At 37.0% G+C, this 144,179-nt stretch overlaps 4 protein-coding genes and 1 long non-coding RNA gene across 5 annotated transcripts; 1 reads left to right on the top strand and 4 right to left on the bottom strand.

Moving 5' to 3' along the window:
- Positions 1-1,350: 1,350 nt before the first annotated feature.
- On the bottom strand, positions 1,351-44,224 carry LOC129280895 (collagen alpha-1(XXII) chain-like). Its single transcript, XM_064112093.1, has 33 exons — positions 44,160-44,224; positions 43,577-43,636; positions 38,809-38,938; positions 37,558-37,770; positions 36,922-37,108; positions 35,709-35,780; positions 34,301-34,324; positions 33,328-33,384; positions 31,393-31,491; positions 30,922-30,966; positions 29,730-29,792; positions 28,372-28,416; positions 26,044-26,109; positions 25,509-25,592; positions 24,616-24,669; positions 24,052-24,123; positions 23,180-23,230; positions 20,307-20,360; positions 19,492-19,545; positions 18,541-18,594; positions 17,980-18,033; positions 16,723-16,830; positions 15,101-15,154; positions 13,790-13,897; positions 11,982-12,080; positions 10,220-10,327; positions 9,550-9,621; positions 7,674-7,787; positions 6,501-6,647; positions 5,630-5,684; positions 4,850-5,041; positions 3,990-4,067; positions 1,351-3,438 (listed from the first exon to the last, which is right to left on the bottom strand). The coding sequence occupies exons 2-33, from the start codon at positions 43,629-43,631 to the stop codon at positions 3,242-3,244; spliced, it is 2,865 nt and encodes a 954-aa protein (XP_063968163.1). The 5' UTR covers positions 43,632-43,636; positions 44,160-44,224; the 3' UTR covers positions 1,351-3,241.
- Positions 44,225-73,783: 29,559 nt separating this feature from the next.
- Positions 73,784-78,170, bottom strand: LOC129280541 (uncharacterized). Its single transcript, XR_010296337.1, has 5 exons — positions 78,082-78,170; positions 76,714-76,810; positions 75,802-75,961; positions 74,441-74,724; positions 73,784-74,054 (listed from the first exon to the last, which is right to left on the bottom strand). It is a non-coding gene; the product is annotated as an uncharacterized LOC129280541 (long non-coding RNA).
- Positions 78,171-84,625: 6,455 nt separating this feature from the next.
- Positions 84,626-96,595, top strand: LOC129280907 (alpha-1,3-mannosyl-glycoprotein 4-beta-N-acetylglucosaminyltransferase C-like). Its single transcript, XM_064112620.1, has 3 exons — positions 84,626-85,042; positions 93,920-94,010; positions 95,488-96,595. The coding sequence occupies exons 1-3, from the start codon at positions 84,626-84,628 to the stop codon at positions 96,201-96,203; spliced, it is 1,224 nt and encodes a 407-aa protein (XP_063968690.1). The 3' UTR covers positions 96,204-96,595.
- A 4,730-nt stretch (positions 96,596-101,325) lies between these two features.
- On the bottom strand, positions 101,326-123,037 carry LOC129280897 (putative defense protein 3). The gene is made up of 4 exons (XM_064112619.1): positions 122,863-123,037; positions 110,885-111,140; positions 107,547-107,614; positions 101,326-102,255 (listed from the first exon to the last, which is right to left on the bottom strand). The coding sequence occupies exons 1-4, from the start codon at positions 123,035-123,037 to the stop codon at positions 102,179-102,181; spliced, it is 576 nt and encodes a 191-aa protein (XP_063968689.1). The 3' UTR covers positions 101,326-102,178.
- A 2,941-nt stretch (positions 123,038-125,978) lies between these two features.
- LOC129279947 (serine racemase-like) lies at positions 125,979-143,800 on the bottom strand. Its single transcript, XM_064111888.1, has 7 exons — positions 143,674-143,800; positions 140,830-141,010; positions 138,880-139,113; positions 137,118-137,237; positions 134,325-134,399; positions 131,698-131,910; positions 125,979-128,170 (listed from the first exon to the last, which is right to left on the bottom strand). The coding sequence occupies exons 2-7, from the start codon at positions 140,989-140,991 to the stop codon at positions 127,994-127,996; spliced, it is 981 nt and encodes a 326-aa protein (XP_063967958.1). The 5' UTR covers positions 140,992-141,010; positions 143,674-143,800; the 3' UTR covers positions 125,979-127,993.
- Positions 143,801-144,179: the final 379 nt, after the last annotated feature.

Genomic DNA, 144,179 nt, shown 5'->3' with positions numbered 1-144,179 from the left:
AATAATTGTGATGATGAAGATGATGTGGAATGATGATGACAGATGACGATTAAGATGGCGATAAAGGTGATGATGACATTTAACCCTACCTCGGCCGGGTATTTTGGGAGATCATAGGGCCGGGGGGGGGGGGGTGGCTCGCAGACCCCCCCCCCCCTTGAGATCTCGGCCGTCGATCGATTATTGGCACGCTAGTTGTGTAGGATATATTCTACAAAACTGTATATTGATTTATTTCATGCACATTGCTATTAATTGATTGTGCTAATTTATGCGTAATTAGTATGTAAAATCATACTTTTTCCTCTAACTCCGCAAATAAAGCTCCAAAAGTTCTAATTTTTGGTTTAGTATCTCTTTAAAGTGTTCATAGCAAATACCGTTTTTTTGCAATTTCCTTAGTGTTTCTTTGTTTTTTACCCCTTTTCTATCATTGTCTTTTCGATGAACTTTGTCGGAGACTCTTTTTATGATCATAAACAGAATAAAGTCAATCCATTTAGACCAGCAAGACTACAAAAATAATCATACATTTATGACTTTTGGTTGAAAACGCAATTTGCATTGAATTTGTAGTTTGTACACGAAATCACGTTTTTTAACAGTAATTGGTCTGACATGCTCTTACAAAATGTTGCGTCATTTCGGAACAGCATACCAGGGCATCACAAATATCGTTTCAAAAGATTGCAGGAGGCTTAAAAGTAAAGTCACCGAACGGCGCGGTCAAAAAATTTCGCGTGGCGAAATGTTGTGCGAATCGTTGACGGGGGGGGGGGGGGGGCTCCGAGACCCCCCCCCCCGGCCTAGATATGGTTAAAATAACTATGTTAATTATAATGATGACAGATAGTGATAATGATGACAATACAGCCATTGATTATGATTATTATTATTATGTTTAATGATGATGATGATAACTATTAAGAGATCTACCGGCGACGGCTTCTGTTGCTGCTGCTGATGAACACGATAGGGGTTTTCAGTCGCAGATCCAGAAATGTCCTTTTTAGGGGGTGCATTTTGTCCAAAATATTTTGACAGGCAAAAAAAACATCACTCACAAATTAAGGTCATTCCGTCTCCAAGAAGAAATGACAAGCCCCCCCCCCCAAAAAAAAAAAAAAAAAAAAAAAAAAAAAGGTCATCATTCCCAAATGAATGTATATAAATATTTAGTTTTTTATAGTTCTTTTTCTTTAGGGAATTCAAATTTTATGGGTTACCCCGAGCCCCGGATCCGCGCCCGGCATAAAAACGGTCACTTCTACTAGCTTAAATAATATTATAAGTTCCTAATTCATAAACAGCTTAATATTCTGACCAAAAAAGAACACAATGACTTGTAGTGTGAATTATATTTCCAAAGTTTTATTGAAAAAAAGGCGTAAGATCATGAATACCTGATTACATTTCAAATACTAAAGTCCACACATGCTTTATAGGTGTACAGAAGTACAGGTTATAGAAGCAATCGTTTAAACTTATGTGAAAGAGGTACACCCCCCAAAAAAATAATAATGATGATAATAAAGAGAGAGAGAGAAATATTGTGTTGTTCAAAGTGATGTAGTTAAAAAAAAACACATTCAGATTGAAATTTTCATAACTTTTCAGCTTTTTGCTAATTATTGACATGGTATATAGAAAAGCCAAAATCCTGAAAATAGCACCAATCGTGAATAAGGCACAAAATACACAACAAACATTTTCATTTGCCAAGGTCATAAGTACATTTCTAGCCATATAACTGGAAACAAAAAAATTGCTATAGATTTTATAAACAAGGGTAACTTCTACGAAATGAATATTTATAAATGCAGCACGACATGTAATACAAATTTAGGCATGTTAGCCAGTACATGTATTTCTCTAACTCTAAAATAATGCTAGCAAGTCTAAATGATATAAAGCTATCTACAGATGAATTAATGAAGATTCATTATTACGTTTAAATGTTGAAATAAAAATTCATAATCAATTGAACATATATGTAACGTTCTGTTTTCGATATTATTATCTAAATTGAAGTAGGAAGACTGTAATGAAAAGAGTAACTATATAGGGCTTACTTGTCAAGAAACGACATACTAAATTCATGATAAATAAATGGAAATTCAGCTGGACCATAAAAGTAAATATTTGTCTAAAGAAAACCTAGAATATGCACAGTCTAAAAATATATACATTTTCTATCATTTCAAGTATTTCGTTTATCATTGCAATGACGTCATCTTACTATTTGATAATAGTAGATGTCAATAGAAACAGCTGTAGGGACCCAACAGTTGCTTACATTGTTTGTTGTCTTGTTAGCATTTAGATCACACATTTTAGCAAGCTAAGAGCAAGTGGCTTAAAGTACGTTTACTTTGCACAAATTTGTATAAAATGAAAAGAAAAAAATTAAAAATGATATTTTTTGTTCAAACCTACGAATCAAATACAAAGTGTTATATTGGTTGGATTAACACTTCTTATAATGCCTACACACACAATATTCAGAAATAATATTTACACAAAACTTTTTGTTCAGCAAGCAACGTAGAAACGCCAATCACCAAAAAGAAAAATAATTAAAAAAAACTTTACCAAGGGGTATGTATGCCTATAACAATACATGAAATAGGGTATTGGTCCCGTTGTCGACTTTTATCATTTTTAAACAATTAAAAAAAAAACATCCGAGGGCAGAAAGGTACTCCAGATTCAAAATCAACGCGTTTCTATAGCTTAGGGGTATGCTTGTATTCCATATTACACAGTTTATACCTTGCATCTGCTAAATTAACGTACAAAAGCGTACAGATTAATACTTAACAAAATGAAATAATACACTGGAAAATATTGGTGTTGAAATGATACCGGTAGATGTTCTGAGAAGACAAAACCAAACATACACCAGACATGCCGGTGTTAGATTCATGGCGTTATTTCAACACATTGGTTTAAAACTGTTTTAGCACAGTCTATTTGTCATTTTAACACTATTTTGTGCTGTGTTGTGTTCAAACTCAGTGGTGTATTTTAACACTGTCCTGATGGTGTGGTCGTCTCAGAACAACGAATGGTGTTGTTTCCAATACCATATTTTCTACAGTATCGGCATCGGGATTTTAAGTCTACATACTCATGTTTAACACGTTTAAAAGTATTTTGTCCTTTTCAATTCTTATCACTGACGATAATTATTTTCTTAAGTAAAAATGATGTTTTTGCAGCCACCCCAATGCACCCTAAGCTAACCCTTGTTATTTAGATCCACCGCTGGGGGTATCTGAAACGGGTAAGTTCCCGGGGCGTAGTTGCAGTACTCGCAGTATCCGGGAGGACCGATTTTACCGGTCTCACCCCTCTCTCCGGGTACCCCGGCCTGACCGGGAAAGCCGGACTGACCGTCTTTGCCTGGACGCCCGACACCTGGTTTACCAGGTAGACCTGTTAGAAAGAGAAAGGGTGAGAATAATATTAGAGGGGATTGAGGGAGAGATACAAAAAAGAAAGTAGTAATAATAATGACATTCAGTTCTCTACAACGCATATCACAAACTGTCATTCAACGTCTCTTGGCGACCCCAAAGGACTTGGATATTATTACCCTGGCTCAAAGCGTGGTAGGCTTATTACAGCACACAAACATTACAAGAAATTAGTATCTGTCAGGTACCCATTTACTTCACCTGGGTTGAGTAGGGCATATTGTGGTTCAATTTCTTGCTGAAGGAAATAACGTCACGGCTGGGATTCGAACCCACGACACTCTGTTTTCATACATTAGCCACAACGCTCCTCAAAAATATTTGATACAGAAATTGCCATGTAAAAGTGTCGTGGCTCGGTGGATCAGTAAAAATATATCCGTAAAACGTTTAGAGACGTCACTTTGATGTAGTAAGCGCCATAAAAAAAAAGAACATTATCATTACTAGATTAGTTTTTTTTTTTTTTTTTTTTTTTTTTTTTTTTGGGGGGGGGGGGGATATCCTTACCTCTTTCTCCCGGTGCCCCTGCAGGACCGGTGTATCCTTGTCCTCTGTCTCCTTTCTCTCCTCTTGGACCACGCGGACCTGGAAATAAGTTGCAAGATGAATTTTCAAGTTTAAGTTCAAGTTAAATTCATTAAGAAAAACACAGACATCTGAGAACAAAATTAATGACGATCAATGATCAGTTTATACAAAAAGTGCATATGTCTGAAAGGGTTTGACGAAACCTAAGAAGCAAAGCTTTTTCTAATGGGATTAGCCGCCCGTTTTCTTTTAGGTGTAGGTCCATCGAAGTTTGGACAAGAAGGTTCCACTTAAGTTGTTTAATAACACCCCCCCGGCCCCCCCCCGGCCCCCCCCCGGCCCCCCCCCCAAAAAAAAAAGAGACCTTTCTCAAATTTCCTGAGTTACTGATAGGCGAGCCACGGCCTATAGATGTAGATACCTTCCCCTGCATCCCATACATCACCTATCTTTATAAAAAAAGAAATCACCTACTGTCTACAGAAAAATAGACGTACAACACTACAGGTGGGTGTTTCATAAAGCTGTTCGTAAGCTTAGAACGACTGGTAACCCTTTCTTACGCGCTAAATAATCACCATGAACATTTAATGATGAATAACATTTACCACAAAAAAGGATCACCGGTCGTCTTAAAGTCGCTCTTAACTTTTGAACTTACGAACAGCTTAATGAAACGGCCCCTGCAGAACTTATTGCCTCACTCACACCAACGAACCCAACTCCGAACCGATCAATGTCATGCCTTTGGAAATAACGTAATAGCTCTGATCGGTCCGGAGTCGGTATGGTCAATGTGACTGAGGCATGGAAAAGGGGATGAATGTTTGATTGCGTACCCCTTTCTCCCGGTGTTCCGACGCCGCCGATGTTCCCTGGTCTTCCCATAGATCCTGGGTTACCTCGAAGTCCCATCGGTCCAGACGGTCCCATCACACCCAGGATACCGGCCGGACCCGGCTCGCCTTGGATGCTCTCACCCGGTGGGCCAGGCGGACCACGGAACCGCTGCTCAAAGCTTTCGATATTGTCTGAAAAGTGAGAAAGAAATCAGGTATATTACGCAGCTAATGTACTTTTCTACCAGGCATGGGTCCGGGGGGGGGGGGGGAAGGGGCACTGTTGAAACTGATACAACTGAGATGCCTAAATTACACGAGAGTGGCATAGTGTGGATTAACGCCTTGCCAAAGGACGCCAGACCGCGGTGGGATTCGAACACACGACCCTCTGTTTACGAGGCGAGAGTCAGAACCACTACACCACGCCCCCCCCCCTCCTCCAATCATGATAAAATCAGGACAGTTGGGCGGTCTGTGATGACAAGCTACATGAAATTATTTGCAAATAAGTAAAATAAAGCAAATAATCAAGTTTTGGTTAAGCAAATTTCCGGCAACTGGATCTATTTTTTTTTCTCTTAACTTACAATGACGTCTGGGGAGTGTTTCACGAAATAAAATAATAGTCAGTGTGGTGATCTCCTCTGACAACTGTTCCACGTGTTCTAAGCTACTGAAATCCTTGCATCTGATTGGCTCATAAAAAATTAGTCGGTGAAAATCACCGATTATTTGCTTCATGAAAATTGGTCGCCTGTATTAAATAGGAAAACTTACTTTGAAAGTATCTCTCAATGAGTCGCAATATTTCGTCTTGGGTTGGAGTCAAACCCTGAAATTGAAGTCATAAAAACGGTGATATTGATAATTTGAATAAAATGGACAACTTTAGAATTTAATTGCACGATCAATGTTCTTCGACACATAGCGACATTCTTACATTACCCACTTTTTCAGCGATGCATATCATGATACTCATCACAATATCAATGTAAATTGTAATGCCGAATAATGATGACGACGATGATGATGGTAATGAAAATAATAATGATAATAACAACAACAACAATAGTAATAACAATAATGGAAATCATACTACTAATGATACTACTTTTACTACTACTACTACTACTACTACTACTACTACTACTACTACTACTACTACTACTACTACTATTACTACTACTACTACTACTACTACTACTACTACTACTACTACTACTACTACTACTATTATTATTATTATTACTTCTACTACTACCACCACTTCATTACTACTATTACTACTACTACTACTACTACTACTACTACTACTACTACTACTACTACTACTACTACTACTACTACTACTACTACTACTACTTCTTCTCCTACTACTACTACTACTACTACTACTACTACTACTACTACTACTACTACCACTACCACTACTACTACTACTTCTACTACAACTTCAATTTACTTAATTGTTTATTCATTTACTGGACAGGTGTTGCACTCTGCCCTATAACACGGTCATCTTTATCTCTATTACTCTGCACACTTATAAATTACTTTAATTCTTTAATTTGTTCTTCGTCACATCACTTTATTTGACAATTTAGTAGTCTAGAATTTACTTTTACTTAATTTATACTTATTTACTTACAGGTATTCCATTCTGCCCGTTTGTTCCTGTTAGACCGCGGTCACCTTTACCGCCCTTCTCTCCTCTGCCACCGACATACCCCTGTACGCCCCGGGGACCCTGGGGGCCGGTACTACCCGGATCACCGTTGTCACCTCGCTCACCTTTCTACAATCATAAAAAAAACATTAATAAACATGATGATAATTATATATTCATATTGTGATTAATGCTTTATTTTTCAGACGACGCTAAGTGCTTTACAATAATGCAGCGAATTACACTGTCTTTGCAGAGAAGCAGTTACACGCTTCTGCGTTTCAACATGTTTAATGTACTCATTCCTGCCAGGACCCCGTTGCATAAAAGTTACTATTATGGTAACTTCGCCATCCAATGGTAACTACCATGGTAACGTTGATCAACAGCCAACCAAAATTAAGGTTTCCATGGAAGTTACCACTTGATGGCAAAGTTACCTATGCAATGGGGCCCATGTTCCCATTTACCTCATCTTTGCTGAGAGCAGTATGGGTATGTGCGGTCCCTAAGCACCCCCCTTTCATGCCTTGTCATTAGTTCCCAAAGGATAGGCCGATGCATTTTCACAATTTTTACCACCCCGTTCTCCCCCGTTCCTAAGCCCCTCATTCAGGCGTAAGTTCTGAAAGACCGTCATTTATGGGCGTCACTTTAAGGGTGTGGTTTCAGATTTTTGGGCAGCACACCCATACCCTTCCTTATCTCAAGTTCATTTTATTCAACTTAACAATGAATTGAATTCATGTTCTCTCGCTCTCAAATGTGGCGATGCTCAGTACGCAAAATTAAAATTTGAAGTTCATATTCTGAAGTTCATATTTTTTTTCAGATGCCAAAATATTTTATTGATATAAAAAGAAAGAATTATTGATAATTTCTTTCCCATATCTATTCCGTGTTCTGTAGATCGGTCGAAGGTGGGACAAGCAATACACCCACCATTCAAGACAACACAACAAAACCAAACATTTTTATTTCTAGACTTTACAATAAAGCGGGGGGTTACGGAAATATAGGCTACTACATGGAGAATACATTTAGTATTTGGCGTAATCAAACTGAGAAAGTTTTTTTTAGCTATTTTAGCTATTTTTCTGACATTATTAGTTAACAATTGATTGATCAAAGAATCATTTTTAGGAGAAAACTTACCGGTCCGCGTGGGCCCATAGGACCAGCCTGTCCATCTTTGCCGTTCCGACCGGCTGGACCGGTGTTCCCGGTCACTCCGACCTCTCCTTTAGGCCCTCTTCTTCCAGGTAAGCCCTGTATCACAAAAACAGGAAAAGAAATTATTTCGATAGTGGTTATTATAGAAATTCATATAAAGAATCACTTACTTGTCAGTTACCACCCTGCTGTGTGCCCTAATGCTCCCCATCACATGCATACACACACACACACACACACACCTACCCATACACACACTCACTCTCACTCCCTCCCTACCTGTCGCCCCCTCTCCCTCCTCCCCTCCCTCTCTCCCTCTCTAATCATGTCATCTGGATTGTATCTGGAAGCAAATCACGACTCTGAATTGGGAGTCAGAAAGATAATAGGCCTACTCTCATCCCATCACCAATTTATCCTCCTTATTTAAAAGACATTTAATACAAGACAGAGTTCCTTATCACTGGCATGGTTTATTTCCAATTCGTCCAATTCCTAACTCATCTTCTATCATTTGGTCCACCATCAGTTCGTCCCCTATCCACATGGTCTATTTGCCAATTCGTCCATTCACCATTTCGTCTATAATAACCAGTTGGTCCAATAGCCATTTAGTTTTTAGTTCATATACCATTTGGTCTAATTGGACTTGGTGTTAGTTGTGCAAAATGAATGAAAATGAAATGGATATTAGACCAACTGGTTATGAGACGAAATGGTCATAGACGACATGGTGATTAGATGAAGTGATGATTGGACCAAATGGTTATTGGACCAAATGGTTGTTATACGAAATATTGATGGACGCAATGATATTATACTAAATTAAGGTAGACCACGTGGTTAGTAGACGAGTTGGCGGTAGACGAATGGGCAAATTTACCCACTGGCATCATCGGTGACGGAGGAATCAACATTACCTCTCTCAGGGCGATATACACCCCGATAATCAGGAGGATTCCTAACATCTTAACAAGAACAACAATAGTCTACGGGACCGATGGGAGAAAAAGGGAGACAAAGGCTTGACTGGTCTGCGTGGGATAACGGGATTGGAACTAATGTAAGTTCATATCTTCATAAGATAGCAGTGTATCTTATTGAGATTAAAATGGAGGAATCTGAGGTTCAAATTTTCTTGAGATAGCAATATATTTTATTGAGATTAAGAAGAATGAATTAGCAAGAGAAACAATGAATGAAAGGAAATCCACTTTGTTTTTCTGTTACTGCACCTCTTGGAGATAGGGGCTGGGACGGCGCAGGCGAATTTGTGCAAAGAGGTGTGGGAGATTAAATGTGTTGTCTTTTCTTCCAAATTGAGTATTACAGGGTTTAGATTACCAGAGAGACACTCTTAATTCTCCTTAGCCATTTTATTAGCGTCCAAGATAAGATGTCAAACGTTCTATCTTCCGAATTTCTAAGTCCTTGGGGTTGGTTTTACAAAGACCTGTTTGACTCAAAAAGTCGTGCGTAAGTGTAAAGGCGCATGTGATATGTTAAGCACAATGTTATTGATTTGACCAATGCGATGATGTCTTTTATACAACACGCTACTGGGAATTTAAGTGCGACTCTAATGGGGGTGTTGCAAGAAACTTGCGATCAATTGCAAGTCAATTTTTAGTCCCTAAATCAATCAGTTGTCTTGTAGTTAATTGCAAATTAGTGATTGATTGCTAATCTTATCCTTGAAACAAGAATAATCTGATTTGCTATAACTAACGTTGATCTATCAGTTGTAAATTTGCAACATAATATTTGCAATTGATCGCAAATATTTTCTTGCAACACCCCCTTAGTCATACTGAAATCTATGTGAAACACTCCCCCAGGTGACAAGATTAATACTTACAATCAATCCAGTTGGACCTCGATCTCCGACCTCTCCATTACTTCCCTTGACTCCTTGGCGGCCTTGAGGACCCTATGGTGATAGTAAGATATATTTAAGAATATATATATATATAAATACGAATAGACAAATCCAACGCGTGTCGATAAACAACTTGAATTTCTTTCATTTTCTTTCGTATAATGACTCACTTTCACTTCATAATTGGATTTTTTGTACATACAGTATAGCACGCTCATGCAGTGTATTGTTATTATTTATACATACCTGTTTGAATTAAAACAATTAAAACAATCTGAGGAAAAGAAGTAAGAAAGAAATGTATAATTTGCCTGTTGCTTTGGAAATGTATCTATGAGTTTTGTTTAAAAACGATGTGTATATGAAATGATTTTTTGTTGAAAATAAATGCCCCTGTTATGGGTGAAAGAGAAAAAAAAAACAATTGTAAATCTATCTATTGTAGAAATGTCAAAGATCACTTCGTCTCTTTAAGTAAATTAATTACTTTATTCTTTGGCCAGAAAAAAAAGTCAAATGAGCGATGAAAAAAAGAAGATAAATTTTATTTAAATATTAATGATCTTCTTATTTTCCAAGAAGATATGTCGCCTCTGCACTATCAATTTTGTTAAAACATCCTTTGCACGATTCGGGAGAATGAACTTACCCTTGGACCGGAATCGCCGTCTTTTCCCGGGAGTCCCGAATAACCAGTATTCCCGACGTCTCCCTTGGACCCTCTCAATCCGGTCAAACCTCTTGCACCCGGAATACCCTGCGATTCAAAAAATAAAGTCATTCAATGAATTCAAAATAATTTTTAGATTCTTATTGCCACAGTCACAAATAACAGAGAAACAATATGGCGTTAACCGATATATGTAGGACCTGGGCAGTCAATTTACACCTGTGTTCATATTATCATTTCAACACTCCTGAAGTTATTACAACATCTTTGGGTGCTACTTTAACACTTTATTACATCTTTTAGTGATACTTAAACAATGTGCTGCACTCAATCCAGGTGAGGTAAATGGGTACCGGTAGGAAGTAATTCATTAAAAAGCTGTGTGCGCTATGAACGCCTAGCTTAGCCGGGTAATATAGGAGCGCCTTGAGCACCTAACAAGGTGGATATGTGCGCAATATAAATACCCTATATTATCATTATTATTATTAAACACTTTTTTTGTTATATATAGGGTATAGGGTGTGGTCCTCTTGGGGTATCAACTGCACTGTAAAAACTGTGGTGTTAAAACTAACACCAGTTGGTGTCTATTAGAGGACCACACCCTGAGGTGTTAAAATTACACCCTAGAGATTGAACATGACACCAAGGAGTGTAAATGTAACAACCAAAGTTGTTGTAATAACACCTATAGGTGTTAAACTAACACTGTAAATTCAACACCAGAGTAAAATAACTTGTGTGGTCATCTATGTACACCGGTTAACACCAAAGTTTTTGCTGTGTATTAACAAATTTGCAAAACAGTTTTAAGCTCTTGAAATCATTCAATGCAACTGGCTGGTAGTGAACTGAAATGGTGCATTTGTTTTTCTAATAAGACTTTATTAAGCCGGACCCTGATTTTACATTTAATAATCATTAATGATAATTATCATAATCTTCATTATCACCGATACAAAGCAATCATTTCGGTGGTATGCGGGTCAGAAACTCCTATAAAAATGGGTACTAATGCCTCTGCCATAGCCATATATCAGGTATATGTTACATACTTAACTTTTACAATTTTCGAATAATGACCTCTGCGATCTTTAACCTTTGAACCAATGACTCCTAAATCTAACGAAATCACCATGATCATAATTATGCAGAGAACCAAGGTACAAGCAGTAACCTAAACCACAGGTCCATACATAAAACGACCTTTAGTTATCCCATAGACCAACAAAAATGGTTGTCGCCAGAATGGGATTCTCTGACCTCTAAGAACTTTTGACCTCATGATCCAAAAATCTACACAACAAAGGGGCGCAAATCATCAAGGATGTAAGTTATTTTCCTTTGAAGGAGCAATTCTGAATAAATATGAGATATTTCTATTGTTTTCATTACGAGAGTGGTATTAATAGCTCTTTGCACTCTGAATTAATTTTGAGGGGATAGTAATGACATTTGTTTCCATGTTATTTTCTTTAATTCAAGATTTCCCTACTACACCATTGTTACTTATGATTATTATATAGATGTTATCCAAGAACTATTACCTTTTATTAGCTTCTCTAATTTTAAGGAGGGGAGAAAACTAATTATAAGAATCGTTGAATTTAATTGTACAAATGTGCAAGATTGCAACATCAGCGCGCAAAGGGTTAGTATAATAGCTCGTGATCTCCAATCTAAGATCGATGGACGCAAATCTGTATCTATAAGGCCAAGATAAAACATATATACATACCTCGTCTCCTTTCTCTCCCCTAGCTCCCCGTGCACCAGGTTGACCTTTGTTACCCTGTATGCCCTGTTCACCTTGATCTCCAACCCGTCCAGGGTTACCCTAAAACAGGATAAAAGAACAGAAGAGATTACTATAAGAGGCTGTTCTCACTACGTTCCTAAAACTAGTTTACTGGAAACTAGTTTAGTGGAAACTAGTTTAACGCGTAGTGAGAACGGTCAAAGCGGTCTTGGAAGCGATCTTCCAAACCAGTTTGGAAAACCACCTCGCGATGTAGTTTTCAAGATCGCTTTGCCTCGTTAAACTGGTTTTAGCGTAAGTGAGGACACAACCGTTCTTCGGGAAGCGATCTTCGCACATTTTGAGCGCGCTGCTCCACACTACAGGTGTAGAATGCCAATGCTGCAGTTTCGAATTTCCCGCGAAACGTGTCACCACACTGAGAGCGTTTCCATAGCAACAAGAGCGCTTTACGTGAAGTGATTTTGAAAACCACTTTCGTGTGATCAAGTGGGAACGCTAGCAAAGCGATCTTCCAAAGTGGTTTCCTGAATCGGTTTCCAGTAAACTAGTTTTAGAAAGCGTAATGAGAACGGCCTCTGCAATAAATACTTGTGTATATTTTGAGACGGGGGGGGGGGGGGGCTGTCCCAATGTTAAACGACCAAGGAATGGGGGGGGGGGTGGGGTGGGAGAAAGGAAGTGAAAAAGATTGGAATATGACACTGTTCTATAATTAATCAAAATCTATCACAGAATTAGATTCGTATTAAAACTGTCAAATTTTGAGTTCTCTCGCTTCGTTTGCACGCAACTTTTTTCAAACAAAAATTTAGCCCCATAAACCACATAAGCACTTCAATTTTTTTTTAGCTTTTAATTGTTTTTAGCTTATAATTGTTAGCTTTTAATTTTTTTAAAGCTTACTGGTAATACAGTACCCCGGGGCGGCGCTCGGATATCTTGCTAAGGGGGGGGGGGGGGGGGGGTCTAAAAGGGACGTCATATTTTTCATGTTCAATGACAGTGGTATTGTAAGGGTACATATGCCAGACCTCTGTTTTCATTATCCCCCACCCCCTTATGTTTTTTCTGCTCTTTTATCCCCTTTATGCACATCTTTAAAAATCATAGCGGGTGGCAGCCCCTGCATCCCTGTTCTGCTTCCCCTGAGTATCCCCATCGTCCAATTCGTTCAAATATTTTAGACGAGAATGAGGAAACAAGAGTTGGTGAATGGATTTGCAGGATTGATTGCCCCGTCTAATAATTTCCCAATTACAAGTGGGCAGGAGAGGGATAATAAAGGAGAGAAATAATAAGAATCAGGAGTTTTAAGAACTTAAACCGTTTGCCATGTTTGTGATCGTTCAACACTACTATACGTTAATACTCGAGTTAGACGAAAGAAATCACATTTAGGCCGTCTCGCTCGCGCCCTCGCCCTCCCTTGGTTTCTAGGCACAAACCTTCTGCTTTACGGAATATAAAGCAGAGTCTAAAGTACAGTAGTTACACTATATTCACTATGTACTGTGGCTGCGTCAGTAAGATATATTTTAATCTTGTCTTTACTCTAGGCATGGTACAATTTGTGAAAGTGTCAAATTTGAGTTTGTTCTCGTAGACTACCCCCCCCCCCCCTCTCCTTATACAAATTCCCGGGCACAATCCATGCCTTTCATAACAACTTGTAGCAGTAAAAAAAATGATGCGCTTTCATTCAGTGTTTGTTTCTTCTTATTCGAATTCCTCCTTTTTAAATATAAAATAAAACAAGTTGCTATCTCATGAAGATATGAGCTTACATTAAGTCCTGCTAGTCCAGCTATCCCACGAAGACCAGTCGCACCCTTGCCACCCTTTTCTCCCTTGGGTCCTGCTATTCCCGGTAGACCAAGATCACCTGTACTTCCCTGTGAGTATAAACAAAAAGTTGATGGTTAAAGATAAATTAAATTAATTGCAGTAAACGCTGATTCCATAAGACGTCTGTAAAACCAAGATTTATTGCAATTAACTGAATCATCATCATGGATGCAGATCTAGGCCCCGTCTTACAAAGAGCTGCGATTGATCCGATCAACCACAACTATGGAAAGCCAGCAACGTCAACATCTAAAATGCATGCTTATTCGAAATATTTTATAGATATGATGCATATTCATACATTCATTGTTGTCTTGACAATCAAGTGTACATATCTTTGTTCACAAAGTACATTGTGCACATTTCCTGTGTAGAAAATAATGACATTGATGGATGTCCATCATTATATTTGAGCTTGATCGGATCAAACGAAACTCTTTGAAAGACGGTGGTCCGGTATAGCCATACACTGAACTTTGTGGAATCTTGAAATCTGAGCTGAAAAATGATCATATATACTGTAGATCACCGACACAGATAAGCATATACGGGACAGTGTATTATTACTTGGAAAAATACCCGACATTTGAATCGAATCCCATAATAATAATAATAATAATAATATAGGTATATTTACCCATGGTAGCCACTTCAGTTCCGAAAACTGTTCTCCCAGCGGGCCCTGCTATTATTACCCGGCTAAGCTAGGCTACCTTTTCGGTGCACACAGCTTTTTGAGGAATTATTTCCTGCCGGTACCCATTACCTCACCTGGGTCGAGTGCAGCACACTGAATTCCTTGCTGAAGGAAATTACGCCATGTTTATATTGCTAGTTTTTCAGCAATTACGCATAGACACTTGGGTAGTCATTTTGATGGGTTATGTACGAACCCAGGACAGTCTCACTGCTGTTTTGATTTACCGATTTTTTTTTTACATAGTCTTCTTTATCATGAAGGGCATTTGACAATATATTCTCTACGTTACATAAAGCGTCTGCGTACACTGTAAAAGGGAAGTGCTCATTTAGCACTTACAGTGCTTGTATAGTGACTGCACTACGAGTGCTGATTTTTTAGTTTAAATTTGAACTAGAAAATTAACACTCGTAGTGCAGTCACTATACAAGCACTGTACGTGCTAAATTAGCACTTCATTTTTTTACAGTGTAGTAGTTGCGACAAATTCCTAATACCAAGGTAGTATATATACTGATATATATACTTATATATGAGAATTAAGACTCACCTTATCTCCTTTGAATCCTGGGAATCCGACACTTCCTGTAGTTCCTTTGAAGCCCTGTCAATTTTACACAAAAAAGAGAAGAGAGAAACCTTTCAGCTCGCTACCGAAACAAACATTTTTTTTCGGGGAAAGTGAATCAGTGGGTTAGGTGAATCACTGGGGGTAAGTGAATCAGCGGAGGGCGTGTGTGTGTTGGTTATGTGTGAATAGGGTTTGCCCCTGGTTTGCCAAATCAATAAAAATCGTCCAGGACGTGGACTAGTCGCTAGCCGCCTAGCATGGCTTGCACGCACCGTTTGGTGTTTGCTTCTACTCAGCTACTTCTGCACACAGCGCTGCACTTTGTTGATACGGGGATTTATTGATACCGCGCATGCGCCATGACGTATTTCATCAATATGCATGAGGTCGTAATGAATATGCATTATTCGAACAGTGTTCTAATATCAATTTATTTTTTAACCCGAGAGGATGTCAACAAGAAAGTCCCAGGTTAAGTAGGTTAACCGACACGCGTTATAATTATGTTTCACCCCTCAATATCATGAAAATAGAAAAGTTATGCAAGTTTCTTTTCCGTGATAAAATCTCATTAATGTAATAATTTTGAAATTGATTCATTGCCCTTTTCTGAGAACAACCAATCATACACTATACCTTTAATATAACCAAAGATTTATAGCCTTGAAAAGGGAAACATTGATCGAACATCATAGCATGTATATCGCGCAATTTTACCTTGTTGATTATTTACTGAAAGGCAATTCTTTCAGATACGTACGTCCGCCCCTCCCGATATGTGAGAACTTCCTGACTTAATTCGTCTCCATAAAAATAATACCTTGATCCCACTGTCGGGTCATCGTTTAAGGTGTTTGCGATTATTTTAGTCACGTTTCACCAAGGGCGGAAATCTCTCCCCAAAGGTAGGGGGGAGGGGACCAGGGGCTGGAAAATTTTGGCAAGCAAAAGAAAAAAAATGAAAAAAGGTTATCATCCCAAAAAGTAAGGTCGTCTCGTCCAAAATACATTTTTTATTTCTATTTTGAATGATGTATTTCTTTCAATCATAAAAGACCAAAAAGAGTAGGGGGGGGCATTTGATACTATTTTTGGTAGGGGGACGCGTCCCCCCGGTATTTACGCCCAAGCGTTTCACACAATCGCAACGGTTGTAAAGCATTCGCACCACCAATTGTAACAAGGGCTTGACGAATGCCATGATTTTCTACGATCAATACGATTGCCACGACAGATGTGATATGATCTGATACGATTAAGACCATTGTTTCAATCATTTTTTTTTCATTGTGTGCACAATACACGATCTGATCAAAGTTCTGAACAGTGGGATGGATATCAAAATCGATATTCCAGTCTATTTCGAGCCTCCCTGTCGGAATATTAGAAAATTAAATTCCAATTCATCGCCAACAAAAAAATATATCACATTGTAAACGGGCCATAGACCTATAGTCAGTAGAGTTGCACCTGGCTTCATTTTGACTAAATGTGGGGGTCTGGATTTTTAGAAAGCAGCCCTTGCCTACAACCCCCTTTACAAATTACTTTTAGAAAATGACAGACTGGCTTTATGAGGGGACATATTATTGTTAACTCACCCTTGGTCCTGGTTCTCCTTGAGGTCCAGGAACGCCCCTTGCTCCGACCAATCCAGCTGGTCCTCGTTCACCCTCTGGTCCAAACAATCCCTGTGGGCCTTGGGGTCCCTGTGGAATATAATATCAAAAGGTATTGTGATAATCACTGGATTACAGATGGGGGCCATGCTCCCCCTAAAAAAAAACCCAAATAAATAAAAATAAATAAATAAATAAATAAATAAATAAATAAATAAATAAATAAATAAATAAATAAATAAATAAATAAATAAATAAATAAATAAATAAATAAATAAATAAATAAATAAATAAATAAATAAATAAATAAATAAATGAATGAATGAATGAATGAATGAATAAATGAATGAATGAATACATAAATGAATGAATGAATAAATGAATTAATAAATAAATAAATGAATAAATAAATGAATAAATAGAAAATAAATAAATAAATACAAAAAAAAAAATTAAATAAACAAGTTTCAAGACCAGAAAAAAAAAGAAACTAAGAAAATAAATGGAAAAACGGATATCATTTTGTGAAAATTAATTCGAAATATTTCTCTTTTTTCAATTTAAACAGGTCAAAATGTTAAACACTATATATATAGGAAATATAGATTGAAATTTGCACCATAAATGACCTACTGGCAGAACAATGTGGGGCGTATTAATCTCGGATCCTAAGTGAAAAGGTGCACTAATACTTGGTGGGTTTTTGTTGTTGTTGTTGTTGTGTATCCACAAAGTCTTGTTTGCACTCTGTCCATACTGTTTAAGTTAAAGGGTTCGTATTTGCTCTTTAATTAAGTGTTTCATTCATCCCTGCACCTGTTAGAGTGCGTAATTGCAATAACTATCTTGAAGAGGGGGAGATGTCTACTATTGTACCGATCCCTGTGGCTCATTTTATTTTGTAGTTCGAAGGGCTTACATCTAAGGTGGGACTTTATTAATCAGTTTAGAAAAATTTTTTAGGGAATGCGAGTTATTAAATGAAGACTGAAAATGCACATCTCGTCCCATGAAAAACCTTTAGCAGTTATGCACCTTGCGTCAATTTACAGACTTCGGGGGGGGGGGGGGGGAGCGTGCATAGGAAATAAACCGACGATGGCGCTATACAATTTGACGAAATAGGGTTGTGTCTGCAGAAACTCTAGAGATCACTAATTGCAATGTAACTTTTATTGATCTAGATGTAGGAGTAGGACCAAACCATTATTAGAATACATCTCTTGGGATCATACTTACACTACTTCCTTTATCCCCACGAGGTCCAGGCGGTCCTCCCGGTCCAGGCTCGCCCTGGTGACGAAAAAAAAGAAAGATTTTACAGGAAAAGAAATAACAGAATTCTATAATTACAAGAAGATTTGTATTAAGTGTATGGAACCAATTTCCTGTAATGAAGCCTTCTTTCCTTTTCTTTTTTAAAACAGACATGTTCTGCAAAATTGCAGAGAATATCCTGTTATAATAATTTACAGAATTTACTGTTTTTCTGTAAATTATTATAACAGGATTGTAACAGGAAAGAAGGTTTCATTACAGGAAATTTGTTCCATACACTTAATACAAATCTTTTTGTAATTATACGCAATGCACATAGATTACACCTAGCAGTAAGATTAAAAGTGTTATTGAGACTCTGCTACAGAAATTCGTCATTGTTATATCCAATTATTTATCAAAGATTGACAATTATCACTTGTAATTGGCAACATTCGTGTAATTGATTGTTTCATTCCATAAAGGAAATGATCAATTACACGAATTGTTTTACATCGCTGCAATGACTGGCAACATACTTACCGTTAGTCCCGCGTCTCCTCTTGGCCCTCGGGAACCTGTCGATCCCTTTTCTCCCTACGAAAAAAAACCATGAAATTATTTCTTCTTTTACACATGGGAATTATGTATGAAATATTTTTAAATGAAGTCGGTATGATTTTTTTCCTCTTCAGTCGATAACGTTGTATGATTGTGAATTTGCATTTGCAAAGTCAAAAATATTTACCGTGTTCTTCAAGAATTGGGAAAAAATGCATTCCCATCACATTTTGAAAGTATCGAGTAGGCTAACTACCCAGCATGAGATTAATTCCAACATCGAATAAAGCTTGGTTATTTATTTGCCAAGGCCTCGCAATATATTTCCCATCTATTGTGATACAGAGTAACAGGCCTTATACAGAACTATTCAAATAACCATGCGGTTTGATACGTTTGAGCAGTTAAGTTTACTTGCCACTTGAGATCTTGGCAGGTAATTTTTGTTCATTCGTAAGTTTTTATTATACAAAAACAAATTTATTACAATTTTTTTAGATAATATTAACAGTGACTTAGTTCAAAGATTTAAAAAAAACATGGATGATTTCGAAATCGGTTCACAAAGCTAAACATAAGACACAAATTATAAGAATTTTATACAGAAGGCTCGAGTCATGAAAAATATATCTGCATTCTGCTTATACTAGTAGCGGATCCATGCGACCCCCCCCCCCCGAAGAGCTTCCGGTCCACCGCCCCCCCCCCCCCGACTCCACGAGCATGTTTTGTTGTCTTCACTCGTCGGTGAAAGCGTATTAAAAAGTAAATTATTGTAATGTTTGTATAGCGCCTTTATTGCGTGCTTGTTATTTTTACTGCGACAATTGTGTCATATTATTCCATTGACAACCTTTAAAATAATATTGTACAAAGAAACAGTTTTTGGCCCACCCCATGCCCCTCCTTATGAAATTGGCATTAATTTCTTACCTTTATTCCCGCGAGCCCTTTCGGTCCCCTTTCACCTGGTGACCCGCCGAATCCCTGTAGTTTAAAAAATGATAATAATCATGAAATTAATCATGATAATAATGGTATTTATTGATATAATCATCGTTGCAGCTAACTAGCTCCATCAGAAATGATATTACGTCCAATATATAAAAAAGAGTGCATGTACTTTGGAGAATAGGCCCTAATTACGAACGTAATTATAAATCACGATAGCTGATAAAGAATGAATCGGGAAGCGAAGAGGGGAAGAATAATCAGTTGGAAAATGAAAAAAAAAGTCAGAAAGAGAAATACCTTTATAAGGGATATCGAATAGATTTAGTTCAAACAACAACAAAAAAGTTATCTGGGACATGACGTTCAGGGGGGGGGGGGGCAAGTTTAATATAATGGTTACTGTATGTGAGATAAGGGGTTACAGGGGAAAGGGATGGAGGGAGGGAACGGATGATATCAAAAATCAAAGAGTGAGTGAAAGAGAGAGAGAGAGTGAGAGGAGGGGGAGGAGGGAGGAGGGGAGGAGAAGGGGTGGTTAGGTGCACTGTAAAAACTGTGGTGTTAAAACTGACACCAGTTGGTGTTAATAGAGGACCACACCATGAGGTGTTAAAATTGTACCTTAGAGATTGACCATAACACCAAATAGTTTAAGTGTTAAACTAACACTGTCAATTTAACACCGGTGAAAAATAACTGGTGTGGTCCTCTATGTACACCGGTTAACCCCACAGTTTTTGCTGTGTGAGGAGAATAGCGGGAAAAATGATAATAGAAGGGTTCCACAGTCTCACCTGTGTTCCTGGATCTCCCGGTATACCTGGAACTCCAGGGGGTCCTGGTGGTCCCTAAAATGAGAATTGGAATAACAACAAAAAGAGAAAATAATGAATGGAAAGTCATACGCCTAATCGTCTCCAGGGATCAGTTCCACCCCCACATGAGCCCATTCTGTCTCCTGTTTCCCCTCTATTAAACTCTTGAATTAATAACCGCTGAACCAACATATTACAGAATATTGTAGAAAAAGGTAAAGCGATTTATCGTCATCAGACGTTATAATTGCAAAGAAAACATTGCTCCATCCTTATGTAGAAACACCATAATCAATTGGGCATACCGTTCTTCATAATACAATTTAATGATTATTTAACGACTATGCACTTAATTCGACAAAAAGAATACTTTTTAAACTGAACCAACGAAACAAAAACATAATTGACATATTCAACTGTGTTTGGGTACTAGACTTCTACGTTGGTAGTTTTTACTCTCTTTTGTTATAAAGAAGAAAAAAAAACCACATTACCCCCTTGAAATCGATTGTGATTGTAGCTGTCAATTTCTTTAGTATACTTTTGTGGGTCTACATCATGCGAATATACGAACATTTCGAAAAAAAGGTGATTACTTTCACAAAATTCTTTGTTAATATATCATAAACTTTTCTATTTGTTAGATAAGAACAATATCCAGGGGATAGTTTGAATGAGTTTTTTGTGTGTTTTAGGATGACCTACATTATAATGCACGAAAGTGATGCAACATCATTGAATTAACCAAATTCTATTTCTGTTCTATTCTAAAGTACGGAGCCTTTAAATTGCCATCGACTTGACGACTTTGCGAGATACTTTATCTTGCCATGTCGACATAATGATCTTATTATGTCGACATGGCGAGATACGTCATCTCGCCAAGTCGACTTATAAAAAGTTATATGTCAACATGGCGAGATACGGTATCTTGCCAAGTTGACTTATAAAACGTTATATGTCAACATAGCGAGATATGTTATCGTTCCAAGTCGACTTATAAAACATTATATGTCGACATGGCAAGATATGAAGTGTCCAAGGCCCGGCGAGAGTCCAAATATCTCGCCAAGTTGACATATAACCTTTTATAAGTCGACTTGGCGAGATAACGTATCTCGCCATGTCGACATGGCAAGATAAAGTATCTCGCCAAGTCGTCAAGTCGATGGCACTTTAAAGGCTCCGTACTAAAGGGAGAATATCAAGGGCTTTGGAGTTTGACGGGATGTAAAAAAAAAGTGAATGAAATATATGTCTAGCATTTATCTAAATAATATCAATAATTACGTTAGACAATATGCGAAGCCGTAAATACTAAATGTATATATTTAATGAAATTGATGGGTGTGGGAACGGCATGTTTTAAAATGTATCTACTCAAAAGCTTTACTAAAAAAGGGGCTCTACCTAAACATTTTTTGGGGTTGGGGTGGGTCAAAAGGTGGAATAAAAACTACAAATATGAACACATGAGAGAAAGGGTGTGGCAAGCTTTATAAAATTGTGACCACAAGCAGGATGTAAATCTGTTTGGAAAGAGAATATTGGGGAAGTGGATTTAAAGAAAGATATTGGAAACTCATAACAGCATCAAATTAATAAGAAAACCGGGGTGCTACTTCTAGATAATTATAAAAAAGGTGGATTGGGAAAAAAATGAATGAATGGAAGTAATGAATTTAGGTTGGGCATGAACATATCCCATGGTTAGGATGATAGGTGTTTGGCTTTTACTAGTGTATACCTACGATCTTTTAGGGTGTCAACACTTTGCAGAGCAACACTGTAAGGTGTTGACGCCCTCTACGTTCGTTGGTCTATATGGGGAGGGTGCACTCCAGGGGTGTTCTAAGCATACCAAGAGAGAGAGAGAGAGGGGGGGGGGGGGGAGTTGGGTTAGACCCAAGATGTTTCAGCTACATCGGTCATTTTGAGTATCTCTTTTCGTAGCACAATAATTGAAATTCAAGTTTATTAAGTTTTCGATATTGCATTCAAAATTCTTTAACACTTTTTTTTAGTAATCCGGATTTCAAATGCAAAGTTTTCAAGAGCTTTGTAATCCTTTTAGTTTGGGGTAGTTTTAACCAATATCCCTATTTCGATAACTGGTTAAGACATTCCCAAAACACCACTTATTAGACCTCATTCGTATTTAGTTATTATAATCAAAGATAATCGTAATTGTTCAACGCCCATTTTCAGTGATCCATATCTTAAATGTCAAATTCACAAGAGCTTGATTATGAGTCCGAGCGACGAGTTTCGAGATGTTTCTGACAACCTAGAACATCTCTAAAAGCCATCTCTGGTTCCCATTTGACGAACAATATTTGTTGGTGTGGACGATGATCCCCAAAACAGTTGTGGCTGTAACACTAGTCAGAATAGCGCAAGAGAACAACGTTATTCTATTTCCGTATTTTTTGAAAAGAAAATCGATTCCGATAATGTAAATAATGCAAGCATTCCGATTTGGTTGAAATTGTGTGATTTATATGAATCGTTTTATTCCAGGCATTATTGTTGTTGTTTTCAAAGGTCTTAAATTATCGTGAGAAAACTAATAATTTGAACTGACCAAGGCTCGGGTATGAGCAGTATTGATCTAAGACTCTCTCTCTCGATTCGTTAGGATGAATTTGTTTAATTTATACAACAAAGATATTCTAAGACACTTCAAAACTCTTGGACATTACCTGCGCGACCTGGGTATTATTTGAAGTAGAAATCTGAACAAAGAGGTCGAAGAAATATAAAAATGGATAAATGAAAAATATATTTATACAGAATAAAGATAATTATGCCGGTTCTTATCAAATAAGAAACGTGATATAAAAACCGCGTACTGGAACTAACTGACTCTCCGTTCCCGTGATCTCCAGTATGTTGATATCACCCTAAAGAAAGAAGAAATGAATTTTAAATATGAAAAATATTAAATGTATCGATTCGAATATAAACAGAAATGAATTCAAATATCCAGAATAATTAAATACATCGATTTGAGCTTAAATATCCGATATGTAAGGTGTGTAATGAGTTGTTTAAAAAAATGAAGCCCGGATAACAAAAAAAAAATACTCAGTGGTTCAAATAGTGAAATAAATTGACAGGAAATATCATCCAAATCTTATTCCATATAGTACATGTTTTGCGATTAGAGTCACTAGCACAGAACATACATAATAAATTTTCAGTCTTTTAATAATCCTATTTAGATAACTGTTACTTTTTTAGAGTTACACTCGAATAATTCGATTGACTGATATAAAATTTGCCCAAGAAAGTTTGCCCTAGAAATTTGCCATTTTCAAGTTTGATGAAACAAAGGTGTCTTGAGTATATGGGAGAGAAATTTGATACAAATTACTCTAAATAAATGTGTAAAAATCTTATAAAAATTACATACAATTTATTTTGCGAGAAAACTGACTCACCTGTCCCGATCTTATTCCACACTTTAACATTGACAACTGTCACTTCATGATAACAACTGCCATCATTAATTGCATATGACGCCAAAGGAAAATCATTTTGAAATAATCTGTTATTCAGATAAATCTTTATCCCCGCAGAATTCTGCGTACAAGTTCTCCTTTACGGATGAAGGCCTTTCATGACCTTCTTTCTTCGCTTTACATACTTGTGTATGTATCCCCATAACATGACAGATCATCATTCCATAAGGACATAAATCCATTTTTAATGAAATACATACCAAAGTACCAGGTGGGCCGGGCGGTCCCGGTTCACCAAAGACTCCCTTTTGGCCTTTCTCTCCGTGGATACCCTGAAAAAAAGCAAACAAAAGATTTCACACTGAGTAAAATGATGCTGATGGTGGTAATAATTATGGTTACAACAACAGTAATAATAATGATATTGATGATGATTAATAATAATAATAATAATAATAATGGTGATAATAATAATAATAATAATAATAATAATGATAATAATAATGATAATAAAAATAATAATTATGATGATAAGGCAAAAATGTCCAGAATGCGGAAAAGAAACATTTCGTATATTTAATAGTATTTTCAGTTGCCAAATTTCATAGTACTTTCCGATGGTTTTTAAAACATATATTTGCATTGCATAAAATATTTTCATTCAAATTTGTCCAAAAAAAAGAAGGGGGTGTGCATCAAAATATTTTCATTCAGGGGGAGGGAGGGGGGCGATCGTCGCCTCCCTGCTTGTCAGTATGACTAATAATAATTGTTTTCTTTAACAATCTGCACTTTTTTTTATAAAAAAAATGTTTGAATCATACCTTTGGTCCCTCAACACCTCTGTAGCCATACTCCCCACGAGTTCCTTTCTCCCCCTAAGGAAAACGAAACAGATATGAAAGGTTCACTGTAAGATAACTGTTTTTTTTTAATCACCATTGAAATATTATGATGAATATACATGATGTCACAATCACAAATTATCAACACAAAAATACCTATTTGTGATATTCACATACATACATATTATAAAAAAAAAAAGCAAAAGGAGAATAACACAAGAACAAGGATGGAGATGAGAAATGCTGCTAAAAAACAATTTTTTGTCGAGGCAGTGATCCTATGACTAAAGATTAAAAGAATCATAAGCAATGATATTTTCAATTAGATTGTTTTATTATTTTTCATATGTTCATGTGCTTTATTATTTCCAATGCTGTCGGATTCGCAAATTCACAATTAATTTGAAACAATTATCAAAATAAGCAAAGAAAAACAAATCTTTTCATTTAATGTAAGATCAACATTGATAAAATGAAATGACAAAAGAAAAACTGCAAGAATGCGCTTTCGGATTGAAATCATGAATGGATGGAATATCGGTATACAAACCCTGCTGAAAAGAATACATCGTTACACAGTGTTATCATATTGTGTTCACATAGTGGTCTATGACAAAAATATTATTCTCACTGTTTAAATGGTCATATCCAACAGTGTGAAGATATTTTCACACTGTGGACACCTCAACAGCGTGACTGTTCACAGCGTTCACATGGTTGACTATGTGAATATGTGATTCACACTGTTAAAATGCTCAGATTTAACAGTGTGAAGGTGATTTCACACTGTGTTCCACACTGTGAACACACTGGGGCACACACTGTGGGGGCACTATGTTCTTTCCATTAGGAAATGACGGATGAATACATACCTTGACACCGTCAATTCCTGGTAATCCCCGCGGACCAGGATCGCCCTGTAGACCAGGTATACTAACGACAATATCGATCAATTGCTGTTGGGGAAATAGAGAAAAGCAGAGAGTTAAAATTCAATTTCAATTTCGATTTAAATTTGAATTTAGATTTGAATTTGAATATGAAAATGAATATGAATTGCGATATGAATTTGAATATGAATTTTGATTTGAATTTGAAAATGAATTTGGATTTGAATATGAATTTGGATTTGATTGAATTACATTTGAATTTGAAAATGAATTTGAATTCGGGTTTGAATTTGAATTATTATTTGTATTTGAAGTCGGAATTCATTTTGATTTTAACTTCAATTTTAATTTAGATTTCAATTTTAAGTACATGTTTTCTCAAAGTATGAAAATAACCGAAATTAATAATGTAATGATTCCATAAAGTGATGTAGCAAACCGTTGAAAATCACCTAATCCACGTGACCAATGTTTCCAATAGCCACACCCACTTTGTCCCATCACGTGACGATCTTACCTCTCTTGTAGGCGTATCTCCAGGTCGTCCTTGATCTCCCTGTGGGCCGGGATAACCACGTGGTCCCTACGGAGAGATATGATTGGATAAAAACATTGTCAGTTCAATTAAAGATAAGTGAAAGAGATCATACTAATAGGCGTGAGTAATTCTCTTTTTTAGACACTTTCAGTGGCGTAACAGGCGGGGGGGGGGGCAGGGGGGGCAAGTTGCCCCCCCCTGGCGGATTTAACCGGGAAAATTAAAAAAAAACGGGAAAAAGAAAAAAAGGAGGGAGAAAGAAAGGGAAAGGGAGAGGAAAGGGGAAAAGGAAAGGAGGAAAAGGAAAGGGAAAAGTGAAAAGAAAACGATTTTTCTTTTACTGGAAAAGGAAAAAGCGGGAAAAGGAACGAAAGAAGAACATTTGAGAAAGAAGAATCATTCCAAAATAGGCCTATGTAATGCAATAGCATGATGGAAAATAAATAAAAAGGTGACAAAGTGGCAAACAATAGCGGGAAAGAAAGGTAAAATGGAATAAGTCAAAAGCTGAATTAGAAAACAAAGAAAAGGGACAAGAAAAAAAAATAATAACACGACCGGATTGCCGAGGATTGACAATTAAGAGCGGGAAGAAAGATGGACTGCATACAACATTGTGCAAACAATTAACAAATTGTTTTTTCTTTAATTTATTGTTCAACATTTGTTACGAAATTCCATTGATTTGTCTGTATTATCGATCATATTGAATATGTATTGTTATTTTGATTATATTTTGAAAACATTTTTAACGGAAATAAATAAATCTAAATCTAATTTTGCTATAAGCTTGCTTAATTTTATGCAAATAAGCTACCGGGGCTTTGCCCCGGACCCCACGCAGTAGGGGCTCTTCATCTATAACCATCAAATTGCTCTACAACGTCCCCGTTTAATCACGTTCAATCACTAGCGTACAGGCGCGGGGGGGGGGGGGGTCTTGGTTCCACACCCAAGAGGAAATAAAAGAAATTATAGGAGACAACGTATAATGAAATGAATGGAAACAATGAAATGTGTTATTTGCTGAATATAATGGGAAAATCTATCACATAATAAGAATTTAATTTCAATAGGCAATATTTTTCCAGCTCGCTTTGCACGCTCGCGACTTTTAACATATTCAACAAACAAATCAATATAATGACAAATAGAAAGAATAGAACCAACATGCAGTGGATGTAGGATGTAAATTTTCCCACATTGCTGTTATGCATGTTATGCCCCCTCAAATATATTTGGTTCATTACGTATTTGGGTTGAATAAATGTGTTTTGTAAAAGCTATATTGTGTATATACCCGCGATTTGATTGAAATTGAGGTTTAAATGGCTTTGATATCAAGATCTTCCGGGGGCTCCGCCCCGGACCCCATCCGCACAGCACTGCCGTATATGAGAATGGAAGGGTTGGGCCATTGGCCCAAAAAAGTTATACAAACAAGAACTAAAAAAAAAAGAGGAAAGAAAAGCAAAGGGAAAGTGTAGGATATCATTTTATTTACTGAATATAATTTCAAAAATATCTCAAAGTTAGATTCTCATGAAATGGTGATTTTTTTTCGCTCGCTTCGCTCGCTCGGGACTTATATTAAGCAGCTTTTTAGCACATGTGTCATACTGCGCCCCTCGTTTTTGTTTTACTCTTCACGCTACTGCCACAAAGAATCCTGTTCACAATGGCGTACAGACCACAAAGAAGGGAATGGAAAGAGAAAAGAGTGAAATATATTATTTTCGGGATATCATGTCAAAATCTATCACAACACTAGATTTTTGTATAAAAAAGGTCAAAAGTTTTGCTCGCTCGCTTCGCTCGCTCGCAACTTTTATTTTTTCAAGATAAATTATGCCCGATACGCAATATCTGGCCCCCTCAAAATAGTCGCCTCATTACACCATTACGCCAGTTCATACCATGATCTGACCGGGAAATTTTTGGCTCTTGCCCCCCCCCCCCCTGGCCACCGACCCCTGTTACGCCGCTGGACACTTTGGCCTGTATTCTGAACTTAATTGGGTTAAATTTATATCTGGTGTAAAGTTGAGGTTTAACTATGGGGAGCCAAATGTTACATAATTTATATCCTCATCTGTCACTCAAATCATTCATAACTGTATATATGAAAAATGACTTAATTAGTTTTCTTCCTCATTATAGCATGAAGAAAGAGCACACTGAACCAGACAATGTTGACACAATTTTGACATTTTCGGCTTCCCTTAATTTTACCCGGACACCAGAATAGGGACCTTTTTTACTTTGGACTATTTTGGAGGGGCTTGGGAGCATATCCTTCACACTCACCTGTTCGCCTGGAACACCCGGCAAACCTGGTAGTCCATTGGGTCCCTGGCAGAGGAAAACAAATTTAGACCATACGTCACAAACAATTCATAATTTATCATAAAACTTAGACCACGTGACAAATAATGCATCAGTTATCATAATAATTCGACCACGTGACAAGAAATGCATAATTTATTCTAATAATTAGACCACGTGACAAACATTCATCAGTTACTCTAATTATTTAACAACGTAACAAACATTAATTAATTATTCTAATAATTGGACCATGTGACAAACAATGCATCAGTTATCCTAATAATTACACCACGTGACAAACAATTCATCAATAATCCTAAATAACTAGACCACGTGATAAACAATCCATCAGTAATCCTAATAATTAAGACCACGTGACAAGTGTTAGTGTAATCAGTTATCCTAAAATTATACCACATGGCAAACAATTCATCAGTTATCCTAATAAATAGACAACGTGACAATTCATCAGTTATCCTAATAATCAAATCCCTTGACAAATAATGCATCAGTTTTCCTAATAATTAGCCCACGTGACAAACAATACATCAGTTATCCTTATATTTAGACCACGTGACAAACAATTCATCAGTAAAAATACTTATACCACGTGACAAATAATTCATCGGTTATCCTAAATCTTAGGACGCGTGATGTGGCATTAAAAACGCGAGACATCATGCATTACTCTAATTGGCCAAAACTTTACTATATCATTACTTGGTTAAGTTTAGATCCCAGTATGTTTATGATTTCAACTCACAAGTATTTAATGTAAGTAATATTTCTCAACGATTTCGATTTTATCGACAATTTTATTTGTATTTGAATGTGAACCCATTGTTGACACTGTTAGATATATATTTTTGTTAATAAATTACAAGATCAGATGAAAATCTTTTGGGAAGAGCACCGGGCAGCTCTTACTGGGAAAGTGCGAATGCTGTGGATTTGCACAAAAATGTGTGTTTAATCAATAATGACTTTCGTGGCACAGAGAAAACAAAGGAACAACAATGCCCACTATAACAGGTTATACCTAAATATATACAAGTAAATTCATAAAAAACCCGAATGATACTGGCGTTCAAACAAAACATAGCCCCCCCCCCCTACAAAAAAAATGATAAATTTTAAATGTGCATTTAATCCATAATGGCTTTCGTGATACAGTGAAAAAATAGAAAAACAATGCCCACTTCAAACAGATAAAATGCATTTATAATCAATTAGGCCTGCTTAAAAAAAATCATAATAACACTTGGGTCCACACACCAAACCAATTTTTTTTTAAATCGTGACGCAAAATACACTTTGGCCAGGATTTTTTGTTTTACCATTTCTCCTTTTGGTCCAGCCCTTCCTGGGTCACCGTTGAGTCCGCCAGGTCCCGGAGATCCCTGATAAAAGAAAAAAAAAGTGAGAGTATTTACACTGGAGTTCGGTGCTGGTGACAAGGTGTTGATGTTATTGTTAAGTGTTAGTGTTGGCAGCGTCGGTATTATACACCAGAATGATTACAACAATTCCAACACCATCATGACCATACACATTAGTCCGTAAGTCTTATACGATCGAATACATTTTATATGTCATTATAATGCTTAAAGGTATTGTTTAACTTTGTGAGCAGCCGATTCAAAAAATTCTCAAACCAAGATGAAACATGTGTACAAGTGCATGTATTAGAACTAATAAACCCTGAAAACAACCATTAATGAGAATAAAAAGCTAAAACTACAAGGCAAACCCCGATTTTGTAAATAGGCGTCTTATAGACGCCTAAATAGTACACATAAGTGTATGGGATGAAATTAAGTTGGTGTTTTCGGTCACTTTATATTTCAATTTTTGAAGCACTAAATAATTATTTTCGAACGCAATATTTTCTGGGCTTCATTTTTGTAACATATCACAGACACAGGTGACAAATGTGACCTTCTAGCTCGGATTTTTTTAAAGCAAACCAATGTTAACCAATCACTTTAAAGGGCCCCGGAACTGTTTCGAAACTGTGTGTGTAGGGTGTGTGGGTGACTGTTTTGGGGATGACCATGCCCCCCAAAAACACGCTGATGGTAGTTTTTACATTCTTGTACACATTTACTAAAAGAATATGAGGAAGAGGCTGAAGTCCATAATGCCCCCCCCCCCTCTGCTTAAGCTGGCCCTGTATTATTGACATGTTATCGTCCCTTTGTAGCTCCTTACCAGACGGTTTCTACGACGCAGAGAATCTATTGTCAAAAGCCCTTCAATAACAAAGCAGCCTTTGTCGAAAATCGGTGAATCAAAACAGCAGGGTCGTCCTGGACTCCGGACAAACAACATATTTGTGATTTCGACAATGACCACTAATTTGTCCATTCTGATTTGACGGGCATTTTCAATAGATTCTGAACGTTTCAGAAAGCGTCTGCGATGCGGATGCTGAAATAGGCTAATGGTAGACGCCCGTCTTCATGGTCATACCTAAGCATACCCATCAAGCGGAATAACATATTCTTTTAAATTCTGATGACAACTTACCCTCGGACCTTGGATGCCTACTGGACCAATAGGACCTGGTTGTCCCTGGCAACAAAGAACACAAAATAATAATAAAAGTAATAAGTGCAATTGGGATGGCGGTTTTCAATATATTTTACGTTTAAATAATTAATAATTAAAGTGATTATGATATTAATTTCGATAAAATAATATCTTTTTATTGTTTATCATTCATCCAAGTATCCCTGTCCCTCCCCCGCCCTTGTCCCACCCTCATCCGCTTTACACCTCCCCTTCTCTTTGTCGGTCTGTCTCTCTTCCCATCGTCTCTCTTCATTATATAAACTTCACGTCATAGATTTGTTTTCTTATCAAATTGGCAACAAATACCCTTTCAATTTATTTGTATACTCTACATATACACAGCTTCCCCAATGAATCACGGCTTACCATTACTAAAAAAATATATATAGCATGAATATGAACTTGACGACATCATGCTTTACTTACCCGATATCCTTCACTCCCCTTCTCTCCCTTCGAGCCGGTTGACCCGATTCGACCTGGGATACCGGGACGTCCCAACTGACCCGCTGGTCCAGGCAAACCCTAAATAAAAACCAAAAATGATTTAAAAAAAATTAAATAGTAGGTATGATTAAGAAACAGGAATATCGTGGATACCCTACCATTGGACAAAGTGAATCCTTTTATCAAACCTTCCATGAAAAGAAAGGAAAAATAAGCTCATATTTCCACAGAATGTTTCAAAGTGCTATCTACTTGTGACGAGATGACGAGATACTTGTGGCCAGCCATCCCAAACCCAAGAACTGAACACTAAGACGCCCAATATATAAATTGTCAAAGTTGATTAACAATAGCCCTCAGAAGTACTTGTTTGAATGCAGTGGAAATTCAGCGAGAGCTTCAAAGACAGAAAACATGTTTTGAAGTTCAGGGTTCACCTTAAACTCGGTGACAATTTTTGATTTGATTTGAATTTATTTTTCTTCTACATAACAATATAATATAACATAAATGTAACAAACATACATTGACAATAAATCAGGTATAAATCATTTAGCATAAAATGTATAGCAGAAGATGGATTGCCATAGTAAGCAAAAAAATGCTTGAAAGTTATGACAAACCGAAACATATTTTAACCATATAATCATATTATGAGCAGAATGGACAATAACAAATTATTAAAGTATCAATTAAGTATAATATAAAAAGAGAAGAACAAAATCTAACAAGCCAAAACTTGCTATAATATATATAATCAAGTAAAAAAAAAAAATAATAATAATGATAATGACAAATGAAGATGATGAAGATGATGATGATGATGATGATGATGATAGTGGTGACGGTGGTGGTGGTGGTGGAATTCAAAGCCCTCAGAAAATTATGCCAAACAGCCCATTATATATTTTCTTTTATCTAACTAACTTGACAACATCATTTTTTTACAGTATGAAAAAGAAGAGTTACTCTTTAACAGAAGCTAGTTTTTTATTTTTTCTTCTTTTGCGGACCAAATTATTATTTTGCCTATTTTAACACATAACTTTCCCTGGCTACTTTTTGCTAGTTTATGGATGGATAGTCACATTTTATTTTGCCATGTCAACTTAATAGCTTTATTATTTCAACATGGTGATATACGTTATCTTTCCCAGTCTACTTATTAAGCGATGTCGTCATGGCGAGTTACTATATCATTATCTACTACGAATCTCGCAATTACGACACATTGTTTTTATAAGTCGACTTATACAAAATCCCTTATCTCGCCATGTCGACGTACATCAATCTTGTTAAAAGTCGATTCGCCATAGATAGCGTATGTCACCATGTAACTAAGACTAGTACTTTGAATTCACAAGATATCGTACCGCGCCATGTCGACAAAATAACGCTACTGTTTCGACCCAAGGCAATATGAAATATCTCGCCATGTAGATATCACTTAATTTTGTTTTTCATATAAACTAAAATTATTTGTAGTGTCGAAGTATTCACGGCCTTGGACAAATTTCATCCCATGAAAATGGGATGGTATTGGGAATCGTATTTTGTTTATTTCTTCTTCAAACACCGGAAATAAATTCAGCTTGGAAGCCGGCTTGTAGGAATTCTAGAAAATCAGAAAAAACTACCGAAGACGTAATAACAATAAAAATACACTCTAGAATAGCAACTACTGTTATAGAAAATGTTATTCATTTTACTTACCCTTTATTTTTTTCATTTATTCATTCATTTATTAATTTATTAATTTATTTATTTATTCATTTATTTATTTATTTATTCATTTATTTATTTATATATTTATATATTTATTTATTTATTTATTTATTTATTCATTCATTTGTTATGTATTCATTCATTTATTTATTTAGTGTAATATAGTGCAAGAAAATGTGAAACATTTACCGGATCACCCTGTCGTCCTGGTGGTCCTTCTGGGCAGGTCACAGAGCAAGTTTTGGGCTAGGTTATTGAAAGCAAAATAATTCAAAGTGAGAAGATCGGAACAGTTAAACAGGAATATGTAAAAATGATTGATTGATCGATCGACCGATCGATTGATTGATTTCTTTAACATTAACATGTATTTCATTTTAAATTGCCAATAACAAATTGAGTATATGAATATAAAAAAGGCCCTATTCTATAGGAGGAAATTTCAATAATTTTTTTTTTTTTTAATTTAATTACATTTTTTTTAAATTGGACAATTAAAGTAAATTTGGCCAAAAGACATCAGAGAACATCATAAAACAATTTTAAATTTACATTTTTCATGAATATGAATATTGATGTTACTTGTGGGCGGGGCCTTTTTTCTGGTGGACTTGGGTCGTTATTAGAATCATACGGACTTGGGTCATTTTTACATTCATATACATGGTAGATCTCTGTAGTAAGTAGTAGAAGATATATTTAAAAAAATAAGGCATTTCCGAGATGATTTCAGATTTATCATTTATACACAAGATGAGTCATTTTATAAGGAACAATATCCCATATTTAACTCAATTTCGCCAAATAATGGATTTGGGCGGTTTTTATATTCAGATACTCAATCAAACACCAGAGTAAGGCAGGACCTACGACCTATCCCTGCTGGAAAGAAGTGTCGCACAGTGTGAAAATTACATTCTGAGTACAAAATATAGAATTGTGCGACGTAATGATTGAATAGCATAAAAACATGGAAATCATCTTGTTCCTTGTGAAGATGTGAGTCACACTGATACAATGCTTAAATTTGACAATGTTGAATAATTCCACACTGTGGACAAAACTCCAGTGTAAATCGTAAGATTAAGGATTTGCACGTTGCAAGACAAAACGTAAAACAAAGTGGCCATAACTTATTTAACAGAATATAGCCTAAACATACCTCTTCTGTCGCCTGAGGTCCTTGCTGTTGAGTAAAATAAAATATCAAAATGATAGCTTTGATGATTATTGCTTTGGCAAAGAAAAAATGAACAGGGGGCCGTTTCATAAAGCTGTTCGTAAGTTAAGAGCGACCTTAAGAACGACTGGTATCCTTTCTTACGAACTTAGCCATCGTCAATTCAATATACCGCTTACCGCAAGAATGGATCACCAGTCGTTCTTAAAGTCGCTCTTAACTTACGAACAGCTTTATGAAACATCCACCTGGTCTGACATTACAGGCATAGTACAGTCTCACATTCAAACCGATTCCAAACAGACCGGATAGTATGCCATCCGAATTAATGTAATATATTTGATCGGTCAGGAGTCGGTTTCGTTTGTGTGACTGTGGCACACACATTGGAAAGTGGGCTTGATTTAATATATTTTAGTTTGCAATACACAATAAACTGTTTTATTTTTACATTTAAAAATATTAGATTCGATTTGATTTGATCTTTTTTTCTTCTGCATAACAATATCATATGGTAATAAGAATATAACAAAGACATTATGACAATAAATCAGAAATATATATGATTGAACGTAAAATCACTTGCGGAAGACGAATTATAAATGTACGCAAAAATGCTTGAAACATGTTTTAAACATGAAATCATATTGAATGAGTATAATGACGGCTACGAAGGATTAAATTATCAACTTAGAAAAAAAATATATTAATACAACACTTTTTGCACTTTATCATGAAAGATTATGCAAAAACAAAATAAATTGATTTCATCTATTGATCCCCGTTTCACAGCTGTATACGATATGATAAACATAACATAACTAAGTTGAATTTATTCCGAGATATAATAAATGAATAACACAAAAATAAATTTTCGGAACGAATTTCAATAATCGAAATGCATCACTTGATTCTTTTAATTAAAAGTAAAACGGAATGGGTTTCCAAAAAAAACAACATATAGCCTGTGTGGAGGCAAGCCAAAGGTGCTGAAATTATGATAATGCGATTTGAAAATAATCAGATGTCCACTAATAAATGTGATGATAATGGGAAATATGATTTCCAAGGCGCCAAATCCATTTTAATCTAAATGATCGAGGCGCACAGGTGAAAAGAGAGAAACAAGCTAACATCTTATTATAGAGTAAGTCTTCAGTTATTCTTTAAATGCTTTAGTTGAGTTGGTATCACAGATTCAAGATTAGAGGCCCAACAAGAACCAAAGGTATTTCCCCCATTTAGTATTGCATTTTGGAATTTAAATAATTCCTGAGTTTTGGGAGCGTAAAGATCGAGATTGGGTATATCTGTAATATTGTATTGTTGGGAAAAATTAATAAATGAATACATGACATGTCAAAGAAATAGGGAAAAATTCTTATCTTACCGAAATTTCTGAGCAATGATCACGAGTTGGGAAGGTGCGGTCGCAGTGTATGATCATCCATTGAAGGATAAACTAAAGATGGAAATAGAAAGGGAATAATGGAGAGGAAGGATGAGAAGGAGAAGAATAAGAATAAGGAGGAAGAGAAAAAGAAGAAGGAGGAGGAGGAGCAGAAGGAGGAGGAGGATAAGAAAAAGAAGAAGAAGAAGGAGGAGGAAGATGGAAGAGGAGGAGGAGAAGAAGAAAAAGAAGAAGAAGAATGAGGAGGAGGATGAGGAGGAAGAGGAGGAGGAGGAGGAGAAGAAGAAGAAGAAGAAGAAGAAGGAGGAGGAGAAGAAGAATTAAAAAAACCCAAAAAAGCAGGAGAAGAAAAGTGGAAGAGAGGGCAAAATAATAAACTGATATCCAAATTTACTTTCACGACACTTATCCTTATTTATTATCGTGGCCATACGAAAGATTATTTACTTCGGGCCAAGACGCATAGAATTTTCGAAGAAACTCGAGGGAGCCAAGCGACAGAGCTCGTCATGTTGGCTCTATTGGTTTTCCAAAGTCAAATTGAAGAATTTCGTGCACACTTTTGGTGAATTTTGTGAATATTTATCAGTAAAAAAAAAGTTTTCAAAACCTCGCCCCCACTGTGTACGGCTACATACATGGCTAAAATAAACTCGTGAACATGTTAAAAGTGAAAGCTTATCATTATTTATATAAATACCTAGTATAGCAAAGTCTCTTTTCTAATAATTTCATCTTTAAGTGTGTATACTATTTCTTGCATCATAGCGTTCCTCAGCTGTAAGCTGGATTAACCCCTAAAACAATGTTTACATTCAGTGGCGGATCAAGGGGCACATCCGGCCCGTGCCCCCTTTTGAGAGTCATATTTTTAATGTAAATATGCTGTTCAGTTCATACACAAGTGTGCCCCCCTTTAAAGCCACAGGAAATATTTTTATGGGAATATGTCGTTCATCCACAAGTGAGGAACTTTCTCTTTTTTGGGCTTGTCAAATTTTACGTGGACAAAATGACCTCCAGGTTTTAGGCAAAACATTATTTTTTATTTCATTCTATTTATTTATTTTTTTATTTTTTTTATTTTCAATTTTATTCTTTTTTGGGGAGGGGGCTTCTCAAATTTTTCCTAGGGAAAATGTGCCCCCCTCCCTTGGAAATCCTTTATCCGCCCGTGTTCATATGTTCTTACCTGCACTGGTCCCCCTCCGTTGCTGAACTTTCTCGCGATGAGGGTTTCTCCTAAGGTATCGACTTGACCCCTGGGACTCAACTGGACTGACCCGATAGACAGACAGTCTACGAATAGATCAAGTCGATTCTTACTGATAGCCATGTGGAGTTTGTGCCAGTTCCTATCAAACAGCATCATGGCGTTGCTGTCAAGCGATCAAAGAGAAATTAACGTAAGTCCAGTTGCACAGATAAATTGAATATATCTGGTGGGTGTTTCATAAAGCTGTTCGTAAGACACGAATGACTTTAAACACGACTGGTGATCTTGTGCTATGTGATATCCCTATGTAATTGAGTTATGACCTAAGAACATGTTCCAGTCGTGTGTAAAGTCGTTCGTAACTTTACGAACAGCTTTATGAAACACTCACCTGGGTTTTACAAGTAAATGTCATAACTTTCATCAAATTAATGTAAGAATGGAAGGGTGGGTGAAAGAAAAAAAAGGTATCTACTCAAAGCGAACGTGCTCGAGTTGGCCTAACTCATTTACATAGATGAATAGAAAATACAAGAATCTATGATACAAATGTCATAGTTTTCATCTAATTAATGTTGGATTGGATGGGTGAAAGAAAAAAATTGCACCTACTCGAAGCGGACATTCTCGAGCTGACCTAGCTCATTTACATAGATGAATTGAAGGGCTTTTTCCTCTCCCATCAGCCTGATGCCAATTTGCGGAGTGCCAGCTCTGTCACGGATCAGCCATAACCACCAGTCCTCGTCATCTCCTGTTCGATCAGTCAATTTGAAGGTGGATACGAATGAAAACTCGTCTGGGAGACCTTGTTGAAACTGGTTACTAACAACAAAAAGAAACAATTGTTTTTGTTACTTTTTATTTATCTATTTACTTATTTATCTATTCATTCATTTATTTATCTATTTATTTATTTATTTACTTATTTATTCATTTATTATTTATCAATTGTAAATATTTCTTTTTTAAAGAAAAGGAGTGTAGAAACGTTGAACAGATTTAACAAGTGGAAAAGTTACAATCAAAACCAGGTTCATGGTACAAGGCAGGTTGTCATGGACATAAACAGTGATATTGCAAAAAAAAACACTACATTTTTTTTTAAAGGGGTGTTAGAACTGACATCAATTGGCTTCTCATAATAGAATTATCTTTAAGAGAATGAACATCAAGAAGAAATAATAGGGTTTTTTTACACCGTGACACAAAACAGATTCAAGAACACAGTAAAACTTTTGAAAAATGCCTGTAAAATGACAAAGAACAGCTAGAAGGTCTTTGTCGAAAACTGGTGAACCAGGACATCAGTTTCGTCCGAAGGTTCGGGACTGACGAATATTGCAAGCATGTCGTTTGTCCAGAGTCCAGGACGAAACCGATGTTTTGATTCTCCAACTTTCGACAAAGACTTCTTGGTTGCTCTTTGTCATGACAGGCAGTTGACAATGCATTTTCGATGTTCCTAAATCCGTTGTACATCGCAGTGCGGAAACTATGTATTGTATAGGATAAATTAATCATCAATGAAATAATTAGAAAATTAAAATCTTTTAAATAATTTGAAAGAATTCGGGCACGGCAGCTCAGTGGACATGGTGGAGGAGCACCCGTCTCATGGACAGGATGTCGTGGGTTCGATCACCGGCCGACTTTTTATCAAAGACTTCCAAAAACCGGGGGCCTTTTGTCTTCTTTTTAGGCACTGTGCGTATAAATTGGAGTAGGGTTATAATTTACATTTATCATTTATATGCAGGGCCCGCTGGAAGATCATCTATAATAAATAAAATAAATTATCATTTTGTTTTATCCTTAATCTTAAATATGTATTGTATCTTAGTGGAATATATAGTGCTCTACCTTGTAGGTTCTCTGATATCATGGTTCTTGAGAAGTCTATATGCCCTCTGCACATCGTCTGATCCAGATACTACTCTCACCCCTTGAACAGTGGACGAATCCAACTCAAACATTCGAATTATATCCCAACCTGTATCGGAATAAAAAGGACCGTTTGATACGTGACGGAAATTAGAGTCTCAAATGTGACGCGGGCTTGAAACTTTTTAATTGTGACGTAGTTTTCGGGGGGGGGGGGGTGAATGTGACGATGGGTTGGGGGTTTCAACTGTGACGCTGGTTTGGGGTTTCAAATTTGACGCAGGTTTAGGGATTTCAAATGCAACGCGGTTTGGACGTTTCAAGTTTTGACAAAATCTAATTTGTCACATTTGATAAAGTTGGGGAAGTTAGATTAATGTTGTTTCTTCTTATCATTCCCAACACATGATATATTCATGTCAGACAAGTTGATAAACAAATTATGTACCAGGTATATGAAATGTATGCAAATGATAAGGAATAACTGATTCAAGGAATGAAGGCATTAATGGATGGATGGAACGATGAATGAATGAATTAAATATCAATGAGTAGATACATGACTGAATAAATTGTAAAACGTATTTATCAATATTCATTACCAATCAATACGCAATAGATTAAGTGAATAGAGTAATTGAGATGTAAATAATTGTATATAGATTAGCCTAACCTAACATGGATACTTGCGCTATATAAATCCTATATTATTATTTTTATTTATACAACATTCGCAAAAAAAACAGGTGGAAACGATGAATAAAATTTCCTTTATTAAAAAAGATAATCAGATGTCGGTACTGTATATTGAAAATACTATAATTGTCCAATTTTGCATCTTCTTGGGGAAAGTTGATAATAAAAACAAAAGATAAACGCTAAAATCTGTTCTCGTATTATTTCAACGACACAAAAATATAGAATAAATGATATTTTTTTCTCTCTTACATCATCATCCCAACCGATAATGGTGAATAGTGATGTGAGTGTGTGTGTGTGTGGGGGGGGGGGGTGGTGCGCACTCCTAAGCGTCGGGGACACAACCTTACTCTGAAATTCATATAAAGAGATGGTTGGGTATTTTCGCTCCGTGACGCTCACTAAATAATTTGGGAATGCCCATCAAATGACAAAAAATAGCTGGGTGGTCTTTGTCGATAAGTGGTGAACCGGAATCGCAGTTTCCTCCTAAATTTCGGACCTGACGAAATTTGCGAATATGTCGTTTGTCCAGAGTACAAGACGAAACTGCTGGGGTTTTTTATCAACAATTATCGACAAAGACATCTTGGATGTTCTTTGTCATGGAAGGCATGTAACAATACATCTTGAATATTCTTGAATCCATCGTGCATCGTAGAGCGAAAAGTCTCTAGTGACCTCAAACTGTGCACAGTAGGTATGCACAGGTGAGGAAGGTTCACTTGCAGTACAGGTGTGAATTATGTGATCTGTAACGTCTCAGTCTCACCAGTGAAACGAATCCCAGACAGACAGAATGTTTCACGTTATCCTCAATGACATGCCATCGGTCGGTTTGGAATCGGTTTCGTGGGTGTGACTGGGTCAACGAGACCCTAATCTTAGGTGTTCATATTTCGCGTGTGTTACAATTCCTCTACCGTCCACATCCTACACGGATGTCAGAACTGTTTTATTCAAGTGTTTATTGATAATAATAGATCACAATAATGAATCAAACAAATAAGACCAAAATATTTACATGATTAAACATAGCAGCACTGACGTATGTACCAAAAATATGGAGACAGAAACGAAACCCAAGAAATTAAGTATCAAATCTCATTTTTTAAGGAATGGTGATTCTTCTTCGGCAATTCAACGCCTTTTATACATTTCACACGAGCTTTGAATTCAACATTATTAGGGATTTCGTTTTTAGATTTACAAAGGCGAACTTTGTATTTGAAATCAAGGAAAATAAAAGTAAAAATTTGTCGCCTTGAATAACAAATATTTGTACCAAAGGAGAAATAATGATATTCGAATGATGTGTTTGATTACGTTAAACCCATACAATTGTTAACCATGCAGTGGGCGGTCACAAAAAAACGTGTTTAAGTGTTCCAGGGTCCTTGTAAAGAAAGAACAGTTTGGAGGTTCCTGTGTATTAATTCTTAAATAAGAATTTACACGGATGTTCAAACTTACCGGTGGCTTTCCACTAGGACCAGCTTAGACTTATACCTCGTTCTCTCTGTCGTGCGATCCTTTACGAACGCCGCGATAGGCCTTTCGTAAAGCCCCTTTCACAATTGACGTACGACCTGTTTACGACCACCTGCAACAGTTTTTTCTTGTTGTTGCACGATCGATCCCTTGGTGTCTTGCGAGCACTCGCAGTCGTTGTAGACGATCGCACAAACTCGAGGTGGTCGGAGGTGATCGTGACTGGTCGCATCTGAACTTTGAACATGTTCAAAATCCAAACGCGATCAAATACGATTGATTCACTCGCAACATGTCGTACCATCGGTCGGGCGATCATCGTGTGAGTGTTGTTCAACGTTGTACGACTTGGTGCGAGAGGTGGCACAACTAAGTATAGTCGCATTTAGTCGACTGGAGGTCGTACAACACTTGCACATGTGCTGGAGACCTACAGAAACCAGTCTTGCGACTGGGTGCGATAATATGAGACTGTTGCAAGACCGATCGAAATTACGGCTTACTACATTCCACTACCGTTGCATTCGGATGTATGCGACCGTTCAGCCCCTTTCACAATTGACGTCCGACCAGTTTACGACCGCCTGCAACAGTTTTTTCTTGTTGTTGCACGATCGATCTCTTGGTGTCTTGCGAGCACTCGCAGTCGTTGTAGACGGTCGCACGAACTCGAGGTGGTCGTGACTGGTCACATCTGAACTTTGAACATGTTCAAAATCCGAACGCGATCAAATACGATCGATTCACTCGCATCAGGCCGTACCCGGGGTCGTACCATCGGTCGGGCGATCATCGTGCGAGTGTTGTTCAACGTTGTACGACTTGGTGCGAGAGGTGGTACAACTAAGTAGTCGCATTTACTTGACTGGAGGTCGTGCAACACTTGCACATGTGCAAGCGACCTACATGTACAGAGACCTGTCTTGCGACTGGTTGCGATAAAAATATGGGCCATAAGACTGTTGCAAGACCGATCGCAACGGCTTACAACATTGCACTACCGTTTCATTCGCATGTATGCGACCGTTCCGCTCGCAATCCCTCGTGCAACACTCGCATGTGATCGCACGAGCACAATAAGAGCATATGCGACTTACTCGTGCAACGGGGTTTACTGGTTGTTTTTGTTGTACGACAGCTGTTGCAACTGTGAAAGCCTCTGTGCGATCTTATGAGATGACTAGCGATTGATGCCTGTTGCAGCCTGTCGCACGACCAAAAGGTCGCAAATGGTCGTACGTCAATTGTGAAAGGGGCTTTACTGATCATTAAAACAAATTTAGGCTGAGAGACTTATTTTTGAATAGGCATAAGACGGGTGTGTAGAGTGTATGGAATAGGTGCGTGTTGATTAGCTCAGCGAATATGATCGAGTGATGTCAATTTGTTTGGAGTGGGTGAGGAGTATGTGACGAAACGGTGTCGAGTTCGTTTGGAGTGGGTGTGGGGTTAATGTGGAGTTGGTGCGGAGCAGGTGCTGCGAGGGTAGTGAGGGGTGTAGTGAGCAGGGAGTTGGGTGGAGTTGGTGTGGAGTGGGTGTGTGTGACGTGGATGTGGAGTAGGTGTTAAGTGAGTCGGTGTAGAGTTGGAGTGGGTGTGGGTGAGTGTAGAGTGAGTGTGTGTGTGGAGTCGGTGTAGAGTTGGTATTTATCGAGTATCCAGTTGGTGTGGAGTTGGAGTGGGTGGGTGTGAAGTGGGTGTGGAGTAGGTGTTTATTGAGTGGGTGGGTGTGGAGGGAGGGAGGGCGTGTGCAGTGGGTGTGGAGTATGTGTTAAGTGAGTGGATGTGGGTAGGTGTAGAATGAGTGTTTGTGTAGTTGGTGTTTAGTGAGTATCGAGTGGGTGTGGAGTCGGAGTGGGTGTGGGTGGGTGTAGAGTGAGTGTGTGTGTGTGTGGAGTGGGTGTAGAGTTGGTATTTAGTGAGTATCAAATGGGTGTGGAGTTGGAGTGGGTGTGGATTAGGTGTTTAGTGAGTGGGTGGGTGTGGAGAGAGGGCGTGTGCAGTGGGTGTGGAGTTTGTGTTAAGTGAGTAAGTGTGGAGTTGGAGTGGGTGTGGGTGGGTGTAGAGTGAGTGTGTGTTGTGTGGAGTGGGTGTAGAGCTGGTATTTAGTGAGTATCGAGTGGGTGTGGAGTTGGAGTGGGTGTGGAGTAGGTGTTTAGTGAGTATCGATTGGTATGGGGTAGGTTGGAGTGGATCTACATTTGTTGTGGAACCTGATGTGAATTGCAGTCGGTGTAGGAGTTGAAGGAGTGTGAAGTGGGTTGCAGTTGGTGTCGGGTGGGTGTACAATAGATTTATAATTAATATAGGAGTAGAGTAGATTAACTGCATATGATATAGTTAGTGTGGTGAGGGTGCGAAGTTGATGAGGTGCTGATTTAAAAAAAAAGAATGTCGTTGTATTTTATGTATCCCCTTGTTGCCCCAACGTCTTTGAAAAAAAATCCCTTCTATGAGCAGATGAGATAAGCGTAGTAGGTCCATGGTTTCAACGAGATGTATATAATAGTAAATAAGATGAATGTAGATAATAATGATAAATGAAGTATTTTCTCACCAGGCAAATCGTTTTCTTCTAACCGGATGTCTCCAGGGCATTCCACAGTTTCCATTAATTCTTTTGAAGAAAAGAAAAGCAAACAATACATGAACAATAAAAGAGTGGTCATTATATGGTTTAAATTTGAAGTTGACTATTTTTCTCTGCTATCTGTCGAGAAAGCAATTTTCATATAAAAAGTGAGGAACTATTAAATACTTCAAATGAAAAAAAATCAACACGGATCGCGGGATGTATTTACGAATATGCAGTACCGTTGTAGAAACATTACTAATAAATGAATAGAAAATACCTAATTTGTTGTGATATGTTACTATGATATCTCTATTATTTTCGTTTTCTCATAGAACATTTCTTAATATCAAATGAAAAAAAGAAAATAACAATAAGATTTTAATTAATGATTACTTAGGTGCTTTTAATTGATTTACTGTTAATAATGTACAAATGAATATGAAGACGGTCCCGCGTCTAAAACATATGTGAGTTGAATGTATTTCTATATCTCTTGATATTAAAAGCCGATTGAATAAAGAAAATCACATTAAGACTTTTGAAAATAAAGTTAATGAAAACTTACGTGCTTTTATGTGATTTATCCTAAATAATGTACAAATGAATATGAAGACGATCCCGCGTCTAAAACTGCACCTAGGAGGGAAGAAAAAAAAAGAATATATATATATATCAAATGGTCACGGTCATTTAGGGGAAAAGTCAAAACAACCCTTTTGGAAAGAACACAGTGTGATCACAATATATTCACATAGTGAACCATGTGAATATATGATTCTTACTATGAAAATGCTCGAATATAGCAGTGTGAAGATATTTTCACATAGTGACTCGACAGTGTGACTGTTCACAGCGTGTTCACGCGGTCGACTATGTGAATATGTGATTCACACTGTTGAAATGCTCGAATTTAACAGTGTGAAGGTGATTTCACATTATGTTCCACACTGTGAACACACTGTGGCACACACTGTGTTCTTTCCAGTAGGAAAGGGGACTGTAATGATTGCAATGCTACAGCCATACTAACAAAACTAACTCCAAACCGACCGATGATATCTCAACGGATTCAGCGTAATATATTCAACCGGTCTGGAGTCAGTTTCGCAGGTGTAACTGTGACATAATATTAAGTTCCCTACTGGAAAGGACACAGTGTCTTACAATGTTTGCCACAGTGTGTTCCGCGTCAGTGTGGAACACAATGTGAAATCACCATATACATTGTTGAGTACGAGCATTTAAACAGCATGAATCACATTTTCACGTACATGACTTGTAGTCGACCATGTGAACACGCTGTGAACAGTCACACTGTCGATGTATCCACAGTAAGAAAATGTCTTCACACTGTTGAATTTGAGCATTTTAACAGAGTGTAAATAATGTGTTCACATAGTACACTATGTGAACACACTGTGATCACACTGTGTGATACTATGTTCTCTCCAGCAGGGTTCGATCGAAAAAAAAATTAAAAGGAGTATAAAAGGAAAATATGACAGTAATGGCCCTATTATATCATAATAAAGCAGTGTATGAACAAATGTTAAACATTCACTTTTTCATTTAAGATAAAAACAACAGTTTGACGATTTGCTGCAAGACAAATTGTTTAAGTCTTTTTCCTTTGCAACTTCCATACGCCCGTTTGATGATTTTTGATCGAGAACTTTGTGAGCCTCAAACTATTTCAAGTTAGCATTCACCTTCTTGTCGTATTTTGAAAGGTAATACCATGTCAAGTCCTAGCACTGGTGAGTCAGTAACTCGTTGTTGATGTAGCTTTAGACCTTACAAATACTTCTAAATTAGCATGAAACTTTTACCGGGACCTGCAGGTCTTACAGACGAGTTGTTCAACAGGTCGAAATTGTGTTTTTACAGGTGCAAATATGTCCCCTAAATTACTTGTGAAAGACACTTCTAGGGCAACACCATTCACTCTTTCAAGATTTATTTGCAAAGGGCTGTGAGTAGAGTTTCGAGCTTTTTGATAATTGATTTTTTTTTTGGTGGTAATCTAACATCATGCACTCTCGCGACGTATTGCTGACATGAAAGCTGGTTTGGAAAGTTTGTTGATGCAAACCGTTTAATTTTAATATTGAATTTATGTTAGCGTGGAGGTTGCAACTACTTAGGATATAACCTAGCTTTTATTGAAGTTTCGAAGTTAAAATATCTTGCCGAGGTTTATGTATTAATGAAGCATATAGATAGTAAAATAAAGTTGTCATAATTGTAGGAAAAAACACGAAGATTTCAAATTGACAATTAAGCTATTAGACTTATCTTTGTCACTGTCACACGAGGGCGCTTTGGCAGGTTAGGTAAATGATCTCTCTTCATTGAGTATAAAGTGCATGACAAGCTACGCCTGTGTTTGTTTTGATATCCGAGAAACATGCTGTAGCGGAGACTAGCCCGGGGTCATATATACACGCACCCCCGCTGGTTACACTATGTTCACTGAAATATTTGTGCTTGCTCGTGCAATTTTCCTAAGCAGTATCCGTACAAGACAATGTGTTTTAGGCTCATCCATAATCACATTTATTATCTTGTACATATTACAGTAAGCTAGGTGGATAAAGGCGTCCGAAAACTTTACGAAGTATTATAGCTCTTATGACCTTATGGGTGTATTGTTTTTGCTCTTCAGAAAGTTAATAAAAACGTGTAATGCTACTGAATAACATTCCACGTTGTTTGTCTTTTTGAATTGTGTTTCATAAACTGTTTCTGCATTTGCAGGAAATGAATATATGTTTTAATATTTAATAAAAATGTTTGATTTACATTATCGTTTATTTGTATATAAGTCGTTGTGTTATCAAATGATATTTTCAAAATAAATATCGAGGGATAAGTGAAGAAAACAGCACTGGCAGTCTTGATATTGCGATTTACTTAAGATCGAATTCAACTGATAATCGGCAGAGGTCGTAAAACCATAAACGCGTATGTGATTTTCATCTCATGCAATGTATTCAAGCTTGGAGCTTATGATGAAGCACCGTTGTATGTGTTCACACTGTACTTATTCGGGTTATATACTTTAATAACCTCACACATGGTATAGATATTGTGACACGGTGATCGTCCTAAATAAATAAATAAATTAAAAAATGAATAACTAAGTTAACATGCTCAAATTCAACAGTGCACTGCAAAGACTCTGGTGTTGACTTAACACCAGCCCGGAATATATATATGTGCACAGCAGAGAAGTGTTAAACAACACCAGTTTCGTTATGGTCCAACACCAGACAAGTGTTTATGCAACACCAATTAGTATCAAAACAGCATCGGTTTGATTCCAAACTGGTGTTGTTTCAATACTTCTCTGGTGTGGACATATATAGATTCCGGGCTGGTGTTAAATCAATACCGGAGTTTTTGCAGTGTGTGAAAATATTTTCACACTGTGGACATTTCGACAGTGTGACTGTTCATAACGCGTTCACATCGTCGACTACGTGAATATGTGATTTGCACTGTTGAACTTCACAACAGTGTGAAGGTGATTTCGCAGTGTGTAGACATAACAGATGTGGTGTACATCATTTCTCGCCTATCCATTTCTTCTCTTCTTCTATCCACTGTTTCTATAACACTCCACATGGTGTACCGTAAACCACATCAGCGATTGTACATGCCACCATGCAAACCTTCAAACAACATCTTATGATATTTTCTTTCAGATTAACGTGCCGATTGTTTTTTTCATTTTGTAAATAAATTTCACGAAGGAGACGCGTTGCCTTTCCTCAGTAGTGAATCCTAGTCGTATTTCTATCCCATCTTTGTCATCGTGACCTGCTGGAGATCACTGGCGTTTTCTTTTTTCCTCCAGACATTTTCAGATTCCTTTGACATCTGGGTGACCTTGAAGTCTGAAAGTTGGACACTCCAATCTCCTATTAACCTTAAATCAATCTTTAATCTAAGACACGCAGTGTGCAGGTCATTCTTAATAACCAACTGCAGGGCTTGCGGTTTCCATTTCTGAGGAAAATCCACGAGGTTTCTTTAAAGATTCATATCTCTTATCGTCTTCATTCACTTTAAGAACACATTCACATGTGCCTCATGATTTTCAAACCAAATACATCTTCACATGTATTGTGTGGTTTTAAACCGTAGATACACCCTCATGTGGTTTAGCATTCAAAACCTGCCGCTCTTGGCGAATTATCAGAAGTTTGACTAGATTAGTGGAACTCTTTGCCTTCTTCATTCGAATATTCCAAATTATTTTCAAAATACGAAATTCATAAGACATGCAAAATAGAATATTAAACATAATTGCATTACAATTATTCAACCATTGAAATTTCAAATTCATCATTACGGTGTACAGTCCGTCGTTGGAACTTTTCATGTCAGTATGAAATGAAATATTACGTTACATAGATACAGTGGTTGCAGTAATCTTGGGAAGTTTATAGATCAAATTATATAAGGGAGAGCAATCTGTCTCTCATTGACTGTGTGTTATAATTAGCTAGTCATATACATTGGCCTATATTTTTATTTTTATAGGGAAAATAGAATATTTTAGAGTGCTTGTTTTGTTACTTTGTAACATACTTATTGCGATATGAGTGTAAGAGTGGTCAAGTAGAGTGCTATTATTCAAATGGGCCTATATTACAAGACTACACTGCTCAGAATATTGCATGATGGGTAATGAACCTGGTCAGATATGAGCAGTTTGAGGACTTGAGCTGGCGCTATATATCAAGCCTGCTGGTTCGTTTGCCCTTTAACACGGAGGAATGAATATTTTGGAACAACTTGGAACAACATTTTAAACATTGTGTCTTATTCTGCTAAAGTTATAGAACATGTAGGAAACAACATTAAATCTGTGTCGCAACAGTGTTTGGTAGTACTCCCATGAAAATAAGAAAGGGTTGGGGGAAATATTTCTTACTCAACGAGCAGTTACAGAGATATCTATTGATATGTTTTATTACTTCATTTAATAGCATAATATTACTATAGACTGAAATAAATTTGCAGCAATGGTGCAAATATCACACAATATTCATAATCAGACTAATCAAACTTCATTGTCATGTATACCAGGCATATTAATGATAAGAGTGGGTTCTATCTCCCACATTGTTCTTCCCTCTTGTAAATATCCGGGCATGGTGGCTCAGTGGTAGAGCGTCCGCCTCATGAACGGAAGGTCGTGGGTTCGATCCCCGGTCGAGTCATACCAAAGACTTATCAAAGTGGGACCTTCTGCCTTCTTGCTTGGCGCTCAGCATTTAGATTAGAGAAGGGTAATAATAACATATTATGTTATGCAGGGCCCGCTGGAAGAGCAGTCTTATGATTGAAGTGGCTACCCTGGGTATTAATAAAACGTTATTATCATTATCATTATTAAATACTATGGCCCGTATTCTGAAGTTAAACTCAGGTTTAAAGTTGTGGTTTAAGTATGGGAAGCCAAAAGTATCAAATTTGTTATTAAGTTGTATGTTTCTTATGTTTAATGTGCTCTTTCCTGATTCATCGATGGTGAAGCCAATAATATTTTTATACTTCCTAGACAATTATGAATGAATTCAGAGCCAAATGAGCTGAAGTATGATATATCTACTTGATCTACGTGATTTATGTAACAATTGGCTCGCCATACTCAAACCACAACTTTAAACCTGAGTTTAAGTTAAACCCGACTTCAGAATACGGGCCGATATCTTCCTACGATGCCTCTTGTAACCCCCAACCAACCGCTAGGTTTCCTGATTGAAAATTCTCCCGAGCGTGTCCCAAATATTACTTAGCATTATTATTTTTTTTTTGTTGTCTGGAGCTAATCTTATAAAAACCGGTGGGGAATCATAGCGTAATGATGGCATAATATAATGATTGCTGCTGGTTTCTGAGTGGTTCAAGGCTGTGGGTTGTCTTCGATTCAAAAGGGTCCTTTAATCAATAAACGAGGCCATCTAATACTGTAGAGATGATGATTCATAGGTTAGTCGAAACTGGATCTTTCTGTGAGGCCAAGGGACCATGTGACCGATTTTTTTTTTTCATTTTGAACATTAATTTATATTAAAGTCAAATTAAGAAAATAATCCCAATTATTGATAATATGTACATTAATAGCAAGATCACGACCCCTTAAGACACTGAGAGGCGTTTCAACTCCCCCCCCCCCGAAAAAAAGTTCAGAATAGTGAATTTGAACGATTTACCCTCATCCATTCCGAGTTCGCTTTTGCGATGCGTACTGTGATGACGTCATAGACGATAAACTCTTGTACTGGTAACAACAGAACATAGCACGCATGTTCACATAATTGAGCATATCTTACCGATAATCATGAAAATAAAAAAATAAATGATATAAAACTGAGTATTGAGCAAATGAAGATCAGAAAAAATACCAAAAGTTGCCCTCCGTTATCGTGTAGTCCCATATGTTTCTTCCTATGGGAAATGAAGATGGTTTGAAGCAAGCCTAAATTATCTTAGTGAAACTTTCTTGTTCTCAATAAGCATTCTGGCTTGCGATAAACAGCTTAGAATTGCTTCCAACCATTTCATATCTCAATTAGATTTCTATACCAGAACTACAACTCAGTAAAATGGTCTGGGGTATATTTCGGTTTATACCGATGAATAGGCTTCCCGAATGTCTCCAATTGACATCATGATAGAGACATACTATTTGAGACAATCCGTCCCATGGGCCCTTCTCACACAGTAAAAACGTTGTTTATTTTATTTATAGCACGCTTTTTACTAATATGAACTTCACACTATTTTTTTTGTAGGTTCTGTGAAGGAAGGGGGCCCTTATCCTCGTTGAGATGCATTCAATTATAAAATATTGTCCTTTTATCGTGTTTATGTCGTTTGTTTTTGTTTCATTTCAAATGCTTTGAGAATATGACTTTCAAACACACGTTGTTGAGATTCCCTCATATTTTCTACAATAAATAGCATTGTCACGATTTGTTTTCAATTCGAACCAATTGACATGAAAGTATTCCTCTCAGGATTTCACTAAATTTTTGACATTTTTACACCTGAGTTATAAGAGCATAAAAGGTGTGCGACACCTCGCACAGACCTGCCAATTTCGCTGCTGCTCAAGCTAATTACGACTCCCGTCTAGTTAACAGTAAGGGGCCGCGCAGGTGCGCACCTCAGCTAAATGCAATAATCGAACTCTCGCCGGGAAAAGGGCGAATAGTCATTGCTAGGATGAACAATGTGAAATAAAAAGAAACGTCATATCATAAAAGAGAATAACCTTATATCTGGGCGAGGCAGCATAGATGCCCATAATTTAAATTATGTGTCATGTTTCGAAAAGGGTGTGAATAATTAAAAAAAAAGATGATATTACATGTCTAGGCACACCCAATGATCTCCAACACACTCGCTACGTTATTTTGTACCATTCATTCACCCGTTACACTCTTAAACATGTTGGGCAACATACTGTCCACACAACAATTGGTTAAAACTTTATCAAATTCTGGGTAGTTTTTAACCAATAATTTGTGCTTTGGGTGAAAATTACACAGTATTGGTTGAAAACTACCCAGAGGTCGATAATTTTTTTAAACCAATTGTTGTGTGGACAGTATGTTGCCCAACATTTTAAAAGTGTATACATGTAATACTGTTACTTCGTGTATTTCAAACTTAAATTTGGATTAACATCCATTTCCTTCTGACACAGTTTAAACACTTTGCACAGTAAATATGCTTAGACAGAAAATGCTGGGACAGCCGTTGAAAAAGATATATGAATTTCGAGGGGGCTTTGCAACTATTACTTAACATCACCGTATTGACAGTAACTGGGAGAGGGTATTTATTCATTATTAATTGTATACCAAATATAACCAAAAAAAATTAACAAAACCATAGCAAGATTAATAAATATTACCTTCTATTTGTTCTCTCTTTAGCCTGTTTAGAGAATAGCAATGATTGTGAGCTACAACTTTTACGGATTTCAGTGGATATGATGAATACATTATAAGCCTTCAATATTTTCACATTATTATGCAAGCAAGATATCATAACGTGATAACAAAAACACCTGTGGCTTAATTTTTCATTCTGGTTCTATTCAGAATAATATGGTTTTTTTTCTGTCGTTTATAAAAAAAAGGCGTATTTTCGCAATTACTACGCAGACTCCTTCTACAACGCGCCAATTAAGTTGGAAATGCAAGTCATATCAGTGTACAGCTGTGAGTTCATTGTCGAAAGTTGGTGGGCACCAGATCGTCCGAAGCTTCGGACCGGACGAAACATTGCAAACAACGTCGTTTGTCCAGAGTCTCGGACGACACTGATGTTTTGATTCACCGATTTTCGACAAAGACTGCTTTGTCATTGAAGGGCTTTTGACAAAAGATTCTCTGCGTTATGGAAAGCGTCTGCGTATTGATTGCGAAAATGTCCAAATAACATTATCAAGAAACATTATCGAGGAGGGGCCGTGGCCGAGTGGTCTAAGGCGCCTGGCTATACATGAAAAAGTCCGGGGTTTGAGTCCCCGGCCGCGGCAGCTATACCCGTGAGCAAGGCATTTAATCTACAATGCTCTTTTATCTTGCTTTCAAATAAATGGAAATGCTATATGCATTATTGGTAACTAGGTGTGAATTTGTTTAAAAATCATAATGATGTATAATAATAAACATCTACATACCTTATAAAACAAAAACCACAATAATAATAATAATAATAATAATACATAGGATTTATATAGCGTCTTTTCCATGTTGATTAAATACTCAAGGCGCTTTAGGAGAGCGAAACATAAAAGTAAAGAGAACTAGGAGAAGTACACACACACACACACACACACACAAGAAAAGTAAATTAAAAATGAGGAAAAATGACTGTCTTTTTATAACACCTTTTTACCTTAGCAAAAGATGTAATAGGAAAGAAAATGAGTAATGTTATTTAGAAGTATAGAAACAACTGAACTTTCCCGCCGTCATTCCGTCACGGCCTCGCATGACAATTACATTCGCCTCTTCATAACATGATGAGTTTTGGAAAACAATTTGCAACTAACACATAAATTCCCCGGGAGTTTCAATGTATAGGCGTGACCTCTGTCTGACCCAGAAGAAGATAACCTTGTGCGCCAGGCTCCCTGCCGGGTCTGCTATAAGAGGCTCCGATTTCATATCTCATATTATAATTTGGTGCAAGGAAAGTATTTTATTCCCGGTTCTATGAATAGATCCCTTATTCAATGGATACACTTTAAATTCAAATATGTCAAAGATACTGAAAAAATTAGTTTTTATTTTAGGATTTTTTAATTTTTTTTTTTTTTTTTTTATTATTATTATTTTTAATTTTTTTGGGGGGGTCCATCAAAATTCCACTGAATATGTATTCATTATCATTTTATTCCACGTTGTTGTTTTGCATGAAAAAAGTTTACTTGGTGTTCAATCTGGACGACTCTGTATACAATGACTGGATATAGAACACTGCCTTAGCCATACCACATACAGACATCGCCTCCACCAATAGCACGATTGGCTTTATTCCGTGCAATGCCTCTGTATTTTTTTATGCGCATGCGCAGAAGTAGAGGTTCAAGATAATAGTTTTGCTGCTGGCAAACTACAAGCGTGATCCGTGTAATCTTAAGGTTTGTAATTAATTGTAAATTAAAATAAAAACGACAATGCAGAATAATAGGCTACTGGTCAGTCTTTTGATGACAATCCGTTTACAACACGGATCATGATTGGTCATTGGAAGTTTTGCTAATAAAAGGATTATCACACAATATTTTCTTGCCAATTCACAGATTTCAGTGACTGGAATGGCCACATCCATAAGATGTCAGATATTAAGACATATTTACAAGGTTACAAAATATCCTATCGTTTCACTATACATGGCGGGTGTCTAATATTTTTAGTTTTATACCTCTTAAATAATAATAGTGATGATGATAGTAATAATAGCAGGATTTATAAAGCGCCTGAGGATACAAAGCGCTGCTATCATTACCCCGGCTTTAGCCGTGCTGCCATATGGGCGCTAAAGCATTCAAGAAATTTCTTCCTACCGGGTACACATTCACCTCACCTGGGTTGAGTGTAACACAACGTGGGTAAAATTCTTGATGAAGGAGAACACGCCATGGTTAGGAATCGAACCCATGTCCCTCAGATTGAAAGACGAGAGTCATAACCACTAGACCACGACACTCCGAATCGAATTAAAATCTTTTAGAGACGTTGCGACACATACCGCCCTTTCACACGGTACAAAATCGTAATTTGAATGATGTCTCCAGTGAAAAATAAGGTTAATGACGAATATTTTGCACGTGTGAAACCAAACTAGAACATGATTACTATCACGAACGCTAATCACAATCACGAATTCAAATTCTACTCATAAGGTGAGTTCCAGTTAAATTTCACTCAAATAACGGTATGAATTTTACGTGTGAAAGGCTTGACCTCCAAATATCTTTTGGGGGAGGAGCTTACGTGACCTTTCAAGCACTTCCGTAGATAATATAACTGTCATGCACTCGTCGTAGTTTGTATTTGCGATGCAGTGCTTTGATTGACAAGTCACCAAGGACATATACCGCCTTCGCTCGGGAATTCGAATCACAGTTTCAGTGAGCGTGTGAAAGGTCCGATGATTTTAAAGACGAACTGCAATCATTATTACAATGATGATTCAAGATTCACGTGTGAAAAGGCCCATAGACAAAATACTAAACTCTCATTCTGCTATTAACAGTCACACCAACGATTTCATTTCCAACCCGATCGATGATATGACAATAGATATAACGTGATATATTTGGTCTGTCCGGGGTCGGCTTTGCCGGTGTGTGACTGTTGCAGTGCAAAGTTCCACTTAAGTAAATGTAGAAAGACTGCAGGCGAGATGGGGAAAACGCAAATTGGATTATTCAATTGATATGTTTGACCGCAGAATGTCTGGTTGTATCAAGGTTTAAACAAAAATAACCTAAGTGGAATCATCATCAAAACGAGGACAATCATTCATTTTTGGATATGCCACTTTATATCAATAAGACTTGACCTTAAACGGAATTTCGTCTTATTGGAACTAGACCAAAATATAAACTCCGAAATGCACTGATACAATTTGGGCCGTCACACAATCTCACGTCCCGAGTATAGTAAAATTTATGGAATTGAATGAAAACTAATGAGTGGACTGGTTCTATTCCTTTCCCTTTCTCATTCTTAACCTAGAAGTTATTTATTGCAGGGGCGGATCCAGGATTTTCCACAGGGGGTGGCACATTTTTCCGAGGAAAAATTTGACAAGCCCCCCATTTTCACTTTCAAAGGGGGGGGGGGGGCACACTTCTGTTTTAACGGCATTTTTACATTACAAGTTTTAAGTTTACTTCTCAAAAGGGGGGCACGGGCCGGCTGTGCCCCCCCCCCCCCCCTGGATCAGCCAGTGTTATTGTTTTTATTGACAATGTTGGAAGAAATATGTAATTTAACGTTAAATCTTCACGGAAAAACATTATTCAATCGTGAACAATATTGTTAAGATACGACCCCTCGTTATTATTATTAACTAAAATAATATCCTATTAGTAAACGACTGAATATCATGGCATGTTCACTTTCCCTACTGCGATACACATGGAATCGGTATTTCGTTATCATACTTGACAAAAAAAAAACCAAACAAATACAATTCTAGGCATCGCATTCTTCCCAAAATTGAATGATGCCTACATGCAGTTCAGTTTTATCTGCTATTCTTTTTTGTAACACTTCACCAACAATAACCGCCTTGACGATATAAGAAACTAAGAGGTATCTAATTAAGATGTTAACATACTGTACAACTTAGAAAAAACAGCACACCAGCTTGGATATAATAGAAGGCGTTTTTTATTTGGCTTAATTAATTGCTGGATTAGCAGTATATCAAAGTCGATAATTATTGGTACCGAGACCTGAATGTTTATAATGGTGGCTCAAGGTCAATGATATTGGGGGAAGTCCCAGGTTCGAAGCCAAATCGAAGAGCAAATTGCCATTGGGTAGGCGCCGCGTAGTCTACAGGCACAGACCCTGACTGAAACTTTGATCAACAAGTGGGTCTTCACGAAAGACCAGCGCAAATAAAACTTGCTGTTCCAATTTCCGAGCGAGCGAGAAGGCCTTTACTACACAAGTCATTCTAGGCTGCGTATTCAGACCGCTTAACTCGAGTGAAGAGTTTGCACAGAAGACTAGGCGTAAAGTAAATGACCTGAGTATGACTTAATGAAACAAATAGTCGGTGATTTCCACTGATCATTTTGCTCTGAGCCGATCAGATGCAATGATTTCAGTAGCTTATAACAATAGTGAAAACATCTAATTATTTGTTTTATGCGACGTTACTTGGAAGTCAAAGGTTTAAAAGAGTAGAAGAAACGGTAAGAAAACTAATAATAAAACATATTATTCTTATTTACAGACGAAAAAAACTTAAGCTTTTATGCATTGTTATTGTTATTTTTACCACTCTCCATTATAATACGTCGAGCAGTGTTTAATTTTATTATCGTTCCTTAAATAAGTTGCGTTAATTATTTTTTGAAAGAATGTAAAGCTGCCCCTCATATCCCCCTTTTTACTTACTAATCTGCCATTCTGACAATAGCCTTTTGGAGCGTGTGTTCTGCGTTAATGTTAGTGATACTGTAAAACTGTGGGTTTCTATCAAGCGGGAAAGCATTGAACCAATTAAGGTTGAATGGAAAATATCTGATTACACTTGTCATTTACCTAGCCGGCGGGCCCCCATCGAGCGTGTTGCCCCCTTAGCTCTCGCCCGGGGGCATGATGCGTTGCGGACAATAATGGTTGCCTGTATAATTTCTAACGATACAATTTTCTCTCTCATCTCTCATAAAAAATAACGACGTAAATAGTAGTTTATGTAGTCTCTCATTAGCTAAAGAACTGTCGCCTGATTATAATTGCTGCATTCATAATGAGTAATTTCACCAAAATCAAAAATTTTATTTGATAAAAATTCAACATGAAAAATATTACCCCCCCCCCATTATAACTATACAAAAATATTTAACATGGTTTAAGGAAAGTGATGTGAATTTAAAAGGTATACATATAGATTTCGGATGATTACAAGAAAGACATAACAGGGTTGCTTGAATGATCAAAGTGTAATAAAAATTCTCTCAAGTAGAATAGTATTATTGAAATATGAATGTTTTAGGGTACGTTAAAGGTCAGTTTGCTATTTTTGGTTGTTTTCTTTTCAATATTTAATTGATGTTATAAAAAAAGAGTTTTGAAAGATGTGTAGCAGAAGTTAAAGATTGCTTAATCAATTTAACGGGTTTTATTGAAGCTTCTGTAATGAATTTGCATTTTCCTTCTGCAATTCAGTTCTCTATTATTCATTGATTAAATTATCAATTTATAAGTTTTATTCATTCAATTTTATATTCAAATTTATGTTTTTAACATTTTTAAATTGTATCTTAATTTCCTTTTTTGGCGGGGATGGTCAAATCAAGATCTGCAGTATATACACTGTAAAAAATGAAGTGCTAATTTAGCACTTACAGTGCTTGTATAGTGACTGCACTACGAGCGCTGATAGTCTAGTTTAAATTTGAACTAGAAAATCAGCACTCGTAGTGCAGTCACTATACAAGCACTGTAAGTGCCAAATTAGCACTTCAGTTTTTACAGTGTACCCCACAGTAAAAACTATGTTTAAACTTTTTATACATCGCTTTTCATTATACATTAGTTGTTTAAACGATTCAAACCAGTGTTTGAAATCTTAAACAACAAAGTTTAATTTTTGATATTCAATTTTCTATGATTTAACAATTGTTTTTTAAAAAGTTTACAAACTACTGTAAGGTTCATATAGTAAACAGCATTGAATAAAATTTAAACAGCGTTTTTACTGCCCCTCCCCCCCCCTTATTTGTGAAGGAGAAGGACGTCTTAAACAACGTATTATAAGTCTTCTGCATCCCTTTCCTATTAACAACATGCTGTGAAATATCAACATGAATGGGCGAATGTGGTATAGGTTGTGGCCTTAGGGACCGTTCATACTCGGGGGTTAATGTATGTTTAGGCTGTGTCCACTTTCAAAATAATAATAAAAAGGAAAGGTGTTAGATTTTTCACTAACATGAATAATGCAATTAACGATTTTGAATTCCAATGGCGGGAACGCCCTTCGCCCCTTCACATACCATGACGGTGTAATTCATTCATTTATCATATTTTCAATTTTATTTCATTTCCTTCCAATCTATATATATAGGGGACCTCCCCTCCCCTATACCCGGGGAGTGATTTGATTTTATTATTATTATTATCGTTATCAGGGCCTATTGTATTTCCTCTTTATGCTTGGCAGAATATTTTCTTTTTTATATTTTTATATTTCTTTTTTAAATATCAAGGAGAACCCTTTTTTAGAAAGAAAACCTCCTCAAAAGAAAGAAAAAATACTTATGAACATGTTAATATGGATAATGAATGCTGATATTATTAAATACATTTTTTTTCCATCTTATTCCAATGTTAACAACAAAAAAATCGTCGCATATGAACGTGGCTTCATGAACGTGAACGTGTGAACCCTAGTCATGTCTGTGAGGAAACTAGCTTTGACATCTCAGACCATGTGCTCCCGAGTGTCTACCATCCAGTAGGCATGGTAGGGCGCTGCCCAGTGTCTCTCGGCTCGTCCCCGGGGAGTTCATGGGGAGGCTATCCTCACGAGTCTCGTTAGGAATTCCCCTTGCGTGCCAGAGGTTCACTGGTAAAATGAATCCCGTCGCGAAACATCATCGCCTTCGGCAAGCTCACGGTAAGACAAATTGCAGTTTGTTTGCAAAAAAAGAAAATCAAGTGCACTATCTCGACTATTAAGAAAAAAAATAAAAAATAAAAAATTATCCACCTTATTTTCGTCTATAGGCCTATAAACATTTAAGCGGACTTTAAAGACTTAGTCCTACTTATGAATTTATTTTATGGATTTTATGGATGTATATTAATAATTTATTCCATTTAATTGGACCAAAAACTGTAGCCTCAATCACCATAACTGGTATTAGTCGTTGTCCTATAGCGTTGGCTGCAAATTTGTTGAAGAACCGGAAGTGATCTGAGTGATCTAGAAGAGCGAAGGGAGATGAGGTCAGTGAGAGGAGGAGCTATACACTCTGTAGGAGCTACACTTAAAAAAAAAATGAAAATTCTAAATCAACATTTGAAAGGTTGGACATGTTGGAGGAGTGACCTTTTCCAAATGTCACATAAAAGCTGAATCGAACATTTTCATTTTAAGTGTTTGGATCGAACCCATTTCAACTGATAAATGCAACATTTAGAAAAGGTTGTCACTCCTCCAACCTTTTCAATGTTGTTTTGTAGGCCACTGATAATTTTATACGTCATGGGAAGACCTTTGAAAATGATGCGCATAAAGAAATTATTAAATGGTTTTGCATAATATATGATTTATATATATATAAATACATATGGTATATATATAATATATATATTTCTATAACCTTGTGTCCATTTTGCAGGTCATTTTCTCTTCTTCAACTTTCTAGACCCCCACTCAGTATTTCGATGTATGATTACACGCTATAACACACAAGGCATTTTACAATACACACACGTAGCGTTCCATACACGTTCCTTGTTTCATTCTCTCTTCTGTGTGCTCTTACTTCGCTTCAGAAAATATCACAGTGTCCCACAGTATGTTCACAGTGTGGAACACAAGCTGAAATCACCTTCACAGTGTTGAATTTGAGCATTTTTAGCGTGAATCACATATTCACATAGTCAAATATGTGAACAAACTGTGAACAGTCACACTGTCGAGGTGTCCACAGTGTGAAATATCTTCACACTGTTGAATTTGAGCAATTTAACAGTTTGAATAATATTTTTACATAGTCTATACTATGTGAACACAATGTGTGACACTGTGTGACACTGCGTTATATCCACCAGGATTCTTCTCCCCCCTCCTTCCCCCTTCCTTTTTTTTAGTTCTTGAAAATCAGAGGGGGCCGACACACCTTCTCCCCCTGTGACGTCATCCACGGATGCACTCATGATGACTTACCATCATCCAAGCTGGGAGGTTCGAATGACCTAAACACTTTCAAAGTCAAAATGTGACAAAAAAAGTCGGGGTTCACTCTGGGGTGTTGAGGTGTAGGCGTACACGAAAATTAACAAACAGCGTGAAAATTTAAATAATTTGGTGTTGGGTTTCAACAAGTCAGTGAGGGACTGAATAAAAGTTAGAAAACATGGCCGAACATAGCCTTTTGACAAGGCCTTGTGACTTGCCTATATTCCTCGTGAAGTAGTGGCTGAAACGAGTCTAGTCGACACACGGTCGATGGATGGCTCGTTCACCCGGGTTTGAGAGGTTAGTATTTTCTTATTTGTGGCTCAGTTTCTGAAATACGCATCCTATCAGAAATACGCATCCTAGCCTTGTCTAAAGGCTAGGCCAAACATGAATTTCGTCATATTGTTCATCATAGTTAATATCTCTGAAAAATATGATCAAATTTTCTCACGTTCTTTGTCATATAAACATAAATTATAATATATAATATTTTAACATAAAGCCTTATTTTTGATTCGGTAAAACAGAATATAGAAAATACATCATTATTTGTGCAAGTACACTCTAAAAATTGTTGTATTTTCACGAAAAAAATATTGTAAAACTGGCCTAAATTTATGGTGAAAATAGCATAAAATAGGAACAAAAGACCCAAGTTAACGGTGAAAAAACCGTAAAAGCCAATTTTACGATAAACCGTAAATGTCACGGTAAAAAAAATTGGACTTCACGCACCAAGTTGCCAGGAATGTTATTAGAAATGAATGTATGTCCCTAATATAGAAAACTTCACTCGCCGTGGTGAAAACGACCTTGTAAATTCACATGTTCTCCCTAGACAGATCGAAACATGCTAGTGGAGCAGGTTTTGATTTCAAAAGCCCTTTGCATGTCAATCATATCACTTCTTTCTAATATTTCTTGAGAAAGCAAATATGTCACATCATAACTTCGTAATCCCTTTTTCCAAGAAATGTTTTTAGTTTTGAACGCGTGGACTTCACAGGTAACTGGGGTTTTCTCTTAACCTTTATTTTTTCGTTCATAGAATTCGCACGAATCTTTTCTTAAATTAACGCAGCCAATTCAACAGTGTTATCGAGTAACATGATTACGGAAAGTCAAGTTGGGGCAGTGACACACACGCGTCGCCGGGTTTGAAGACGCCTCGGACGCCGGCTTTGAAGCCGCCTCGAGATCACTATTCCACTGATACACCATCACGTCAGGTGACACGAGTCGCCTGACGTTTTATTCTATATGTTCGCTATTTCTATTTCAGTGGTCAAGCCGGCCTGAGTCCACTTGGGGGATGATACACAGGACTGAAGCCGGCGTGAAGGCGCCTTCAAAACCACAGCCAAATTTGGACTCGGTCCGAGGTGGCGTCAGTCCGGCAATCAAGGAAAAGTAGGTGATACAAACAAGTCGAGCCTCTTTCGACGCCGGCTTCGGTCCCCTTTCGGCTTATGTGTATCACCACCCTAAGATGTAGATCCGCTTATAAACATGCTTTTATAGTTGAACAAGGGAAGCCGTTTGATGAATTAGAAGTGCGTCATGAGTTACCACGTGATTAGTCACATGATACTCTGTGGATGAGCGCTACCGCGTAGTGACTTTGACCAATAGTCTAACATGTCTAAAGTCCGGATACTTTAGGGCACACATGAGTATTACAGACCCCCATTCACTCACGTGTTATATAATAGCTCATCTAAAAATCATTAAAAATCAATCCCTCGATAGATTTTGCTTTAATTCACTGACATTAGTCACAATTAACAGTGCATTAAGACTTGAAATGTTAATCAGGTACTTGCCCAGCTCAATCAAAAGTTAAATGGCCTGAAATAAGACTAACCATAATTTCGGCCAGTTCATTGCCAGAAAAACCAGAACTGCATTATGGGCAATAATAATTAAAATGAAATACAAAAATGCAGTCGAGCCTCCCCAAACGCCTTAATTATGAAAGAGTATGAACATAGCATTATCTCTATCGTTTTTCTTTTGATATACAAACATTTGATTTATTTTTAATGAATAATTTTAATCAATAAAGTCATGTGATCTTTACTTACGCCTGTCCGACATGCTTTGCGCGCAGATGAATTACTCTCGTGTGCCCTTTATGGATGAGCGCTACCGCGTAGTGACTTTGACCAGTATTCTAACATGTCTAAAGTCCGGTTTAACTTAAGCCATGCTTGGTCTGTGTTGAAAGTATGGGAGGCCAAACCTTCCAAATTAACATTTGCCTTATTATGTTTCCTATCTTTACATGGCTCTTACCCAGGAACGTTTTGATGATGAAGATAACCAATTCAGTAATTATTCCAAGTCAGTTATGAATGATTAGAGTGCCAAATGAGCTGACGAATTGTTCTATTACAAGTACCTGTCAAAATTGGCAATCCATAGTTCAAATTTAGACCAGAGTTTGACTTAAAACCGAGTTCAGAATAAGATCAAGTATATAACATTTCCTGTTGATTCCAAATGTGCGTAGGTATAGCTCCTACCTAAGATCACACATCATTTTTAAAACTTCTTCTAGCAGACAAACATTATTAATAGGATTCCTATATAAGGACATACATTCAACGAAATAATGAAGTCATTATTTTTGACAATCACGGTAAATTGTTCACGTACCGGCCGGTTCGCTCATAGGTCGCTCGTAATATAGTGCGGAATTTACAGTCAGCGTTATGGATCACGCCCTGTCGCTCAAAATGGCGCCAAATAATTAGCACAGCTATATCGAGGGAAAAGCAGAATAAAACTTCGAGATACAATATGTACGCATCATGGTATTAAGCTATTTTTGGTCAGGGAGCAATGTATTCAGTACTGCGACAATGCAATGAACTTCCGAGCGACGCAGCGGGGAGCTTTGTCTCAGGAATTCGTTTCGTCACTGCGTTCGGTTAAACTAACTAGGCGAAGTACTGGGTGGGAATGCTTGTGACGTCATTAACTAATCTTACTGACCACACTGCAAAATAAGTATGTTTGTTCTTTATTCACAGGTATATGTATATGTATATGTGTGTGTGTGTGTATATATATATATATATATATATATATATATATATATATATATATATATATATATATATATGTATATGTATATACATTTCTCATTTTCATTTCTTTCACCGTTTATTATTTACAAGAGAGTTGCCCAAAAGCTGTTTGCATTTATCTAACTCATTTATATATACTGTATAGGTGTGTGTGTGAGGTTGAGTGTGGCGGGGTGTTAAGGTGGTAAGTGTGTGTGTGTAAATATATTATTTATATATAGTTGCAAGAGAGAGACCTAGATTTGCCAAGAGTTTCTAAGTGGTACCCACATAATTACCCTAGGTACCTTATCCCTCTCCCCCACACACACATGCATGCGAGCGATAGAAGCAACTGTCTGGTAAAGTACCCATGATAAAATGTAGCTCAGTTCTTGAATGACCTCCATAAAATTATCATCTATTCAAAATACACTCGTTTTGTAGCATGGCAAACAATCCAATGCACTTTTACTATAGCCGGTCAAAGAATACTTAATGAACATACACTACCCTTGCAGTCTAAGCATCATTGTCATATGACCCCCTCCAGATATTTGCCCCATGCTTGGGGTACAAATTGCTAAATTTCCTTGCGAAACAACTTTAGTTCCTACGCCTTTGGCAAATTGTACTTCGCCAAAACGTTGTTTTGAAATAATGGAGAGACGAAACAAATTAAAAGGAAAAAGAGGCGAAATTTATTTTTATTCATCACATTTCGAGGACACATCTTACATTCCACCATTTTATGAATGAGATAACTGGCCTATCGAATGGAAATGGCTTGGTTTTTACGAAAAATTTGAGGAATAAATCACATTCTTTTGGTCATTCGTGCGAGTGGAAAATAAGATAAATGTTTCACTCTGCGGGAGTCGAAACAAGGATTGTGACAGATACTGATGCAAAACACTCCTAAGATATCAAATATTTGAACATACAGTATATAGATCATATTAGCGCCCTCCCTCAGAGGATATAGGAATACGTTTCGACGTAGTTGTCAGAGATGCGTCAGTTGCAGAACACCAATACATGCAAGGCAATGGCACTGACCTCTAAGATGGCGGCGTTATGACGTCAGTGCATCTGTAAAGCTAATAAGACCTATACGAATGATTTGCTTCTTGAACATTATTTTTTCACCCATTTTAGATTAAAAAAACCCAAAACCCTGTATCTTTTATTAGATGAAAAGCAAGATCCCTCTGATTGAACGAACATCTTTTAAAACCAAAGAATGTTTTGAACAAAGTCGAGCAAAGTTCAAGAAAATACATACGGCACAAAAGATGTGAATAATGAGAATGCAAATAATAATTTGTTATAATGGAAACTCTTTTATTTTGCAAGTTATGTAAAGTGCCCCGAAAGATCGTTTATGGAGGGGGCAAGACAGTCTAAGGAAACGTCATATTTTTTCAATTGGTTATGATAAACCTACAATAGGATGGACGACTACCCCGCACCCATTGTAGTAAATCTCGTGCTTTTAATGATTTAATATATGAATAGTTCAACGAAGTTGAACAGACTTGGATGTACAATGTATGTATTTATTTCAAGAGCGTATGACCAGGATAAATGCGTATGTGAAGAGGGAGTTCTATTCATGGACCTGGCCACGGAGGATTAACTATTGTTACTGGGGGTGCTGTAACAATGCTCAGCACCCCCAGTAACAATAGACTAATCCTCCGTGGATAGGTCCCTGGTTCTATTGATGTTATAACAAATGTAAGGACTTCAGTTATCTGGCTTGGATTCGAACCCACAGTCTGCATGATCTTTGATTGGCTAGGCACCCAACTGCCCCACCCTATACCCACTGGGTGAATTGGCGATTCATGGCCGTGTCGGCTTATTATCTCATCATGAATTTTCTTCTGTTGTAAGTATTACTGGGAGCGTTTCGTGAAACGTTTTGTCAGATCTTTTCACCGACTTACTTCCTCTCGGCCAATCAAATTCAAGGATTTGCAGCAGCTTATAACATTTTGCTTGTAAAATCACAGACTTTTTGATTCATGAACTGTTTCCTTGGTGTGTCTTATCTGATGATTATGAAAATATTAAATTTCATTTTGTAGGTCGTGGCCGGGTCATGACTATTGATCTAGCAATGGATATTCTTGTATAGTTTCGAGTGTTCTTAAATTCGAAGTATTTATGTTACAAGGGTGTGGCTTCCTACCCTGAAGAAGCAGCCTATGGGCGAGATATCATTTCAAATGAAAATATTCATGGGATTTGTGTTAACCTATTCAGACTATATTTATTCATACTAAAATACGTACATTAAAGACGTTCATAACACGGTATATACTCATCATATGAACGAGAGAAATAAAAGAAGAAACTCGTAAAACGAAGAACTCTCTGTCTTGAAATGCAAGGTAGAGAGTTGACATGATTAAAGAGCATTTGGTACTTCATCGTACATTCAGAAGATTATACGAGATAGACTTCTGGGGCCCAGTTCGTTACATGTGACAACTATTAGGCCTCCAACTTTTTCTTACGTCACCTGGGTCGGGTGCAGCACAATGTGGATCAATTTTACGCTGAAGGAAACAGCATCATGACCAAGATGTCTAGGATTTATAAACCCTCAACCCCTTTGTTGGGTCACAACGCCTCACTTGATTATGGGCCACGCCATCTGCACAGTTAATGGTGTCGGTTCCTGTATGAGACTATGAGTCAATAGTACGATTATTCCATGGACAGATAAGCTATTATAATACCCTAATGTACCCTCTTCCCGGCCCTGGCCCCTGGCCCCCGGTCGGCCCTAATTCCCCGACAAATTTAGAGAGATCAAGTGCCCCCGTCGAGGGGCTTGTTGAGGACCTGTAAGGGCGATGTGGTAGGGTACGATTCTCGCTATTATTCCCAGCTGGGGCCCCTTGCCGAGTCGCGCCCACACAGTTCATACCTGCAACCAGGTGTTTCATAAAAGACCAAACTCTGCATACATCAGCATCAGCAACTATTGAACGGTGCTAATACACGGTGGACCAGTTCACACTAGAGATGATACATAAGCTGCCTACCGTCTTCACACTGGCATCGGACACCGCTACAGCCTCGGGCTAGTCCCGAGACATTATAGCGATGTTGGCATCAGTGTGAATACTCGCACTTACTTATCATCATACTTACCAGAGTCAATTATGTCGTCATACGCTGGCTTAAACGATCTGAGAGTGTTTCACAAAGAGTTTAGTGTGACTTAAAGTCAAGTTAAATGCTGACGAGGAAATGACCATGTAACGCGCAATCTCATTGGTTATTATGCATTAGTGCGCGTCCTCTAAGGATAATATGACCAATGCGGTGATGCCTTTTATTCAGCACGCAACTGGATATTTAAGCATGGCTCTAAGTCACATTTAACTCAATGTGAAACACCCCCACGTGTGCTTCATTAAAAAAACTCTGCCGGCTAAAGATGAAGGTAACAAATAATTTTCAAGCATTTTCAATGAAAGAGGGGAAAAACGTTGCACTTGTAACTCCAAAGTGTGATAACACCCCGCCATACGACGAAATTTAATTTGCAACAAGAATTGACGAAGGCGAAATCCAGACGACGGGCTCGAATTTACTAATATTTGTTTTATCGCGCCGAAAAGACGATTGTCTGATTTGAAATAGAATGGATGTGAGTAAACCTTAGAGTGCCCGTGTAAGACACGACGAAATTGAAATATCACTGGAAGTGAGGTAAATTGAAATGAATTAACTTTCGATGAACAAGCATTGACTTTGGATAATGGTTATCCTTATTATTTATTTTTATGGTCGAAAGTATGATAACCATTATCTGATAAAAAGAAATGACATTCCTCTCAACCCCCACCGCGAACCCAGTCCTATTCTAAGATGTTACATTATTTTAAAAAACATACACTCTACATTGCAGGGATTTAAAATAAATCCAGATGGACTGTAGTTACGGACCAATCGAATTCTGGATTTAGTTCAATTCAAGTTTAAATCCCAAAGGCTTTAAATTCAAATGCCACGAGATTTAAAACTAAATGTTTAGGATTCAAACTAAATCCAGTATTCGATTGGTATTTAACCGCCGTCTATCTGGATTTATGTCAAATCATGCCATTTACAGTGTACCATTGGTCGGTAAGAGTTGTCTGTAGCAGGTTTGAGAAAGGCAATTAATCGACTTCTTCCAATTACAACATACAAAACATATACATTTCAATTGCAATACACATATCTTTTTTGGACATGTTAACAGATAGAAACCAAGACAAACAACCTGATAAGAGGCAAACAATGAAAACATAAATCGATTATGGATAACAGAAAGTGAAATATAGGTTTGCCAAGAAATCGTCAAAATGTGTTTTCCATATTGAATAAGATTTGAAGAGAAAGATACTTACAACGCTTTTCTCAGCTCCATGGTCGAAATGAACTCTCTCTTCTGTTATAATAAAAATATCTGTTCCCGATTCAGGACCTTCCAGACCGTTTCTGTTCCCCTGGTAGCAATGGACCTCACCTCGAATTCATGGAGATAGCGATGATGGTGCTGGTGACGATGACGTTCTTGGTAAGGGTGACGATGTTGGCGTCGACGATGATGGCTGTGTGCAAGAAATGAGGAGGATGGCGATGGGAAAAGAATGAAGAAAAAGAGCCGAAGTTACAAGGACGAGATTTCCTTTAAGCTGTCAGATACCAGTTTCTCCCTGATAGATAACCTTTTTGCTGCCTTAAAGAACGCTTGAAGACAATTTTTTCTCGTAAGCGCTCCTCACAAAGTACCAATCCGTCCTACAACCGTATAGCATCAACAGATAGAAAGTGTTGTCTCGACGGTAGTGATGATGCTTTTGCCTGATAAGGATATTTCTATCTTTTAAAATTGTTGGCTCCTCTACGCTAGGTTCTATGTAGCATTCTTAGGAAATGAAGAAGTACTTTGCCTTGGGGTATACGTGGCCTCCTTAGTGATATTAAGAAGTGCCTCGAGCTAATAAGGCGTGTAACGATGTACTGCACTAGCGTACATAACGGCACAGACTCGACAAGCATCTATCTTCCTGTGGTGACTGAGCTAGTACTACTGCAATGCTACCAAAGGGAATATTCCAGACGAAGATGGGAGAAGGAGAAGAGAAGGGAGGAGATTAGAAGGAGGAATTTCTTCCTTTTAAACTTGGTTCGACCCAAGACGCGTCTTGGGAGAGCTGACATTGGAGAGCGACCAGGGTGGATACACGACGCGCCCTTTTTATTTGCCCGGCTCGCTCGGCGGGGACTGACATCTCAAACCGCCTCCCAGCTCAGCGGGTGGCGACCAGGTCTTATTGGTTCATTTTCTTGTGCTCTTTGGAAGATTTTTTTTATTTCATTCGACAAGAAGCGAAGATGGAGACGTGGATGAAAGACAAAACTTATGTGATAACAGAAACATAATTTGAGATTAGGTTAGCTGTAAATGATTATTGCACTTACAACAAGAAACAAGGGACAAAAAAGTGGGAGAAATGGCTTTAAGCCCCCCCCCCTCCCTTGAAGTTGCATGTTTGACATCAAATGTCGTTCACCCTGCATCCAACACATCCCACCCTCCTTCCATCCATAGCTGAACTCATCTAAAAATTGGTGCAATTAGCTGCATAGAAAACCCGGAAAGCAAGATGAAAGGGAGGGGAAAGAGAAAGAGCGACGTGCCGGGATGGTTTGTTTGAAATTAAAACAAAAAAGAGAAAGGAAGAGAACGGAAACCAAAAAAATGAAATAATGCATTGATGTGAAGATGATAACCATCTAGACTTTCTAAGGAAGAAGTCAGATTTCATTTGATATTCCAGTCGTGGTGATAAACACAACTACACTCTAAATGCAAAAGAACTAATCCGGTCCCTAATCAAGCTGCTCTCAGACGAAGACGAGGCACCAGTCGCTTTGGAGTGGGATTTATAAATACATTTTTGAGATTGGATTTACCTTAGTCTCTTTGGAGCGAAAATGTCTAAAGATATACACTGTTCACTCCAGAAGGAACTTAAATTAATGCACTCTCAAAAGATGTTAATCCCACTCCAAAAAGAGGACCAGATTAGCTCTTTTGCATTTAGAGTGTATGTTCTAAAATATTCCAGTTAAATGACAAATAATCAAAGTAGACACGCATTCGAAATAAAATGCCATAATGTTGTTAGGCCCTGCAAATTGGCGACAAAAGGCATGTGCAAACGAATTACGTAAAATAAGTGCTTGGAAACCAAGTCAGTTTCTTCAATCTTCCTTCCTTACTGAGAAGAATAAGTCCCGAAGCCACATCATATATGGGTCCTGTCTTACAAAGAGTTATGATTGATCCGACGAACCTCAACTATGGAAAGCCATCGTTGTCATATTTTTTTCCTACAGGAAATTTGCACAATGTCCTTTGTAAACAAAGAGGAAACACACTGAATTGTCAAGACAACGATGCATGTATAAGTATACATAATATCTAGAAAGCATTTTGAAGATGTTGGCGTTCCATAGTTGATCGGATCAGTCGTAAATGTAAAGACGGGACCCTGGTGACGTCACAGTAGGCAAGCCTATAGGGTGCTTAGACACCGATATTAATAGTTTTAAAAAAGTCAGATATGACTGATACTGATTGATATTAATTTTGGACTCTACACGTTTGTCATTAGGAAGTTTAAAATATGACCCGTTCACATGAGATCTTCTACATCCCCCCCCCCCAAAAAAAAGGTCACAATAAGCTAATAAAAGATTAGACCAAAAGCTTCGGTCTCTGTTTTGTTGGTTGTTCCGCTGAACTCCGTTGGCTCCACTCACCAAATACAGAGACCGAAGTTCTAGCTCGATCTGTACAGGGACTCAATGGCCATATTTTTATGTATTAAGTTCGGATAAAACAGGGAAGTGAAGTTGCGCGACAGCCGAAGTAAGTCACTGTTTTTCCCCTTTTAAGTTTATTTTCCCCCGTTTTGGTGCATTTCAGGCCAAAACGGAATAATAATCTTTATTTTGGTATAGTTCTTTCAATATATTTTTTACGAGATAAAGACGAAAATTGATGAGCCCCGTCGGGGGGATTCTGCATTGTTAACCCTCTAATGGTGGCTGCACGATAGCGAGCCGTCTGTGTAAGAGGAGAAAAGAAAATGTTTAAAAACTCTATATGGCCCGAATTCACAAAGGTCGACTAAAGTTATACCGGGGTTAAATTTAGTCGGGGGTTAACTAATACCGGGGTATAAAGTTAGTCCACCGCGCTATTCACAAACGGTGGACTAACTAATCCATGGACTAACTTTAGCACCCGGTGCTAAATTTAACCCACGGCTGAGTTATACCCCGGTGATAACTTTAGTCCATGGATTAAATCATGGACTGAAGCTAGCATACTATTATAACACTGCACTGAGCATGCTCAGTGTAATAAAGCAGTACTGAGCATGCTCAGTGCCGTATTTGAGAGTTTCGTCTGCTAGGGCCATATGAAATGTCGCCATTGCATCACATGAGTTAGGAAGCAGAACTCAACCCCAAAATCATGTATCAGCAGCATGAACTTGAATTTCTTAGCAATGAGGTGTTGACAACGAACATTGTCATTACTTATTTGTTAATATTTACCAACTTAGGTTCGGACTAACGTTAGCGCTGCCTGCGCCCGAGCTAGCTCGACTGCGCCTGCAGCATCGTAGTCGTACCGTATCGAGAAGTTCAAACTCCGTCAATGTACGGTACCGTGCGGTAGGTGCACTGCAACGTGAAGAAGTTTTAACCTTTTTTAGACAGCTGCAGCAGCCGGCTTTTTCGAGGGGGTTTTACACATTTTTTTTCAATTTCTTATTTCTCAATTGGTTAGTGGAGGCAACGGAGTCCAGCGGAACAATGACAGAGACCAAAGTTTTTTTGTTTTTTTTTGCCTTTTTGGTCTAATATGAAGTCCAGATCGATCGCCATCGTATTACAGTGCAGTTAGACGTGGATCTAGGCCTATAATAGCGTGCCGTAACTGCGTTTTAGGCCTGAGGAAGTTACTTAGATCTAGGCCTACGGAAAAATAAATCTAACGTTACACGCCAATTACATCTAGATCAAGTGCACATTTGTTTGAATTAAATCATAACCAATCTGATTGTATAATCCTACCTACCTTATCGAAGTCCGGTGGAACTTTGCCCGGAGCTAGCTTTGATAGAAAATGGAAATATGGAATTGAATCTTTGTTTGGGTTATGTACTTGGTAAATGGTGGGGCCAGCGTCGCGTGGGGTGAAGCGACATGACCTTGATCTGATCTCGCGTCCACAAGCGTGCCTCTTTTCCTTTCCCTCAGAATTGACTTTCCCATTCAAAGTAATATTTTCAATTAATTTATTTATTCTTTTCTTTTTATATGGTGTATCTCGATAAATTGATTTTAAAAAAAAAATTAAGCGAGCAAAATTTTTTTTAAATTGACATTAAAATCCTAGTTTGTGTTAGATTTTCACATAATATCAAAAAATATTCTATTTCACCCTCATTTCTTTTATCTTTTTCTTGGTCGTGATTTTTTTTTTTTTTTGGGAGGGGGGGGGGCAAGAGCCCCAAGCCCCCCTCCCTATTCTATACGTCAGTTCTACCAACATCTCTAAAAGGAGCTGAGATACTCATTAGTAGCTCCTCCACACTCACTGGTCACTCTTGCAATCCCATTATTCCAAACCTTAACCTTAACCTATATACTCCAGTTTGCTTTGGAGGGGGGGGGGGGGGGGGGTCAAGCTATTCACCATGCTTGCAATATTTTTTTCCTTAAAGGAAACACAATTTCCTTATCAGAAAAATAAAGACTTATCAATCCTGGATAAGTGTAAAGGGTATTCCACCCAATCATAATAATATATTTGAAATTGGGGAAATATCAGTGGGCTAAATATGGAATATCAGGTAAAATAAAAACTTGCGAGCAAGGAAAAATATTCAACATTTTGATATCAAATATCAAATTTTGTGATAGATTTGACATAATATTCAGAAAATAATGTGTTTCACCCATAGAGATACATCTCTATGGTTTCACCTTTCTTTCTTTTCTTGGTAATATTTTTTTTTTTTTTTTTTTTTGGGGGGGGGGGGACTTTTTCCATAGTCAGTGGTCCATGGTCCGCCCTCTATACTTTCAAACTGAAGGGACTAAATTTCCTAAAATAAAATAACTTTTAAACAAAGATTTATGCTATAAATATAACACCACAGGCAATTCTCTCAGTGACACATGTAGCTACCTTTACTCCTTTCATTTCTCATTTGCTTCAATCACATGTACATTATTGTGCATCTTAACGTGCCAAATACTTTTCTCTCAATTAAGTTCTATTATAAATAATTTTGCATGATGCCTTACAACAAGTTTCTTGAAGTATATCCTCCTGCACAAGCAAGCAATCACTTGACTTTCTTCATACACAACCTTAACCAACATACCATTACCACCACCCCTGTCTTACACATAACCTTAATCTCTCCTTAGCACAATTTTTATCTGAAAGTAAATAAAATAAGACTTTCTTATATAAATTTATTTTTTGCCTCCTGCAAGAACGATGAACCATGCAGCATATGGACAGAATTGATAAAAGAATTTCATTTTTGTTTTCTCCTGACACAATTACTTGAAAACGATATAAAAGGACAAGTCCACCCCCACAAAGTTGATTTGAATAAAAAGAGAAAAACACAACGAGCGTAACACTGAAAATTTCATCAAAATCTGATGTAAAGATATTAAGTTATGACATTATGACATTATGACTACAAACTTATATGTACATCCCAGTCGGCATGCAAACTATTTCTTTTAATTCTACAAGATGAAATATTCAAATTTTCTCTTCATTGTCAAGTGAAACCAAGATTAGTCCCCCCCCCCCCCGAACATGTGGACATCATTGACTGTCTCATTTGCATGTCACTGATCTGTGCATATAACTGTGTTGTGAAAAATAAGCCAAACTTGAAAATTTCATAACGTTCCTATTTTACAACCGACACGGATTTTGATGAAATTCTCAGCATTATGCTCGGTTGATTTTTTTTCTATTAATTCAAATCGATTTTTTTTTCTGGGGAGGACTTGACCTTTAAAATCAAAACTTATATGTACATGTGTAGTAGACAGAGCAGTTTATTTAGTGCATTACTTTTTAAGGTAGATTGAAATTCTTTACATAATGATACAAATGATATGTTTACGTTTTCAGAAACTCTGAATGAAAATAGATAAACAACGGATTAAATAAAGTTTAATGAAGATTTTAAACTCTACAGCTAAAGCATGGATATCACAAGTAATTTGTCAAATATCTTTCTGAAAGAAATTAAAAGATGATTCTATAAAATAGTAATATCAAACAAATGATAATAGCTTGCAATGTATTTATAGTGCTTACTACAGAAATGTATCTTAGGGCCTATGAAAATAGGTGAAAAAAAGGATATTCAGCAAAAATGATATCTTATAATTTAAATTTGATAAATTAAGAAGATGCAAATGCTAAGGAAAAATGAATATTTAATTAACAAAGAGGTTTTGAAATTGAAATCATGAGACTTAAAACATTGATTGTTGATTAAAACAAAATTGGTATAAAATAGACTTGAATCATAAGAAAGACCAAGTCCATCTCATGCCAAACTTAATTAAGCATGAAAAAAATGTTGCTTATACCTCTCATGTCCCTGCTTATACATTAGCCCATCATATGTGTCATTTATATCCTGGAATTCACGTCCCAAACCTTTTATCAAACAAGAAAAATGTTGTGAACTTGGGTTTTTAAAAAGCAAGATGGTCATTTGATCACTAATGATAAATCGGAATGCATGAATACATCCTATCAACCAAGCACTTTTTTTTTTTTGCTTGTCAATTTTTTTTCTGGTACGAAATCCTTTATTTGTGATTGAAGACCTTTTTTTTTTTTACTTGTAAAATTTTTCGGCCGAACGGTTTTGCCCTCCCTGTGGAAAATCCTAGGTACGCCACTACAACCAAGCTACCATTTTTTATCACAAGTGTCCACTTTCATGCACAGATAATGCAATGGAATGCTTATACCCGTAGCACACCGTCCTTTTCTATTGACAACAGAATGCAGGCAGGAATTCATCAAAGAGGGGAGCAACGGATACCTGCAATAAGGATCAAAACAAAATGAATATTAGAAAATTTGCTCTTCGGTATTCTTTCTGCAAATATATCTTCATTGATCAAGCAATTAATACCTCCTTTACCTGAATAAGCAAAATGCTTTTTTTTTTCTTCTATTTTTCATTTCTCCTGCAATAGGAAAGTTAGCAGATTATCTATATTTTTTTTCTTCAGTGAAATCTTTAAAATTGTCTTATTTCACATATTAAGAGTATAAAATTACAAGAAAATTTGACCAACAACAAGATTGAAACTTGATAAGACAGTATGTAGTAGGGGCCAATATATTTTTTCTTCATTATCACATACCTCTAGTAGGTGTTGAATACAGAGAATATCACATTAAAAACTGAGTGAGTATACCAACCTATACATTTACAGAAGACCTGTTCTTCCTGCTAAGTACAGGGCTTGTTCCCCATCAGGACTCCTGATGCAGACATGGCCTGGATTGGCCCCAATCGATAGCACCTATGACTCTTGGAAACCTGTAGCAATCATCAAATTGTCGCTGGGTGGTTTGAATTTCTCGTCATCGGAAACTTCATTGACTGTTACTCCTTGCTATTGCCTCAGAAAAATCTTTGATGATTCTGCACACGGATGACTGTGATATAGTTGCTTCGTCTGCTTGCATCTTCTAAAAGGTACCTTTAATTATCGAATGATAAGTGATGTTATGTAATTGGTTTATTGATATGAAAGCCAATTGATACTTTACCATTTACGTTTGCAAACATTGTGCTTCTGTTATGACCTGATGTTTATGATGCACTGGAACTGCTTAAATAGATTTTTCTTCGATTCATTAAAAAAAAAAACTCTACTGCAATAACAATCCATGCAAAATGGAGAATATCTCTGTTAAGCTGAAATGACATACCAATATTTCTTTTTGGGTGGTTATAAATCATCCTTCATGATAATTTCCCACTTGAATATGACATATTTGTATTAAAAAATGTTGCTACATTGTAAAAAATGAGAGAAAAATAAAATCCCCACCTATTTCCAACCCAAAGGGTTACATGTTTCATTCCGACAAAAACCTTTCTGTGAAATACCCCCAACACTCCCCCTCCCCTGTAAGGGGTTACTAGTACTCCTGGCTGAAAGCAGAAACAAAAATCATACAATTTGGATGATTAATAATGAATATTAGGTTTTGCATTAATTATTTCTGTGAAACATGTGCATGTTTTCATGAATATGCAAGAAATAGCCTGATGAAGTCACATCCACACATTTTCCACACATGAATGTACAAGGGTTCCATGATATTTGCTCTGGCGACAATTACTCAATGGAAAATCTGCATGCTAAGCAAAACATAAAACTTAATTTTCATGACTAGATACTTCCAATCCTTGATCCTTACATTATTCTGAACTCGCAATAACTATCTTAAATATATAATCAGCAGTCAACCCCATTTTTACATTCCTGGAGGAAAAAAAATAATGATTATGATTTCAGATCACTAGAGAACAAGTGGGGATATGAATATTGCATATGAGATACACAGAACTGTTTCCCCCAAGTTATGTAAAACTTTAAAACTGAATCAATTCATAATTCTCCATCCAATATTGATGGTTATTGCTAGTCGAATTGTTCTTTATCAAAATCTCATCATTTTTGGCCTGGAAAATCACTTTCATAGAACATAATTTGACCCCCCCCCCCCCCAATTACCCTCTGCTTTATAGTTCGCACATGAAAACTCACCAATGACATAAAACAAAGTCCTGTCAAAACCTGTAACATGACAGGCAATGTGTGGTTCTCTCTGTTGGTACCCCACTCTGAGAGGTTCATCCTCGTAGTATTCAAATGGATTCTTCCTGTCTCTTAATCCATGCTGTGGTCTTTCTATGTGTTGCTGAATCTGCATGGAAGTTAAAAGATTGTGTTTAAGAGTCACCATGAATGGGCAATTTACTCTTTGAATTTCATTTAATTCAAAATTGTTTAAAATGAGGAACAGAATGTGAAAGATTATACAGAAATCCTTAAAAAAAGATAGGATAAAAATTATAATTGACATGAGTAGCTTTTCTATTTACCTACTTGTAAAAGTGAAGAAAAAAAACCTGCCAATTGTTGCTGATCATCATCATTGATCAAACCATGCACGTCATAGAGATGCTTCTATGAAAACTGATTTACTGAATCACTTTCAATTGGCTTTAATAATGAAGGCAAGGCACTAATTTTATGGAACTTTGTTTACACAAATAGAGGTTATTGCTTGCGAGTGACTTTCGAATAACATATTTTCATGAATCTTCATCAAAGTCGATCTCATTAAACCTTTTTTTCTACCCCCCCCCCGGCATTCATCAGACTGACAATGCTTTCTTTCTCTCTTTTAAATAAATATTCAACAAAATGTCAGGATTAATTGGAGATCAACAAGCCTAGTGACCAGTAGACAAATATATATGTTAATAACACACAAGCAAAGTCCCCCCTCTTCTTTTTTGTCAATTACTATGACAAGAATGAAAAAGTAACATACATGTCACATGATACATTTACAATTACATGATGAATTCAAATCCCAGAAATAATATTTTATTAAAAAAGGCAATTTTAATGACATTAAATTTTTTTTAAATATGAATTGATAAGGCATACCTCACTCTCTTGCAAGACGGCACAGCAGTTCAAAATTGTGAGCCATGTTTGCTTTGTCTTGATTGAGCACAATCTGCCGAGTATGTATGGTCTGTTGCTGATATGGAAGAAAAAAAATAATGAAAAAAATATTTATTCATCAATCATACTGCAATGTCAAGGTATATCAAAGAAAAAAAAAATAAAGCAGCTACAAATGTAGATTGATAAAATCCGCTGTTTCAGAGGAGTCGTTCAACATTTTCTGATTTTTTTTTTGGTGGGACGGGATGCTGCGGAGCCACATGAAATCTCAGGGGAGCATATCCCCGACAGAAATAACCCTATTTATCGGTCTACTACAAATGTAGAGGACTGAAGATCAAATGCACTTGTCTGTGGTCTCATGTGAATATAACATTGGGACTCCTTGTGAAAAAAAAATACTTGAAACAAAGAGGGTGGGGTAGAGTTTATAATAACCCCCAAACGAGAGAATTTTCAATGTTAGACCTCAGTTAGATCTACTCAAATAATCAATTAGGCCTAGGATTTCCATTATTTTTTAATGTTTTGACGACACCGTAAATCTATAAGTGATCGCAAATGCAATGCCGAAGGTCAGTAAAACTTAGTTTTAGTAAAAGTAAAATCAGCTCATTTATAGCTGTTGGAGTAAACAGCGGTGAGTGGAACCCAATCTTTATTAAATATTTTTTCAAAAAATAATTTAATCAGGGCTTAGCCTTAAGTTAGAGTTGACCCTTATTAAAATATTTTCTTTACTCCAACGATGTTGTAGGACTAACTCTAACATGGCTACCAGGTAAGCTTCATAGCTTGACCATCTATCCAAGCCAAGACAAAGCCAGCCCAGAGTAGAATGTCTAAGTTAGACCGGCTCTGTATTGTAGTGTTTAAAAAAAACTTGTATTGCTGCTCTCCTGGACTTGCCTTGGCCTTGCTTCAGTCTCAGACAAAATTAGATGCACAGTACTCAGTAGCTGTGTTGGCAAGGCCAGGAGGAGTGGCAGGCCAGGAGGAGTGGCAGGGGTATCGTAGACAATAAAAATTCCATGAAAATCACACGAAATCGAAAATCACTGCCTGACATAACTAGCAAATAGTATCGACCTTTCAATCACGCCTACCTGGCCTGTGTAGTGTACGCTAATTGCGTCTCGCACTGCAATGCTCATAGATATGAACGCACACAAAAGTACATGGCTGGGACTGAGCAGCTTAGAGACGCGACGATAACAATGATTCAGATACCATTTCAAGTTTTCGAGTATACCTTTTGGAAAGTTAAAGCTATCAATAATAGTTACAGATGGAACTGAAGGCTCCGTCATGATTTAAGCTCCAAAAATTATGTAATTTACTTACAATCTCGGTCGAAGTCGTGAAATATGAAGCTTTAGATAAGCCGATCACACCGAATCTCGTCTCTGCCCAAAAAACTTTTTTCTTGCAGCAAACTTTTCCGCAATCGAAATGCTGCTCTCTGATTGGTTAAAACCGTGGACTAACTTTAACCCACCGATTTAGTCCACCCCAAAGAGCTGACTAAGTCGTGACGTCAAATGACGCGTTTTATACCCCGGTATAACTTTAGTCGACCTTTGTGAATCGCAAAAGTTAGCCCCTAGGTGCTAACTTTAGTCCATGGATTAAAATGACGTCAAATGACGCGTTTTATACCCCGGGTATAACTTTAGTCCACCTTTGTGAATTCGGGCCATAGAAACAGACGGCTGACAGCTGTCTAATAAAAGATGGACTATTTTTGTAAGATTTCGTTCATTTGCTCCTGAAAATGTACAAACTATGCCAGGGCCTGACGTAGGTAACGTCACATTTCAGTCGGTTTTAATTTGTTGTAATTTCGTGCAACGCTTTTTCGTAGGTTTTGGTAGCGCATTACATTCTTGTCGTATTCTGTCAATGAAAACGAGTTTAAACGATCGAGGCTCATCAAATAAGCTATAAGCTAGGCATTTTGTGTCTACCATATTGGATTTTTCTCAGAAAAAAACGCGTAAATGTCACTTGCCATCATCCTTCTTCTTTCCTAAATTTGCATCTTGAGACATGACGTCCCCTTTGAAATTAATCGAGGAAGCGATTGAGTAGTTTATTAAACGACAGCAGGGAACACATCCCTGGTGAGAGTAATTATTTTTTCATTATCTTGTTTCTGTTTTAATTGATTCTCTTTATTTTATTGTAACACTCTTTTATTCAGTCTTTCGTGTTTTATACTTTTGTCACAAACTAATTTCTGGTAAATGTAGGGCCTTTTCACACATGAATCTTGAATCATCATTGTAATGATGATTGCTAATGTTATCGTGACTGTGATTAGCGTTCGTGATTCTAATCATGTTCTAGTTTGTTTTCACACGTACTAAATATTCGTCATTAGCCTTAATTTTTTACTGAAATCATCATTCAAATTACGGTTTTTTTTACGTGTGAACGGGCGGAAATAGTATTAATATTCAACATTTCAATTCACTGCCGCACAAAACGAAATATTGCGTATCCATGATACTCGCGTTATACAGGGTCTAAAACTTATACACAAAACTATACATATGACATTGACAACTGAAGTATGAAGCTCATATCGAAGCACACACTGCGTTACACTGAGAACACATCGTGTTACTCTGCATGGTGAGCACACTGTGATACACATGTGGACCCACTGTGATACACTGGTGAACTATCTGGTTAACACACTGTGATAAACAGGTTGACACACTGTGTTACTCTGGTGAACACACTGTGATACACCATTAGACCCATTGTGTTACTGTCGTGAACACACTGTGATTACTGGTACACAGGTTGACACACTGTGTTACTCTGGTGAACACACTGTGATACACAGGTTGACACCCTGTGATACACTGGTGAACACACAGTATGACAATGGGAACACGATGGGTGATTTTAAGTACGGTGTTGAAATCTGGTGTTGGTGTTGTGACAACACCAGTCACAACACCGTACTTGAAATCAGGCTGGTGTTGGGATTGACCTCGGAAAATATGACGTATTTCCGGCAGTTCGTGTTGAAGGATTGTGTTGAATGTCGTCTGCTGAAACCAGCACTGCGGCTGGTGTTGACGATCTACGTGGATTTTCCCATTCACCAACACCAACCCCAGGGATTGTAAAATCATGATTTCAAGTTCGATGTTGGCAATCTCAAGCTCGTGAACAGGCGGCGAACACGATGAAACATCCCCGTAAAATTAGCTTTTACAAATTCATTTGACTTTTATATTTTGATAAAGAATAATGTTCATTCTTTCGAATTCTTGATTAATTAAAGCATTGGTATTAACTATTAAGTACGATGAGAATTTAATGCATTTCTCTCCGATTTCATTTTCGTCGTCGAGACTTCTCGCGTGAAGACTTCCCGCGGCCGGGGATCGAACCCCGGACTTTACATGTATAGCCAGGCGCCTTAGATCACTCGGCCACGGTACCCCCACAAATGATTTAGCAGCGCAGCGCAGAGGCGTGACTTCATGTGCTATCGATAACGCAATCGGTATCGTGCATCTGAACCCAGCTCGGTGTTGGAGCTCGGTTCAGCGGCCTTTTCACGCTCTCAACACCCACACCAACACCGAACACCGTACTTGAAATCACCCAATGTGTTAATCCTAATGGAGGGTTTTTTTTACTCAAAATTCAAATGATTGAATAACACTCCAATTCATTTCATATGGTTCAGATTTTCACCATAATTCCGGAATGACGGCTGTATATTATATTCACCATCCAAACAACATCCTGTCTGAGACGAATTCTCTTCCGTCAGACGTCACTGCTGCAAATTTTCAGTTTCATTTTCGATTACATTTTTATATATAGATATTTTAAAATGTCGATAGACATTTATTTTGGGTACTACACGTTTTCCACTAGGACGTTGAAATGTCGACCCGTTCACATCGGATCCTCTACATCCCCCCACAAACCTACGACAAGCAGTAAAAGCCATTACCATCATGTAGCTGCCAACGATGTTTGCTGTGTCGGCGGTCGCGACAGAGACTACTGACACCGTATCTGAATGGCGCTTCAGTTGAAATGGTTTTCCAAAGATTTTTTTTTCACCAATGTTCACCGGAGTTTCCAGGGCTGTTGTCTTTTCGAGCGAGGCCTCATGCCAATTTTGCTCACCACAGATCTACCTGTTTTCGTGAATTCTTACTCAAAATAATCGAATTTCGTCTAGACTGAGATATGTTTAGAGCTAAAAGAAGACGCGGAACTAACATGACTAATGGGTGGGTTTCGAAACGTCATTTGCCTGTGTTCCTAAATATTCGAGAACGGCAAAATAAAGAAATATATCGTACTTCGTGGCTGGTATATCTGCGGACTAACAAGTAAATCAATCTAATTTTCATCGTTGGAAAGTTTTATTTACGTAAGAAGAAAAATCTCCTCCATGTACAATCTACAAATAATTTGAAATTCATTACCAAATCATTTTATTCTTTTTAATAACAAAAACTCATTTAAGAAACATCTGAAAACATTCTTTTACTCCCAATACTGACTCACATGAACTGCACTTTTATAGTAGAATTACCAGATCTCCCCCTTCCATTTTCATTGTTCCTCTGACTGTTATTTCTTTAAAGCTTGTTCCGTGGTTTATTTTTCAATGTTTTCTATGTTTTTCAGTAACGGTAACTTATTATCTATAATATAATATTTTCTATTGGGTGTAATGGAACTTATTTTACAGGGCCACATGGCCTTTTTTTTATAGCTAATTCCCTGTTTTTCACGTTTTTCATTTTCAGCTGCTAAATTTGTGTATGTGTTACCCTTTCTTTCTTTTTGATTAATAGGTATTTTAATGACACTGCTATTTCTTTAGATGTATTGTATTTATATCAATTTGTATATATTGTAATGACCTTTTTTATGTGAATATGAAATGAATGATCAAACAACAAAGTAAAAGTTGATGGTCCATATTCTGAACTCGGGTTTGATTAAAACTTAACTCTAAAGTTTTATGATCAAGGAGTCACCAGCTGGTAACTCCTTGATATGACAGACTTTGTAGCAACCAATATAGCAAAGCTTGGGGTGGGATCTTTGGATTAAATCAACAAATACATTTAACAGAATAAACTCTAAGGGCCCGTATTCTGAAGTCGGGTTTAACTTAAACTCAGGTTTAAAGGTGCGGTTTAAATACGGATAGCCAATTGTTACATAAATCACTAACAGTAGATATATTACATTTCAGCTCATTTGGCTCTCATATCATTCATAATTGTGTAGGAAGTATGAATAGATGATTGTATTGACCATCAATGAATCAGGAAAGAGCACAGTAAACATAAAAAACATACAACTTAATACAATTTTTTAAACTTTTGGCTTCCCATATTTTTAGCACAGAGTTAGACCGTGGTCTAAGTTAAACCTGACTTCAGAATACGGGCCTTATTCTGTATATGTAGGGTGCTGTAAAACAGAGGTTGAAATAGTTTTATCCACTGTCGGGAATCATGCCGAAGCAGGAGTTTAGAATGGTAATTCTACGTTTCGATAAAAACAACCAGATAGTAGTCGTCGTCGGGGTAGCTCTTTAATATCTGAATATTAGCATGAAGAAAGAAAATATATATTTCAGAATAATGACTAACCGCCCTTTCACACGGTAAAAATCGTAATTTGTATGATGATTCCAGAGAAAAATACGGCTCATTAATGACGAATATTTAGCACGTGTGAAACCAAACTAGAACATGATTAGAATCACGAACGCTATTCACAGTCACGATAACAATAGCAATCATCATTACAATGATGATTCAAGATGCAGGTGTGAAAAGGCCCAAGGTGCCAACCGTCCTTTGCTTATAGAGACTTCTCACCTGGAATTTGATGACTTGTGGTTTTTTTTAGACAATAGGAGCACATGAAGTCGCCATTATTACCATTAAAAAAATCATCTTTTCTAACTCTACTATCACACGGTAAATAATCGTAATTTGAATAATGATTCCAGTAAAAAATAAGGCTAATGACGAATCTTTAGCACGTGTGAAACCAAACTAGACTCACGAACGCTAATTACAATCACAAATTCAAATTCTACTCCGGAGGTGAATTCCAATTCAGTTTCACTCAAATTACGGTACGAATTTCCAAGTGGAAGGTCCGATGATTCTAAAGACGAAATGCAATCATGATTACAATGATGATTCAAGATTTACATGTGAAAAGGCCCTAATCGCCCTTTCACACGGTAAACAAATCGTAATTAGAATGATGATTCCAGTGAAAATAAGGCTAATGACGAATATTTAGCACGTGTGAAACCAAACTAGAACATGATTAGAATCACGAACGCTAACCACAGTCACGATAACAATAGCAATCATCATTACAATGATGATTCAAGATTGACGTGTGAAAAGGCCCAAAGTGTCAAACTCTTTTTCGCTTATAGAGACTTCTCACCTGGAATATGATGACTTGTTTTTTTTTTCCGACAATAGGAGCACATAAAGTCGCCATTATTACCATTAAAAAAATTACCTTTTCTAACCGCCTTTTCACACGGTAAAAAAAAAAATCGTAATTTGAATAATGATTCCAGTGAAAAATAAGGCTAATGACGAATTTTTAGCACGTGTGAAACCAAACTAGAATCACGAACGCTAATCACAATCACGAATTCCAATTCTACTCTGGAGGTGAATTCCAGTTAAGTTTCACTGAAATTACGGTACGAATTTTCCGTGTGAAAGGTCCGATGATTCTAAAGACGAATTACAATCATCATTACAATGATGATTCAAGATACACATGCAAAAAACCCTAAGTCATCCTCAATTATTGTTTTTTATTTTGAAACTCATGGTTTTACCACGCACGCAGTAGAGTATTACGGGCCAGCTCCTCCCTAACCATGCAAACAGCTAGCACGTAATAGATAAAAACATTTTCATTCAATAAAACAAATACCTATTTCACGTCCTTCACAATGATTGTTTCATGGCTTAAAACTTCATATTTGTTTAATGTACACTGTTGGTCATAAAGGTTGAATAAAATATTTTTGCATAAAAATCGACAATATTGTTGGTATTTGAAAGGCTACGCGTAGACAAAATGGTAATTGAGTGATTACATAATGTTTCCCCATTACACAGGTGACATTATAACATGAGAAATTTGGATTACGTAATAAATTCTTTTGTTGTAGATTTCCCTGATTTAGCACTGTGTATAAAAAGGTTGCATTTTTTCGAGTTCCTTGTACCGTTTGAAATAAAAATCGGTAGAGCCGTTCACTGGACTATGCCTGGTCCAACGGCAACAGCAACACGCGAGAGAGTGATAGCACTGCGACAGGAGGGCTACAAGCAGACTGATATCGCAGAAGTCCTAGGGATATCACAGAGTGCAGTCTCTAAGATCCTGAAACGTCAACGTGAGGCGGGGAATGTGCGGCCACGGAAATCTCCAGGACGTCCCAGATTGACCACAAGAAGAGATGATCGCCAACTGTTGAATTTCAGCCGCAGAAACCGGAAATTGCCCACGAGCCGTCTTCGTCGCTTGTGGAGGATCTCATGGGATCAACGTTTCCCGGTCAACCGTTAATCGCAGATTGATCCAACATGGTTACCGAGCACGACGGTTGACCAAATGTCCACGCCTGTCTGTTCGCCACAGAGTAGCTCGTCTTCTTTGGGCTAGGGAGCACAGAAGGCTTCATCCAGGACATTGGCAACATGTGGTCTTCACGGACGAGAGCCGGTTCATCCTTGACCGAAAGGATGGGAGACAACAAGTTCGTCGATTAGCCGGGGAAAACCTTCGCGATGAATGTATCCACGAGACCATTTAAGGCGGAGGTGGCTCAGTGATGATATGGGCCGGTATCCATTATGGAGGGAAAACGCCACTGGTGGTTCCGGACGGAAACGTCAACGCCGCCGCCTACAGGGATATCTTGGAGTTCCACTGTCTTCCATATGCAAGACGAGTGCATGGGCACAATTTCCGACTGCAGGATGACAACGCTAGACCGCACAGGGCCGCTGCAGTAAGGGAATTCCTGGAGGCAGAGGGCGTCGTACAGTTGCCATGGCCAGCTTGTTCGCCGGATATGAACCCCATAGAGCATGCATGGGATACCCTCGGCCGAGCCATCAACGACAGAGAGGTCATTCCTCAAAATCTGCAGGAGTTGGCAGATGCTCTGAGGGAAGAATGGGACGCTATGCCTGTTGACGTCATCAACAAGCTAGTGGACAGCATGCCACGACGTCTGCATGCGCTGGTTCGTGCCAGGGGTGGACATACCCGATACTAGTGACTGAGTAAGAACAATGACTCAAGTTTGATGCAAATTTGTCCATGAAATCACAAAAAAGAAGTCATCTGGAAAACTGAGAGAGATTGAAAATAAATATCTCATGATCCTTTAATTTACTGTATATTGTCGTCATTGTTGTTCTATGCTCATGACATCCATCGCTTAGAAAATAAACTTGTAAAATATCACTGTAAAACGTGTGTAAAAAGCAGAATAATAAAGTAAAGTGGTTATCATGCACCATAAATGCCATATTCAAATCATGTTGTAATAATTACGCTGTGAAAATTTGGTGAAAAAAAAATATTCCACCTTTATGACGAACAGTGTAGTAATAAATTGGAATCGTTACATTCATCACGGGGAGAGGGTCATCGAAACTAAAAACAGGCATTAAAGGATCCGGCCTCCTTTGAAAGAAGGTTAAGCAAGTTTGGAACTAGTCCAGATTGGGCCTTGGTGTTTGGAAGTTCCCTTTCCCAAAGCTAACATAGAGGGCACGTGTCCCCCAATCTCTAATCAGCGCCAATCCACGCATCTTAGTGGATTGGCGCTGATTAGAGATTGTGAGACATGAGCCCTCTATGAGCCCACGGCCCCCCCTTGCGGTGTAGGCTGTTCACACCGCAAGGGGGGACCGTGGGCGGACCGTGGATCGCGCTATCGTAGCGCGATCCACGGTCCGCCCATTGGCATTCGCCGGATTCACACCGCAGTGAGATAGCGCGGTCTATCGTAGCACCCCCTTTTTTGAGAGGTCCTGTTGCCATGACGCGTGACGTCATGAGGTCAGAGCGGTCAAAGATTTCGCGCGCTATTACGAACCCGTACTAGTTAGTTGAGAGCTCGATATCGCTGTGCCTATTATGCTAGCCGGCCTACGTTTATTTCATGGCGTTGTATACATTGTGCATGTATTTCTAATTTGATTAATCTAGATTCTAGATCGCACCAAAATAGAATGAGTATAAAATTCCCCGCGTGTAGAACGATGACTTCCGGCGTGCTATCGTAGCTCGGGTTCACACCGGCAGAGATAGCGCGATCTAGCGCGCGCTAGACCGCGCTATCTCTCGTGGACCACCCCCAAGAGGTGCTCAAGAGGTGCGATCTAGCGCGCGCTAGATCGCGCTATCTCTGCCGGTCTGAACAGCTTTGGGAAAGTGAACTTCCAAACACCAAGGTCCAATCTGGACTAGTTTGGAGCCAACTTTGTGCATTATAGCATTGGCATATTGAGCCAAATATTTAGAGGTACCAAACATTGTGTAGGTTTAAGGGGTTACATTTCTTTTTCCGATCGAGCAATTTTTTACTTTCAATGTTGAATAAGAAAAGCTAGTTTCCCAAATGATTTTGACAATTCATGCGTTTAGAAATGTATATATACATATTTCACCTTTTTTCCTGTCGTTTTGTTTTCTTTTTTAAACTCCTTTTTCGTGGTCGTAAGCCATTATTTTGTGGGAATAGACCAAGCCCCCCCCCCCCCCTCCATCTATACGCTTCTGTTCATTTGTCAAACACACCTCCAGGAAGGTTTCAAGATTAATCAAGCACACGGATAATTAAATTAGTACACATCATTTATTGAATATTCTCATACCAATGTATTCATAAATGGCGTATAGATGGGGGGGGGGGGGGCTTCCGCTTGTGGGCAATACCACCCCCAATAAAAAAAGTTTCACGACGAAGACATAAAATTTACGAAAAGGAATAGGAAATTTAATTCAATCTATCCAAAACTTAAAATTTTGAATTAAAAAAGGTAAAAAGAAAACTCTCCCCCCCCCCATGTGATTTGTAAGATGATGTTTACACCACTGATGGTGTAAACACATGAAATCCGCCTCTTTGGAGGGGCTCTCTAGCTTTTTTTTTTATTTTTTTTTATTTTTTTATTTCTCCTACACAGGCGGCTATAGTGTGGTTTAAAATTCTAGTTAAAAAGGGGAATCCAGCCTTGGCCATAAAATGCTGTGTTGGGAAGGAGAATAATAAATTTAACAGAATGGTGAAAGTTTGAAAGAAATCGGACAAGCAATAAGAAAGTTATAGCTGTTTTAAAATTTAGATCACTAATACTATGTAGATTTCAAATTGGCAACTGGGGAAGTAAATTATGACAAGAAAGGCAAGGGCAACTTTCCCATAGGCCATGTACTTTATTATCAAGGATTTGTGGTTTTCTCCTAAGTACCCATTCCCCTGGGGCAGTATAATATAAATGTAACCCAGGTAGTATATTGGTTTATGTCCTCATGAAAGAAAAATACAATTTGAAATAAGACTTTCAGGAAAAATGACATTTTAGCCATAATATGTATTGGAGTACGTGAAAGAGTAGTCCTTGCCTTACATCACTATGACATCCCATATGCGGCCAATTTGAATTCTCTATGGGTATAGTGATTACCAATATTTACACCTTTCAAAAATTCATAACTTTCTTGTTGTTTGTCCAATATTGTTCAAACTTTCACCTATCAACTTGTCCGATTTTTCTTTTCCTTATAAAAACAAGTTTTCATTTGGGTTGGATTCCCCTTTAATAGACAAATGGTGACGGTATATAGATGATAATTAGTATACAGTAAAAATTGGGCCAAGTGCGAGCAACGGTAAATTGCCAATTCGTCTACTGCCGACTCGTCCACTCATCACATTGTCTACCTTCATTATTTTAGTCTATTGCCAGTCTGCATGTCCAACATTTCGTCTAACAACCGTTTGGTCCAATAACCCTTTGGTCCAATCATGACTTCGTCTAATCACCAGTTCATCTACATGACCATTTCGTCTTACAACAAGTTGGTTTTATTTTGATTCATTTCGCCCAATTGATGAGTGGAAGAAATGGCATTTAGACCATGTGGATAGTGGACAAAATGATGGTAGACCAAATGATAGCAGACGAGTTAGTAATTGGACGAATTGGCATTAGACCAATTGAAAATAAACCCGAGCAACAACGTATCCATTGTCTATGAGATCTAACAGGTGGCTTCAACACGCTGATTGCAGAGGAAACAACTTCTTTGTTCCAACAGTGTTCCAGATTCTATATATCACATTATTATTGTGTCTCCTTAGTGTTTCCATGGTTACCATTATTGTCCTATGTTTAACGTGTGAATTGCCAGTGTCATCTGTTATTTCAATATGTGCTTGCGAATTACCTCTTAATGCGGGTCGGCCATGCAACCACCCCAAAACCAACAATAGAGACTTTCGCATTTACAGTCAGTCCGCAAGCCCCTGTGTTAATGAGCAACTGAGCAAGATTTATCCAAGTCCTCTCGTGGCTGAATTCATGTCCCTGTAAAATCTCGTGAATTGTGAGACTTTCTTTCTCAAAGAATTTAACCACTTTCTCCTTGAGTAATATTGATTATTTTTGTACCATGGGCAAGAGTAAATGTTACCCTTTTATATTGGTCATTTCTTTTGAATGAAATATTTTGATAAATAAGTGAATTTTTTACCTGAAAAGATGCATCAAACAGAATTTTCTTCCTCTGTTTTCACTTGCAAATTGTGCAACATTTTGTGTTTTAGGCACCAACATTATTTATATCATCAGAAAGCTCAAACTCTATACTTTCTTACAATGTCACTCTTGATATGTGGCATCTTTTAGATGGGTCAGCAGCCAGTTATTTCCATCAAGATGCAAGACGAGATTTCTGAAATTTCTGAGTAACATAAAATCCAGAGTTCTGATTGGCTGAATACTGTTTTCAAAACAAACAGGCGCGGGTAATTTGAAGAGATTACCACATGGTGAGTGTGACCTTGCAGAGGCCCAGTGTGGGGAACATTGGAATTTGCGTGGGTGTGTGGTCTATGACCAATCAGAGCGCAGTATTCTTGTTTTTGAGCTGCAAAATGTACTTGGCCTATGAAAAGCTGGCTGCTGACCCATCTAAAATACATCTTCTTATAAAAATTATATCATATTAAAGCTTAGATCTTCAGCTTTATCATGATTTAAAAATCATTTGTGCCGAAACAGAAATTAAGTGTGAAAACAACAACTTTTGTTGCATGAAAAAAATATTTTGTTTCATGTTTTAGATCAAAAGTTTTTTCTATATTACAACATTCTTTTAAAAATCCAAACACATGACCTACAAGAATGATTCTTCTTCTTTACAAAGATACCAAAAACATGAAATTTGGTCAATATTTAGAGCAGCAATGGCCGAATAAAAAGAGGTGTTTTGGTTCGCACCAAGCTCATTAACTATGCAAAAACCCTCTTGTCATGAATATCACTTGGATAAAAGAAGCTACTTTTTCAGGGCTTGCGGACTGACTGTTTACTACGGGAAAACTCTCTACAACGCATCGATTCCTATGAAAATGCAATTAAAATCACAATGTAGATACTTTTGTCGAAAATTGGTGGACTGGGACAGCAGACCATCCGAAGATTTGCACCTTACGAACAATTGCAAATATGTCGTTGTCCAGAGTCAAGATATTCCGATGTTGTCTCGAGAAGATTCTCTGTAAAATAATAATAAAGATAATAACAAATAAAAATAGTAATTAGTATAAATAGTAAATAGTATAACCAATTACCGAGGAAGCATTTTACGTCTAGTTCAATCGGTCCTAGTGGCTGACCTTATAGACGACAGATATTACTCTCGGGCTTTAAAAAAAAATCAAAGTGGAGACAATCTTATGGCAGAGTAGGGATTCGACCTCACAACCTTGCGATTATCAGTCCAATGCTGTAACCACTAGATCACACGAACCATTCAATAAAATGTCAGGGTTATTTTTTATTAATGTTGACCAGCTTTAAATGTTATTTTAACGCTTATATAGTGTGTAGATTCAAGCTCAATAAAATTTCAAAAATTCACCTTTTTGGTGACTTATTGTTGGTTTGGGGTAGAGTTGCGTGATGATCCAAATATTGTGAGGGGATGTGTAAAACAACGTGGCGTATGTGATACAATTTCCAAACAGCTTGGAACAAGCGAAGCGAGCAAGCAAAGATTATGGCATTTTAACAATGATATTCTAATTTTGCAATACTGACACAGTATTCTAGACTGCTAGATAGATGGAGAGAGAGAGAGAGGAGGACGAAGAGAGAGAAAGAAAGTGAGAGAGGGGGAAAGAGAGAGAGAGTTGGAATGAGACATGGGTGTCGGATAGAACTGTAAACGTGATAATGCTGCAGTCACATTTCCCCTTCGGCCGCCGTAAGGCCAGTCGAAAACAGCCGTTTTATCTAATTTTATTCAAACCTCCCATAATTATGAAGCTGGTACCAAACAAAATAAGCCAGTTCACGGTTAGCTCATGATCAACTTTTCTCCAATGACCTTTGTGATTTTTCATTAGGATAAGCACTATCATTTTCAAATGTAGATGTTGCGTAAGCTTTACCGGTAGAGTATTCAAATTCTAAGAACAAAAGGCGTTGTATGGACCAGGTGACTAGAATAGTACATCAGGGATAAAGTTTGGAAATCTGTTTTATTGTCTGCCTTTGGCACATTTGACTATTGTTTAGGCTACTGTCAAATACCAGTGATTATGAAGGCTCTATTTATTACTCTTCAGCTTGGATGTGATAAATATTTTGAAAGGAATACATGAATAATCATCAAATCACAAATGCCTATGTCAGTGAATTTGAAAGCCACCTTCATGGTTGTCTCCAATGACCTTTTTCTGCTCGTGCGCAGTTTACAACCGTGAACAGGCTTATTAAAACGGCTGTTTTCGACTCACCGTACGGCAACCGACGGGGAAATGCGACTGCGCCAAAAACAATACATGCTTTCAAGAAGAAAAGAACAAGCGATACAAGCGCATAAAATGATTCACACGTGTCATGGCAGATCCAGTCATAGCAAATCATTTGGTTATAATAGGCCTATTGTAGGGAGTAACACTGGCATGCAGTTTGGGGCCATACCCCCCCCCCCCAAAAAAAAAAAAAAAATAGTTTCACGACCAAGAAAATAAAAGAAAAGCAAATAAATTGGAAAGAACGACTGGAATATTATACTATATATCGAGATGCAAAATATTCAATAACATGTAAAAATGTATGAAATATAGATTTTTTTTTACAAAAAACGTCTCGCTTTGCTAGCTCGCATCTTTCTTTTTCGCAAATTTCATTTCCATCCGCCATGTCTGGCCTCTTCAAAATTTTTGGCTCATTACGCCACAGGTTATTATTTTTGTACAACAATACAGGTGTTGTTTCTCTCAGACGGTATACCATGGAATACGGAATAAATATGTATTGTGCCCTCTGTAACAAATATTTGGAAATTATCATAACTGCAATTGGACTTTTAAAGTGAGGACAATAGTTGTACAGGTTTAACTCACTATCTGTGTGTTTTCGAAACATCTACAGGATTGATAACGTTGCCAGTTTATTGTTTGGAAAAGTAGAGATTGAAGTTTATTGGTGTGGATTCCACCATGGGAATCAAAATCAAGAAATTGTTTATTCTAGTCGTTGGAATGGTATCATTGTTCTTGGTCGTGTTTTTGTGCTACAACAGTGCAATTTGCAAGGCAAGTATGCAATTCATTCATTGGCAGACCAAGTTAAGGGCACATCCGTTCCGTGCCCACCCCCCCCCCGCCCCCTCCCTTTGAGAGCAAAAAAACATTTATTAGTGGAATATATCACGCATACGGAAGTGAGGACCTTTCCTTGCTTGTCAAATTTTTCCTGGAACAAAATTGCTTCGATTTTTAGTGAAAACCCTTTTTTTTTGTGTGGGGGGGGGGGGGGGCTTGAAAAAATTTTCATGTACAAAAAAACCTGACCCCATATGGGAAATCCTGGATCCGTCCCTGATGTCATTATAAACAGTCCCCAAGCTGGATAATTTGAAGATATTTCGGGGCGTTTAGAAGACAATAATTGTTCAATAGACTATAGCCACTGTATTAACCGAGGGCGCATACATTCGTAATTCCGAAGCTTCGTTATTCCAAAGGTTCGGATATTCCGAAGGTTCGTTATTCCGAAGGTTCGTATTTCCGAAGGTTCGTAATTCCGAAGGTTCGTTAGTCCGAAAACGAAATGAGGTTCGTAATTCCGAAGGTTCGTTAGTCCGAAAACGAAGTGAGGTTCGTAATTCCGAAGGTTCGTTAGTCCGAAAACTAATGATTAACGAACCTTATTTCGTTTTCGGACTAACGAACCTTCGGAACAACGAACCTTATTTCGTTTTCAGATTAACGAACCTTCGGAACATCGAACCTAATTCGTTTTCGGATTATCGAACCTTCGGAATAACGAACCTTCGGAATAACGCCACAAATGTTCGGATTAACGAACCCTTTTACGTTTTCGGATTAACGAACATCGAGGTATAGGCAATTTACGTGTTTCGGAATTACGAACCGTCGGAATAAAGAACCTTCGGAATTACGAACCTTCGGAATTACGAAGTGTAACCGCCAGAGGGTACGAAGATTCTTCTTTCCGGCTACAAAAAAAATTTTGAAATTTCATATTGATGTTAGGTTAAGCTTACGAAAAAAAGTTTTATAATGTGGTTGTAAACATGTTTATATTAAGGTAAATGTTATATAACGTTTAACGATGGTTTTCTAGGGATCCTAAATTCCAATCAATGAAACCTTATTACTTCTTTTAAACAAAAAGGTGGGAAGGTTTGGAGAAAATGCTGAAAAACTAGGATTCATACAACATTTGGACTAATTAAACACTAGTGTAAAACATGACGACTGTAAATGTTGTATTGACGTGATTACTGTTAGAAAAAATGTCATAAACAAATTACATAGAAATATTTGTGAGACCTTTAAGATTTTTTTTTCATTTGCTATAGCTGTGCGAAATATGGACCGTCGCACGAAGTTTGGACACACTGCAATTTACATGATATACATGTAACTACCAAAATAACAATTAGCATACACGAAAATTTTATAGGCGTGGCCATGGGATACAAATTATGTATTTTTGTGTGATGGTTTATAATTATCTCACGTTATGCTTGTATGAATACTCCAATTTAACTGAAATTTATCTTGTGGTCTTAATTTCTTTTTTTCATTGGATGTTCTACAGTTTATGATTGATGATTCAGCACATTTTGTTCACATTGTGACGGAATATATATCTACACCGTGTTCAAGTAACATTCTACTATTAGGCCGTTTTCACCACTTGTCATCGACCGTCATGAGGTTCGCAGGAAGGCATGGTTGTCATCGTAATGCTGCCTGCCAAATAGACACACATCTAACACGAGAGATATTGATTTTGGAGTTCCACACGACAGTTTATTAGGCCCTTTGTTGTTTGTCATGCTTTTGCTTTGTTAACTTTCCTTTTGCTTCGGTAGCCATTTTCACGGCCAGGCGTCAGTTGTAAATAACAAAATTATAATTATCATTATAAAATAAATTTAATAAATAACTACTCCTTGTAAAATATCTTTTCTTTAGTACACCAATACTATAAAACATTTGTCGATACATGGTCACTCACATTTAGTATGAGTTGAATAGTTTCGTTTGCGATATCTCTTGTGATTATATAAACCCATTAGTCTGCTTTTAGCCATATACCTTGTTCTCTTTGTCGTGCGATCATTTACGAACGCTGCGATTGGCCCTTCGTAACCGATCGGGAAAATTTGTGAACCATTCAAAAATTTTCTACGATCTACACGATTGCCACGCCTGATCTGATATGATCTGATAAGGTCACTACGATTACTCTACGATTAAATACGCCGTTTGAATCGTAACGCAAATCGTGACAGTGGGAACTAAGTATTAGACAATTTTCAATATTTGTTCTTTTAGATCGAGACATCGTCGCATGAAACTTGGACCAACCCTAACGAGAAAGAATTGGAACAAGCTCTTGTTTTGGGTTCCAGGCGACATTTACCTGGTAAATATAAACATTTTACCATGTTCACGATGTTCACGTTCGTACCGCATACCGTACGACTGGTCTACGATCCGAGTGGGAGCAAATCGCATTTTGCTCATTTTCTGAAAATGTGGAATGAAAACTTTCTATTTATTTTAGGTTAAAATTAACTGAAAGAATACTAATATACCAATTTTGAAAGCATGGGGTGGCACTATAGTCCAGTCTGAACTCAGAGGCATGACCTTGTTTGTCAAATATACACAATGTTTTTATGGTTTCTTGTCAATTCGATGGTGCTGATTGCTTAATAATGCCACTCGCCTTATTTTGAGCATTTTCCGCAAAACAATATGGCCGCCAAGATATGCAAATATTCGAATGTCTGAAAACATGATTTTTGGCAAAATAATTATTTCCTTAGTGATATTAAAAATGGCTGCCATATTGACCCTGTAATACGCATATTATGTACAAAACGAATGGAAAAACATAATGTTCACAAGAGTGAGCATTATTTTGAATGCAATTGTTATCTATGAAGTACTGTCTGAAAACATGATCGCTAACGAAATATCATTACTTATGTCATGTGTTTGGTAAATGCTGTATTTTGATATTCCATATACCATAATCATGATAAGTTCCCTTTATCATGAGCAACTTGAACGAGCATAAATAATTTGGACAAAATTTGGCTTTGCATTTGCTTGACTACAAAATGCCCATAATTGTGATAAAAGAGTGAAATTTACTGTCTGGCTACTTGGTTTCTAGCGCATTGAAATGTCAATAAATGTAACCTATATTGTTTTGGTGATAAATGCTGTATTTTGAAATTCAAAATAACCACTATATGCTCTATCAGTATCATGTGCAATGCGGATGGGGTAAACTATTCTTTTCACAAGAGTGGGCACCGTAGAATACAAGTATTGTCTGAAAACATGATTTCTAACAAAATATATTATTTCCTCTATTTTTACATTGTACATAATAGCATATACAAGTACAGGCCTGGGTCTATTGCGGCCACCTTGAATATTAAGAAAAAAATGTAAAAAAAAAATCATATTTTCAAACATTATTTCACTCCTGCTTCAATGATGAGAATTTCATAGTCAAAGTGTGTGCAATCTTGTCATTTCCATTGGTAATTTACGTAGGCCTGCGTAATTTGGCGGCCATATTGGATTTTACCAATTTGCAGAAATGCTCATGGTTACGTAAGTGGCATCATTCAGATTTTGAATCAGCACCATCGAATTGACAAGAAACCATAAAAACAATGTGTATATCGCAAAACAAGGTTTGGTCCATTTTCTAGGGGGCCCAGCTAGCCTGGACTACTAAGTTCACATGACTTCTCCTTTCTTCGGTTTTCCTCATTTCGTTTTCTTTTCTCCTCGTTTATATTCAAATGTGGGCTCATTACCATGCAATCGAGGCTATTTTTCATGTGCACGTATATATTTTGTCATTTGTCGTTTTACAGGTTTCCTAACCATAGGCATTCCTACAGTCCAAAGAGAAACCGCACACTACCTCACCCAAACAATCAATTCACTGATCGACAAATCATCCCCCGAGGAACGCTCCGATGTCATCATTCTCATCTTCCTCGCTGACTTCGAGGAAGAGAAGCGATCCAAACTGAAGGTATTGATAAAAGAAAAATACTCTTCTCATCTAGAAGCTGGATTCATCCAAGTTATCCAGGCCCCGATGTCGTTCTATCCTTCCCTGGAAAATTTAAAATCAAACTATGGCGATTCAAAGACAAGAGTTTACTGGAGATCTAAACAGTGTGTTGATTTTGCATTCATGTTCTTTTATGGCAGTAGTCTTTCGGAATACTACCTCCAAATAGAGGACGACGTGTATACGGTAAATGGATATCTTGCAGCCGTTCGTGATTTTATTAAAGATAAAAGCAACGTCCAGTGGGCGTCTCTGGAATTCTCTACATTAGGATTCATTGGAAAGCTCTTTCACGCCTATGACTTGGATAGACTTGCGACACTCATATTGGTGTTCTACCAAGACATGCCCGTTGACTGGATCTTCCTTCATTTCAAAGATTTAAACGCTCAACAAAAGAACCACGTCAGGAGACCATCTATCTTTCAGCACAGAGGTTTTAATTCGAGTCTGAAAGAGAAGAGCATGAAGAACGTTATTGATAGAACCTTTGTTGATGACAAAGTCTGACAAAATCGGGTTCTTTGGTCTGGACAATCACGCTAAAGTAGTAATATAAAGAAATGTATAGATTAATGATGTTTCATGTGAATTTGAGTAATAATTTTTTTTTGTATTGAGAAGTTTTTATTTAAATAACAAATATTTAATACATATAGCAAATTAAATATCATCTTTTTACAAATTTTCTGTTTTCTTTTTGGAAGCACTAATATATCAATTCAAAAAAATGTTCAACTTGCTACTTATTTTTTTTTTTAAATGCATGACTTGTATTAACACAGTAACATATCAGTGTTATATCGAACCTCCATATCATCTTCCAATACATATATAAACTTTACTAAACTATATACGCTTTCTTTTCGAGTTTCAAATATTCACAACATAACATAATACAACAGTACAAAAAAAATCAAAATACTAAAAAAACAAATAGGTAGTAAAACTTAAATATTAAAGCCATTGAAAATGAGATTCTTACCCTCCATCACCTTGGTTTCTTCCCTCAGATGTTACATATCCTAACAACCTAAACCGTCTCTACCAAATCAGCCCCCCCCCCCCACCCCCCTAAACATCCATCATCCCCTATCCGATGGACGACTGGCTCTAGGTCGGTTCCCGTTGAAGTTTTCCCCATTTAGAAGAATGAATTATAAGAGTCCCCCTCTTTGGTTGTTGAGTCGTTTTCTCATGATGATAGTAGCGTGCTTTCTATCTGCGACGGCGAGCACTCGGTATGGGGGAGTCAACAGACCGTGGCCGTACTCGAGCTACGTTCCCGTCCTGTCCTAAAGCCTTTTCGTTCGCGCTATCGACACATGCGCATGTATGCAATCACACAGAAATTGCCGCTCTGCGTTGCATATCGGAGCGGACGCTATTCTGCTCGATGACTTTCTCAGATTCCGCGGTACGGAGAGATTTTAGGAGGTCGCGCATGCGCAGATCGATTTTCGGCTCAAGTTACCGTCCTAGAATTCTCCCGTCGCATATCGAAAGAACGTTACAATTGGAAAGCGACGTTACCATATGATAGTAACTTTTTTGCACCGGGGTCTAGGTCATGTAAATAGCAATCATGACTGTGTTCCATAGACATCAGAAAGCCTGAACAATCAAACTACAGATCAAGAATAGGAAATGTACTTGCTATCGATCTTGAAGAGTTTCGCCAGGACATTGCCGAATCGGAGGTTTTTTTTCCATTTCCATGTGTTATCCTCGATGCTCGAATCGGTCAATATGAATCAATTCTATCGGAACTCCTGGATAAACATGATCCCGAAGTGACACGGACAGTCAGATCTCGTCCTAACTCGTCAAGGTTCTCTGATGAACTCCGCCATAGCATGAGAAATAGGTTCATGGCCATAGTTAAGGAGAACTTCGTTCTCAGGAACGCAAAGCTTTTTTCTCCTCGTGGGCTTGAATTGACCGTAAGAATCTCAAGAGGGCTTGGCATCTCTATGATAATAATATTAGTTCAATTAATAAAATTAATAAAATAAAATTAGTTAAAGAAAGATCTATCATGACGATACACAGCTGTATATCACATTCAAATATTGAAACCTTGCAAATTGTGTCAAGGCCATCTATGGGGATGCAGTGTACCCCAGTCGGTTCGAGCGCCTTTTCCGGATAAGATCGTAGATCTCAACGTGAGGGGTTCAGGTCCCGCTCATGCTAGCGTTGTGTGTATAAGCGTACCTCACCACTTTATTCAGTGTAGGTGTGAATGCAGTTGGAAAACACTCCGTCCATCGGAAAGGACGCAAATGTTGGTTCCGTGTATTGGAGAGTCACAACCTTTGCACGTTCAAAGCAAGGCACTATTCGTCATAGTCAGGTGTTCACCCGGTGTATTCACCTGCCATGCAGTCCCGGCAAAATTTGTGAGGTCAAGTCAATCTTGACCTTCAATTGCCATAATAATCACTATAATGATTATGGGCACTAAAGGAAAAGACAAGAAATGGTCTCAATTGAATGATATTAAATTACGGTACAATTTCTCCCATCTTTAATCACTGCTACTTTTTACACATTTTGACCACCTACAATACTAATTTAGAGTTGTTTTTTTTTTATTTCAAAAGAACTACCATCTTTCCAACTAATTAATAATAATTCATCAAACATACCAAAATGGATAGCAAGTCATAACATCTTATCTCATCTAGCAGTTTTAAGAGGGGAAACAACTTTTTCGAAGGCTAAAATGCCTCTGAAATGTAATTATCACTTTAGTGTATAATGAAGGCCCAAATGTTTCCACTTCGCCCTCCTTATAAATTATATTCCGATAATTCTTCTTGTTACAATAATAATTCGCACATCATTCTACAATATTTAAATGACATGTGTTCCATAGCCTAAACTGTCTGTGCATAGTTGCCTATGCGAGAACAAAACATAGCCAATCCTTCTCATCTAGGGCAAAAAGGCATCTTTGTATTCCGGTTTGAACACAATTATGCCTGTTTGCATCTAAAAGATGTAGCTTTGCACCTATCTGCCTATTTAGGATGTTTTTATCATTGCGTTCAAATTGTGTTCAATCACGCACATCACCTGAAGGTGCGATCATACACATTTTAATATAAGAACAATACTTCATCCCAAGTATAAGATCATGTTTCGTTCAAAGTTGATCTGTGCTATTGGTTTATTTCCGATTCGTCTAATGCCAATTCGTCCAAATGCCAACTCGTCTACTATCATTTGGTCTACTATCGGTTCGTCCTCTATCCACATGGTCTAATTGCCAATTTGTCCACTCACCATTTCGTCTAATAACCAGTTGGTCCAATAGCCTTTTAGTTGGCCTACTTGAATAAGTTTTAATTGGGCGAAATGAACTATTAAATGAAAATGGGTATTAGACCAACTGGTCATAGACGAAATGGTGATTAGACGAAATGTTGATGGACGGAATGGCATTAGACCAAATGAATGTAGACTATGTGGTGAGTGGACGAGTTGGCAGTCGACAAATTGGCAATTTACCGTTCTGTTTGCCCCAACATAAGTCTAGAGGTCATCAACATGAAGATGCTTATACTTTATTCCAAACTAAGCGTCTTCAATGACTCTTTACCCATGGAGAAAAGTGAATGTAGGTTTTGCAAGGCAGACAATCCCAGGCGGTAAACCATCATGATATGTCCTATAACTAATAAAAGTTTCTTTCTCAGGTCCAAATAAGTAATGTTTGATAATCCTTCTAAAAAGGGAACACGTTCGTTGCCATAAAAAGTCATTAAAATATCATTAAATCATTAAAATATTTATAATTTTGTCACTTTATTGACGGTTTTATAGAGGGGAGCTTTCATTTAAACAGCCCCAATTAAGTTTGAATATCATTTCATCATCATGTTATATTTATAATCCGCATTATTGTAATTGTATTGTTGAAGTTAACTGACATAAATCCTATCAATCAATCAATCAATCAATCAATCAATCAATCAATCAATCAATCAATCAATCAATCAATCAATCAATCAATCAATCAAGCAGTCAATCAATCAATCAATCAATCAATCAATCAATCAAGCAAGCAAGCAAGCAAGCAAGCAAGCAATCAATCAATCAATCAATCAATCAATCAATCAACCAATCAATCAATCAATCAATCAATCAATCAAGCAATCAATCAAGCAAGCAAGCAATCAATCAATCAATCAAGCAAGCAAGCAAGCAAGCAAGCAATCAATCAAGCAAGCAATCAATCAATCAAGCAAGCAAGCAATCAATCATTCATTCGTGTCATCCATGTTTAGCTGTTTGAGCCCCAGTCACATAAAATATAGACCCCGGACAAACCCATATCTGATCCGGGGTGTTCCGGGGAGAGATCCGCGTAGACGCCTTGGGCGCCCTTGGAGGTCCGTGTTGATCTTTGAACGTCCGAGCATGCGGGGAGGCCGACGCGGCAGTTTTTGGCTGTCAAAAACGTCCGGCGTCATCCATGGACTGCCGTGTTGGCAAAGCAATTCGGGATGGTCCGTGTAGCTGCCGTGTTGGTCTGTGTTGACGACCCGATGATCCATGTAGACGGCGTATTCTGCCGGCATGGTCCGTGTAGATCCATGTGAAGATGCAGTGTACATGCCCTATGTACAATCATCCGGATCCTGGAGGATCCATGTCTATATGACTGGGGCTTTAGCGAGGGATTGTAATGTTGAAACGAAGTTCTTCTGGTCAAGGAGGCGCGATAGCTCAGTCGGTAGAGCGTGGGACTCGTATTCCGGTGACCCGGGTTCGATTCCCACTTGGTGCGCTAGTGCCCTTTGGTAAGGCATTAATCCTCAGTACCAGGTCCTTCGGAGGGGACCTTAAGCCGTCGGTCCTCTGGTTGCTTGCTTACAAGCATTTATGCTTTCTTAGCAATCAGGTAAAAAAAAAATCACCACCAAAAAATCACCACAATAGAGGCAAGTCTAAAAGTATATTCAGGTACAGTGATCTTAGTGTTGCAGGGATGCCATGTTAAAAAAATGATATTCGTGAGATATCCATGACTCGGCGTCTCTGCGCGCGCGCGGCCAGTACTTACACTTGGAGTTCAGTTCCAGAACGATTATTCTACAACATGCGTAACGTCACGGACCTCCGTGGTAACGTATGCATGTAAACATCATGAACATGGTGCACGGTTGACCGATATGGAATCCCCCCCCCCCCCTCCTTCCCGGGTAAGAAGACCAGCCTGCACCGCTGAATATATTCCGGACTCTTCGCATCTACTACGGAGACACGCTCTACAACGCACCAATTCCTTTGAAAATGCAAGTCAATTCACAATGGAGAGCTGAGAAACTTTTGTCGAAAGTTGGTGGACCGGGACCGTCGCATCGGAATCTCTTGACTCTCAGACAACGACTTACATGCAATTGTTGTTCTTCAGTGCAAATCTTCGGATGATCTGCTGTCCCAGTCCAACTTTCGGCAAAAGCCTCTCAGCTCTCCATGGTGATTTCAATTGCATTTTCAAAGGAATCGATGGGTTGGAGAGAGTGCCTCCGTCCCGGGTCTCCATATAGTAAACATAAAAACTCCCTGATAGGCCTACACGTAACTACAGTAACTACAATTACGACAGTAACCTTTATACTTCTTTATCATCGTTTTAATCATTCCAGATTTAATTTCAAGGCTTGGCGCTTCAATTATCATAATGATGTTGAAAGATAAATTCATGAAAGGTCGAACTGAAAATATATTACTTCTATATTTTATTGGTGTATTCCAGGCATTTATCTTTGATTTTGATTTTGATTTATTTATTTCCACATTCCAAAAAAAGCATATACAAGTGTAATCATTTTTTTTCTTAGCATAACATAATAAGCAAATGATATAATTAATAACATATGCATAATATACAATCTAATTGAAACATACTTATACCTGATAAATTTCTTTCTTTTTTTATTGTTAAAAAAATAGCAGAAAAAAAATATATATATACATATATCAACATTAATACATTTTGAAATGTGGGAGACCTTCATCTTAAGCTTAGAGCTTGAAATTGATAAAGGCCTCAAAAGGAAAGGGGAAGGAAAATCAGACAAATAGTGCAATAATCTTCGGTTATTAATTCAAAACTTTAATCACAAATAATAAATCAAAACAACTATAGAGAAAAAATTGAAGTGAAAAGTGATATCGAACACGTAAAAAAACATATGAGATGAAAAATAGTAGGCCTATATATATATTTTTTTTCTTTCGAGAGTACAACCTATATATGTATGTATTATACAGTATGATTATCCAGTATGGTCATGATTATGCAACATTTACATGACTGTATACTATTATCCCAGCTTTTAATAGCTGAGGTACCCTTATCGGGCACTAGAGCATTCAAGGAACCCCTTCCTATTGAGTATATATTTAGGGCACCTGGATGGAGAATACTATGGCCTTGCCAAAGTACTTGGGTCCTTGTGATGCCATCCTTATTCTGTTGTCTTATAAAGCAGAGCAACCACTGTAGAAAGGGCCAGTACACCGATGTTGGCTTGAAGGCACCCCGCTGCAAAATGATTACAAAGAATATTTAAGACAAACACCTAGAAACAGAGAATCATTTATTTTTCATTTCTTCTTCGTTTTCTTCATCAGGTTCATAATCTTGAACAGCGCCATGAAGACTGCATGATTTGGCACTAAAAAGGTCCGATGTATCATTAATATTATCATCAATATGCATAAATGAAACAATGTGTATATGTATTATGTATACGGTGACACGACTGACACGACATTGACTCCGGCGACGATTGCTCCGGGATTCTAGACATACAGGGTGTTTCAAAAAAAAAAGTAACCGAAGTTCAAAGGTCAGTTGTATGGAGAATGCATGATTTATTCTTGTGATTTCTTTTCTACATACCTGTAATTGATTAACTCATCAACTTAAATTTGACACCGTCCTTGCGTCACAATTGTCACGGGATACAGAGTTATGGTCCATCGAAAGTAAAGGGTACAAAACCCACTTTTTCCATGTTTTGGGGATTTAATGTACAAGCACGATACCAACTTTGTATGATTTTGGTTTCATCGGAGATTTTCCCCGCAAATTTCAGTGAAATATTACCCTTCTTATAACTTTTTTTCGGGTTAATGTTATATAACTGGTGTTTAGCTGCAATTATGGCTCAGCACATCATCGGTGACTCGCAGACACATGTTTAGCATAGGATAAATGTTCTTCGTCACAATCCCGCAATGGTTAGAAGAGCAATGCAAGACATGCAGCGTCAAATATGAGGTATACTGTGAAAATGTTAAAGTTGTTGGCGAAAAAGTTATGGGTGAATGACGTGTTCAACAGAGATTGAAGCTAGGCAGTTGATATGTAAATGCCAGTACCTCACGAAACGTTAACAGATGGGATAGGATTTCACTGTCATTTTCAAAGGAAAACTGTGATGAAACAAAAATCTTTACAATAAAAAAGGTTTCGTGCTTGTACATTAAATTTAAACCCAAAACTGGGAAAAAAGTGGGCTTTGTACCCTTCGCCTTCGATGGACCATAATTCTGTGACCCGTGACAAAGGTGTCAAATTAAAGTTGAAGATTTACTCCGTACACCGTGTATCTTTCTTGGGCAAGTGTTGGTCCTCAAAAGGACCACCCAATCTCGACGTTTTGGCAAGTGTGTTCTTGTCCAAGAAAGATACATGGTGTACTGTGAAAGCTACCTCACTATTCTTCTTCGCAATGGAAACCTTCAGAAGTTAGATTTACTCAGGTATAGAATAGAAATCACAAGAATAAATTGTTTTTTTTTTATATAGCTGACCTATGAACTTCGGTTACTTTTTTTAGACACACCCTTTATGGGATTAGGGTTTTGCAATAGGGCTTTATGTTAGATTAGGGTTATGTCTAGGAAAGGGTCAAATCCCGGATTGAAGTTTGTCATTCAATAATAAGCCAGTTCGTAGTTCCTTTCTGCGCATGATCAAAAGATTCTGCGCATGATCAGAGGAAGGTCATTTGTACTCAAGTGACATGGTGGTTTAAAATCTAATGAGATAAGCACCAAATTTGATGTCTTGATTATGCATATATTCTTTTGAATTGTGTTTTTCATGTACATCCACACAAAAATAACAATGCGTCCACGAACGACTGGTATTTCACAGTTTGCCATAAGTACATTGTGCAACATGCTATGATATGCATTCAAAATAGGAATGCAACAAATACCTTCATAAAGTGTTCATTGGTGTGCTATTCTAGTCACCTGGTCCATTCAATTTCTTCATCCTGCTATGTAAGGCATGCTTACGCAATATCTTGCTTTGAAATCTGCCTATCATAATGAAAGAAATGAAAGGTCATTTGACCCAAATTGTCCCTTAAGTAACTACGAACTGGTCTATTAGTGCGTGGAATGAAACAGCGAAGCAATTGTCGCCAGAGGAAATATCATGGAACCGTTTATTCATGAACAGGAACATCGCACATCAGTCAGCACTTTTGAAATTAATTAGTGTTGATTGGTGGAATGAAAGGTCCAGTAGATTTTTTTTATGAAGAATTTGAAAGAATTATGGATGATGTTTTGACCAATCAGAGGCATGGAATTTGTCCATATCGTATACTATAGGGTAACCCATTCAAAGATGACCGACTGCCATCACTTTCGAAGGCCCTAGACTTAAGGGCACTCTTGATACTACAGTATTAAAGATTCCCAAGCCATAATTATTTTATATTTAATTTTAAAAAGTCTCTTCAGAATACTCGTCAGTTATTTTATTTCTTCATCACTCAAACTTTCTATTTCAATTTTGAACGCTTTTTGTTTTCCTGTTGATCCGTGAGATTCGCTTTGAGTGCCGGGACAGGAATTTGGAGACTTTTTAACATTTATCATCTCGTTTTTTTTTTTTTCGTTCCCCCTTTTTAAAACTATATTTAACTGGATTTATGCTCAAATTTTCACGATATTGTGCTTGTGTTTTTTAATACTGTTTATACGAATATTGTAGAGGAGGCTGCACTCTACAAGAAAAGCTCGGCTTTTAACCTCCTCCATTCATAGCCTGTTTGTATTATTGTACATAAAATTTTACTTTTCTTTTATGGATTATGTATCAAGATGTATGGAACTAAACATAAATAACGCAAATGTTGGAAATGGAAATAAATGAAATGAAATATAGTTTATACAATAAGAACAATGAATACTCAATCATGACACTCTAGGGCCGTCTGCACCATCCCGAAGTTTCAAATTAGCGCGCTATTTCTGATCCGGCAAATTATCCCGATCTGAAAAATCTCGAGATAGTTGGCGGTGCAGACGCAATTATCGCGCTAGTTCGTAGGATTAATCTCGAGATTGCAATCCCAAGTCAACTCGGGTTTATTTGCAAAATAGCGCGCTATTTTACGAATTATCCCGCTAATTCGTCGGTGCAGACGCACTCGAGATTGGACTCGGGGTAATTTATTCATGACGTCAGTCCATAATGCAGTTCGCGTTCCACTTCCGCCTTGGTCAAAACATAAACACGTGCGAAAGTCAACTTTATACATGCGAATAGCGTTCATAAGCAACGATGGTGTCCCACCAGTGAATGGATTTGGGGAGAGACCAGACCGAAGGGGGAGGCGCTCATCGACGATGGTCATATTCAATAACAACACTGACAGCAGTGTTGTCTTATTCCTTCGCAAAATGTGAGCAAATAGCATTTCTTTCCTCCTTCTCTCCCTCTCTCTCTCTCTGTCGTTGCCTCCTACTCCGCCATCATATTTAACGAAGAATACATCACTTCTTCACTCGCTGAGCTGAGAGGATTGTTGCATAACACCCCCGGGGGGGCCACTTCCATTCACAAGTGGATACCATGCGCGACCATGGGGTCTCGAAAAGCACCCTAAACACGTAATTTCCATATTCTGAAAATGCACCCCTTAACAAGTATTGGCGCGTGAAACCCTACCATTAACAAGTATTGGAAACAAAACGATACTCTTGGCAAATATTCCCTGAAATGAACCCCTAAACAAGTACAGAAATGTTTTATTGTTACGGGTCCTTCGGTCGTCGGCTTTACCTTATTTGGTTTAGTACGACCCCACTTTCTACACCTCGCGCAAATCGGACTCTAAACACGAAGTGTTGGGGCAAAATGGACATCCTTTATAAAACATTTTGATTTTGTTTTATCATTCCCGCAAATTCGACCCTAAACACGTAATTTTCCTAGCGAAATAGACACCCTTTTTTCATTATTTTTGTGTTTTTGACACCCTTATCACGTTACGTACGTAACGTGCCCTATCGTGAAAAGGACATCCTTTTTACGTGTTTTTTTGGTCGCGCATGGTATCCACTCGTCAATGTAAGTGGCCCCCCCGGGATAACACCGGTTGAATTCGGCGAAAGTGCTAGTGAAAGGAGTACATTGCTTGCATATCGCGGGAAGTTATTCAAAAGCGCGGGCCGTTGAAACTCCAAGATCCGAAAGTGCGCATGCTCGTAATATCGGGCTTGTTGCCTCGCTCGAGCAGGAATCGCTCTTCGTGGGATGGTGCAGACGGGGTTTCTTGAATCTCGAGATTAATCGCGAAGAGGGCTGATCGGGCTAAAATCTCGAGATTGAGCAAACTCGGGATGGTGCAGCACCGCCTTCTATCAGTAAAATCATGAGGTAAAACAGATGTGATTGGGATGCACTGACACAATTAAAGTAGCCCACTTGAAATCAAAGCTTTTGGGCTTTCTTGTGACCATTTCCCAACTTATTTTTCAAAAAGTACTGCTTGGTATACTCCTTTAATTCGATTAAGCTTTTCTGCAACCCCATTAACTTTATCACTTCATACGTAATTCTAAAACATGTCAAGTAATTGAAGTTTTCCTTTTTACCAGCCATTAAGCACAAATATCTTGCGACCCTTTAATATTCTAGCTCTTCAAATGTCAAGCAGGAAGTACTTAAAGGAAAAGTCCACCCCAACAAAAAGTTGGTTTGAATAAAAAGAGAAAAATCCAACAAGCACAACACTGAAAATTTCATCAAAATCGGATGTAAAATAAGAAAGTTATGACATTTTAAAGTTTCGCTTAATTTCACAAAACAGTTATGCATATCCTGGCTGGTATGCAAATGAGGAGACTATGATGTCATCCACTGACTATATGAAATATGAAATATTCTAATTTTCTCCTCATTTTCAAGTGATACAACGATTAATTCCTCCCTGAACATGTGGAATTAGCATTGTTTAATATGATATGGTTCAGTCAAGTTGGTCCTTATTGTCATATAAAAAAATGAAATATTGTATAGTTCAAACAATTTTATTGTATAATTCAAACAATAAAAAACAAAAGAAATAGTGAGTGATGGACATCATCGACTGACTCACCTAGTTGTGCATACCACTGTTTTGTGAAAAAAATAAGCGAAACTTTAAAATGTCATAACTTTTTTTATTTTACATCCGATTTGATGAAATTTTCAGCACTATGCTAGTTTAATTTTTCTCTATTTATTCAAGTCAGCATTTTCCTGGGGTGGACTTGGCCTTTAATATGTACACATAAAGCACAAAAATTGCTGTAAAATGCTCTTCTTTTTTTCAAATACCGCCCATTCTACTTTGTAAATTGAGGCTAAATTCTAAATATCTATCACCAAAAGACAGTCAATGTCCCTATCTCTAGATATGCCTTAGAGGGCACCAAACCAAATTTACCCCTGGATATCTTTGAACGCATCACAATATGAATCGGCTTATAATCAACGGTTGAAAAGGTTTTACCATGCATAGGGTACATGGTTTCACTCACCTTTACACGTGATTATGGATGACGTCATGTCGGTGTAGAACGTTGAATGCTTTATGGCTACTGACCCTCTACAAAAGTGTGTTAGACAAGACAAAAATACGATCAATACCACATCACAATTGATATAAGTATAGCTAACTAACTCTGAAGAGATTCCACTGACCAGCCACTCAAGTTTCAATTATGGTGTATTTTCATTTCAATTCACCTTTAAAGGAGAATGAAACCCTTGAAACCAGCTAAATCCATATCAAAGAGAAAAATCAAAGAAACATATTGTTGAAAATTTGAGGAAGATTGAATGAATAATAAGAAAGTTATGAGCATTTGAATATTTAGATCACTAATGCCATGTATAGATCCTCCTATTGGCAATGCGACCAAGATCTGTGATGTCACACACGTACAACTCCCTCATTACTTTAGTACTTATTTCACTTATATTCTCACTTTTCTAGAGTCTATCACAAGGTTAGGTGTTTTCTTTATGAGAGGACAAGTACAGAGGTTTCACAACATTACATCATTGATGAATCGTTTGTCATATGATTAGAATGAGCAAAAAGAGACGTTTTGGGGTATATTTTCAGCGTCCCGGAAGGGGAGAGTTGTTCATTTGTGACATCATAGATCTTGGTCGCATTGCCAATGGGAGGATCTCCATAGCATTAGTGATCTCGACATTCAAATGCTCATAACTCTTCTATTGCTAGTCCTATTTTACTCAAACTTTTGTTGATCTTATTCTTTGATTTTTCTGCTTTCACAAAAGCTATCTTGCTCCAAGAGTTTCATTCTCCTTTAATATTTGGCGTTTTTAAAAATGGTCAGATCTGACAACTGGTTTAAATTGGCAGAGAAGCAGAGTTCCTACGGTGACTGTGGGATAAAACATGACATGTCGGAAAATCCCGTCTGACAAATCTTTTAATGGGACGTCCACTTAATACCTGTGAATCTTCCAGAAATACACAAAGGGTAGGCTATTTTAGTTATGAAGCATATTTGCAAAATAATAGTAGTAGGAATAGTAGTAGCAGTAGCATTAGTAGTAGTAGTGGTAGTAGAACAATGTAATTCTCGTAATTTCAACAAAATAAAAAAAATCACCCTTCAGATGGGGGGGGGGGGGTATATGGAAACACGAACATAAACGTGCCTATAGGGTAGTATTTATCCGCTAAAAAACAATCATACATGATTCACGTAAAACGCTACTCGATCGTATACACAGCACATCGGCGCCTTGCCTTATCGATGTCAAAAAAATTTTTACTTGAAAATAGAAAAATTAAAAGCTAAATTCTAATGGCACTGCTCAGTTGCTTTGTATTTTGTTGTATTTTGTGAACCCAATAAAACCCCAATAAATCTCAAATATCATTTAAAGGAGAATGAAACTCTTGGAGCAAGTTAGCTTTTGTGAAAGCAGAAAGATCAAAGAATAAGATCAACAAAACTTTGAGAAAAATAGGACTAGCAATAAAAGAGTTATGAGCATTTGAATGTCGAGATCACTAATGCTATGGAGATCCTCCCATTGGCAATGCGACCAAGATCTGTGATGTCACACACGTACAACTCTCCCATTTGGACACTGAAAATATACCCCAAAACATCTCTTTTTGCTCATTCTAATCATATGACAAACGATTCATCAATGATATAATGTTGTGAAACCTCTGTACTTGTCATCTCATAAAGAGAACACCTCACCTTGTGATAGACTCTATAAAAGTGAGAATATAAGTGAAATAAGTACTAAAGTAATGAGGGAGTTGTACGTGTGTGATATCACAGATCTTGGTCGCATTGCCAATGGGAGGATCTACATGGCACTAGTGATCTCAATATTCAAATGCTCATAACTTTCTTATTATTCATTCAATCTTCCTCAAACTTTCAACAATATGTTTCTTTGATTTTTCTCTTTGATATGGATTCAGCTGGTTTCAAGGGTTTCATTCACCTTTAAATTTACGTCTGCGATATTTCAAGTATCATGAAATCGTTGAAGTTGCGATTTAATTTTTTTATTCGTTTTACCTATTCATAACTATTTTGATTGTAATCCTAGTGGGTTTGGATTTGAAATCAATAGTATAAACTTGAAATTTATAATAAGGACATGATGGGTAGATTTTAATGTTTCGTGATACATTTAAAGGGGCGGGGCTAACCGATAAAACACTGTTGTTTCTCATTAATTGTGTCTTATAAATGGCAAGTGCATTCCTATGAGATAACCATGGCCTACAGAGTATAATTAGTCTGTGATATCAATTTGTGTACATTGATAAACTGGATTTTTTTTTTTTTTTTTAGAGAGAAAGGCCTTTCAGCTCAATTGTAAAAGAGCGACTGAGCGAGCAAAATTGTAAGTCCTATAGATAAGAAGGTCACGTGTCTTTTAAACATCACTTTGTATTCCTCTATCTCTCTATAAAAAAATAACTCATAATAAAACCTTTAGCGTTGAATAATCCCTTTTATACAATAATTGTCATGTTCAATCGTTAACATACAGGAATGTACTACGCATTTTTTTTGTTTTACTGTAACAGCGTTCCCTTTTCATTTTTTGGGGTTGTGTTTATCCATTTCAATTTCCGATAAGTGGATCTCTAATGGAAACAATCAAAATTTATTCATGTATAATTTGAGATTCAGCGAAGTGCTATGTAAAAAGTTCCGCGACATTTTTTTTTACTATGGAGTCCTCCCTTTCGGAGTAATGATATTCATGTTCCTGAATAAAATATCTTGTCTGGCGGTGCACATCCAGCGGAATCTTCACTTTCGTTGTTGTTTTTTTTAATACGCAAAACCGCATTAATTTCGCCTTGTAAAGATAATGAAGCAATGGTTGCGACCAAAAACGTAGACAGTGGGCTGTTCTCTTACCTAAAGCAGAAGAAGAAGAAAAGAAGAGGGAGAGGAAGAAGAAGGAGAACTGAAGAAGAAGAAGATGATGAAGAAGAAGGAGAACTGAAGAATAAGAAGATGGAGAAGAAGAAGAAGAAGAAAAAGAAAAAGAAGGAGAAGGAGAAGAAAAAGAAGAAAAGGAGGAGGAGGAGGAGAAGAAGAAGAAGAAGTAGTAGTAATGGAATGAGAAGGATAAAAAGAAGAAGAACGTGAAGAAAAGAAGAAGATTGACATGGTTATTCTGGATCGGGGACGTCCTCGGGTGTAGGACGTCCCCAGTTGATAGGTAAAAGGTAAGAAAATGTCCCCAGAAGTAGGTCATTACAAACCCAAATACACTGCTACACACACACGCACGCACACCCTCACACACTATAACATGTATTATATCCATGACACGCACGTGAACTCACATGAATGAAATGTCCCCGACGCATTTTTCGGGGGCTGTCCAGACGAAGGTTGCGGCCTCCTTATGTTCTTCACCCGTGTGTGTTACGGAATCAAAGGAGTATTTCCCTGTTGAAGAATCGCTTGGTGTGACACACAGCAAGAATTGGGAGAGAGCCGGCAGTCCGGTAAACGCACCAACGGGTGTTGCGGTGCTGACGGACCGAGCCTGAAGAAAGTAGCCCTCGAAGTATGTTCCATTGTCAGCAGAAATGCTCACTAAGAATAAAACAAGATTCCGTTGTTAATAAATACACACATGTGTGTTAGCTCCATGGTTCAACCTTTGAGACATACATGTTCGCAATTATCTTACTTATAATGTGTGTAGGGGAAGGGGTGAAATCTCAAATTAATAGTCATTTACGTTCTTATAAATGGTTCCTCAAAAAGTGGGGGAGCTGAAACACCCCCCCCCCCCCACCGCATGCACCACCAATAACTGACTTTCTTTGGGGGTCAATGGCAACGGATGCTTCCATTTTTACTGCTCCTTGGCCTCAGGGGGGATAATCATGCATAAACCTAAGTCTCATCCATATAGTCACAATTCCAGTAAACTGCATGGGTTACCCTCAAAGAGTGCCAATAAAGTCTCAGCTGGGTAGGCGCGGATCTAGGGGCACGTGCCCATCCCCCTTTTGAGCAGCAAAATTACATTTTTTAATGTAAAAAGACCGTTTTTATGCTTGTCAAATTTTTTTTCGGGTACAAAATATCCTTAATTTGTGGTTGAAATCCATTTTTTTGCTTGCTTGTCAAAATTTTCCTCCGAAAAATTTGCCCCCTCCCTTGGAAAATCCTGGATCCGCCCCTGCAGCTGGGATCATGCCTTTCAGCTGAAGGAACGTGAGTGACAGCTCGATACTCGGGGTTTGTCCATTTTTTTTTCATGACACACCTGATACAGAAATTTAGGAACCTGTCACATAAGACTAGATATTGCAATGTCAAAGAAATATGGTGGGTAGAATGAAGAAAGAAATATGAACGATTTTATGGCCCAAATTTGGTCTTCGTATCTCAATCCTTTCTGTGTTAGGCTCAAAACTTTTCAATGGCCCCTTTTGTACCGTAACCAGCCTTGACATAGAAATATTCGAGGGGTTGTGCATTGTGCTGCTACCTACACAACTCTCGTTCTGTAAATATGCTTTGTGGTGAAGCCATTGATCAAACTTTGTGGTGTCATAATGGCTAATTTTTTTACTTAAAGGGATGCTCGGGGATGGAAATATTTATATCTAAATAAATAGAGTAACATTCACAGAGCAAAATGCTGAAAATTCCATCAAAATCTGATGACAAATAGCAAAGTTATGATATTTTAAAGATGTGCATTATTCCAGTGGAACAGTTCTAGGCATGTCTTCATGAATATTCAATGAGCAAAATGATGTCACATCCCCACTTTTTCTTTTGTATCTTATCATATGAAATTAGGTTTATTCATTTTTTTTTCCTTCAAGAACTAAAAATTGTTGGAATTACAACTGATTAAGTGCATTAGATACTTATTACTGCAACTTATTACATTGCAAGGGAGACGTATCATTCACACATGTATGAAAAAACGAATCAATTATGATTTCATGTAATAACATAAGAAAAAGGACAGTGGGGATGTGACATCATCAGCCCATCTAAGGAATATTCATGACAACGTGCACATAAAAGTTTTCATGATAATAAACTTTAAAATTCAATAATTTCACTATATGTCATCGGATTTTTAAGGAATAATTTTGCTCTGTGAATTTAACTCTATTTATTTAGATATAAATATTTTCAGCCCGGAGCATTCCTTTAATAAGTCGAGTTGGGGTTCACTGAATATGTATGACTGGAACAAAAGGTTACGAGCGCCTTTTTATAGTGACACCACTAGCGTACCTAAGGGGGGGCAGGACACAGACTGCCTCCCTGACGAGTCACAACTTATCCAGGGGACGTGCCCCCCCCCTTCTTTGAGAAGCAGAATTGATGATTTGTATGCAATGGAAACAGACATGTGCCCCCTCTTTTGAACTTGAAGACTTTTTTTTTGTTTTTTTGCTTGTCGATTTTTTTTCTGGTACAAGATCCTTTATTTGTGGTTGAATAACTTTTTTTTAATTTTTTTTTTGCTTGTCAAATTTTTTCGCGGACGAAATCTCCTCACAAAAATTTGCCCCCCTTTTGGAAAATCCTGAAAATCGTCACCGTGACGTTTAAACAAAGTTATTGGGTGAATCCACTGAGAACTGGTATTCAAAATAATTATGAAAGGAAACTATTTCTTTTGAAATTGATTCATCAGTGATAATGGCACAAACGGGGCACAAACATCGGAGATCTTCAAAATAAAAGCAAGCTAGCGTTGCTTTTAGGTGAAAATAAGCGGCAAAATAGCTTACCTTAGATTTCATCAGGAATGCTTCTAATGTTTAAATTAACCTCTCGAATGGATGACGGCATGCCTTCAGATCTCGAATAATTATGTTACCATCAACGAACTTATGTTTAAAAAACCTTCATACTTGCGATCAACATGATAATCGTGACTTTCGCTTGATCTTGTTTGTACTCAGGTTTTTTTAATGCAGTGAATAGCAATTAAACGGAATGGATATATTAATAACTGTACCTCTTATAATCAGATATCTACAACTGACCAGACAGCCTTTTAAAGAGAATGTGATAAAAGATTTATTTTAAAAAGAAGGATTTAAAAAAAATGTGTTTATTCATCATTCCGGAAAAAAATCTTTTAGAAGAACTGATTAAATCAGCATTTACGTGAGATGAGGACACAGTTCCTTTCAACGCAAGGAAAGCAATTGAACCAAGAACTTAGATGATTATTTTTTATTCTTAGTCATTTACTTTATAACGGTATAGTGATGTTACAGATTTCGTACCAACAACATAAGTATAAAGCATATTTGCTACCCTAATAATCATGAGTGACTCCAATGATTGTCTTCTGTACATCAAATTTTTCGTCGATGATGAAGTTTGCCTTCTTAGTTGCATGCATATCGAGACCTCGATCATCATTTTGTGATGAAATGATCTTCTCATTCTGAGACAAAGGGAGGTAATATCCAGATAATACTGTTAAGATGCATTGTAGAGCATGATGTATCACTAAATCATATTGTTATCATTAAAAGAAAACTTGTTTTCTAAAATAATTGCAAACAGTTATTTAAAGAAAATCATCAAAGCTGACTAGAAGGCATCTAGCCTCCTTATCGCAAAGTGCAACAACTAAGCGACGCAAATCATTCAAGATATTTTCAACACTTTTCTTTTAACAAGATTAGACAAAAAAGTATAAACAGAAGACAGTAAAGATCTTAGTTTTCACACTGATCATTATGATATCGAGCATTATCTAATTAATTTTCCCGATGTTTGGAAATCATGGCTATATATGTATAAACGTTCCATATGAAATCGTCAGGATAACCCATCAGTATGGAAGACTATGCAATGTCATAGAAGGCCAAATGATTTCGATTATTGCAAACATTATGAATATAATAAGAACGTTGGAGTGACTTTTCATCACTGCCGATATGTCCACGAAGTGTTTATCAGGTCTTTCAAGATACCTGAGTTGGAAGTCATGGTCTCGTTTTACTCATGTGTGTGCTATTCTTTTTTTTTTTTTTTTTTTTTTTGCTTCGTTGAAAAGACAATTATACACTACTCCCCTATCCTCTCAATGAAAAGGGATTTTGTAAAGAGTGAGCATGGAGCTAACACAGAGAAATAACTCCATGGAGTTGGGTATAGGTATGTGTATTATAAGTTACAGTCACTGAGATTGTCATGCCTCAGACAGAGGAAAAATAACCAATGAAAGGTCTATCCATTCCACCTTTTTCATAAACACGTAAATAGTAGTGATATAAAATTGACCTTATGTGATGGTCTACAAAACTCGTCTATATGTGAATTGTGATAAAACAAGTATTTCCGTTTAAGGCAATGGAATATTCAGTTTATATTGACTGAAAGTTGTAAATATAATCATGGACCCATTACCTATATGTGATGGGTCCATGATTTCATGAATGAATGTGTAGAAAAGAAAGGGTCTTTATATCCTTTTGGGGAACCAAATTGCTGATAAGAATCTATGGAATCGTGCCTTATGAGTCAAAATGTTTTGTTTTAGAATTAAAAACGATATTATCAATCCTTCATTAAAACTGAGTTTATGACAAAGCCTCTTGTGTCACAAATGAAATAACCAAAATTATACAAATACACACAAGATATTTTATATATCACTCTTTACAATAGATCATAACAATGAAAAAGGAAATAGATACCCTTGCTGTCAGCCAGATTATCATAATTGATTTTTATATGAGGATTATTGTATGAATCTTTATGTATGAAATTCCATTGTTTTGCTTGTTTTGAAACATAATATCATTCATGTCAGTGAGGTAATGTAACAAGATAGACTATAATGAATGTGATTATAGCAAGTATCATAACACGACAGGAATAAATGACCAAGGAAAAGTCTATCTCTCGGCTTTTTTACATACACGTTAAACGGTAATGATACGAAATTGACCTGTATGCATGTGATGGTCTATAAAACTCATTGTGATTATAATGAGTATTTACTTTTAGGCTGTTTCTAATAATCACTTTATATTGACTGAAAGTTTTCAATATAACCATGGACCTGTTACATATTGTGATGGGCCCATGATTAAATAAATGTGTAGAGGAGGGTCTTTATATCCTTTTGGGGAACCACATTGCTGATAAAAATCTAAGGAATCATGTTTTATGAACCAACAAGTTATTTTTCAGAATTGAAAAGGATATTATCAATCCCTCAATAAATCTTAGTTGATGACAAAACCTCTTGTATCACAAATGAAATAATCAAAATAATACAAATTCACCCAAGATGTTTTACACATCACTGTCTTTACAACAGATTAAAAACATGAAAAGAGGAAATAAATACCCTTGCTATCAACCTGATAATGATAATTGATACTATATGATAACTGTTTTATGAATTTTATCGTTGTATGAAACCCTCATGGTTTTGCTGGTTTTGTAACATATTAATCTCCAGGTTAGTTTTGATTATGTAACCAGATAGAGTATTAGGACTGTGGTATTTCAGTTTATATTGACTGAAAGATGGAAATATAATCATGGACCCATTACCTTTGTGTGACATGATTTCATGAATGAATGTGTAGAGGAGGAAGGGTCTTTATCCTTTTGGAGGAACCACATTGCTGATAATAATCTATGGAATCATGCCTAATGTGTCAAAATGTTTTGTTTTAGAGTTGAAAACGATATTAATTGGATAATAAATAAAGTGTATAGAAACTTTTTTTTTCTTAAAAGCTCATCTGTACTGTAGGCAAAATAGTCTTAAGAATACTTGAGTTATTTTATAAATACTTGTAGCCTCCATACTCTTGTTGTATTCGAATCAATATTATTCCTAAAAGGAGGTGGTGTGCAGAAAACACCAAAAAGGCCGAAAGTCATAATTTTTATGTCTGTTTTTTAAACTGATATCAATCACATAAATTTACAAAATATGAGAGAATATGACCCTACATCAGAGAAAGAGGGGTAAACACTGAATTTAACTTTCGTACGATACAATGTTACTGTATCCATTATCTTACCACTCATTTCAAACAACAAAAACCATGTAAAATTTAGTTTAATGATGAGTCTGACTAAAACATGTATGATACAAATACATGTACATTCGCACAATTTTCGAACTACGGCTATAAAATTAGGGGTCCGTTTCATGAGACTTGTTACAATGGCAAATTTAAAATAACAGTCATAAACTTCTGAAGTCCTTCAGTCGGATTGGCTTATAATAATTTGTTACAGAAATCTTGTATTTGTTATTGTGTCAGGTCTTTGAAAAACTGGCCGTAGGTTTACTTAATGAAATGAATCATTGGAGAATTTGCATTTAAAAGGGATTCCCCTCTTTATCTATAAACTTCATGAACCTTTTTTTTTTTTATATAGTCCGAGATGGACATAGATTATATTCCTTTTTGCAACCTTCGAGAATAAAGAAGAAATATAGGCCTTTATATTATTTCCAATCTTAGGCCCTCTTAAAGGATTGAGTCTATAGGTAGTAGTGATCTTATATTTGGGGCTTTTCTTTTTTTTCGGATTCATTTCATAAACTGATCCGGAAATAGGGAGGTGGATTGGCTGCTCGCTGCTCGTCACTCGGCTCCATGCGTTGTAGGGCGTCCACCTGTCTGTGTGTTTTGTTGTGTGTAAGTGAGTTTGTCATGTTTTTGTCGTATTGTGTTTGTGTCGTTATTGTTTGTGTACAAAAAAATAAATCTTCCGCAGGTGTTTCCTCTTTAGTATTATTCTCTTACTATGCGTATGACGCAGGGTAATGTCACTTTTATTTCCATGAACTGTCGCGGTCTAAGAGATAACCGCAAAAGGCAAGATGTTTTATTTTACTTGAAATCAAAGAAATATGATATTTGTTGTATTCAAGATACACATTTTGTTCCTGAAATAGAGAATGAAATCCGCAGGGAATGGGAAGGTAAATGTTTCTTTTCTTTTAACACATCCAACTCCAGAGGGGTAGCGATTCTTTTTAAGAAAACCCTCCCTGTTGATATAAATAGATTTAAAGTAGATAACATCGGTAATTTTGTCGTTTTAGATATGTTACTGTATGAACATAATATTACTCTCGTATCGTTGTATGGCCCGAATTTAGATAATCCAATATTTTTTTCAGAGATCCAACAAACCATAATAGACTTTGATAATCCACATACGGTAATTTGTGGAGACTGGAATTTAGTTCAAGATTTTACCTTTGATACCTATAACTACTTGCATGTAAATAACCCACGAGCAAAACAGCAAGTGGACAATATGAAAACCGATTTGGATTTATGCGACCCTTGGAGAGTTTGTTTCCCAGACAAAAGATATTATACATGGCGACAATCCACCCCCTTTAAACAGAGTAGATTAGACTTCTTTTTAATTTCTTCGGAACTTCTTTCACTTGTTCAGAAAGTTCGCATTTTTTCAGGTTATCGCACAGATCATTCTTTAGTTTGTCTAAGTCTCAACTTGAATAAGATAAAAAGAGGTCCTGGTTTTTGGAAATTCAACAATTCTCTATTGAAAAGTGATGAATTTGTTTCTAATATTAAAAAAGTAATAAAAGATACGACTATATTTTATGCGAGAGACGAAGTAAAATTTGATGAAAATGATCGAATAGTAGGTGATTGTGAATTCACTATAAACGATCAGTTATTTTTCGAAACTTTAATGATGATAATACGAGAAGCAATATCACATGCCTCCTTTGTAAAAAAACAAAATATAAACAGAGAAAAAGACTTAGAAAAGAAAATTGAAGAGCTGGAAAGAAAACTGGTGATCACCGACGATAAAATATCTATTTTGGATCAAATTGATAAAGCAAAATCAGAACTGGAAACATTCCGTTTAAAAACAAATGAAGGAATTGCGATTCGATCTCGGATTAAGTGGATGGAGTTTGGTGAAAAGCCTTCTAAATTCTTTTTAAATTTAGAAAAACAAAATTGCATTAATAAAGAAATACGTCAGTTATCCACTGAAAATGGTGATAATTTAGAAATGCAAAGTGACATAATCAATGAAATATTTAATTTTTACTCTAATCTTTATGCGGAAAAAGAAACCAACGTAAGCAACTTGGAATTATTATAAAATTTTCCTGGTATTCCTAAGTTGTCCCCTAAAATGTCTTCCTTATTGGAGGGTCCTTTAAATGTTGATGAGGTCCTTTCCGTTTTAAAGCTCATGAAAAATAGTAAATCGCCCGGACAGGATGGTTTTACCGTAGAATTTTATCGTTATTTTTGGGAAGATATTAAACATTTTTTGGTTAGATCATTAAATTATGCGTATTTTTCAGGACATATGTCTAATTCACAAAAAATGGGAATAATTACTTTAATTCCGAAAGGAAACAAACCCAGACACTTGTTAAGAAATTGGCGACCTATCTCCCTATTAAATGTTGTCTATAAAATAGCGTCCAGTTGTATAGCAAACAGACTCAAAGGTGTTCTGTCTTTTTTAATTCATCAAAACCAAACTGGTTTTTTGAATGGTCGCTTCATAGGTGAAAACATTCGTTTATTGTATGACACATTACTTTACAGTGAATTACATGATATAGCTGGCATGCTTTTGGTTGTTGATTTTGAAAAAGCTTTCGATTCTGTATCACATAATTTTCTTTTCAATGTCCTGGATTTTTTTCGCTTCGGTCCATCCATTAAAAGCTGGATAAAATTGTTATATGCAGACGCAACCTCTTGTGTGTTAGTTAACGGACATTGTACAAATAGGTTTAATATAGGAAGAGGGTGTCGTCAAGGAGATCCTTTATCTCCCTATCTTTTTTTGTTAGTCAGTGAGATTCTTGGTATTTTAATTCGACACTCAGACAAACTAGAGGGAATGCATATTAATGGGAAAACACTTAAAGTGTTACAATATGCAGATGATACCCTTTTGACACTCAATGGTTCAGAACAAGATTTAAAATGTGCTCTTGATACACTTGATGAATTTGAAAAAATATCCAACCTCAAAATTAACATAACTAAAACCCAGGTGATATGGATTGGGAAGAATAGAACTTTCAAAAAAGAGATTTTACACGAGTACAAACTGAACTGGATTTCGGAAGGATATTTTAGGTACCTAGGTATAGACTTTTCAGTTGAACTATCAAAAATGGTCGATTACAATTATCAAGAAAAGTTTAAAGAAATAAAACGTCAGATGGCGGTATGGCGAAAAAGATCTTTGACTCCCTTAGGGAGGGTAACCATTGTTAAATCTATATTTATACCGAAATTGAATTACTTGTTTTTATCTTTTCCAGAACCAAAATTAGAAATTATGAATGATATTCACCGATGTTTTTACGACTTTATATGGGAAGGCAAACCTGATAAAATAAGTAGGAAACAAATGTGTCAACCGTATAGTGAGGGTGGTGTTAGGATGACTGATATTTTTATCCATTCCAAATCATTAAAAATTTCATGGATAAGAAGGTTCATTTCTTGTTCTGAAAATTTTACTTTTCACATGTTTCAATCATTTTTGCCTGCAGCATATACATCTTTTCAATTATTCATGGGGGCTGAGCATTATAAATCACTTGCTATATCAATGAATAACCCATTTTGGGCACAGGTATTGTTGGCCTTTTCAGATATTTCCCGCCTTATTGTTGATGACGTTGCATGTCAAGCCCTTTGGAATAATCCAAAAATTAAAATGAATAATAATGTAATATTTTTCAGGTCTTGGTGTGCTAATGGGGTGCGTTTTGTTAATGATATTTTGGGAACAGATGGAAAATTTCTCTCGTATTTTGATTTTCAACGCAAATACAATGTACACGTCAATTTTCTTCAATATCATGGCCTGTGCAGCGCCATTCGATATGGTTTCAATAAACATGTAATACCAAAAGCTATGGAACCTATTATTCCAGAAGCACTATTTTTGATAATTAAAGTAAAAAAAGGTTGTGCTCACATTTACAATATTTTTTTGAAGTATAAGTTGAAAGATTGTAAAAGTCTCATTAAATGGAAACAGACGTTTGACTTTGACAACACGATATGGAGGTTCTACTATCAAATACCTTTTTATTCAACTGCAGATGTCAACATGAGATGGTTTCAGTTCAAAATAGTGAATAGAATTATTTATATGAAAGATGCTTTGTTACGATTTAAATTTGTTACACATAACTTATGTACCTTTTGTTATAATTATGAAGAAACTATTATGCATATTTTTTGTTCTTGTGCCCACACAAACGAAATATGGTCTCAACTCGAAATTTGGTTTTCTCGTAACAATTTGAATATCAAAATTTCAAATCAGAATAAACTATTCGGTTTTTACGGAAACAACAATGGTGCTCTTAATTATATTTTTATAATCGTTAGAAAAGAAATTTTTGCAGCAAAATGCAAACACTGTCTTCCAGTTTTCGACCATATTTTGTCTGAAATAAAATCTTATTATGGTACGGAAAAGTATATATATAAAACAAATCTGAAAGAGAAGAAATTCATAAAAAGGTGGTCATCTTTTACTTTATTACATTAAGTATATCAGATATCATTCTAAAATACACACATATATATATATATATATATATATATATATATTTTGTATGGATTTTTTCTTTCCTTTGCACTTTGATTTTGCTTTTTGTATACAAATGTTACGACAATTTCATGGAATATTGTATTGTACATATTCAACTTGTGTGTCATATACTGTGTTAATTATTTAATCATGTATTGTCAAAATATATGTATTATAGTGATTTCAATAAAGGACCCCTGTGGAAGGGTTTAAAAAAAAAAAAAAAAAAAAAAAAGCTAGCGTTGAGTTTAGAGATGAAGGTGAAGGTCTATACAGTGCGTCCCAGAAAAAACGAAACCGAGATTTAGCGATGATTTATCATAACTTAATCACAAATAAAATAGACAAATGACCTACCAATGTAAAGCTTAGAATCTCCTCTTTTATCTGATATTAATTAGATTATTTCTCCTTCACGCATGAGTGAGCAAAAACAATTTGAAGGAAGGATACAAAAAACTCATTTGGCGGGGGGTATATGAATTTCAAAAAGAAAACCACATGTCTTAAAATTTCAATATCTGCTCTTTAATTTGATATCTCAATTACAGAAAATGGTCAAGAAATAAGAAAGTTCTGGTTATTTGAAATAAGGCTTGAATTTCAATAATTTCATAAAATGAAGAGGTTTTACAGGCTAGCGTTCAAACTCACTCGACACTCCGTTTTGTTTACGGTCAGCCATGCATTAAGTCTTTTGTTAACCATGCGATAGCTTCTGTGGGAAACCGGTGAAAACAGTTTATTTAATGAAATTATGGAAATTCAAGCTTTATTTCAAATAACCAGAACTTTGTTATTTCTTGACCATTTTCTGTAAATGAGGTATCAAATTAAAGAGCAGATATTGAACTTTTTATAAATGTGGTTTTCTTTTTGATACCCAGATACAGCCCGCCAAATTTCTTTTTGGTATCCTTCCTTCAAATTGTTTTTGCTCACTCATGCGTGAATGAGGAATAATCTAAGTAATATCAGATGAAAGAGGAGATTCTAAGCTTTACATTGGTAGGTCATTTGTCTATTTTATTTTTGATTAAGTTATGATAAATCATCGCTAAATCTCGGTTTCGTTTTTTCTGGGACGCACTGTATAGGAATGAATAAGGCATACGACCATGGTCGTTTAGAAAAGCTTTGACAGGCTAGGGTTATGGTATATCCCCCCCTCAAAAAAAAATTAATAAATAAAATAAAATAAATATAAGAAATATAAAAAAAATAAAAAATAAAGAAAAATAAAATATGGAACGGTATTGCCTGCATCCCCGCTTTGTGCACTATCGGACAAAGAAATTGTATTATTTTGTCACTTTATCAGTGAAAATTTTCACTGTGAATTGACCTTTAAATACAGTGTCTAGCACATCATGTTGTTTCGGAGGTTTTCCAACCGTCTATAACGGTCACCGACCAGAGGCGACGCAAGGGTATTTTGATAAAAGGTGCAATATAACAAAAAATGACGTAGAATTTGAATGATAATAATAATATAACAACAACAGCAATAATAATTATAATAATAATGATTAATAACTTTCTTATCCCCCTCCCTTCTGTCTAGTGTCTGTCTCTCTCTCTCTCAATAAAATAATAGATCTAGAGGGTATTATAAAGATTGGGGGAACGCCACCCCCCGGCCATCTTTAGCGCTTCGCTTGTAAAAAAAATAAAATAAAAAGACGATAATTATAGCTTTTACCTCTCAAACTTTTGCCTGGTTTGTAGGTGGTGGAATCAGTAGTGAATGTGAACGGGTTGGTCGCGGCCGGCTGGGGATCGTAGGGCACTGTACGGTTCGCTTTCCTTCGTCTTGTGGATGGGATTCCCGTCAAAGCAGCCTGTCCACGGGGTACCGCGGGGGTAGCAATCCACATGGGAGAAGCACAGGCACCAGAGGATGAAACAGATCGACAAAGCGGGGAAAGTAGACATCCTTGAGAGACGCTCGAAAAGGGTGTAGTTTATCTGGATGAAAAGGGGCGTTGGCTCAGGATGACGGACACTTAATGAAAGCTTACGGTAGTTTGCAGATATCAATATAAATATTTTTATAATCCGTGTATAATCACAATACTTCATAAGAATGAAAGATATGTAATAAATAACTTGCACGAATAATCCTCTCCAGATTAAATTGTTTGGTATCGACCGACTTAAGGACTCGAAATCCACATACGATTATGGAAACTTTTGTCTGTTCCACCTTCTTCCCATGATCAGTGGGCGTGGAAGATGATTGTTGTCGAAAGCTCCCGGCCGTTACAGTGCAGTTTTGTGTTGTATATTGGTAGGAAAAACTTTTGTCGTTGTACATGGCTGACTTGGCTGTGTTCGCCATATTATCTCTGAATCATAAAACGTTAAACCAAATAACAAAAGGCTTAGTGAAACGATGCACAATGAACAACTGGTGAATAACATCTATATGCAAAAGGACAGTAGCGTATTGAGCCAAAAGAATTATGAGGGGGCCAGATATATGCTTGGAAAAATTTTGACAACTTTTCATTAAATTCTACAACATTTCACTATTTCCCTTTCCTTGATTTTTGTTGTTGCTCTTCTTATTTTATTGAGGGTGAAATATTTGGCGGTCACGGGTCTGGTCACTTGCGCCCCCCCCCCCCCCCCCCTGAAAGCAAAGACTTTTTTGCTTGTCAACCTTTTTTTTTCTTGGCCGTAATGTCCTAAAGTTTTGGTTAAAACCCCTTTTTTTGTCAAAATTTTCCGAGGGAAAATGTGTCCCCCTTTTGGAAAATCCTGGATCCGCCCCTGCTTCATGCATATTTTGGTATTTTATGGATCTGTGCACGCAAGTTTCAAAATTTATTGATCAAAATCCACACATATTGGATCATTCTCAATTTTACAAACACATATATGAACAATTACAGTGAGACACAAAGTTACAAATCAAATATAAATATATTAATAAATAAATATAAATACGAAATGCAGAAAAATTATGTTTAACAATTTTCATGTTGAGCCTTAAAACATATTCGATACATATTCAAATCAATAATGAAGGACAATCTTCCTATAATACCTTCGAAATTGCTTGTCTGCTTTGGTAGCGGTCACCTATTATGTTGAGCCCTTCACAGGAGTGTGTGGGTGTTGGTGGTGTGTATGTGGGATAGGTGATGTGTTGTGTGTTTGTGTGGGTGTATGTATGGGTGTGGAGGTGCGTGTGTATGTCTGTGTGTAGAAGGATGTACTGGTATCTAAATTTCTATCTGTGCACTTTTGTTTCATTCGTCACCCAGCAACTTGGCGCAACTGAATTGACGACCTTCTTGAGATTGCCTCTTTGTCGGTCCTGCATAAAATGATCGATGAAAAGGGTACCAAAATATGCGAAGAGAATGACTCTATCAGGACATATCAAGTAAATCAATTATAAAATGCTCATAGTTCAGAGAAGAAAACTTATAACTGATGGGACTTTTTTCTGACTCACTCTGTAGAAATCCAGAGAGGATGCCTAATTTTACGAATACATGTATGTCATACGGATATGCTGTACGAACGGTTCCTTTTTCTGATATCATTGCCGTATCGAACTAAACTGAATAAACATTAAGCAAATAAACATTACGCTATGTCCCTATAGACATTATGTATGTGACGTCATAATCTCATAGCGCCCTCCCACATAGGCTATAGAAATACGCGCAAACGGAGTTGTCAGAGATACGTCAGCTGGAGATCACCAACGCATGCATAGGCAATGGCTTCAGCCTCTAAAATGGCAGCATGATGCATGCATAAGGTCTTTGGATACTCCGACAGGTCATGTCAGAGGGGTACAGATGGGGGCTTGGGGGCTCTTGCCCCCCCCCCCCCCCCGAAAAAAAATCCCGACCTTGAAAAAAAGGACAGTCAGAGAGAAGGAAATATATTATTTTATGAATATTACATGTCAAAATGTATCACGAAATTTGATTAATGTAATAAAAATGTTGCAATTTCTGCTCGCTCACTCGTAACTTTCTATGAACTCTGCCAATACGACATATCTGGCACCCTCACACTTTTTGACTCATTACGCCATTGTGATATTAGGTCAATTCATGATTGATACAGCTGTTTGTGGTTCCTCATTCCTATATTTTGGACTTGTTCAAAATGTTCTTATCCAGCGGCGTAATTAGGCAAAAAAAATTGAGGGGGCTCAATCTGACGTATCGTGTCATTAATAATTATAAAAAAAAAGGTACGAGTGAACAAGCCAAAATTTGGACATTTTTATTACAAAAATCCAAGTTTGTGATAGAGTTTGACATAATTCAGAAAAAAATATATTTCACCCTCATCCCTTTCCCTTCTATTTTCTTGTGTTTTTTTTTTGGGGGGGAGAGCTTAGTTCTAGTTGGTAACGAGAGCAATGCAGATCTAAGTAGGATGATACGTCCGATCTAAGGAGGATGATCACTATTGCCTTGCAGAGCAGGACTGGCCAGTCCGACAATATCAAGATGGGGTTTGATTGGATAGGCCAGTTTGAAATTTAGCAGTTTTGGAGAGTTTTATACCTAAATATTAGGATTTTATGCATTACTTAGCATAATGATTTATTGAAAATAAATATGCCTCATTTTGGTGAAAATAAGTATCCAATTCTGGAGATATGGAGGGGGGGGCGGCAAAAAGCTCTACCCCTCCCCCCCCCCCCCCCCCCGGCTGCAGGCTATGCAATTTCGAAATAGCCCAGGCTCTACTGGGGTTAAAACCTTCCAGAAAAAAACGTAATTGTTTACTTTTTTATTTTGTTTGATGAAGAAAAAGAATGAAATCAAGACAACAACAAAATCAGCTTAAAATAATTCTTTTATTCCTCAATTAGTAATCAGATGAATTAATGTAACTCATGCACAACTGATTTCCTGAATGTTAAAGTAATTTGAGTGACAATCCAACATCAGATTTATTCATATATACAATTTAAAAGTCCCTGCAGTAGTACAAAAAAGTATAATCATAAAGCATTTTTAAAATTAACAATAAGATTTTGAATGAGGAATCATCGGAATAAAGCAATTTCTTGACTGTGATGTATTGTAAATTCAAATAGTTCTCAGACTACAAAACAGAACACATTAAAGGGCAAATGAACCAGCAGCTTTAATATATAGCGCCACCTCAAGTCCTCAACTACTCATATCTGACCAGGTTCATTACCCATCATGCAATATTCTTAGCAGTGTAGTCTTGTAATACAGGCCAACTTGAATGATAACACCAATTCTCTACTCAATACAATCATATCACAATAATTATGTTATGTAGCAAAATAGTTACTCTTCCTCTCATATATGTTAGTTTCTCTTCATTATAAGCTAATTCATCCTCTGTATTAATAATATTCATCTCAAAAGGTATGTTGTACATGTAGGACTATCCACTTTTCACACACATTCACCATTTACTACACCTACTTTAAGCCTATTTTCAGTGTTTTTCTCCACTATCATTCACTTTAAGGGGCTGAATTTTGTGTTTGTCTTGGCAATGATTTTCTTTGATGCTGCGTTTCTGACGAAATAGAGGAAGATTTTTTTGTGCATACAAAACGATTTACGCCAGTATGGCCACATCCCGATGGGGTGACTCAAAATGAAACACCACTGGTTACCGTCTCATTATATTATGCATAAAGGCCACTGCACACCTTAGGACTCTTCGCAATGCGATTTTGGAACAAATCGCATTCTGCGCATTTTTGAAAATGTGAATGGAACATATCATTTTATTTGACGTTAAAATTAATTGAAAGAATACTAATATAACCATTTTGAAAGATTGCAAGCCTTTATTTTGGAGTAAAGGCCAAATTAGTTTCAAATCGTAGCCAATCGTAAGACTGCTCTATGACGTCATTACGACTAGATATCAAATTTGCTTTTATTATAAGGATGATAGCATAGTCACAGAGTTGAACATAGGTACATGTATTCGTACGATGGTTTCGAACATTACACATTAAGATATTCCATGTCTCAATATTAGCATCAAATTCTACTAGGTTTCATTCCAAAATCGGGTCGCGGACCAATCGTAAGGTGTGCGGTTGCCTTTAGGCAGGGGCTACAAAATGGTTTTGAAAGGGGGGGGCTCCCCATGCAAAAAAAAAATAATTTAGATGAATATTGCACATATTTGAACATGATTTAGACATTTCATTTGCCTATTCTGCCATTTCAACAAAAGACTGAACATTGTTCGCTCAGCATCTGATGAGCGACAATAAATAGAGCAGACTGTACTTCTATAACGTTTATTGAAGAGTGGGGGCATCCCCCACCCCAGGTACTGCGGCTCCTGTGAAGGAAAATTCAGTGTTATCATCCTCCACTTCAAAGAACAAGATAAGTCAACTCTTCATCTTGATCACAGTCTCTTCATCAGTCAGGAGTCAAATACTTCCGATTCATAGACTCTGCCGCATATTGAACATGCTGAAAGTGATGAAGTCTAGATAAAACCAAATTCATTTGTCTTATTTTCCAGTTCAGAGGAGTTTTTGTGATATATAGATTACAGCTTGCATAATTTACATGATGATGATCCACAGCATTTATATCGCACCATATTTCTGTTAAAAACATCCATAGGCACAGGCTCATCCAATTAAGCTTATTACTGCACATCTGCTGAAATAAGTGAGTTTTTTTGAGGGACGACTTGAAGAGTTCAATGTTGTCAATTTCACGGAGTGAAGACTCAAGACCTAATTCGAAGTATTTCCAAGATCATTTATAAAAATCATCTCAAGTTCTTGGATAACCAAGTCTCTTCAACACTGGAGATCTGTGTGTGTCTTGTGATCATAACCAATGTTTAACCGAGTCCACGTCCACGTTGCCTCCGCAAAGTATGACGGCTACATTCTTCAAATCCTGGGACTTTTGGGAGAACTCCTGACTGAGAGCTGCAGCCACACCTACCCCAGCAGACGGCTCGATGAAGAGCTTCATGAACTGCCAGATGTAACGGGTTGCATCCTACAGGTGAACAAAAAAGGATGACCAGTAGATTGTAACAAAAAGCTTAGCAGCAATCATAGAACAAATTTTCACGATTGATTGCATTGACTACAATGTACAATCAATCGTAAAAACAAGCGTACAATCAATTGTTATGCTTTATGTTTGAAGCCCGTAACACAAAGCTTAGCAGTGATCGTAGAACAAATTTTCATGATTGATTGCATTGACTACCATGTACAATTAAACGTAAAAATCAATCGTTATGCTTTGTGTTTGGAGCCCGTAACACAAAGCTTAGCAGTGATCGTAGAACAAATTTTCACGATTTATTGCATTGACTACAATGCACAATCAATCTTAAAAATCAATTGTTGTGTTTGGAGCCCGTAACACAAAGCTTAGCAGTGATCCTAGAACAAATTTTCATGATTGATTGCATTGACTACAATGTACAATCAATTGTAAAAATCAAATGTACATGTAAGATCAATCGTTATGCTTCGTGTTTAGAGCCCATAACACAAAGCTTAGCAATTATCGTAGAACAAATTTTCACGATTGATTGCATTGACTACAATACACAATACACAATCAATTGTACAAATCAAGCGTACAATAAATCGTTATGTTTTGTGTTGAAACGACAATGAGGATTTGATTAAAATCCAGCGACATACCCCAATTCGGAATTAGGAGGGTTAACTTCTTCTTAAGCCATGGTAAGAATTGGTTTAATCTAGGAATTTTCCAGGGATTTGCTATATTTTTATACTCTTATCACCACTAATGAGGGGACTGCTGCCATCCAGCACACACACAAAATTATAATAAAATACATTTACATAAACAAAAATGTAAAAAAAAATAATAAAAAAACTAGATTGATTCTCGAATGCAAACAACTGAAATTAATGCTTCCACCATTGACAGATCATGAATATATTACAAAAGTAACTTTTACCATTATCAAATGATCTCTTTGACCTTGAACCCATGACCCCTTTATTAGATCAGCAATTAGAATACATGAACTGATCAGATCATTGTCACTCCCATATGCATTGTTGGATAAAGTTTGAAGTTGATCCATCGTTAAGTTATGAGGGAAAAATGGAACAGACAAACTGAAAACATGTTAAAGTGGAATCCAACCCAAATAAAAAGTTGTTTTTAGAGGAAAGGGAATAAATCAGACAAGTTAAAACGTGAAAGTTTGAACAATATCTAGCAAACAATAAGAAAGTTATGAATGTTAAAAATTTGTAAAAATCGGTAATCAGCATATCCATAAAGACTTCAAATTAGCCGCATTTGTGTTGTCATGGTAATATAAGGTAAAGGCCACTCTTCCACCTACTCCAATATATAAAATGGCTAAAATTTCAGTTTTTTCAACAGTTTTAGTTCATATTATATTTTTCTTAATGAGGACATAAAACAATATGCTACCTGGGTTATACAGTGCGTCCCAGAAAAAACGAAACCGAGATTTTGCGATGATTTATCATAACTTAATCATAAATAAAATAGACAAATGACCTACCAATGTAAAGCTTAGAATCTCCTCTTTCATCTGGTATTACTTAGATTATTCCTCATTCACGCATGATTGAGCAAAAACAATTCAAAGAAAGGATGCCAAAAACTCATTTGGCGGGGGGTATCTGAATTTCAAAAAGAAAATCACATGACTAAAAAGTTCAATATCTTCTCTTTTCTTTGATACCTAAGTCACAGAAAATGGTCATGTAGTAAAAAAGTTATGATCCCTCGAAACAATGCTTGTATTTCCATAATTTCATTAAATAAACGTGTTTTCACCGGTTTCCCACTGAAGCTATCGCATGGTAACAAAAGACTTAATGCATGGCTGATCGTAAACAAAACGGAGTGTCGAGTGAGTTTGAATGCTAGCCTGTAAAACCTCTTCATCTTATGAAATTATTGAAATTCAAGCCTTATTTCAAATAACCAGAACTTTGTTATTTCTTATCAAATTAAAGAGCAGATATTGAACTTTTTTAAAATGTGGTTTTCTTTTTAAAACCCAGATACGGCCCGCCAAGTGACTTTTTGGTATCCCCTTTTCAAATTGTTTTTGCTCACTCATGCGTGAATGAGAAATAATTTAAGTAATTTCAGATGAAAGAGGAAATTCTAAGCTTTAAAAATGGTAGGTCATTTGTCTATTGTATTTGCGATTAAGTTATGATAAATCATCGATAAATCTCGGTTTCGTTTTTTTGTGGGACGCACTGTATTTTGATTACTGCCCCAGGGGAAAGTCACAAAAGCCTGATAATTAACCTACATGACCTATGGGAAAGTTGTCCTTGCCCCTTGTCATTATTTACTTACCCAGTTGCCAATTTGAAATTTACATGTACATAGTCTTAGGGATCTTAATTTTAAAGCAGCAATAACTTTCTTATCGCTTGTCCGATTTCTTTCAAACTTTCACCATTCTGTTTTTTCTTATTTCATGTTTTCCAACACAACAGTTTACGACCACGGTTGGATTCCCCTTTGAGAAACTTTCCTCTCTGCAACGTATGACTGGTTAAAGAACGGAGTAAATATATAAATATTATCAATGCTTTTCATGCCTGAAAATTGGTGAATAAAAACGGCAGTTTTGTCCTTGACTCTGCACAAGCAGCATATTTGCAATTTTTCGTCAGCTCCGAACCTTAGGACGAAACTGCTGTATGAAAGCATGTGATTCTATAGTGAGCATGCGCTGAACTGTGGGAAGTCACATTCTCTACTGTGAAATGTTACATTACGTCAAACCCTCGTTGGGGAAGACGACCGCAGCTCAGGACCGGAACTGCGGTTTTATACCCCACTAACAAAAACCTTGCCTGCATGACCAATTTAATTCCTCTAATGTAACATTTCCCATCCGCAGGCAAGCCTGGGCGTCACGGTTGAGCCAGGGTTATACGATAAACAGCAGCTGTGATTGCATAAGAGCAGCTCTGCCTGTAGTAGGCCAATCGGACTGAAATTATTTTATTTGATGTATAATTAAGTTTTCAAGGCATTTTGCATTTTGAAATCCAATGTGAATTCGTTTTCAATTTCAAACGAAGAAAATCATCCAAGAAATAAGGAAACTATTAAAGAGAAAGAGAATAAAAATGATTGCATGTGGTGGCGCGCGAGAGTGCTGAAATAGTCACACTGCGTACGCAATTGCGGTTTAGCTCTTTTTGGACCCATCGAGGTAAAGAAACACCTGTTTAGATACTTGAATAACATGGCTCGGGGAGATTAAAGGTTTTTCACGGTTCGAAACTTGGGGTTGTATCCTCTAACATTAGTTTTTCCTCATGAGTGATGCTGACTCAGATTGACAGAAAATGTCATGGAGGGAATGAGATCTGTGCTTTCGTTTTTAGGGGTGGAACTTAGGAAGTTGGAAACTATTCTTACAAATCTTTGAAACGTATTTGGATTCTTAAATTGTAACATAAGAGTTGTATATACAATGTAGCACTATCTATATCGATAGGAATCAACATGGATGCCAAACCAACCTTTATCTCATTTTCTGTGACCGTGATGACATCATCAACATACTTCTCAATGATTGGCCAAGTAGACTCTCCAATAGAAACCCTCAAGCCATCAGCTACAGTGTCCACCGGGCCCGGTGGTAGAGGAATTAACTTCTTGGCTTGGAATGATCGGAAGCAGTCATCTGCATTTTTCGGTTCAGCTGCAAAGACTTTGATTGCTGGGTTTTTGCTCTGTTTTAAATTTTAATACAAATGAAGATACATTAATAACAATCTTCCAAGACTAAGGAGAACTCACAGAAAATTTTCGCTTTCTTTTTTTTAGGTAGTGATTTCAGGAATAAAGTACCGGTTGAAGTCAAATTGAAAAAATCCAGGACAAATTTTAGGAATTCTCTGAAAATTTATGTTATCATAAATTCACACCACCTAGATACACTGTACAGTATATAATTAATGCAATTAAGAAACTTGAAAAAAATATGTTGCTGATAACCCTTTACAAGGAGTATATTGCAATTTAATTTTTGTTTTGTTTTTGTTCTTCTTAAATATGCTTTGTAATATATACATGTATGTGGGGCCAAGCTCGACTAACTGCACTTGTGCTATTTTCTGGTGCCATTAACCACTGTATGTTTCTCACATGTACATGTATGTGTAACTATTACGCAATTTGTTTCATAACCTGTAAACGTGTAAATAAATCAACTCAAATAATAATAATGTAGGGTATTTATATAGCACACAAGGCGCTTCTATACTACCGTGGCTAAGCTCTGCTACTGATTTTGGTGCTCACATCTTTTTTTGAGGAATTGCTTCCCGTCGCTACCCATTTACTTCACCTGGGTTGAGTGCAGCATATTGTGGATAGATTTCTTGCAGGAAATAATACCATGGCTGGGATTCGAACCCATGACAAACTCTATTTCAAAGTCCAGAGGCTAATACACTGGACCAAAATGCTCCCCATAATGGGCTTTCAAATGAAAGCTGCATGACATTTCACTGAAACTATTATTTCAATTCCTCTTCTCTATTAACTCTGTACTGAACATCATAATACCCAAGACTCTCTTCCAAATGATTTTTCAGAAAAATGTATAGTTACAGAGTAAGGAGCAAATGAAGATCAGTACAAGGAGAGCGCCTCTGGCAGTCTCGCCTGCATTACGCGATTCAATTTACGCCATGCAAGACTGTACTTGTAGGATTTAAGATTTTTTTGTTGACTTGATATATATCTATATTTTGTAGTTTTTTATATACAGAATAAAATATTCATATCCGAAGGAATTGTTGCTGCGCTAGCACCATGAGTGTCTCTAGATGGTGTGTGTGCTCAATAAGACATATTCACTATAAGTATTATTGTTTTCATTGTATAGCAGCAGTGCCGACTTTCAAAACAACTATCAAATAATTATTCACAAAAACACAATTCATATAATATACTATGTTTACTAACCCTATCTGACCTTGATCATGTGACCTAAGACTTGTATTTGGTTACTGCTTATGTCCACATTTCATGAACATCTATAAACTTTCAAAGTCATGACGTCAATTTAACGATTACCCCTAACATGGCCAAATTTCATTGACCCTAAATGACCTTTGATTTTGGTCATGTCACTTGAAACTCGCAAGGGATGATCAGGGATATTTGAATAGTCATACATGTCCAAGTTTTATGTAATAGATCCATAAAATTTTAAAGTTACCATGGTAATTCAACAAATACCCCTAACATGGCCACAGTTCATTGACCCTAAATGACCTTTGACCATGGTCATGTGTTCTGAAAGTAGCATGGGATGCAGGGGCCGCGGAACCGGGGGGGCTGGGGGGGCTTCAGCCCCCCCACTTTTTTCCAAAACCGTGTACAAAAACGCAAAAATGACCATACTATTGTGATTTTCTGCATGGTCAGCCCCCCCACTTTGAAAACCGTTCCGCGGCCCCTGGGATGTTCAGTAATACTTGACTACTCTTATGTCCAAGTTTTATAAGCTAGCTAGATCCATAAACTTTAAAAGTTACGGTGGTAATTCAACAAATACCCCCAGCATTAATGGCCAAAGTTCACTGACCCTAAATGACCTTTGACCTTGGACATGTGACCTGAAACTCGGCAGGATATTGGGTAATACTTATGTGTAAGTTTCATGAACTAGGTCCATATACTTTTTAAGTTATGATGACATTTCAAAAACTTAACTTTAGGTTAAGATTTTGATATTGATTCCCCAACATGGTCTAAGTTCATTGACCCTAAATGAGCTTTGACCTTTGTCATGTGACCTGAAACCAAGGCAGGATGTTCAGTAATACTTGATTACCCTTATGTCCAAGTTTCAAGAACTAGGTCCATATACTTAAAGTTATAATGACATTTCAAAAACTTAACCTTAGGAAAAGCGGCGCCTGAAAAATGTCTGTCTATTTATAGTCTGGTCCAACATATCGATTCCTGTGTTAGGTACACCAGGAAGAACATATGGTAATGAAATGAAAATGAAATAGAACTTCAAGCAAGTCTGAACTAATCTTATTAAACTTTGTTGTTCGAACTAACTACTGTAGATCTCTATATCAGAACTCGAGCTTAGCTGTAAATATATTCTCAAATGTTAATCTACCTTCACGGCAGCTGCGATACCAGATATCATGCCCCCTCCTCCTACCGGTACTATTACAGCATCAAGACCAGATACCTATAAAGATCAACAAGAAATCTAGTAGATTAAACATAACCTCTTAATGTATTCTAAGCTCAGAGTTAATTTTGAATAATTGTTCATTAAGCTGGACAGTCATATTTCTATTACTGACGGGAATCTGGTGATGGGGGGGGGGGGGCTCCATAATTTTTCAAATACTTGGGAAAAGGGAAGGAAAATATAAAAAAAGGTAAGAGAAAAGTATTACATTATTACAATGGTTTATTGATTGATTGAATTATTTTCTTTTTCATTTCAAATCATAATTTTTTTCATATTTACATACATGTGTGTATGGTGTGTCTCCCTTGTATAGCAAAATAAGTGGCAGCAAAGATTATCTTACACATAAGTAGTCAATCCAATTGGTTTAATATTTGGAGGACAAAATTTAAATAAATACAATTTCATATAATAAAATACAAAAGAATGAGTGGGGAGATGACATCAACTTGCTCATAGCATATTCATAAACACATGCATAGATCTATTTCACCGAAAGGTCATAACTTTGTTATTCCTCGTCCTATTTGATGAAATTTGGGGTGTTTTGTCTGATTTTTCTTAGTATGCGACCTGCCACCATAAATCCAACATTAAGTTGCCCAAAATGAATTTTTAGATTTTAATAAAGCTTCAGAAAGCTATTCCTCGGTGAAAAATGATATATAATTGTCAATATTGATCATCAGTACTCCACACAAATACTTTGATTGATGTAGAAGAAATCAAGTGAAAGGTTCAAGGAATAAGGAGAAAACAAGTTTCAAAGTTTGGGGTTCACTCAAGCATGAGATGCCTGTTCAATCTCTTTTTTTTTATGTATTGAATTCAATTCAATTCATTTATTTTCTCTTTCAATCTTTTTACATTTACAATGATAGTTCAATATACATATTTACAAAATATAACATTTAAATAATTTTTTTTTAATACAATAAAACCATGAAATCGAAAGGAAAGGAGACCAACTAAAAAGCAGAGCTTGTAGGGTGAAGGCCCCCTTTTATAAGTAAATTTTATGAATAAAGAAATAAGATAAAATAAAGAAATAAACAATATATATATATATATACATGTATATGTAATGAATAAAAAAAATTTAAAAAAATAAAAATAAATAAATAATAATAAAAATAAATGATTCAGTATACACTGTATACGGAAATCATGAAACGATTAACCATATATACAAAGAGAAATTAATAAACACATTTACATATTTAGTTCTGAATCAATTAAACTTGCAAGCTTTTCGAAGGGGGGGGGGAATGATTTTAAAACCTCCTGTATCTCTTTTGTTTCAAATTTAACACTCTAATGTCGATTTTTGATGAAGAGGAGGAGTTATTCTTTGAGCTACTAAATTAATGGTATTTATTTTCACAGAACCTTCCCTGGCAACGTGTTGTTGGGTTTGTGGTGGCTGGTCATGTGTTCAAATCAGTAAATAGAAAATTCATCTACTGCCAACTCGTCTACTCATCACATCGGGGGGGGGGGGGGGGTTTCACAAAGATTTAAAGGAGAATGAAACTCTTGGAGCAAGTTAGCTTTTGTGAAAGCAGAAAAATCAAAGAATAAGATCAACAAAAGTTTGAGTAAAATAGGACTAGCAATAGAAGAGTTATGAGCATTTGAATGTCGAGATCACTAATGCTATGGAGATTCTCCCATTGGCAATGCGACCAAGATCTATGATGTCACAGATGAACAACTCTCCCCTTTTGGACACTGAAAATATACCCCAAAACATCTCTTTTTGCTCATTCTAATCATATGACAAACGATTCATCAATGATATAATGTTGTGAAACCTCTGCACTTGTCCTCTCATATAATAGAGAACACCTCACCTTGTGATAGACTCTATAAAAGTGAGAATATAAGTGAAATAAGTACTAAAGTAATGAGGGAGTTGTACGTGTGTGACATCACAGATCTTGGTCGCATTGCCAATGGGAAGATCTACATGGCATTAGTGATCTCAATATTCAAATGCTCATAACTTTCTTATTATTCATTCAATCTTCCTCAAACTTTCAACAATGTTTCTTATATTTTTCTCTTTGATATGGTTTCAGCTGGTTTCAAGGGTTTCATTCTCCTTTAAGTATGACTTAGGTCGCACCTAAATACCGACGCGTACAAGATATGCAACGCGCAATCTTATTGATCAATACGCAGAAGTGTGCGTCCTCTTCGCATGATCTGACCAATGCGGTGATGCCTTTTATACCGCACGCAACGAGGCATTTAAGTGCGACTCTAAGTCATACTTAAATCTTTGTGAAACACCCCCCAGGTCTACCTCCATTTAGTCTAATGTCATTCCATCCATCCACATTTCGTCTCACAACCATTCGGTCCAATCATCACTTCATCTAATCACTAGTTTGTCTACAACCATTTCGTCTCATAACCAGTTGGTCTAATATCCATTTTATTTTCATTCATTTCGCCCAATTAACACTTAGTCCACTTAGGCCAAATGATACATGGACTGAATGTCTATTGAACCATCTGGTTATAAGATGAAATGGTAAGTGGACAAAATGGCAATTAGACCATGTGGATAGTGGACGAACTGATGGTACACCAAATGATAGTAGAGTAGGCAAGTTGGTAATTGGACGAATTGGCAATAGACCAACTGAAAATAAACCGTTCAAATCATATCCCTCTCATCCTGGAGGATCCCTTCAAACACACCTGTTCCAATAGCTCGAGACCGATGGTACCCTGACCTGCTATGACATCATACGTCTGAGATGGAGAGAAGAAATGAGCTCCGGTCCTTCTCTGCACTTCCTCTCCCGTTGTCCTTCTCGACTGTAACCATGGTGATAACAAAAAAGAATGTAACAGCCACTATAATGTCTCAAAATCTTAATTGAGTTAATTCATGCAAAATAAATCGGGGCTTCATTTCAATGAAACCTGGAGGTGTCTAGTGGTTACAGCTTTTGTCTTTCAATCTGAAGGACGTGGGTTCGATTCCAAGCCATGTCATGTTTTCCTTGAGCAAGAAACTTACCCACATTGTGCTGCACTCAACCCAGGTGAGGTGAATGGGTACCCGGTAGGAAAAAATTCCTCGAATGTTTGAGCGCCTAAGCAGCTCAGTGTAATTAGGTGATAATAATAGCAGGGCCCGCTGTGAGAACAGCTTTTGGAACTGAAGTGGCTACTGTCTTTTTGTTTAAATTGGTTTTAAATCGGAATTTAATTCAATCAATTGCTCGAGATAGAATATCTGTGTCTTGTTTATAATAATCACCTTCTCAAGCGTAGAATGGACTGAAAATGTCAGGATCATCGTCAGTAGCTTTCTAATATCCAATTCCTACAATATGTATAGCAAGTGCTTTAACAGCTATTTTTTTAATGACAATAATACATTACCGAGAGGGGGTGCTAGATTCAAATTTAAATCCTAACTGCCGAAAATAAAATCATTTTTAAATTCAAATTGTTAAAAATGCATTCAATGACTACTACAATTTTGTAGTAGTCAAATACACTGTATTATAGTTTGCATAAATGCCCCTTCACCAAAGCTATTGACAAGCTTTAAAGGTAAAAGGCAGTAGTTGCAGCAAACAATTATTTCATGAGAAAGTCTTTAAAATCAAGGTGAATTGCGGCAATATTATCATAGATCTAGACCTGGTACATTGAGATAAACTCATCTTTGTGAAATCATGAAATTTAGCAGAAAACCAATAATTCTGATGATCACTAACACAGGAAAGCATTTGTGGGACAGTGTATTAATATTGCTCAGAAAAATACCCGACATTTGATGGAAATTCCGTGCTTATTTTGTGCTCATTTCTCAGCAATTACGCATTTTATTCCAGAGCCACTTGGCATATATTTTTTTCATTCATACATGAATACAAACACTGGTAATTTTATTGGATTCTGTTCGAACTCTTTTTGAGATCGTTACCAAAACTGGTATTTATCTTTAAACTTTTTAAAAAATTAATGTAGTGACTCAAGCCAAAGATACTACAAGGGAAAGATCGGACAGAACATAGACCTCTAATGAAACAAAGAGCACTCCACAGCGTTGAGTAAGTAACAACATTTTTTTACCTTTGCGTATCGCGAGATGGTTGTGTACAAAACATATGAGAGAAATGGTGAAGGGTTGAAGGAATAGACGATTTTTACATTTTGAATTTTTTTTTCTTAAATTAAAGATGAATATATTTCAGAGGTTTCTGGGTAATAAAAGGTGGAATTATTCCAATGCACCACCCGTGAGTCCTCTCCAAAATCCCCTCTCTCATTTCCCCCATCTGTTTTATACACGGCTGCGTGCCGATGTGCCATGGTTTACTTACTCAACACTGTTGGGCGCCCTTCCCCAGGAGCATTTTTCGGGCGTTTGTGAGTGTTTCAAAAAATTGCCGAAGTGTCCGATCTTCCCCTTGTATTATCTTTGCTCAAGCCTAAAACTTACCTCCTCTGTAGGTCTGCATCTGATGACTTCTGCTCCGTATCCCTTCACTGCTTTGACCTTGCACTGTGGAGCGGTCTCTGGCATCACTATGTACGCATCGAGACCCTTCAGCTTGGCAGCATAGGCTAAACTCTGACCAAAGTTCCCCGAGCTATGAGTGACTACTTTCGGCTTCTCCTGATCCACGGCCACGCCTTCAACAAGCCTTGACACTGCGTTCAAGGCACCCCGAATCTGTGCATGGGGGGAAAAGGGAGATAATTTTCTCTTTTTTTTTAAAGTGCACTATCTGGTACATTACAATCCAACCTATGGGAGTTTCAATTTGCTCATCACCAAATATCTCTTCCAAATGTCCACCTGAAAATTACTTTTCCTGCAAGAAAATAATACAATCGATCAGAAATTAGTTTGTGCATCCCCGCACTAAGGGAGGCCGTTATAGATACTCTTTTGTGCCAGACTCGATTCACACAACTACCAGTGAAATAAGACATAGGCAAACTTCCTTGTAGTCAACTTGAGTAAGTAGGAAGTTACCCCCCCCCCTCCATTACTTGGGTTGCGTCGTACCCAGAAGTAACTGATGCAGCAATTGCTCAATGTTTTTTTTTATTATTCCAATTTGTAACTATCCCAAATGAGATTAATTATCATTTATTGCCAATTTAGCTACAGTGCCATTTTGCTGTTATCAGCGGACGTAATGTATTGAATGTCATCATGATTATTGTGTATTTGTATACTTGCCTGTATTTGATTTTTGTATTTTTGTTAATAACCAGTGAGCATCCCACCTATCTCCCAGGGTGAAAATTGCTGTAGTGTGAAAAGCAGAAAAGTGGATCAAACTTTGACAGCAAGATGACACACGAGTGAGATTAGATTTACCCTGCTATCCCTTTCACATAAAGTGGCAATTATTGACTCAATAATTAAGACTTAAAAGTGACTCAGTTAACCATCCCATTTGGAAATAATCAAGTAGTAAAATCAAATGTATCGAGCAAAAAAAAAATGAAATGGGTGGCACCATTTACCATAGACCAAAAGCTTCGGTCTCTGTTTTATTGGTTGTTTCGCTGAACTCTGTTGGCTCCACTCACCAAATACAGAGACTAAAGTTCTAACTTGATCTGTACAGGGACTCAATGGCCATATGTTTAGTTCGGATAAACCAGGGAAGTGGGAGTTGCGCGACAGCCAAAACGAAATAATAATCCTGCTATAGTACTTTTCATCTAAATGTTTTTTATTAGCTAAAAAATCAAAGATCCCCGCCGGGGGGAGTTTGTATTGCAAACCCCCTATTAGTGGTAGGGGTGTGCCGCGGGCGAGACAAAAAACGGGGGCCTTGGAGCGGGCTTATTGTAAAAAGGAGGGTCCTCGGAACGGGCTTCGGAACTACAAATGTTTGTGAAAACGGGGGTCCTTGAAACGGATCGCCAGCGTGTGAGTGCGTATGAATCCCTATATGGAACGGGCATGCGTGCATGATGCAGCTAGCGCGGCCTCCGCCGGGTGCGCTCGCGCAGAGGCGATGGTTGGACAACGCTCTGCGGCCGCTTTTCACCAAAATTGCAGCTCCTTGTAGCAGATCAATGCGACAGGAACGGCGTAACAAAAAATATGCGAAGCTTTGGAGCGGATTTCTTTCTTCTTTTTTCTCAATAAGAAAATGCTATGCTTTGGAGCGACTTTCTTTGTTCTTTTTCTCAATAAGACAAAAATGCTATGCCTTGGAACGGAAATCTGAGTGTAAAAATGGGGGTCCCCTCCGCGGCACATACCCACTATGCATTATATACTGAGTGCCCCCCCCCCCCCCCCCCGGGCGGCTGCACCTTCGCGAGCCGTCTGTGTACGAGGAGAAATAATAAAGAATTAAAAATGTTTAAAAACTCCTCGAAACAGACGGCTGCCAGCTGTCTACATTTCCCAAAAACTTGCCTTAAATGAGCCAGTCTTCTGGAGAAGTTCACATTTGAAATAAAGGTTCCTTCCTGGAGTCATCTTGTCCATCATTCCACTGGTCATGACCGGGGTCAGATGTACATGACCTTTGATCCGCTGAGCTGCATCCTCAATTGCATTCAAGTTAACAATTTCCATTGTCTTCAAATATCTGAAACTAAATTTCATAAAATTCATATCATTCAGGAGCACCACATCTATATTTTCTTGTTCACATTTTAACTTTTAAGGACATTCCACAGATAAAATGAAATCCATGTCGTTTTTCACCAACTTTGCAGAGTTACTTCAGCACCTGAATCAGGGTGACCAGATTTCACAAAATTAAATACGGGACAATCGACAAACAAAGATCAACAAAGAAGGCTACACAGTGACTGTTAGACTTGTGAAAAAAATACAAAGAATTGGAAGGGAGGTGAACGAAATAATAGAAAGAAAAGACGAAAGAAAAGAGATGAATTGAGAAGGAAAGAAAAGAATTGAGAAGGAAAGAAAAATGGAGGGGAAAATGAAGGAAAAAATAAAGAAAGTTAGAATAAAAGAAGGATAAAAAAGAATAAAAGAGAGAAAAAGATGGTTCTCAACACCTGGACAAGTTAGTCATATCTTTATCCACCAACCACAAATTTAGTTCCAATCTTACTAAACCTGTTTTACGAAAGGCTTCCTAACTAGAATACCTTGATATCGATACTATCGGTAAAAAGAGCAGACGAGACGTAGCCTTAGTCACAAAATAGCATAATTTTCAAAAAGAAAAATTATGACAAAATTACAAATATTGTGATGAATTGGAAAATACATCTTTTCAAAATAGCAGAGGTAAATTTTGCATCATACATACTTAGACCATGAAAACTGAAGCATTCAATTGCTGAGAAAATTAAATTATGAATAATTCATTTCATGACTAGAAAATCTCATGTGGAGTTGAGATGGGTACACCGGGATATCAAATTTTAAGTTTACGAAAGTAAACCATAACGGTTTTCTTTGTAAAATGATAATTATATGGTCTTTTATGATTCCGAACATCATCAAAATATAGTTTAACATAAACTTTTGAAATCTTTGATACCGAAACATACGATTTGACAAAGTCTATGCATAAATTAGAGATAGAATTTATCCAAATGTTAAAAGGGGTCTGAAAACGACAAATACAAGTTCAGTTATGGATGGCCTGACATACTGGTAGAATCTTTAGCGATTAAATTTTTTACTATTTCAAAATGAATAGTTTTGTGGCGTTATACCAATAGTTTTTATAGTTTCTTTGTATTACAATTATCATTGAATGCATTATCCCACTTGTTTTGTGATGTAATTTCAACCTCTATGATTACGTAAGATTATAATTTTCAAATTACTAGGCGCTTTCGCATGTCATAGTCTACCCACATGATGCCACTACATCATTAAGAAAGAAGTTATGGCAGGTTCTGAGGTTTCATAAATATTTAGTGAGGTTGTTGTACCCGATCTTGGCAAAGAGGGCTTCGTGAAATGGTTAGCAGATACTTTCTACGATTTAGTCAAGAAGTTAGACCTATGATTAGGGTGTCTGAAGCCACACTGAAAAGTGTCAGCATAAAACAGGCTAATTTAGGGGAAAATATGGCACATTTTTTCGGGGAAGTTCAGGCTACTAGAAAAATGTGATCTGAATTGATTATTAACTTGTGTTTGGCATGTATGGAAAGAGAAAATTCAGGGGCTTCTTTTGACAGTAAGGACAAGTTTATATGATCATTTTAAATAAGGAATTAGAGATATATTGCAAACCCTTATTTTTGTGTGTGTTGAGATTGCCATTTCTCCATGCGTTTTCTATGGGAAAATGAAATTTCTGTTTTGCACAAGTTTTTTCACTTTGTTGCAATTTTTCATTGTGATCTGGTTTCCAAATCTTTATAAAAATCATACCATCAGATAGAGCATAAAAAATCCTATTTGACTCTTTATGGACAAGTTTTTGGCATTAATAATAAATTTATAACAGCTCTCGGAAGCTAAAAATTTGGATTTGTGTGTGTCCATTTCTTAACTACACAGTCTATGGCAGAGAAATGCTGAAAATTTACCTAATTTCATTCTTCTTTTTTGCAGCCAATAATTGGATTTTTTTCAAAAATGTTACATTTCTGTCAGTCTGAAGGTCATTTCTCTTCAAATTCACAAAGAAAATATGATATTTTCTTGAAATAAGAAAAATAATTTTTTTCTCCAGACACCCTACTATGATGGCCGACGGTGTGAGAAATGGGCCCCTGGCCCGGGCTGTAGATTCCACACACAGCTCACAAGCAGGATGGTTGCAGTGAGCAAGTGGCTAGCTTAACTTGTCTTTATTCATGTTATTAGACCTCTATAGTCAGATCTACTTAACTTAGCTTAGCCTAAAGGCTAAAGTTCAACAACAAGTTTAACTTTTTTTTTTCTTCTGAATATATTATAATTGGGGTTCTTTTAATTACTAAACAATATGATATCACAGGTGTGACTAACATTTGTAACAAGAGAAGCTCGAGAATGTAAAGAATAAGATCGATAAATAATTCATTTCTAGTGAATAAAGCATCAGAATCGGATCTAACGTTTTATTGTTAAGATCTATACTATAGTATATACGGTACATCAATGTAAACGTATGGGGCACATGATGAGATTACAAAACCAACCTGCCCACCTTAATAAATTCTGAGCACAAATAAATAGATTAAGTAACAGTTTAGCAGAGCGGATCAGGGCTGGCTTTACTTTGTAAACAGCGAATGACACAAAATCCATTGACTTCGAAGTAATAATGAATAATACCTGTGAAAACTTGATCAATATAGGAAAAGGATTTGCAGAAAAAGCAACTCGGGTCTCGGCACGGACAGTAGTCGACAGATCCAGCGCGATACACGTGCGCATCGCGAATTCGCGATCGGGAATTGTAATTGTGTTTACAAACATGTGTGTGAGTGTTACTTCCTGAAATGGCCACGCCCACTTTGCTACCTGATATGTTTTTGTTTGTTGGTTTGTTTGTTTGATTGCCACTTCACTCTTGTCCGTACTCCGTACAAGAAGGTAAGGAAGAGGAAATTCTAAATTTGAATGTTCTCACTCGATCACTCGATATTAACATTACAACCATGGAACTGTTATTTCTTCTCTTTCACATGGGAACGATTTTTCGTATAGTGCTTTGGTACTGGATTTGAACTGAATAAAAAAAAAATGATGACGAGCAAAAAAGAAAAAAGGTTTTCACTCAAAAATGGTGATTTGGCTCGGGAAAAAATTGACAAGAAAAAAAAATCAGCATTTGAAAG

Source organism: Lytechinus pictus, chromosome 17 (genome assembly GCF_037042905.1).
Source record: "Lytechinus pictus isolate F3 Inbred chromosome 17, Lp3.0, whole genome shotgun sequence".
NCBI lineage: Eukaryota > Metazoa > Echinodermata > Echinoidea > Temnopleuroida > Toxopneustidae > Lytechinus > Lytechinus pictus.
The sequence above is the reverse complement of the archived record's forward strand: the minus strand, read 5'-3'. Positions and strand labels throughout refer to the sequence as shown.

Coding starts and splice junctions, on each gene's coding strand:
- LOC129279947 (XM_064111888.1), bottom strand. CDS start 140,991: ATGGAAATTGTTAACTTGAATGCAATTGAGGATGCAGCTCAGCGGATC. Junction 137,238..138,879: donor GATGCAGACCTACAGAGGAG/GTAAGTTTTAGG, acceptor CCATGGTTACAG/TCGAGAAGGACAACGGGAGA. Junction 128,171..131,697: donor TCACAGAAAATGAGATAAAG/GTTGGTTTGGCA, acceptor GTTCACCTGTAG/GATGCAACCCGTTACATCTG.
- LOC129280907 (XM_064112620.1), top strand. CDS start 84,626: ATGATATGGGCCGGTATCCATTATGGAGGGAAAACGCCACTGGTGGTT. Junction 85,043..93,919: donor CACGACGTCTGCATGCGCTG/GTTCGTGCCAGG, acceptor TTGTTCTTTTAG/ATCGAGACATCGTCGCATGA. Junction 94,011..95,487: donor TTCCAGGCGACATTTACCTG/GTAAATATAAAC, acceptor GTCGTTTTACAG/GTTTCCTAACCATAGGCATT.
- LOC129280895 (XM_064112093.1), bottom strand. CDS start 43,631: ATGGAAACTGTGGAATGCCCTGGAGACATCCGGTTAGAAGAAAACGAT. Junction 29,793..30,921: donor TAGGCATCCAAGGTCCGAGG/GTAAGTTGTCAT, acceptor TTCTTTTATCAG/GGATCTCCGGGACCTGGCGG. Junction 15,155..16,722: donor AAGGAGAACCAGGACCAAGG/GTGAGTTAACAA, acceptor TAAAATTGACAG/GGCTTCAAAGGAACTACAGG.
- LOC129280897 (XM_064112619.1), bottom strand. CDS start 123,037: ATGTGGATTGCTACCCCCGCGGTACCCCGTGGACAGGCTGCTTTGACG. Junction 111,141..122,862: donor ACCAGGCAAAAGTTTGAGAG/GTAAAAGCTATA, acceptor TTTTATTCTTAG/TGAGCATTTCTGCTGACAAT. Junction 102,256..107,546: donor ATCCATAATCACGTGTAAAG/GTGAGTGAAACC, acceptor ATCATTTTGCAG/CGGGGTGCCTTCAAGCCAAC.